The 144,179-nt window shown below is 33.6% G+C and overlaps 1 protein-coding gene across 1 annotated transcript; it reads right to left on the bottom strand.

Annotated features, from left to right (window-relative positions):
• Nucleotides 1–134,198: 134,198 nt before the first annotated feature.
• Nucleotides 134,199–136,413, bottom strand: LOC149571188 (ribulose bisphosphate carboxylase small subunit, chloroplastic-like). Its single transcript, XM_089812761.1, has 3 exons — nucleotides 136,181–136,413; nucleotides 134,924–135,055; nucleotides 134,199–134,667 (listed from the first exon to the last, which is right to left on the bottom strand). The coding sequence occupies exons 1-3, from the start codon at nucleotides 136,358–136,360 to the stop codon at nucleotides 134,443–134,445; spliced, it is 537 nt and encodes a 178-aa protein (XP_089668887.1). The 5' UTR covers nucleotides 136,361–136,413; the 3' UTR covers nucleotides 134,199–134,442.
• Between the last annotated feature and the right edge of the window lie 7,766 nt (nucleotides 136,414–144,179).

Raw genomic sequence — 144,179 nt, 5'->3', positions numbered from 1 at the left:
CACATGTCCAGATCTAATGTCTAACCTATAGAATTCCTTAGTATACTCTTTCATAGTCATGTCTTTTTGTCTCAAATTTTTCATCTTTCTCAACAAGCTAACTTGGTAATCAATAGGAAGGAATTTGTTCTTTACCTTGTTCACCATCTTCACCCAAGTTTTGATCTTTTCCTTTCCTCTCCTTTGTCTATTAGTTTGCAAATGCTCCCATCATAGTGAAGCATGACCTTTCAACCTAGTAACTACAATCTTCACCTTCTTATTATTAGGAGTGTTTTCATACTTAAAGAACATCTCCATATCAGAGATCCAATCCAACACAACATCGATATCTAATTTTCCATCATAAGGAACAACTTCTACAGTAGGCTTTGAATGTTCCCTAGACAATATTCTTAGCAATATTTTCTCATCTTGATCTTCTTCTAGTTCCATATTAGCATTTGGTGCTATCGCTTCATCATCACTCACATCCACAAGATGTGCTCCTCTCCTTTGGGTTGTCTCTATAGCATCTAATCTAGTTGTAATTTGTCTCAATGCATCTAACATGATATTATCGACATTTCCTCTGCCATGAACCATCTTTACAAATTAGGTTCCTACAATTGTGTAACCCTCTACAAGTTGTAGGTCAAATACATAGATCTAAAACCCTACAACCAAATCCAAATTAGGGTTCTACATGAACCAAAGTCGTGGTACAAATTGACTCACACTTCAATAATCTTCTTGGACACTAAGGAACAACTACACTCTGATACCACCTGATGCAAGGAGGACAAGGGACACATAGGGCCAAAGACTCACCCAACAATCCAAACCAACATTGTAGGGTTAACACAATAGAAGAAAACACAAAAAGAGAACAACACCATGGAGAGAGAGGAAAAAACAACAAAACACTTTATTGATTCATAAAAATATCAACATACATGCCTAGCTATAAGGCCTTTTGGGTTATGGTCAAATATAAAATGTATTCAAGATTGAAGATCCAGCTTCAAATTCCAATCTTTCATGTTTTGCATTAAAATCCCAAAAACTTTCCTAAATCTAAGCCTAAACACTCTATCTATACTAGTCAAAATGGATTACAGATCATTCTAGAATATTACATAATAGGAAGGTTGATCCAACAATAGTCTGGACACATACCAAGAAAAGATTCTAACATAAATGTCATGGTTGAAAGAAATCCCACAAGTTAGCTCACACCAAAAATGCAAAAAACATGTCCAAAATGCTAACACTCAGCACAAAGAGGAAAATTTGGCACTTGAAGGGTCACTTGGCATACACTAGGTAACTCGGCACATGAAGAATAGCTCGACACATGAAGAATAGCTTAGCACACACTATGGAACTCGACACACACTATAGAGTGATATGGGATAACATGCTAACCTGAGTGTTAACATGACATGGGATAACCTCAACTGGGCTTAAACTACAAAATTACTAGCACTCGACAATTGCTACAACTTAACAATGACTAAAACTTAGAAACTACTAGTAGAATGAACACAAATGAGAAGGGTAACACATTGACCCGGGATGCTCCTACATTACCTTCCCATATGCAAATTCCATTTTGGTGGGACATTCATTGCCTTTGACATCATCCAAGTCATTTACTACCTTGCTCCAGTTGGCATATGTAATAGCCTTTGATTCTACTAAAAAATTGTTTAAGTCTATTTCAACTTTAAATGGTACATGAATTAAATCATTAAAGGGAATGTTACTTTCATCTTCCAAAATTGATGTTATTCTTGCTTGAGTTAACATTGAGTCAAAGGAATCTAACCACTCTTTCCAGTCCTTCAATTTTTTATTAGCATCCAAAATCGGTGGGAAACATTTCTCAATCCCTTCTGACAAGACCTTCATCTTATTTTTTATTATTTACAATTTTCCAGTAAAGAAGTCAATTAGTTCCTTCACCATTTCTAGGCTTTCTTTTACTATTATGATCTTGTTAGGAAAATCTAGTTTCTTTTCCATCAACATGATTAATCTTTCTAGAAATTAAATGTATGGCCCCCATTGATTGAAAATGGATGATAGCCATGTGAGTGCTTCATTGCAAACATGGTCTACACTCTATAAAGAAGTATAAAGGCTATGTTCCTATGGGAAATTTTCTTAAGAGTATCTACTCTATGGCCTATCATGCCTTTTAGGACATTAGTCATTACCTCATCACCTTGCTATGGAGATTGAGCATCAATGGTCATCCTTCTTGTTTCTACCTCCTCTTGTTTCAGCTTTGCAATCTGTGTAATATCATTGGGCCTCACTACCATGTGGTGCCACCTTGATTTATCTCATTTTTGTCATCTAGTCTTGGTCAGTAAGTGAATTCATGCCACTTGTCATCATTTTCCAACTCAACCACCTCGAAGTATATACCACATTAAACTCTCACTTGTTTCATGTATGGCATATGTCTTCTTTCCACAAACTTTCCATATAAGTCTTTTTTCTTTTAAGATTTAGCCCAAAATGGATTTGATTGTGGACAATTGTCATTATTTCATAGGCTTTATCTATTGTCCTTGAATATTTAGGCCTAAAATAGGATTAGGATCATTCTATCTTTGTTGATCAAATGGTGTGTAACATTGTAAAGGATATTAATGACATGGTAGATGTTATGTCAAGTATACCACATGTCCTTTTTCTAGGGAATAAGTTAATCCAAGTCAACTACTTTCCAAAATTGACCCAAAATTCATTTGGAGTTGGCAATCTTCTAATCTCTTAATGAGTTGATGGGAAGCCATGATTCATTCAAGGTTAAGTCATGGCTCTATAAAATCCTCATGCATAAACCATCACTTAAAACCCTCCAATGTTGAGTGGGACACGTGGTGCTATCACAGTCTATCTCAAAAAAAAAATCCACAAACTTGTGAGAGAGCACAAACCATAGATTTTTATTTCATCCTATTCCATTTTCCTCTCATTCATGGGCCCCTTTTGACAACTTGCAAACATGGACCAATAATCAATCAGATCCCACTACCAACATCCCTACTCAAAGGATGCCACATGTCTACATCTTATTGAATACCAAGCTTCCTATGTTATTTCAGTGGAACAACACAGGGTATAGATCTTCATATCAAAAGAGAATATCATCAATGGTTCAAAAGGATTATGTGATTGAACAAGGTCCATTGATTTAAGACTCTTGCTCAATCCCTTTCTTAAATAAAAAGAGTGAAAAATCTTCACTAGAGATGAAATACATGGCAAAATTCTAGGTTTTTGAGCCTCACAAAGACACTATTTTATGAGGAAATGTTGAAATGGTGATGCATGGAAGCATCTCGTGTGTTCTATTTGAGGAGTTTTAGAAATGGGATAGAACACAAGTCATTGGATCTTTTAGTTTTGAACATATAACAAGGCCTAGTGAAAATATTAAGACTTAGGAATGGGCAAAAAAATAATGATTAATTAAATACAATGAGATATAGGGTCAAAACTTGAAGTAATTAAACCTAACCAGTGAGACATAACTTAAAAAGGAAAGGGGACTCATGCAACTAGGTAAAAGGTAATGGAAAAAAGGAGAAGACCTAGGATAAATGTGATTAGGGTTTTTCCTAGGGTAAACTCTGCAATAGAAAACATAGTAACCCTAAGTGCACAATTTTAAAACTAGATTTTCACATTTGGTTCTTAGCATTTTTATCATGATGAAAATACAAGCCAAAAATGGCTCTATCTGGGGATGATGGATAACTTCTATCCATGCAAGAAATCAAAACTTTTGGGTTCAACATACTACATACATGACAAAAAAATCACAACATTCTCAAAGAGCAACACACAAACTAGGGGAAACAAAACACACACACATATAGATCCATAAAACCAAGGGGATATATCCCATAGGCATATATCTATATCTTGGGACAAAATTGGAGTGGGTTTGATTATCACATCCATAGGTGCATATGTACCCAAAAGGGGTTGGGATAGGAGTACCCTCTTCTATCTCTACTACTCCCTGATGGGAGAGGTTGAGCTCTACCTTTCATTATCATTGCCTCTAGGTATGAACTCCTTGGAATAGGGGTAAATGCATCAATATGACTCCTACTTATCATTCCAAATTCCCACCCTATAGGGCACCCTACCCTACCACACCCTACTTTTATAAGGGATAAGGGATAAGGGATATATATATATATATATATATATATATATATATATATATATATATATATATATATATATAGAGAGAGAGAGAGAGAGAGAGAGAGAGAGAGGAGAGGGGGGGAGGTGGGGGGAACACGTATATTCAAAGATTTATAAGATGTATAAATCTAGGTACTATTCATGGAAAGAAAAATACCTTCAACATAAGTATTTCTTCAATAATTGTCCATAAATTGGAAATTCAGATATCTCACCAGATAATGCCTTCAAAATATAAGATTCTTCAACCCATGTAGAATCAATAAAATATGGGCCAAACCAAATAGGATCAAACTTTCCATGCCTTTATCCTCAACTCTTGCATTCCACATTAGGATCAAATCTTCTCACTCAAATTTTCTTGCCAATGCCTTTCTGTCATATAAATACTTTGTCTACAACTACAATTTTACATTTCTAGTAGAGGCTTCTTTTCTTGTTTCAGGAAATCCTACCAATTCATCCATTCTCTCCTAAATGTCATCTATGATATCATCATCATACATCTAGATGTAATTTTATAGGCCTGTTAAATTGTTTTGAGACATTTTATCTTGGATTCCATATACTAGGTCAAAAGGTGAGACACCTATTGCTTTCTTGATTGTTACTCTGTCAACCTAGATTGCTAAATGCAACTTGGAATCCTATGCCTTCTTATTATCATCTAAAGTCCTCTAAATTAATTTCAAAAAACATTTATTTTTGTAATCAACTTGTCCATTTCCTTGTGGATGATAAGGGGATGATGTTGATCTTGTAATACATTATTTGTCACAAAACTTTATAAATTATTATGACCTAAAGCACGTGGCATTATTAGTCACAATTCTCTTAGGACACCCAAACTTGGTTATGATGTTATTTAATATAAAATTATTTACCACTTTTCTAGTAGAACTTCTAGCAGGAATAACCTCTACCCACTTTGTGAAGTAGTCTCCATCCATATCCATGAATAACTAGTACTAGGCTTGGTTAAAATTTCATCTATGAAATCCATTCCCCATTGTTCGGAAGGTTCTTGTACTTCCACTAATTTCAAAGGAATTTTCCTAGAGAATTTTATCTTTTTAGAAAATATCTAGCAAGAATCAAATTTTCTAACCAAAGTCTATGCATCTTTGAATAAACTTGGCCACCAAAAACTAGCTCTCATTACCTTGTGGGTAGTGGCCTTTGCCATGTAGTGGCCTCCACATAATCCTAAATCCATATTATTTAGTACCTTTTTCTAATTCATTATGATTAATGCATTTTGAAAATTACTCCTTCAAAATTCCTCCACCACAAACTTTCATTAACAATGACATATCTAATATGTAACTTAATGATTCTCCTTTCATTGCCTATCAAATGAGGTGGGGCTTCTATATGTTGTAAGTAATGTATCACATTTTTATACCAATCACACTGATCCACATCTAACTTGTGGTCTTTACATACAAGATTTATTTGATTTACATCCAGATTTGACTGAGCCATCAACTTTACTAACCCTTGGCCTCTTACCAATTTTGTGATTTTGATCTCAATGTTAAACTCTTGGATTCTATTTATCCATCTGCACCTTCTACCAGATACCTCTTGCTAAGAAAATATATCCTTAACTACTACACTAGGCACAAATACCATAACAACAACAACTAAATAAAATCTGAAAGCTTTGAAAACTTTGACAAGAGAATAATCTTAATTTTCCTTTATCTCATATTTTAGTTCAACAGGTTGGAGTGATTTGCTAAAAAACTCAATAGGTTGTTCATAACCTTCTTCATTCTTTTGAAGCAACACTGATGCTATGGTATGGAAAGAAGAAAAATAAAATACATGCATAGGCTTTGCATAATCTAGTGTCTTGAGGACTAGTGTATTTTTTATGGCATCTTTAATTTCTTGAAAAGCAATAGTAGGCTCACCTTCCCAACTAATTGTTTCTCCTTTCTTGAGAATCTTGGAAATGAGTCTACTAATCTCAAGAAAATTTGTTACAAATCTCCTCAAGAAATTAACTTGCCCAAAGAAGGACTAGATCCCCTTGACATTTTTGGTCTTAGGGACTTTGTTAATTGCCACCAATCTTTTAGTGTCAATCTTAACTCTATATTTGGACACTATATGACCCAACAACTTCCCTTTTGTCACTCCAAAAGTCCACTTTTTTGGGTTTAATGAAACCAAAACTCCAAGAGTTTTATAAAAATCTTTTCTAAATGTTTACAATGGTCCTCAACCTTCTTTGAGTATGTTGTCAGATCATCCTGATAAATTACCATAAACTTGTCAATATATTGCTTGAATGCAACATCCATGGCTCTCTAAAATGCTGCTCCTAAATTTATCAAGCCAAAAGGCATCCTAAAATATACATAGGTTCCTCATAGAGTTGTGAAAGTTGTCTTAAACTATTATTTCTCATCTACCAACACTTGGTTGTATCCTAAGAAACCATCCATCAGTAACATCAAATCTGAACTAGTGACTTGTTGTTATATAGCCTCCATGTTGGGTAATCCATAATTATCTTTCAAGGATGAAATATTTAGGTTCCTAAAGTCAACACACAACATAATATCACAATTATTCTTTTTGACTTGTACTAGGTTCGATACCCATGACAAATGTCTGATAGGTTTAATTATCCCCCCATCCCTAAGCTTCATAAGTTATTCCTATATTTTAGGGGATAATGTGGGATTGAAAGGTCTTTTCTTTTGCCTAAATGGATTAACATTTTTGTTAAGGGGGATTACATGCTGAAAAATATCCTCCCTATGAGCCTTGAGGTCATCATATGACCATGTAAAAACATGCCTAAATTTTCTTATTAAATCAATCAGTGACTTCCTAATTACAATGGACAAGGTCTTGCCAATATATGCCTTTTTGGGTGATTCAGTTGTTCCATGGTTTATTTCTTCAAAATCTTGGGGTTTCTTGTCCTTAACATCTAAGTGCACTTTTTCTTGACTATCAAAGACACTTTCAAGTACTACCAACCCTTTAGGTACCTTGTTTTTTTTTAGCTACAAAATTTCTCGGCTAAAAATGGTTTCCTTTTCATTTGTTGTTTTACCCAATGTACTGTGGTCCAATTCTTGGTCATTGTATTTATCTTTATTGAGGATAAAATTTAGAATGTCCTTATCATCCTCAAATTCTTACCAATTCTCTATATTATTAGGAATAGATGGTTTGTTTTGCATCTCAATCTTAGATACACTAGAAAATGATATATCATCATGTTTAATTGCCACATTAGCCAATAGATCAACCATCTTATTGTTGCTTCTATCCTTCTAAGATATACAAAAAGAATCAAATGCTTCAATTTAATCCCAAAAAACATTCCTATACTATTTTAGCCTCTTATTCTTGGATGCATATGTCTCCTTAAGCTGAGACACAAATGATTTTGAGTCACTAATAACATGTATTTTTTTGATATCATGATTTGCTCCTACTTTTAATACAAGAAAAATCATCTCATAATCTACAATGTTTTTGGTACAAGTGAGATTCAGGGTGAATGAATACCTAAATGTATTTATATTTGGAGATACAAAGACTACCCCAACCCCTGACCCATCTTTAGAATTATCCTCATCAAAGTACACAATCCACATATTTGTGGAATCTAGACATTTTGTTGCTTCTTGTGAAATCAGTGGGATTGACTTCTTTATTTCTTGAATGGTACCATTAATCTTAGTGTCAAATAATCATGTATCATCAATGTCAATATTATCTTCAAGCATGTGGGTAACTCTTGGTTCTCTATCAACCTTAATAGCTATGTCTCCTATGTGAAATGTAGCATAAGACAAATCACATTGTAGGCTACCTCCCATTGAAGCACTCCATTTTCTTGAGAGAAGTATTCCATACTATGGAGGAATATCAACTACTACGATAGTCATACTTAAGTCAACATCAGGCTATGTAGCTGATTTAAAAGGTAATGCATTGATTGTTCCTATGATAGGGACTTCTCTTTCATTTATAGCTCTACAACTACTCTATTTGTTATCTACTTTCAGACCAAGGGCTTCCTTAATTTTGAAAGGGGTGACAATATTTGATGATTTGGAGTCAATCATGCAATTTTTTAAAATTTTACAAGTTATGATCAAACTAAAAAAGAAAGGCTCAATGATTTCTATGTAGGCTGTAGATGAATTATCCAAATACATCTAGGGTATTTGAGACATGACTCCTTTACCTTCTTTCTCTTTCATCATAAGTGGTATTTGTTGCATTACTGATGGCTCTTGTTCAACTATATTACTACTCCCTATTCCACCTAACCAAGAGAGGGCTTTATTTTTATGTTCTTCTATCCTAAACATCTCAGATAAGGGGACTTTAATAGTGATTTGTGACAACATGGAAAACGCATAAACAAGATCATATGCAATAGGCTTAAAAGGATTACCTCTAATTGTTTGTAATTGAACAACAGGTTCTTCCACTTGTTTGGTGATATCAAGACCTGACTTCTTCTCTTGTACATTAACCTTGATTGTGTCTACACTTTGAAACTACACTTTCTTTTTTGGTTCCCACTTTTAATTCCTACTATCCCTAATCTTGACTGTTATTGACAATTCCTCTTTTGGAGGATCATTCATTTTATGGGCTATGTCCTTGATGGAAATACTAGAGGATTTTCCAACATTGTTATTCAAATTTTGTTCCTAAGATTGTAGGTACTATGGACTTGAACTATCATTTTAGTATTGACTCTATCAATTTCTTTATTTGAAGGTTTCCTCAAGTTCATATGCTCAACACTTGATATCATATTGCATTTCTTATCTTCATCTTGATCCTCACCATCTGAAAACACTTGTTGATGATGTAACTAATATACATTCTTTTCATTGTAAAAATCAATCTTAGAATCTTCCAACTCAGAATCTTCACCATTATCACATAGATTTATCATGTTGCATGCCACATATTCATGATTCTTTTCTCCCTCTCCTTATTCATTTTGTGCTTGTTGATTTGTAGAAAATAACTAGGCAACATCACAATAATTAGGAGAATGAGGGGATTTTCGTATAATGCACCAAGGCTTATCTTCCATCATATTTATAGAGCTCCTCAATAATGGATCTAGTGTACCTTTATCTTTTTTTCTTTGGGTAGGGTTTGGAATGAGCTTAACATCTTTCCATTGTGTGGTGTAGGCATAATTTTGCATCCTAGTCTACTTGTTGTAGTTATTGTTGAATTCAGACTTCTTGCCAGTATTTGATTTATTTGCATGATGTGTTGGTGGATTCATATTTTTTAGTAGACTCAAAACTTGATCCATTTGATCATCCTTAGGTTTCTTGGTTATGTCAGGCTTATCACTTTCTTTCCTATTACCTAATAGTTTGAACAACTTTGGATCATCTCTTCTCCCTAGCTTACAAGATGCTTTTATATTATTTTCAATGTTTAAAGCCATCTTGTAGGAATCCCTCAATGTTCTAGGATCCTTATCCCTTTGGGTGAAGGCCATCTTACTATCAAAAGCATTGAAATAAGTTGTAAGGAACACATCTTCACCTAACCTCATCACTTGAAAAACATTATACATCCCCTTCTAGAATCTCACATTGAAATAAAATGTTGATTCATTTGGGTTCTTCTTTATGTCTCTTGGTAAATATATTTCTCACTCAAAAAATACGTGATTTAGCCCAATGAAGTGTGTGGAAAATCAATTTCTCTAACAATTGAATAGGCCCTTGATATCTAGCCTTCCTCTACATTTAGAGGGGCAGATCCCTCATAAGATAAAATTTTGATTTTACAAAAAAGATGACTACAACTTAGAAAATAGAAAGGAAACTATTGATGACGAATGCACCACACAAATTCATTATTTCCATAAAATTGATGTAGACTACTAATGAAACCAAGTAAGAAGTATGCTTGACAGTTATCATCAACACAATTACTAATTTAATGATTCATGAATATTTACACCATACCATGAAAATATTCAAATTGATGAATAAACACTTCAACAATTTAGATTTAGTAGAAAAGAGAATGAAAAATGTACTTTCTTTTATTTCTTAGCACTAAGAACATAAGAAATGACTGATTACAAGAACAACAATTGTACACACTTTCCAAAAATTGTCTTGTTATCAATACATAAGTGTTCCCTATCTCCAAGTCCAAAATGTCCCCAATTGCAATGAGATTCAACAATTTATAGCCATTCTAGCTTAACTAACTTTTTGGGTTCATAATCACTCAAAAAGTCAAAGTTTGGAATTTGGAATGCATTTTCAAGCCAACTCCCATTCTAACTCATCCCAATTTTGACTTCTAAAGCTTAACCTTAGCCAAAAGAGAGCTAAGATCCTAACTTATGAGATAAAAGAAATGACATAAGCCATTTTTACAACAAGATAATTTGAAAACTGTGACCTTAGAGGAGAACAACATCATTGATCTTGTTGATGCAAATTTTTATCACTATATGCCTTTCTTTTGATAATCCTTTGAAAGTATTCTCAAAAGTAACCATTTTTTGAACTTCCCTTCATCTATACATAGAAAGAATAAGACTTTTGCATTGAGTGCAAATAATTTATTTCATAGGAAAACCTTTGTATCATCTCATTCCTTGATGTGACATATCTTCGAAATAATATTATAATAGGAGATAGTGCCTTGTCCAAAATTTATGTTTTGTGTTCATATTCCAACATTTTGTCAAGCAATTACCATGCTTATACTTTACCAACATTGCCTTGACTGGTGATTGTAACATGAATTTGGCTTCCTACCCAGATTCTCGCCCAGCTCCCTATGCCTGGCTTCATCTTTAGACTCAGCTTCTATACCTAGCTTCAGCTTGGGCCTAAGGCCTATTCTGTCTCCTGTATTTGGATTTGGCTTCTATCCAGCTTCTTGCCTGGTTCCCTACACCTGGCTTCAGCTTTGAACTTGGCTTCTGTGCCTAGCTTTGGCTTTGGGCCTGAGTCCTATTTTGTCTCTTGCATATGGATTTAGCTTTTTCGATTTCTCTTTTTGATGGTTGCTTTAGCTTCTTCTCCTATGTTTAGCTCTATGGAAATCGCTTTGGATTCTATTGATTGGACTAGGGTTTCTCTTGATCTTGGTGGGAATTCTTGTTCACCAGGTGTTGTGGGTGGTTCAGCCATCTCCTATGCTGATGCCGCTACATTTGAGGAAAGTATTAGTGGTCATACTATGTGGCTAGGGTTTCATGATACCATGCATTCAAGGTTTCATGACACTGTCAGTTGTGGTATGTAATCTGAAAAGGCTTCATTTAAATTCTTATGTAGTTGATGAGATTTCTATTAATATGGATGATCTCTTGGACTCTGTTGCTATCTTTCACTTTAAAGGTTTCTAGCCTTCTCTTTAAGATTTTCATGCATGGATTTCCCATTTTTGGGAGCCATTCATATAAAAGAGTGCCCAGATTTACCCTTTGGAAAAGTTTTTTTTTGTTGTGAAATTTGATACTACAAATGAAAGAAATGTCATTCTCAGCAATAATTTCTCTTGGGATGTGAAGTTCCCCTTAATGGAAAAAATTTGGCATAAGGATTTCAACCTGTTGATGGAAACTTTTAATAAGATCCCTCTATGGGTAAGGCTATTGAATCTTCCCCATCATCTTTGGGTGGAACCTTTACTAGAGGAGGTAGGGAATGTTCTTAGAAACTTTGTGAAATTTGATTAGCCTGGTTCTGGCATGTATCGAATGACATTTTCTCACATGCTAGTTGAGATTGACATTTCTAAAGGTCTCCTAGATATGATTTTGATGGATTCTCCTCTTGGTTCTTGGAATATTCTTCTAGACTATGAGGGTATCGCCTTCCACTATAGGAATTGCCACTTGACATGTCACCTGGCTACTAGGTGCTCTTCAAAAAAATCTAGACCAAAAATGTCCCCTTTTTGGTGGAAGGGGATCTTGAATGACCACTACACATATGAGAAGGCTATTGAGAATGTCTCTTCTCAGAATCTATCTGCTCCTGGCATCTTGAAGAAGGTTCTTCCATCAATCCCTTCTGTGGTGACTATAGGTCCATCTTCGGATTCTGTACCTATTCCTAATGTGGATTTTCCTATTGTTGTACTTGTTTCTGTGGTGGATTATGCTAATGTCTTTATTTTGTCCCCTCCTCTGGCTTCTTTAGTGGTCTTAGCAAGTCCGTCTCTGGATATCACTATCCCATTTCAAGCTTGGACTTTACTCCTATCTCTGTCAATCTGCCAACTCTTGACTACTTGTTGATGGATCATCTTTTGGCTCCTTCTGTTGTGGTTGTTGGTTTGTCTTCTAGTGTTTCCAAGGAAATTCCTCCTATGGTACCTTTATTGGGTGCCACTATTCCATCTCAAGTATTTTTTGTCACATCGTCTTCTATGACCTTTTTTTTGGCTTCCAAGGTTTTAGATTCTGGCTATGATGGTGCTAATTTTTGGTGGCAGAAGGTTGTTGGTTTGGTGGAGGATGGATGGACTAAAGTAAAAGGGAAAAAGGTAAAGTCATCCATTCCCTCTCTTGATATGGCACTAAGGTCTAACAAGAAGGGTTCAAAAGGGAAAGTCTGACTCTCCTAGCTTTTGACCAGTTGTCCTCTGGCTCTTTTGGCCTTTTGTTCTTGGTAGTGTGTTTCACTATGGGTTTTAGGAGCCCGATAAAAACCTATTTATGTGGCTATTGTTTTATTATTTTATGTGTTGCCACTTTGGTCACCTTTTTTTTGGTGACATGTTTCTCTGTTGTTGAATCATATAGGGTTTTAGGCACCTTTCAAAACCTACTTGTGTGGCTAATGAGTATTCTGTAATCTACCATGCCACTCTGGTCACTATGTTCTATTTGGTGACCCATTCTTCCTTTGGTCTGTAGTTTCATTTGGTTTGGGCTTCATTGAAAACTCTTGAACTATAAAGGGTTTCAAGGTCCCTTCAAATCCTATTTATCTTATCAAAAACATTGCCTTGACTGGTGACTTTATAGCTTGATTTGGTTGAATGATTGTCCTCATGTGCTGCCCATACTTGATGCCCATGATAACTAGAGGATTGATGAAAGAAAGTAATTAGTTGCCTATGAATGAACACACAATCAAATGTAATGCTCTATTGGAATCATCAACTTTGTGTATTCATCTAATCCTCACATATTGAGAAAGAAGTTTGCATGCCTCTTCATGAACATCAAAATTCCTTGGAATTGCTATCAAATTGTTCACATGCTTGGTCTAAGTTTTTTTGAAGCCATTGATCTATGAGGACAACATTTGATTAGATGGTTCACGTGCCTTTTCTTACACTTGTGGATGCATTGGGTTGAGAGTACTATGTCAAATAGTTACACACCATATCTACCAAACCACTTTGCATGCCTAACCTGTGGTTGCTGATTTCACATATGTAAAGATATGTCCAACTCTACTTGGGCATAATATCAAATATTTTGTGTACCTTTTGATGATTTCATTGTGATCCTTAGTGAGACTCATTTTTACATTTGTCATCTACTCTTGTTTGATAAATTCAATAAAATAGTTCACATGCCTTGTCTAATTTAAGCTTACTAAGTTATATTGTCCCTCCAATGAGGTATTATATCAAATAATTTATGTTCTTTGTCTATGCTTCCATGTTTTTCTCGTAAGCTACACCATTAATTTCATCCAAACACATTACTCCCTATGAATTCCACTATGATTCTTGTCAATGCTTGGACTTTAGATGGAAGTTTAGAGAATATTTTAAAGAAGCATCATGATGGCATTCTGTCAAGTAGATCATAGGAAACTTCTAGCTCATGATACTAGTATTGAAGAGTTTCTTTTTCCTTGCAAGATTCATTATGAAAAGGTTAGTAACTTCCCATAGGCCAATGGTTTAGATTTTCCCTTTGATGGGTAGTATACAAGCTAGGAGGTGGAGGTGAGCATGGGAAATCATGTGTGCACTCCACCATTAGTAATTGAGCATTGTTTGACTACAAACTGGCTGAAGTATTCTACACAAAATCATATATGATCTCCTTGATATCAAAGAATATATTGTGTCAAAAATTCACATGCCTTGTTCATAGAAAATCCACCACTTTTATTCCATGCTCCCATGAAATACCTCAGGTTGGAAGGAAAAAGTAGTCAGTTAAACAATTTGAACACTATCTATGCTCCCAATTTTTGCATATGTCCATTGTGCAATTTTATCAAACCTATCATAAATATTCTAAACACCATCTCAATAACCACATTTTCTACATGTCACACCACTACTACATTTTATGACATCTCATGAGAATTTTTCTTTGACCTGACTTGAAGTTGAAAGAGTGTTTGATTCAAGATGATAATCTATAACTATGAACACAACTTTCACATTTGGTATTTCAAGGGTAGTTATATAGAATTGAGGTTTAGATTTAAATTAGGGAAGAATTTTTTTCAAATGAAGTTCAGATTCCAAATCAAACCTCCTAATCTTAACCTTTGAAAATGTTTTAGTACATGGAGGGAGGTAGTATGGGTAGAGAGAAAAGTATGGGGATAGAGAAGATTTTTAGTATAGGTGGGAATTGACCTCTCTCTCTAGAATTAATTAAACTCTCCCACTAAAATATTTGGGTAACAGTTGGCTCTATCTAGGGACAAGGACTATGTAGGACACTGATGAACCCAAAGTTAAGAAAGAGAAGTGCTTTATCACAAGGTCTATAGAGTCACCCCAAAAAGGATATAATCACATGAAAAAGGACTAAGCATGCCAAAATTGGGAACACAAACTAGACAAAATGGAGGGAAAGGCACAAAAAAATCTCCTAACTAACACATGTACATGGTAGGAATCCCCTACCTCTAATAGCTCTAGCCCCAAATGATTCAAGAAAACCCATTGATTGGTTGGGAAAAGTATATGCCATGGTGACTTAATAGGCAAGAAGCCCCCATTACTCATGAACTCAAATGTAGGCCTTCTCCTTGGATTCCTAATTTTTGATTTCTAACATGCTCCATTGCTTTGGACAAGGGAATGTATCCAAATAACCATTTCTCATCAAAAATCTCTGACTTTGGATTCAATTCTCCATCATGATGCATGTCCTAAATGAATTCATTTTGAAAGAATTGTAGAAGTAAAATCTCAAGTTTCTGAATGCATCTTTGATCTTCTCCTCTACTTGGCAAGCCCTCTAGTTGAATTTCTAGTAACAGGTCATCCTAAAGTCCCTGAACTCATTTCCAACACTAGGAACCCTTTCTTTTCCATGAGCATGATTATGGTTGAATCTTCTATAAAATTATTCCAACCTAGATGCATATCTATGTCAGATTGAATCTTCCTATGATCCATTTCTTCTTCATCATCTTCCAAAAGACCATCTTGAATTTTTAGGCACTTTCGATTTACATCAATGCCATTGTCAAGATAGTTGGTCATAACTTCAAGTTCCCTTCCATAAATATCAAAATTCTCTATTTGAAGGGCTTTATGATGGCTAAGATTAGAATATGTCAAACCTTGTTGGATTTCCTTTACTTAATCTATGATGTGAAGCAACTTGTGGATTTATAGCCATTGAACCTTGTCTTTGAATACCAACTTGAGAATTATCAATAGAAATGCCTTCCTCTAAGAATAAAGTATTGAATTAAGCATTTTATTCATAGAGGAAATTACCATCCAAGAATTTTGAGTAAAAATTTGGAGTAAATGCATCATAAGAGTTTGCTTTATCAAATTCCTCCATGGGATCCCCTGCTAACTCATTACTTTCTTTATCATGGTTATTCTTCTCATATAAGTTCTTTGGCATAGGATTTCCTATTTGATGAGAAAGCTCAAAAAGAAGATTTATTTGACCTTAGAATGATCTATATGATTTTAATTTCACTTCCATTAAATTATAGGAACTTGTATTCATATCTATATAGATTTCATTTTCAATACATTTAGTGATATCTATGTCCTTTTGAATCATCGATTCTTTTTCAAGACATCTTTCATGAAATGTGAAAGTTGGCATGCGTGATAAATAATGAAGGCTAGATGATTCATCTTCTTCTCCTTGAAGCTAACTTTTAGCTTTTTCATCAATTGATCTTTTATTCACAAGTTTATCAATGTCATCAAATGTAAAGGTCTACATTTCCACAAAGAAAGTAGATATTTTTAAAGGTTCAATGTTTCCTTTATCTCCATAAATGGTAGTGGTTTTAGTTAGTGTCATAATATATAAAGTATTGATGTTTTCAATAGATTCATCACCTTGAATGCTCATGGAAGGATGAACAAGAAGATCTTCTCCATTTATAAATTCATCATCTAAAGCATTGAGGCACTGAGTAGGAATAAAAGTGGTATGAAATTCATTTTGATCCACATTTCCCTCATCTTCAATCATATGTTGTGTAGTTTCTTGAGATTTTTATATTTCTTTTTCATTCTCATTAGGATTGAGATGATTGACTACTTTCTACTAGGTTTGGAAACTTTCACAAAGATACCTTGATTCATTACTAGACCCTTCTTCTATAAACACCATCTCTCAACCATTTATTCGATTAGACATAGAATCCTTGTCTTCTTTCATGCATGAAGATTTAGATGAGTCCTTTCTAACATTTAGATTAGGATATTTTATGTTATCAAGAAAGTAATACTTTCATGGGTCTTCTTTCTCAAGTTCTTGTAGTGTTTGAAGTAAAGATGGATGCACTTTGTCAGGATCTAGGTGTGCATTACTATAGAAGCTTTTTAAAAACTCAACCTGATTGGGATCAATGGAAGTATGATTTTGATGAGAAACAGGTGCAAGTGTTGGGAAACTTTTTTGTCCACCATTATCCATACTTGATTCGCATGAATCAATTTTATGATCAAGGTCTTCCTTATAATAGCATGTGGAACTTCCTTCTAAAAATGATTTGGGCATGTAGGAGAAAAATTGATTATCTTTACCATCTTCTTTATATATCTTTTGCAAGGTTTAGAGAAAAGATGGATGGATCTTTTCTAGATCTAGTCTCTATCCACCATATAAACTCTTGAGGAAGCTACCTTGTTTAGGAGCAATGAAAATTTGATTTTGTTCAGAGATAGGTGGAAGAGAGACATTCTCATTATTCTTCATTTCTGATTTAGATAAAAGCAATTTTTCAAGAAGACCTTTATCTTTATATGTTGTACCTTTTTCAAATAAAGAATTATGATCATGAGAAATAAACCCATAGTCTTTTATGTCATCTCCTTCAATCTTTAGAAAAAATTGCAACAAGCATGGATGAACCATTGTAAGATCTAGCCTCCTCCTACCATAGAAATTCTTTAAGAATTCAACTTGTAGAGGCTCATCAAGAATCTATTTATTGGGATATGAAAATTATTCATCATCATTATCACTATCAATCTCACTTTCAACTTTCCCTTTGTACCAAATCATGTTTTGAATTCAAACCTCAAATAGGGTCACTAATATTCAATCTTCTAAATAGATTTGCCAACCTTCATTCTAGGGAATGTACCTTTTATCAACAATGTTACTAATTATTGTGTACTTAGTCTTGGATGTAACCAAGATTTTGCCTATTTCTTCTTGGAATAGAAACTATTCTTTCAACAACCACAATGTTTTGACCAATAGGAGCTCTTCAAAAGATTTCCTTGAATTCTTCTTCTTCTTCTAGAACTCAATTCACCTGACGGTATTGTTGAGAACTTTGTCTACACCTCTAGGATAGATTCTTCAAATCTAAAATAATATCTCCTTATGTGTCCTAGAAGCCAAGAATTGGTCATAGAACTAGAAACACATTCTCATGCGACAATACCATCTTTCTTCATTATAGGTGATTGATTAGTCTTTCTCATTCAATTCCCCAATAGATTCACCAAAAATCTTTTGGTAAACAGATTTGTCAATTAGAAAATACATGATTTGGCCCAATGAATTTTGTGGAAAATTAATTTCTCTAATAGTTGGATAGGCCCTTGATATCTGACCTTCCTCTATGTTTAGAGGGGCAACTCCCTCATAAGATAAAATTTTGATCTTAAAAAAAAGATGATTACAACTTAGAAAATAGAAAGGAAACTATTGATGATGAATGCACCACACAAATAATGTTTCCATAAAATTGATGTACACTACTAATGAAACCAAACAAGAACTACACTTGAGAGTTATCATCAACACAATGCTAATTCAATGATTCATGAATGTTTACACCATACCATGAAAATATTTAGACTAATGAATCAACACTTCAACAATTTAGATTCAATAGAAAAGAGAACGCAAAATGTACTTTCTTTTATTTCTTAGCACCAAGAACATAAGAAATGACTGATTAAAAGAACAAAAATTATACACACTTTCCAAAAATTGCCTTGTTATCAAAACATGAGTGTTCTCTATCTCCAAGTCCAAAAAGTCCCCTATTACAATGAGATTCAACAATTTATAGCCATTCTAGGTTAACTAACTTTTTGGGTTCGTAACCACTCAAAAAGTTAGAGTTTGGAATTTGGCATGCATTTGAAAACCAACTCCCATTCTAACTCATACCAATTTTGACTTCTAAAGCTTAACCTTAACCAAAAGAGACTAAGATCCTAACTTATCACATACAAGAAATGACATAAGCCATTTTTAAAACAAGATAATTTGAAAACTATGACCTTAAAGGAGAACAACATCATTGATTTTGTTGATGCTGATTTTGATCATTATATGCCTTTATTTTGATAATCCTTTGAAAGTCTTCTCAAAAGTAGCCATTGTTTGAACTTCTCTTCATCTCTACATAGAGAGAATGAGACTTTTTGTTGAGCACAAAGAATTGATTTCATAGGAAAACCTTTGTAATGTCTCATTCCTTGATGTGACATATCTTCAGACTAATCTTAAAACATGAGATGGTACCTTGTCCAAGCTTTATGTTTTTTATTCATATTCTAGAATTTTTTCAAGCAATTACCATGTTTATACTTTACCAAAATTTCCTTGACTAGTGACCTTATAGCTTAATTTGGCTAAATGATTGTCCTCATGTGCTCTCCATATTTGATGCCCATGATAAGTAGAGGATTGATGAAAGAAAGAAATTAGTTGCCTATGAATGAATACACAGTCAAATGAAACACTCTAATGGAATCATAAACTTTTTTCATTCATCAAATCTTCACATATTAAGAAATAAGTTTGTGTACCTCTTCATGAACATCAAAATTCCTTGGAATTGCTATCAAATTGTTCACATGCCTAGTCTAAGTTTTGTCAAAACTGTAGATCTATGGGAATGACCTTTGATTAGATGGTTCATGTGCCTTGCCTCACACTTGTGAATGAATTGGGTCAAGAGAATTATGTTAAATAGTTATAGGCCATGTCTACCAAAGCACTTCACATGCCTAGCCTACAGTTGCTAACTACACATATGTAAAGATATCTCTAACTCTACTTGGGAATAATATCAAATATTTTGTGTTCCTTTTGATGATTTCATTTTGATCCTTAGTGAGACTCATTTTTACATCTATTTCCTACTCTTGTTTGAAAAATTCAATAAAATAGTTCACATGCCTTGCCTGATTTATGCTGACTGAGTTATATTGTCCCTCCAATGAGGTATTATGTCATAAATCTTATGTTCTTTTTCTATGCTTTGATGTTTTGAATACATGCTCATAAGTTAGACTAGTCATTTCATCCAAAAACATTGCTCCCTACATATTCAACTACAATGCTTGTCAATGTTTGGACTTTATATGGAAGTTTAGACAATATTTTTAACAAACATGATGGTGACATTTTGTCAAGCAGATCATAGGAAACTTCTAGGTCATGGAACTAGCATTGAAGAGTCTCTTTTTCCTTGTGAGATTCATTGTGAAAAGGTTAGCAACTTCCCATAGGCTAGTGGTTTATATTTTCCCTTTGATGGGTAGTATGCAAGCTAGGAGGTGGAGGTGAGCATGGGAAATCATGTGTGCACTTTGCCATTAGTAATTGAGTATTATTTGACTACAAACTAGCTGGAGTATTCTCTACAAAATCATATATGATTCTCCTTGATATCAGAGAACACATTGTGTCAAAAATTCACATGCCTTGTTCATGGAACATCCACCACTTTTATTCCATGCTCTCATCAAATACCTTAGGTTGGAAGGAAAAAGCAGTCAATCAAACAATTTGAACACTGTCTATGCTCTTGATTTTTGCATATATCCATTGTGTAATTTTATCAAACATGTCATAAACATTCTAAACACCATCTCAACAAGCACATTTTCTACATGTCACACCACTACTACATTTTACAACATCTCATGAGAAGTTTTCATTAACTTGACTTGAAGCAGAAAGAGTGTTTGATTCAAGATGACAATCTTTGATTATGAACACAACTTTCACATTTGGTATTTCAACGGTAGTTATACAGAATTGAGGTTTAGATTTAAATTAGGGAAGAAAATTTTTTAAGTGAAGTTCAAATTCCAACTCAAACGTCCTAACCTTAACCTTTGAAAAGGTTTTAGTACATAGAGGGAGGTAATACATAGAGAGAGAGAGAGAGAGAGAGTATTTCTAGTAGGTAGAGAGAAGTCCAAATCAAAACTTCTTTCTAGAAGCTTTAGTATGTGGAGGAAGCTAACATGGGCAGATAGAGGATTTTTAGTATAGGTGTTAATTAACCTCTTTCTCTCTCTCTAAAATTAATTTAACTAACTCTCCCACTAAAATATTCAGATAACAATGTTATTAAACTCATTCAACATAAAATTTGCATTGGTGTTGTCACCATACTATTCCTTGAAAATATTTTCCAAATCATTCTATGAGCCAATACTGTCATCAAATAGTCTTCTAAACTAGTCCCTAAAATCTTCAATGAGAGAATGAACAAATACTTCATCACTACATGCTCATGCTCTACTTCATATTCATTTATCATATCAATGAATTTTCTAAGATGTTCTTCACTAGTCACAACATCGGTTCCTAGAAACTTAATGACTTTGTCTCTTAAATCATTTGAAATGGGATGAGTAAAGCCATGAATGCCTAAAAAGGACATTTGCTTATATTTATCCATGTAGATAGGCCTTCTCTAAAAATCTATAGTATTATAAGTGTTTGGCCCTTCTCCTTGAGTTTGTAAAGGGATTTGGACTTGTTGGGTAGTAGGTATTTGGCCAATTACTGTAGAAGAAGGAGCACGTGCTAACTGAGATAAATTTGGACTAGTTACTATTGGTCCATAAATTGTGACATAGACCATGGCTTGTGAAGGTTGGTTTTGCTAGGATTCTAGGGTAGAAGTGGATTTGATAAAGTGTATCTTTCTTCTTTTTTTGTGGCCTGAGCCTCATTTTCAACCTTTTCAAGCTCTTTGGCTAGATCTTGTTTTCCTTTCTTGTCTTTCTCTAAATCTAAATCAAGTTTAGACATGGTAGGCTTGTTAGAAAGAACTTGGGGCTCATTAATCTAAATTCCTACTACCTTTTTCTTTCCTTTCTCAAGATTCTTTATAGTCAAGTCTATGATATTTGCCTCAATAGGCTTGTAGGGTTGGATTTGGGAAATGATAGGTCCTTCCTTCTCTTTTAGAAGGTGCTCTTGATCTTGAATTTTGGACCTCAACTCTTCTACATCCCCAAAAACATATGAATGTAGTTTAAAATATTTTCCTTTAACTTTCTATTTTTCTCCTTTAGAGCATCCATCCTTCTATTTAAGGCTTCCCTTTCTATAAAGACATTCATGGTAATAGCTTATTTTTCTTTCTCCAAAAGAATGCATTTTCCATGCTCTTCTGCAACCTTTCTTATAAATGTTTTAATCTTTGATAATAGTTCATTAGGATTTGTAGAATTAGTCTTCAAATCTACAAGGTCATCTATGTCTATTATATTTCTCTCAATATGTGGAACTCGTTAAGGATTTGGTCTACTAGATTGAATACTTCTAGGTTTGAGATGTTGATGTATTTCTCCTAAACCACCTAGTTTGAAAATAACATCTCCCATAGATAATGCCACTTTGTCTTGGTAAAGGTTATCTTCATGAAAAGGTATAGTGAAAAGATTACCCAGATGCCTTGTATTCTTAGATTCAAAAATATGGGATAAAACTTCCTTCTCAACTATGGGCTAGTATTGTAGACTATCTTTGGGCTTCCATGCATGACCAGACTCCTCTTTCTTCTTATGCCAAATTTTATTACCAGCCTTTGGTAATTCTATATGCAAAGGTATTTCTGGACTTTCACTTACATATGCTCTCGTGTTTTTCTTTCATCAACCATTTCTCACTTATAATATTAGCAGTAGTTACCAAAACCTTGAGTAAGTCACCACCCACTAGGGGAATATAACTTTTCTATGGCCAAAGGACAAGAAAATTCATGTGAAAATACTTCTAAAAATATATCTAACACAAAGGCTTGACCTAGAAAGATTTTTATATCATGTGCTTTGGGAAATGCAAACTCTATTTGGTAACAAGGCACTATATAAGCACATCACATGTCACACCACTCCTGTGATATTGGGATTTTTGTAAATTCTCAATGTTTTTCACTCAAAAGGATCCAATACCAAACACATGCACAAAAACCAAAGGACATATGAGTACAAATATATGGCTTACAATAAGAGATTCCAACACTTTAGATATGATTTTCTTTTATAGGCTCCACAATAGAGTCACCATTTTGTTGGCATTTTAAAATTAAAAGCCCCAAAAAAATACAAGGATGAGAAATGAAAGTAAAAACCTAGGGGATATCTATTTCCCATACTGAACAAGAATTCACTCAGTTTTGGACCAACTTCAACAAAGCATAGAGGGCTTTCTACACTTTAGGCTTTGTAGGGCCAAGGTGGGTGCACCTTAAGGATTACTTTCTTATTCATTGATATTTCCTTCTACATATTTTATCCCTTATAGAGGAAAATAGTCAAAAATATTCTTGAAATTATAATCAGCTCCTTGGCCTACAACATCAAACTATAGATTCAAAGAAAGCTATTACAACAAGGGAATGACCATTAAGATAGTTCTTTATTACAAAAATAGACAATTGATTTTGATTTAAATGTTTATTTTGCAACCAAATGACTATATCAATTTGCATCATAATTTATGATTACTACTTTATCCATTGCTATACAGAGTCAAACCAGTAAATATTGACCTATTTAATTGACTTGCAATTAAATTTGTCAACTGCTAACACCAAATTCTACTCTTATGATATCCTTCCCATATACCTAGAAAACCTATAAATTCATAGAAGTATTTATTTAATTACTTGAATTAAAAGAAACAATAAATTGAAGTACAACCTATCCTAGATATATTAAATTGAAATAACTTTTCTCATTCAATCTCAAAATAACAAGCACATGAAAATAGAGATAGAATTTAGAGATCTAGGTATGAACTTCCTCTTTGTTTTAATTTTCCTTGAAAATAATACATTATTGATGTAAGACTCATAATATAACTCAAAATAAGAAAAAAAAATTGTCATTCACTATTCATTATATTCTTAGAGTGCAAAATTGAAACAAACATACAATTGACAAAGAAACTAGACTTGATTGCAATAGCATAAATACTAAACAATTATATAGAACTTGGACCTCTACTCCACATCTTGCACAATCATTTTATAAACAAGGATTACAACAAGCTTTAGATGGGAGGACACATGTCAAAATCTAATTCAAAAACAAAAACAAATATATTTTTATATTCTCACTTTACAAAGCATTCTCTGTATTTAGACAAAATTAAGAAAGCAGTTCTAAAATTGGCAGGTGGTAATTTCTTTAGGTGTCTTCATCATGAAACTTTTTGTACTCTAACTACCTATCATTGTCATTTCCCTCTATTCTCTTTTGTCCTTTCTACCATATCATTGTAGCTCTAAACTACTTCTTCTTGGTAGAGCCTTGATCTCTCCAACTACTTCCCATATGCAAATTTCCTTTTTGGTGGGCCATTTAGTGCCTTTGACTTCATCTAAGTCATTTAATACCTTGCTCCACCTGGCATGTATAATAATCTTTGATTCTGTTGCAAATCTATTTAAGTCTATTTCAACTTTAAACAATAAATTAATTAAATCATTGAAGGGAATGTTACTTTCATTTCCCAAATTTATGTTATTCCTATTTGAGTTAACATTGAATCAAAGGAATCTGACCACTCTTCCCAGTCCTTCAATTTTTTTGTCAATATCCAAAATTGGTGGGACACATGGCTCAATCCCTCGTAAAAAGACCTCATCTTATTTTGTATTATTTACAATTTTTGACTAAGTAAGCCAATTAGTTCCTTCACCATTTCTATGCCTTCTTTTACTGTTATGATCCTCTCAGGCAAATTTGGTTTCTTTGCCATCAACATTACTAATCTTTCTAGAAATTGAATGTATGGCCCCCATTGATTGCAAACATTAGTGCTTCATTTCAAACATGCTCTCCACTTTGTAAAGATGTATAAAGGCTATGTACCTATTGGGAAATTTTCTTTAGAGTATCTACTCTATGGCCTATCATGCCTTTCAAGATATTAGTCCTTACTTCACCACCTTGTTTTGAAGATTGAGCATCAATGCTCGTCCTTCTTTGCTCTAAATCCTCTTGTTCAACACTATAGTCTATGTAATCTCATAGGACTCTACTGCCATGTGGCACCATCTTGCTTTATCTCATTTCTAACATCTAGTGTTAGTGAGTAAGCAACTTCATGCCACCTATTATCAGTTTCCAAATCAGCCACCTCAAAGTACATACTACATTTCAACCTATCATTTGGTTCATGTATGGCACATGTGTTGACATATTAGTCAAGTTTGTTACTAGTGACAACACTTATTTAGTTTTTGTATGGCTACCGATCTCATTGAAGAGTCTACAATGTTTGCCATGCAATTCAGTAGTCACCAAGCTCTACAATTTTTACCTAGTCATCTAGACTAATTTTAGTAGCCACAAAGAATTACAGTGGTTACCAAGGGAATTTAGTTAGTTTGAAGTGCAACAGTTTAAACTAGGTAGAATCAGGCCATATGAAGTCTAGCAGTTCAACCTGAGCACTCCAATGGTTACTGAGCTTTGCAGTTTCTACTAAGCTAGCAGTTGATGTGATGCAAAGCTAGTGTTAATTGAGCCATATGTGAAGATAGTGTTTACCAAGTGAATTCATGGTAAACTAGTGATTCAGTTTATGTCAGGTTACATAGTATCTACCGAATCACTAGTGCAGACCAAGTTTGAGACTACTTTGAGGTGATTAGTATGGACTGAGCTTTTAATTCTACCAAATGCATGAAGATGTTGAGTAATGATAGTGGATGTCATGTATTAGAACTTCAAAAATTCAGTCTTCAGAACTCGAGTGTCTTCATATGGCTGACTTTGTAATATTGGTGTTAACTTGTATATTGGCTTACTTTGTAATTTTGTAAATTGGATTGGTATATATCTAATGTGTTGTATCATATCTAAGGAGTAGTGTGTGAATATGTAATTCATGAACATAAGTGTAAGAATGTGAATTAGATCAAGCAACAAATGAAGTATATATTAAAGACCATATTAGAAAAGGAGTAGCAGAGACATATCCATCACAAAAGGTGATCAGCACTTTAGGGAATCTCTATTAGTAATTAAGTTGTAAGTCAAATATCTATTGTTTCATTCTAACAAGTTAATCTATCTAAATCCTTTCACAAGGTAGACTTAAAAATCTTTCTTAAATCTCTTAACAGAGTGCATATTTTATTGTGTGCTTGTAGATCCTTCAACAAGGTGGACCTAGTAGTCCTAATTGCTCCTAATAGGGTAGATCATTAGAAGTGATCAATGTAAGCCTTAATAGGCCAACTTTATGTTGTTGTATTGAAGTTTTGTGGGTATCATTGCCACCCCAATTTTACTTTCTATTTGGAAGATTTTTGGGTCACCAAGTTATTGTGTTCAAGTGTTATGAATATTTTATGTTTTTAGTTTCTCATGCATGCAATTAGTTCAATAAATGATAATTGGTATATTGCTATAAAGTGTTGAATTTGATAAAGTTTTAGAGGTTACTGATTCACCCCTCCCCTCTTAGTAACCTAGCATAGTCTTGAATATTCCCAACAATTGGTACCAGAGATTTTTGGTTCTTAAGAGAAAGTTTAACATCTTGAGCAAAGATCAAGAATATGGAGATAATCAAACTTGATAGGGAAATTGACAATGACAAGTTGGATCTAGAAATGGTCATTGCACAACTCAAGAAAGTTAAGGAGTAACTTTCCCAATCCCTAAAAAGAAGGAAGGAACTTGCAAATCAAATGAATGATCATTAGTACATTGAAGAAAGAATTGAAGAATTTTTCCCTTCAAGTAGTTTAGATGAAGCAAATGATGCAATCAAAGAACTCCTAGAGAAGAATGGTTCCCTGCAAGAAGAAGTAAGAAAGCTCTAAAGAGATCAAGAAACTCAATTAGTGAGGCTATGTGAAATACTAGAATAGAGGAACAAGATAAAAGAAGAAATGGATGGAAGAAACAATGAAATCTAGAACTAATCCCTTCAGCATGCAGATCTTATGGATCAAATCTCCAATGCAAATGGGAAATCATGAGCCAAAGATAGATCAATGAAAGATTAAGAAAATTTCTAAATTTGGAAAGACAAATCAATGAAAGAATAAGAAATGAGCTGAGATCTGAAAAGAAAATCGGTGAAAGATTGAAAAATGACCTAAACATTGAAAAGAAAAGCATTGAAAGAATGATGAAATCCCAAGCAGACATGCATCAATTAAATCAATTGAATGAGAAAAATCTCTATAGACAAAAGTGTAAAGCAAGAATTGGATACAAAGAAGAAGGTAAATCCTCCGAACAAGATGCTCAAAGGAATCAAAGACCTACTTGCAATCATTGTGGTAAGATAGGTCATACATCAAACAAATGTTGGAGTAATGGTAAAGCAAAATTTAATGGAAAATGCTACAATTGCAATTAGCATGGTCACAGGGCTAATGAATGCAAAGAGAAACCAAAATTTGAAGGCAAGTGTCACAAATGCAAGAAACAAGGTCACAAGGCATTAGATTGTAGAACTAAGTCATTCAATCCAATAGAGAAAATTGTGAAAGTAATTTTTAGTTGGGACTACAACACTTGGTGTAGATGTCATTACTGTGGAGAATATGGACAAATTGGCATGAATTGTGTTTAACATCACACAAGAAAGAGAGATACCACCACAAGATGTTTCACTTGTACCAAACTTGGTCATCTAGCCAAGAATTGCATGAATACAGGTAGAGTTGAAGATAAAAAGAAAGAAAAATCAAATAATATTTGAAAGAGGATGAGGCAGCAATAGATTCCTAAATCTACCAAGGATGCTAGTTCAAGTAATGATGGCCATGTCACTCAAGAAGTGGGTGACTCCACCATTTTCAACTAGGTTTCCAAAGGAGAACTAGAATTGTGCTAACAAGATCACGTTCAAATAATTTCAATTGAAAAAGTGACAAAGATCCAAATCAGTATTCAAGATACAAAAGGATCACTGAGAAAGATTAATATCAATTATCACCAAGTTACCTTCTCTATTGATTAAGGCCGGGTCATAGACTCTACCGAGCAAGGTCGGGAGTAACAAGACACACATGGTTACTGAGTCAAAAAATCTTCACTGAGTAATCAATTGAATAGTGGATGATAGCCTATCAAGCATAATGTCAAGCATGATGTCAACCCAGCTACCTTTGTATCAAGCATTAATGGTGAAGTTTTTACAAAAAGAATGAAATTGAACTCATTTTTTATCATGAAATCTAAGTACTATTACGAAGAAAGAAAATTCCAGTGTGATTAGGTGACTTCAAGTGAATTTGCAGCAAGGTTTTCAAGGTTTTGATAATTTACCGAGTAATCATGGCATCAAGAAATAGTAGTAGCAAAGTGAAGAAAGGGTTTGAGATGTTGGATTCAAGTGGAAAGTGCTAGACTGCAAACTTGTGCCCATGATCACAGAAACCCTCGACCCAAGCAGAGCTCAATCACAAATCCCACCTAAGGTACACCTTATTAATGATATTCAAATTAATTTCAAGTGTTCTATTTAGGAAATTGAAACCCTAGAAATGGATGATTCCCTAGGAGAGTTGTGTGTTAATGGAGTTCTAAAACCCAAACATAAACATTTGGAAGAAAAAGGTTTGACCCACATTCCTTGCATGCCCTGAGGTTTTCAAATCAAATGGATCAAATACATTCTAAGCCAGGTGCATAATGGTTAGATATGGCTTGAGCAACCAATTGTAATCACCAAGAAAATGATTCATTGCATCACCAGCCTTCCCATGCTCACTAAAGCCAAAACAACCAAAACCCTAGGTTAGGCTGAGCTAGAAAAGAAATCCCTAGCTGATTGGGATGGTAGAGGCATGAAAATCAGCATTGTGACTGATGCAAAACTAAAATTTGGGATACATGTGATAGCTCACAAGATATATAGTTCAAGCTACCTTGATAGTGTATCATGTGAAGCTATGGACTTAGCCTACTAAGTTGTGAAGAAAAAATTGTCTTATGACTTAGCAGACCTATTGTTGAAGCAATTCAACAAAAACATGGAAAGTATTTGGAGTTCAAAGAACAACCCCTACAAATTTGGCTCTCCATTGATTTTTTTGTTCTTCTATATTCAAAAGTTCTTCCCTTCCAAAGGCATGATAGTATGGAGGAAAGATGTGCCTATATTGTACCAGATAAATGAATACATTGCAGAAATGGGAGAGAATTTTGTTAGCATTATGGACAAATATTTTGAATTTTTCAAGGAGAAAATGAATAATAGATTTAGAATACCTAAGAAGCTAGTAGAAAATTAGAAAGATGATATATGTTTCATGGTAGACTGTGATAGAGTCTACATTCAGGCAGTAAAATCCAAAATTGTATGGGTAAAACCTCTTCCCTATGAGGTAAACATTGATGAGGCAAATGAAATTATTGAAACCCTAATTAATGAACCTATTGATTCAAAAGCACCACACTTTGGAACATATGATGAATTCAAGGCAAGGATAGAGCTAGAGATAAAGCTCCCACAAGCAATTAACAAAGGTAAGAGGAGGATAGAAAAACTAAAATCAAGCACACCTCTAATGTTAACTGAGGGAAAAGGAGAAGATATAGATGAAGAGGTAGAGAATGAGTCTGAAAAGGAAGAGGAACTCTTGAAGAAGAAAGGCAAGGTGATCATCATCAAGCCACCAAAGCCATCCACTACGATTTTCATAAGGAGGTCTAGGAAGAAAGGCAATGATATTGTCTTTAGCAAACCTCCTCCCACCTTCTAGGAAAAAATAAAACATTGGAAGAAGGTGTAGGTATAACCAACTTCAAATCCTTGAAGTATGAAACTAGGTTAGAGGCAAAGAAGAAATAGGTTGAAGAACTGGTGTTAACCAAAATGGGAAAATGGAAGTATTCACCAGACCAAATAACCTCTCAAATCTCTAATGAATTATTAGAGAAACTAAAACCAAGATGGGACTTTGCAATGCGAAAATCAAAACATATTTATGCACAAACCCTGAGGCAGTTGCTACCTAGCATGACAGATGCTAAGGTAAAAGAGTCCTTGAAGAAAAATGAAGACAAGATGACTCTTAGATTTAATACTTGTTTAATTTTGATCAAGGATATAGAGAATGTGGTTAAGAATTCCATAAGCATGTGGAAGAATGTTTATCATTTGCATAAACAAAGTGACTTTCCAGTAGATGTTAAGGATGGTAATGATGACAGTGATGATGATGGAGAAGAAACTTATACTGAACCCACACATTTTGACAATGAGGAAGTTGAAGATGATAAAGAGGAAGAAGCTATTGAGGAAGACAAAGAAGATGATGAGAAGACTAACCCTATGAAGATAGAAGTTGTAGTCATTTCCTCACTTCCTCCCTCTCCAAGCAAACTAGTTGCTATATCAAGCTTGAAGATAGCTTCAATAATTTTGATTGTGACAACCATAGATACTTCAAATTTCCAATCACTCTTCACCCCCACATAGCTTAGCATATCATTGATAGAAGTGACTACCACTTCATCTATCAAGTTGTATCCTCAATCTTCTTCATCTCCCAAGTTATAGTCATCAGCAATGGATATAGTGGCTTCTACAATTTTGAGCTCTTCAGTAGTATGTACTTTAGTTTTGAATACTACAATTTTGTCTACTTCAATAATGGATACTTCAGTTATGACTTCATCAATTTTTGATTCACCAAGTATTCCTATTAGTATTCCATTAGTAAGTACTATATCAATTTCAGCTCAAGTCCTAGTATATCTACAATTGTTTCCATCCTAGATACAAAGGCATTAAGTACAAGAATAGTTGAACCTAAGGCTCAACTGAGTACAAGATTTTTGAGTAGAGGAAATGAGATAGAAGATGATATAGACCAATATGAGAAAATATAAATTCCCAAATGGGACTTTGATAAGCTCACTGCGGATCAAATGCATATAGCTAGTGAATTCCTCTAAAAGAAGGCAAAGCAGAAGAAATTTAGAGAAGAAAGAGATAGAGAATATAAAATTATAGATGATGCTAAGAACATTTTGTCTGAGGCAATAGGTATTGAGATAGATTCTTCTCAACCTATTTTATTGTAGTTAGGTGAGGTAGTCCAAAAGTTTAATGAGGACTCTAGTGGTCAATATAAGTTAATTGAGAAAGAAGAAAAGAAATTTGATAATAAAGTGCTTGAGCACATTGCTCAACAAATTTTCATTCAATAAGTTGAGCTTTCCTCAATTTTGACCAATCTTGAATCCTTTTGCACCAATAGGACATCACTTTTCATGAAGTTGCATGATGTTACCAAGTTCACAAAGGAGATAAAGAGAAAATTGGCAAAGATTGATGAGGTTTTGAAAGTCAGTGCACAACAATTACAACTTGACTCTAGTTCAAGCTCTACACATCATATGAAGATCAAATTTCTGTCAGACATGCAAATAGAGTTATTGAGAGTAGAAGCCAGTATTCTATCTACATTGATAGATATTTAGAATATGATCCTTCCTATTATGGATAAAATGTAGAAACACATTGTTTACTCAAAAACCTTGATCCATGAAAATAACTTCTCTATTGTAGATCACATGATAGACCTCTCTGTAGAAGTGCAAATTTCTCTCCATACATGCAAGATTTTGCAAGAGAATTGGGATAAAACTCTAGCACTCATTCTTAAGGTACACTCTAAGTTTCTATCTCATTTTGGTGTCTCCATGTAAATAAGTTTTGAATAAATCTTTGGCATTATTGTCAAAAAGGGGAAGAGACTATGTATATTGTGTGGGGGAGAATCATGCAAAAAGAGAGAAAATGTATGTAGTAGAGAAGAATTTTGTAGATATGTTGTATAGTATATTATATATACTTACAAAGACAAATTTTGAAAAATCTCAAAATAATGTACCCTTCTAAGCTAGTATCACATTGTGATGTATATAAGTTTTGGCTAATAAGTGTTTCTGTCACTAATGCCAAAGATGGAGATTGTTGACATATCAATCAAGTTTGTTATTAGTGACAACACTTATTTAGATTTTCTATGGCTACCGAGCTCATTGAATAGTCTATAGTTTTTTTCATATAATTCAATAGTCATCAAGCTCTACAGTTGCTACCAAGTCATCTAGACTAATTTTAGTGGCTATCAAGCATTCTAGTGGTTCCCAAGGGAATTCAGTTAGTGTGAAGTGCAATAGTTCAAACTGAGTAGAATCAAGCAGTGTGAAGTCTATCATTTCAACCTGAGCACTCCAGTGGTTACCAAGATTTGCAATTTCTACTGAGCTAACAGTTCATGTGATGCAAAGCTAGTGTTAACTGAGCCATATGCAAAGATAGTATTTACCAAGTAAAGTCATGGTAAACTAGTGATTCAATTTATTTCATGTTACATAGATCTACCGAGTCATCCGTGTAGACCAAGTTCAAGAATACTTTGAGGTGATTAGTATGGACCAAGCTTGTACTTCTATCGAATGCATGAAGATGTCGAGTAATAATAGTGGACATCATGTATCAGAACTTCACCAAGTCAGTCTTCAAAACTTGAGTGTCTTCATATGGGCCGACTTTGTAATATTGGTGTTAACTTGTATTTTGGTTGACTTTGTAATTTTGTAAATTAGATTGGTATATATGTAATGTGTTGTATCATATCCAAGGAGTAGTGTGTAAATATGTAATTCATGAACATAAGTGTAAGAATGTGAATGAGATCAAGCAACAGATGAAGTATATATTGAAGGCCATAGCATAAATGAAGTAGCTAAGACATATCCATCACAAAAGGTGATCAGTACTTTAGGAAATATCTATTAGCAATTTAGTTGTAAGTCAGAGATCTACTATTTCATTCTAACAGGTGAATTAGTCTAAATCCTTTCACAAGGTAGACTTAACAGTCTTTCTTAAATCTCTTAACAAAGTGCATATTTTATTGTGTGTTTGTAAATCCTTCAACAAGGTGGACCTAGCAATCCTAATTACTCCTAATAGGGTAGATCATCCCCACCTCAGTTTTACTTTCTATTTGGAACATTCCTAGGTCACCAAATTATTGTGTTCAAGTGTTATGAATGTTTTATTTTTTCAATTTCTCATACATGCAATTAGATCAATAAATGATAATTGGTATATTCCTATAAAGTGATAAATTTGATAAAGTTTTAGAGGTTACTGATTCACTCCTCTCCTCTCAATAACCTAGCACAGTCTTGAATATTTCCAACAAAATGTCTTCTTTCTCAAAATTGTCCACGTAAGTTTTTATCCTTTTTAATATTTGACCTAAAATGGATTTGATTGTAGATAGGGGTTATTATTTTAGATAGTTTCTCTAAAAATTGTTGTCCTTGAACATTTAGGCTTGAAATAGGATTAGGGTCATTCAATATTTGTTGATCAAATAGTTTGCAAAATTGTAGAGAATGTTGATACCATGATAGATGTTACATCAAGTATACCACATGTCCTCTTTCTAGAGAATATGTGAATACAACTCAACTGCTTGCTGAAATCAACTTGAAATTCATTTGGAATTTTTGATATTCTAATCTCCTGATGAGTTGATGGGAAACCATGATTTTTTTAAGGTCAAATCATGGATTTAGAAAATGCTCATGCATAAACCATCACTTAAAACCCTCCAATGTTGAGTAAGACACATGGCACCATTGTGATCTACCTCAAAACAAAAACCAAAAGACTTGCGAGAGAGTGTGAACCATAGATTTCTCTTACACAATATTTCATTTTCCTCTCATTCATGGACCCCTTCTGACACCTTGTAAACATGGACCAATCATTAGTGAGGTCCCACTTCCAACATCCCTACTCAAAGGATGCTATGTGTCTACATCTTGTCGAATCTCAAGCTTCCTATGTTATTTAAGAGAAATAACATGGGCCATAGATATTCATATCAAAAGAGAGTATCATCAATGGTTCAAAATGATTATGTGATTGAATGAGGTCTATTGATTTAAAACTCATGCTCAATCCCATTCTTAATAATAAAAAATATTGAAAAGTCTTTGCTAGAGATGAAATACGTGGCACAATTCTAGGTTTTGGATCCTTATAAAGACATTGACATATAAAGAAACACCAGAATGGTGATGCATGGCAGCATTTCCTGTATTCACTATGAGGAGTTGTTAGAAATGAGATACACTATGATTCATTGAATCTTTTACTCTTGAACATATGATAGGGCCCAATGAAAATATTAAGACTTAGGAATGAGTAAGAAAAAAATGATTAATTAAATACAAGGAGATACAGGGTCAAAACTTGAAGTGATTAAACCTAACCAGATGGGTGTAACTTAAAAAGGAAAAGGGAATCACATAGCTAGGTAAAAGGTAACGACAAAAAAGAGAAGACCTAAGGTAAAATGTGATTAGAGTTTTTTCTAGGGAAAATTTTGCAACATAAAATATGGAAACCCTAAGTGCACAATTTGAAAATAGGATTTTTACATTTGGTTCTTAGCATTTTTATCATGGTGAAAATACAAGCCAACATGCTATAATTTTGAGGTCCATAGATGAGACATTCTTTATGAAAAAAAGAGAAATTTCTATAATAAAAAGAAAATTAATAAATTACAAAGAGATAAATCCTTATAAAAGGAGATCAAAACCCTAACAAGTAACTAACCTAGGTTGCAAGATGATAATTAATAAAAAAATTATTATTATATGTCCAAAGTTTAGCTTAAGTGAACTAGAGATAATAAGTGACTTAATAATTAAATCAATATGATTTAATTAATAAGAAAATTCTTTATTACTCTAGCACCCCCCTTAAGATAAACTTAGGGAGTAGCTAAAAACCTAGAAATTATTTCTAAGGGTAAATTTGGGTCCTGACAACAAAGCTTGATGAGGTATCCAAGCACAATCAAATCTCTATAAAGAGGAGAAAAAGAGAAAACCATATGGGAAAAACCCTACTCCAAAAAGAGATAGAAATAAAATGTTCTAGAAGATAGGAACAAAAGGATGATCATGAAGAACACATCTAAAGCATGAAACTGTAAATACTGCCAAACTATTGATCTGAAGAACCTCCACTATATAGAATATGACTAGGTAGAGAAGACTAAGTCTAAAGAGCCGATCAATTGAAGATGAAAGGTATCTTAATGGCCTCCAAAATTAGGAATGAAAGAATTTCTATATGGTAAATGATTTATCTCACCAAAATGCATAGGTATTCAACCACTACAATCGCCTAGTACATAGGATCAAATACTAAAAACATAGCTCACTCCATCAAACCAAGACAGAAATAGAACCAACATAACCCCCTTTAATTCTAAGATGTATGAAATGAATATTGAAACTGAATGCAATATCTCCTACAAAAAGAAGAACCAGGAACATCAATAGTGTGAAATAAGTACAAACACCTATAATGACATGTGTCATCGACACATCATGAGGCTAATGTTGTGGAAGGAACACTTACTTGACAAAGGAAGATGGAAAATATGGCCAAAATGAAACCCTACAAGGAACTTTATAATGTAGTGTTAGTACAATAAAATACAAAGATGTCCAAGATCCTAAAACACAATAGAGTGACACTTTATTTCTATGCATTTGCAAAAATACTATAAAAGGATGTCAACAAAGATCAAAAGAGGCATAAGGATGATACAAGAGATAGTACAACCCATGGAAAATCATCTAAAGAAAAAAAATTGATCTCTAGACCTAAAATAAGCAAGATATCCACCAAAATGCAAAACAGAAAAAAATCGAATGGGATGTGCCTAGAGCAGAATCTAGAAAAAAGAATGTCTTCAGATATGTCTCCCAGAATGAAAAATAGAACCTCTAAATTTAAATGCATAAACCAGTAACCAAAAAAAATTAAAATTCCAAATAAACTACACAATCATAATGGGCTCAGAACCAACTTTTTGAAGATATCTCATTTGTGAAAAATAGAGTTTGGATGAGTAAGTTACAACAAAAAACCACATGTAGATCAAAACATACTGGGAAGGGCCAAAAATAATAATTAATTTACTGCCTTAGGATCCCTACCAAAATGCATTGAAGAATGCACCCACAAGTGCAAAACATCTTAAGTTGTGTACAAAATACTTGATTTGCATGCCAAAATACTGATTTGCATGCCAAAAAATCTCAGTTTTTGAGCGAAAAATCTTGTTTTGCATGTAGAAAAATCTTGATTATCAAACCAAAAAATCTCAATTTGCATGCCAAAAATTCTTGATTCTTGAATTGAAAATTCTTGATTTGTGCACCAAAAAAATCTTTATTTTCAAGCCAAAAAATCTTAATTTTTGAGCCAAAAAATCTTGTTTTTTGTACAAAAAATATCGATTTGCATACCAAAAAATTTGGATTTGGGTGTCAAAAATCAAAAAATCACTGCCTCAAGAAATGTGCTCAATCTAGAAGTAATATTATTTTGCCTTAGATTCCAACTATGTCCAAGTTTGATAAATTTTATATGAAAATAAGGGTTTTTGGGTGCTCGAAGCTCAACAATGATGTCTATTTGGGCTCAAAGCACACCAAAAATTAGTGACCCCCAAATTTAATACAAAAATCATGTGAAAGCCATAGATTTGAAAACTAATTCCAAATCTCTAAAGAATAGAACATGGCTTGAAGATCTGGAGCTCTGATACCATGTTAAAGTTGATGAAAGATCAACCCCGTAGCTCTCAAGAATCACCTGCATGTTAACACCTATCACAAAAAGATAGTAGTGAAAGCTATGGACGTAGGAATTCCTAGATCCATAGATGAGACATTCTTGATGGGAAAAAAGAGAAATTTCTATAAATAAAAGTAAATTAATAAATTACAAAGAGATCAATCCTTATAAAAGAAGATCAAAACCCTAATAAGTAACTAACCTAGGTTGCATGATAATAATTAATAAAAAATCAATTATTATATGCCCAAAGTTTAGCTTAAGCAAACTAGAGATAATAAGTGACTTAATAATTAAATCAATATGATTTAATTAATAAGAAAATACTTTATTACTCTAACACAACACTCAACAAGTTATGCTTTAACCCATCAACAAAATAAACATCATTAGTATTAGTCTTTCCATCAAGAGTAATAGATCTTATTCCTGTGATATGACAAGTTGCATTGTTACCAACTCTAACAATTCCTCCATCATAATTTCTAAACTTAAAAAATTTAATCATATTTCTAATCATATGTGTTGTAATCTGATTGAAACAGATCATTGTATGAAAGATATTGTTGCTACAGAATGTCTTCAATCATTATTTTGTCACTGATGTCAAAACTGCTATTTGCTAGAATGGCAATTTCTTATAAGATCCAAGCACTATCACTTAGTTGATTGATGAGGAATCAATAAGATGTAACAAAAGCACCTAAGGGAAAGGTTGAGTTATGGTTATGAGTGCGAAGATCAAGTGCAGAGTGAATATCAAGTGCTAAGTGAAGATCAAGTGCTGAGTGAAGATCAAGTGCCGAGTGAAGATCAAGTGCCTAGTAAAGGTCAAGTGTCAAGTGAAGATCAAGTGCTGAGTTGTGTTCATGTGCCGAGCATCAGAAAGTCAAAAGTGTCAAGTTGCCGCATTATTTTGAAAAGTCAAAGATTCAACAGATCTGAGCTGACATGGTTGTTATCTAGAATTTTTTGAACTAGATATAAGATAAGAATGATGAGCTAGTGGCACAGAAGACTATGTAAAATGTTTTTGGTGAGTACAACTAGATTCTACACGAAGTTTCTAGATAAAAACAAGATATGGGACAGATACATTGTATCTTACCTAATCTATTGAAACCCTAAAGTTGGAGAGGGAGAATCGAGCAGGAAACGTATTCCAAATTTCTATTTAAGGAGTTATAAGGTCATGAAGTAAAGGAGTTGGTCATGTATGAAAGCATGAAGTGCTGAAGAAGGTGATAAGGAGGAAGAGAGAATAGAAACTCTATTTTGATAGATGACCACAGAGATGATTGCATTGGTATGATGAGAAAGAAGACTCAAGGAGACAAAGCTTGAGATGAAGACAAGTTGTCAGAGCCGCAGTGATTGAAGCCAAGCAAAGGATTGAATTTAAGTGTGATCTAAAATCTGCAAGATATGTTGTGAGTTGTATCAGATCAAAAACCCTTATTGTTACTCTCTAGCAATTATAATAGTTATTATAAAACCTATGGACTTAGGTTGGTTTAATAGCCATGTTGTAAATCCTTTAACAGGGTGACACTCCAAGTGAATGTTCCAAAGTCCTTTGACCAGGCCCACTCCTAATAGTATGGTGAAATCCTCTAACAAGGTCACATTTAATAGTGTTTTGTAAGCCTTTAATTGGGTAGGCCTTTAATAGGGCATCACTTCATAAGAGTGAGAATTGAGTAGTATGTTACTGGTGGTTTTTCCCAAATTGGGTTTCCATCTAAATCACTGTGTCATGTGTTGATCTTGCATGTTTTATTCCTGCATGTTGATTTTTTGTAACTTGCTATGATGGCTATTTTAAGCTCGGATGGATGAATAATTTAATGGGCTCACTATAATTAGTGAAAAGTATTATTAGTTCATTTAGACCTTGGATAAATGATTCACCCCCCCTCTCAGTTATACTAAAACATTTCCAACAATTGGTATCAGAGCCTTGTTGCTGATTTAGTTTAGAGGAACTAGAAGTAGGAAAGATCAAAATGCCTAAGAGAGAAGTTCCCAAGCTCAACAAAGACAACTTTGTTGCATGGAAAAGTTCGATGAAGCTACATCTTGGATCCATAGGAGAGTATGCCCAAAATTCAATTGTTACTGAACATGTTGATCCAACTAGTACTCTTACTATAGAAGATTTGAAAAACAAACAAGAACACAATCAGACAATGCTAGAAATTGCTTATGCACTCAACTATGCTGAATTTGATGATATCAAAGGATGTAACACTACATTCAAGATATGGAAAGCCTTGTCAAACATTTATGGAGGAGATCAAAATGTCCAAAGAGCAAAAAGAGAAAGCCTTAGAGGAAAGTTTGATGACATGAAAATGGAGGAAAGTGAGAATGCTGCTCAATATGCCTCTAGAATAAAGGAAGTGGTAAGTGCAATAAGATGTTTGAATTGTCAATTAGATGATGATACTATTAATAGTAAGTTCTTGAGAACCTTGCTCCCTATCTATGCTATTAGAGTATCAGCTATACAAGAGCTAAGATGTGTACTAGGAAACAATCTAGGTTTTGAAGGTATAGTGGGTAGACTGACTGCATTTGAGTTATCTAACTTTCACAACTATAGACTTGAGAATGTTGAATTTACTTTCAAGGCCAAGCTATCACTAAAAGATACTAAACAGGTGAAATCAAAGAAGGGAAGAAAGATGAAGTTTGTATCTAGTGATAGTAGCATTGATGAGGAAGATGTGGAACAATTGGAAGCATTACTAGCTAGAAGATTTCACAGAGGCAAAGGAAAATTCAAGGGTAAGCTGCCTATCATTTGTTTCAATTGCAATGAAGTAGGACATATTGCTCTAAGGTGTACATAGAAAAAGGATTACAAGGAAGGCAAAAAGTACAAAAATAGAAGAGAAGATGATAAGAGAGATTACAAAGACAAATGCAAGAAGTGTTATATCGCTGAAGAGGATTCAAATGATAATGATGATGAAGTTGTTTATGTGGCCATGAAGGACTAGTCTAATGAAGAAGAGCCTACAGCACTGGTAACATGTATGAACAAGAATGATAGATGGATCATAGATAGTGGGTGATCACATCACATGATAGGAGACAAAAGTAAGTTTTTTGACTTTACTCAGTATGATGGAAATAGTGTTAGATTTGGAAATGATGCTCCATGTCAAATCAAAGGAAAAGGCTCCATTAAGCTTACAGAGAAAATTTCATGTGATAATGCATACTATGTCGAAGGACTAAACTACAATTTGTTGAGTGTCTCATAGTTAAGCAATGTAGGGTGCAAAGTAGAATTTGGAAACAAAACTGCAAAAATCTATGATACTGATGGTAAATTGATAGGAAAAGGAGATCAAACAAGAAGTAATCTATTTTTATCTTGATATGGAAAATGCTTCTTTTTTTGTTGCAAAATTTGATGATGTGTGGTTATGGCATAGAAGGCTATGTCATGTCAACTTTGATAATTTGGTCAATATTAGTAAAATGAAGAAAGTCAAAGTTTTACCTAAACTGAAGAAGCTTGACAACATCATGTGCAAACAATGTCAGCTAGGAAAGATGACTAAGTCAAATTTCAAGAGTAAAAACTATAGTTAGTCCATACTGATTTATGTGGTCCAATAGAAGTACAAAGCTACAAAGGAGATAAATATATAATGTTGTTTGTTGATGACTATTGTAGGATGATGACTATTCTAGGATGATGTCTATTATGTTCTTAAAGAAAAAATATGATGCTTTTCAAATATTTAAGTGGTATGTGGCTAGAGTTGAAAAGGAAATAGGAAAGAGTTTGAAATTTCTGAGATTAGACAGAGGTGGAGAATTCACATCAAATGAATTTGAGACATTTTGCAATGACAAAGGAATCAAGAGACAAACATCAGCTCCTAGAACTCCCACATAGAATGGAATTACTGAGAGAAGAAATAGATCTATGATTGACTATGCCAGAACATTGATGATGGAAAAGACTGTTGCTCTAAAATATTGGAGAGAAGCTGTAAGTGTGGCTGTTCATACACTGAACTGAGTACAAGTCAAGAAAGGTACAAATGCAACACCCTTTGAACTATGGTATGATCACTCATCTAATGTAAAGCATTTCAAAGTATTTGGTTGCAAATGCTTTATCCTTAAAGATACTAGAAATGGAAAATTTGATGCAAAAAGTGATGAAGGCATATTCCTTGGTTACTCCACTAGAAGTAAAGAATATAAGTGTTTAAATACTAACACTGACAAAATTGTGGAAAGCATAAATGTAAACTTTGATGAGCATATAGAAGTTTGAGTTGAAGAACCAAAGAGAATGGATGAATATAGAACATTTGTGTATTCTTATGAAGAAATTCCTATTGATGAGGATACTATCAATCATATCAGGATTCAACAGCAAGTTTTAGTTTCAGCCAAGTCGCAACCAGTGAATGTCGAGCTGCATTTAGAAGCCGAGTTATAGAATGAAGAAAATGCACATTTTGACTCTAAAGTCAGTACACATGAATGAGATGTAGAACTATCTGGCAACAAAATGCATAGTGACCCTGAATCTAAAAGATCAAACATGGAAACAAGGATAGAACCAAGATTATCCAAATATGTGAAGAGACATCACCCTGCTGAATAGATAATTAGTGACAAAGATGCAAGACCAATGACAAGGAATAGACTAAGACATGAATCATGTCTGTTAAGAAAATTTGAACCTAATACAGTGTATGATGCATTGCAAGATGGTGACTGGTATAAAGCTATGGAAGAAGAGATTGATCAAATAAAGAAGAACAAAACCTAGAGTTTGGTTCCCAGACTAGCTGACAAGAATGTGATTGGCACCAAGTGGGTATTCAGAAACAAGCTAGATGAGAATGGTAAGACTACTAGAAACAAAGCTAGACTAGTATGTAAGGGTTCTGCTCAAGAAGAAGGATTAGACTATGGGGAAACATTTTCCCCTATTGCTAGAATGGAAGGAGTAAGAACTTTACTTGCATATGCTGCATATAAAGGTTTTAAAGTCTATCAGATGGATGTAAAGTCTACTTTTCTAAATGGTATATTCAAAGAGGAAGTCTATATTGAACAACCAGAGGGATTTTTTGATGAGAACAATAGGGATATGGTTTGTAAACTACATAAAGCACTCTATGGTTTGAAACAAGCACCTAGAGCATGGTATGAGAGACTTCAAAAATATCTTGTCAATATAGGATTTGAGAAAATAGTTGACAACAATAATCTATATATCAAGGAAGAGAAAGGTAAAGATGTTTTGATATCTAAGATCTTTGTTGATGATATAATATTTGGAGGAAAAGATGCTCTATGCAAAGATTTTGCTGATTAGATGAAACATGAATTTGAGATGTCAATGTTTGGAGAGATCAATTTTTTTCTTGGATTGCAAGTACATCAATTTAAAAATGGTATATTTGTAACCCAATCAAAATATATCAAGGAAATACTCAAAACATTTGGTTTAGATGAATCAAAATCAGTAAGTACACCAATGGCAATAGGACATAAGTTATCTAAGAATGATGATTCAACTGAAGTAAATTAGAAAATGTACAGATCCATGATTGGAAAACTACAATATGTTGTACATAGTAGACCAGATATTGCTTTATCTGTTGGAATAGTGGCAAGATTTTACGCAAACCCAAGAGAAAATCATCTTATGGTTGTCAAGAGAATAATGAGGTATCTAAAAGGTACAGAAGATTTTGGTTTGTACTACAAGAGGACTGAAAATTTTGATTTAAAGGCCTACACTAATGCAAATTGGGGAGGTAACATAGATGAAAAAAAAAGCACCAGTGGAGGATCACTTTTCTTAGGAAAAAGATTAGTCACTTGGACTAGTAAAAAGAAAAGTTGTACATCACAGTCCACAATAGAAGTTGAGTATGTTGTTGCTGCTATAAATTGTACAAATATTGTGTGGATCAAGCATCTATTGAAAGGAATGAAGGAAGAAATAACTAAACCTATGATACTTTATTGTGATAACACAATTTCTATCAACATATCAAAGAACCCTATGATGCATGCCAAAACAAAGCATATTGCAATCAAGTATCACTATGTAAGAGAATTGGTGGAAGACAAGCAAGTGAAGATGGAATATATCAATACAAAAGAACAAACTATTGACATCTTCACAAAACCATTACCTAAAGATGCCTTTGAATATCTTAGAGGTAAGTTAGGGGTGATACCCCTAACCAAGGTTGCTTAAGTAATAGCAAGACTGCCCTGCATCAAATAAGTTGATTGATTAGATGATATAAGTTGATGCAGAGGGTACTTACTTTAGGTTTAGCCTAAAGTAATCAAAGTACTGACATTACAAACAAGTCACAAGCAAGGTTGCAGAGGGAGATATTGGAAGTTCTTGTAAATGCTACAGTTGCATGATAAGATGCTAAAATAATGTGTCTTTGGCATTGTTGTCAAAGAGGGAGAAATAGAAAAAACTGATCAAAGCAAAGAAAGAGGGAGAAAATAGCTACAATTGGTCAAATTTGAAACTAATCAGATCTCAAAAGGAATAACTCAAGAGACTCAATAAAAAGACAGATCAGAAGGAATAAGATTAGAGGGAAATACACAAGTCAACAAGTTTTCTTTTTGGCATTTGGCTTACTATTTTAGCCTAGTTAAAATTTTGTTAACTTGGTTGATCAGTCAATTTTGGCTTGGTTGATCAGTTTGGTTTACCATCAATGCCAAAGAGGGAGATTTTTGTAATCTGATTGAAATAGATCATTGTATAAAAGATATTGTTGCTACAGAATGTGTTCAATCATTATTTTGTCACTGATGTCAAACCTGCTATTTGCTAGAATGGCAATTGCTTATAAGATCCAAGCACTATCACTTAGTTGATTGATGAGGAATCAATAAGATGTAAAAAAAAGCACCTAAGGGAAAGGTTGAGTTATGGTTTTGGAATGAAGTGCGAAGATCAAGTGCAGAGTGAATATCAAGTGCAGAGTGAAGATCAAGTGCTGAGTGAAGATTAAGTGCCAAGTGAAGATCAAGTGCCTAGTAAAGGTCAAGTGCCGAGTGAAGATCAAGTGCCGAGTTTTGTTCATGTGTCAAGCATCAAAAAGTCAAAAGTGCCGAGCTGCTGCATTATTTTGAAAAGTTGAAGATTCTCCAGATCTGAGGCGACATGGTTGTTATCTAGAATTTTTTGAACCAGATAGAAGATAAGAATGATGAGCTAGTGGCACATAATACTATGTAAAACATTTTTGGAAAATACAACTAGATTCTAGATGAAGTTTGTAGATAAAAACAAGATATGGGATAGATACATTGTATCCTACCTAATCTATTGAAACCCTAAAGTTGGAGAGGGAGAATCGAGCTAGAAAAGTATTCCAGATTTCTATTTAAGGAGTCATAAGGTCACAAAGCAAAAGAGTTGGTCAAGTATGAAAGCATGAAGTGCTGAAGAAGGTACTAAGGAGGAAGAGAGAATAGAAACTCTGTTTTGATAGATGACCACAGAGATGATTGCATTAGTATGATGAGCAAGAAGACTCAAGGAGACAAAGATTGAGAGGAAGACAAGCTATCAGAGCTGCAGTGATTGAAGCCAAGAAAAGGATTGAACTGAAGTGTGATTTGAAATCTGCAAGATATGTTGTGAGTTGTATCAGATCAAAAGCCCTTATTGTTACTCTCTAGCAATTGTAACAGTTAGTATAAAACCTATGGACTTAGGTTGGTTTAATAGTCATGTTGTAAATCCTTTAACAAGGTGCATTCCAAGTGAATGTCCCAAAGTCCTTTGACTAGGCCCATTCCTAATAGTATGGTGAAATCCTCTAACAAGGTCACATTTAATACTATGTTGTAAGAATTTAACTAGGTAGGCCTTTAATAGGGCATCACTTCAGAAGAGTGAGAATTGAGTAGCATGTTGCTGGTGGTTTTTCCCAAATTGGGTTTCCACATAAATCACTTTGTCATGTGTTGATCTTGCATGTTTTATTCTTTCATGTTGATTTGTTGTAACTTGCTAAGATGGCTATTTTAAGCTTGGATGGATGAATAATTTAATGGGCTCACTATAATTAGTGAAAAAGTATTATTAGGGCATTTAGACCTTGGATAACTAATTCACCCCCCCTCTCTGCCTCTGAGTTATTCTAAAACATTTCCAACAATATTATGTGAATATCTATTATCTATAATCCAATCAATTTAATTTTAAACTTGTGAAACTAGGGATTTTTCTTCTCTAATTTATTTTTAGGATTTTTTTCTTTTATATCCACAAATCCTAATTCATCATCACTTCCACTTTGAACTCTTTCCTCAAACTAATAATCTTCATTTGCATACAAACAATCTCTAGGTCTTCTAGGTTTGAAATTATTCCTATTCATTTTCTCTCTTTTAGGGCACTTAGAAGCATAATGACCAAACTCATTGTGAGTCTGACATTTAAAAATTCTCCTACCATCTAGTTCTCTTCTTATGAGTAGAGAAATTCCTTCTTCAATTCTTCTATCCTCCTTAGATCTGGATCTACTATTGCTAGCATAGTCTTAATCAGTGCTTGCACTTCTTGATAAAGAAGGATGAACACATAATGCACTAAAGGTTGTTTCTACTATGGATAATTTTCTAGAGTATTTCAAGCTCACTTATGTTTCTTCCAATATTCTAAGTAAAGTCTCTCTGGTAAACTTCTTAGTGCAAGGTATCACTTTATCAATCATCTATGCTATCTATTTGAATGGTGGTTTCAATGTCTTCAAGATCTTCCATGTAATCTCATCTTCATCATTAGATCCTTCACAAGACTTAATTCCTACAACAATCTTAGATATTCTACCAAAATAGCTTCTCACATATTCATCTTTCATCATTTTAGCATCTTGAAAAAAATGTATCTGATTATGTAGTCTAACTCTTTTAGCATGCTTATCACCTTCAAAACTAGATTCTAAGGCTATCCAAATTTCATGAGATGTCTCTAAAGATTTTAGTTGGTTGTATTTATTCTCAAGAAGAACTGACAATAATGCTTCTCTAGAAAGCATATTACACATAAATAGATTTCTTTCAACATTACTATATTCCTCAAGTTTTTTTTCCTCCACAATTTTATTTTCATTCTTTGTCATCAACCAATATCATGGATTCATACATAGAAAATGAGTCTTCATATTTTCATTCTAGCTATCATAGTTAACTCCATCAAATTTAGGACTTTCTTTTCTAAACTGACCCACCATTGAACTTCCAAAGATATTAATCTTTTTCGTTAAGGAACTAATGCTCAAATACCAATTGTTAGAAAGTGAAGTACACTAAGATAACTAAGATGAGGGGGTTGAATTAGTTATCCGAGTATTAAAACCTTTGTCAACCTTATTAATCCTTAAACATGTGAAAAATATAATCAACAACCATAAAAAGATACTCAAACACAATAACACTAGATATGTTAACTAGGGAAATCCTTGATTAAAGGGAAAACCCTAATGGAGATGGTACCAACAAAATGATGTACTAAAATAAATGTTCCTTGTTAGAGGATGCACTTTGTTAGGAGCCAATGAAATACATTCAGTACATATTAGTCCTTGTTAGGAGACTTTGAATCTTTTTTATGAGATTCCAACCCTATTAGGAGTTGTGCCAACCCCATTAGGAGTTATGGAAGGCAAATGGTCTCACTATCCAAAAAGCTTCAGGGACAAGACCACTAAACTCACTACCTAACTAATATCTATATTATTCCCTATAGAATAAAAGAAATGTATATCTCCTTCTCTATCCTCTAACTAGACCAAACCTCTTTTGATCTTGATATGAGGTCACCAACTTTGCATCCAATAATCCCTTGGATCATGTACTTTGCATTTACTAAATACTTCATATATCACACTTGAATACTTTTTCCACATATATCACCATAAGAAAAATAACCTTCCTTTATAGCATATCTTCAAAATAATTTCTTGAGTTAGCCTTGAGGCTTTCCCAATTAATTATAATATTACCCCTTTAAGATAAATAATTATTTTATAATTACACGACACTGTTGGATCACAGTCTTTACAATTTCTCCTATGTGCAACCTTAGACCTTATGCACTTGTTGACATCATCATCAGGATTTCTACTATCACTATCTAACTTCATATATCAAGCTCTATCTCTATTAGAAGATACAATCCAAACATTAGAATCTACTTTTTAGATAATCTCTTTGTATACCATTCTCCATAAATTAGGCATATCTTTTGCATGTCTTTAACTCTCTATTTGCACACTTATCTACATTATCAAGATATAGTGTAGAGCGCATCATTAATTGCACTTGACTTGATCATCAATACATGGTCTAGATGACCTCATTCTCTATATGTTACTTTTCTAGTCTTGACAAAAATAATTCTATGTTGACATCAATGACAAACAAAATCATGGATGCAATATGTCAATCATGCTAACAATTTCTTAAGTGTTCTAGTAATGCTTAGGATTCTCCCCCAAAGGAATACCATCAGCATTCATGTTAACAACTACTATATGATGTGTTATAGGTATCTTAGAAGAAGAAACAAATGTTATAATCACTAAAAAATACCTATAGTCATCAAGTTACATCCATTAAGGAGATTAGGATAGTAAAATAAAGAACAAGAGACAAGTTGGTTTGTAATATTACTATCTTTGACATAATTTTATTAGGTGATTCTTTTCCTAAGCTTGAGACTACATTTAATGCTATTACACCTAGAAGGACGTGCACAAATAAAAACCAAGAAAGTTTCCTTCAAAATGGATGGATAAGTATGATAAGGAGATGATGAAAATAGAAAAGGAATATAAAAATATAGAAAGGTTGGGGGTGCTAATGCCAAGAAGAGTATCTAGAGGTATTGTTGGTAAGTACAAAGGAAAATATCTTCTTAAGTTTTTTTTATGCAATAAGATATGATATTTTTCTTCTAAATTTCAAGAGAGAGCTTATAGTTTTAAGAGAAAACCTACTATTACAAGAAGATGATATTTTCCTATTGATGATAATGGTGATGGAATCTGTTATAGTTAATAAGGATAATGATGGGTTCATTTTTTTATAAAAGAAGAGGATACTAAAATTTCAAATAATATACATTAGAGCACATTCAATGCTATCAAAGAAAAAGAGGAGACTAAGCTTGATGATCATATGCCTACTATTACTAGTGATGGTGTTGTTGAGGAGAAATCCCTAGTTTCTCAACTTGTCAAGAAAGATGATTGGGTGATAGACAATAGTTGATCTCATCATATCACTAGTGATAAGAGTAGATTTTTGACACTTGAGAGGTATGGTGATGATATGGTAAAATGGGGAGATAATAGTAGTGGTATAATCTAAGGTAGATGCTTTATTTCTTTGAATGGAAAGAATAATGTTGATGAAGTATTACATGTTGAAAGTTTGAAACATAATCTTGTAAGTTTTGGGTGGTTGATAGAAAAATAATATGACTTACATTTCAAGAATGACACATGCAAGATCATGAACAAATTTCGGATAGAGATAATTGTTGGAAATATTCTAGACTATGCTAAGTTACTAAGAGGGGAGGGGTGAATCAGTAACTTTTAAAACTTCTACAATTTCAACTCTTAATCCAACAATTCAATTAGCATTTTATATTTCTCATATAATTTGATCTAATTGCATGCATAAGAAACTGAAAAAAATGAAAACATTCATAACACTGTGACACAAAGATTTGGTGACCCAAAAACCTTCAAAATAGAAAGTAAAACTAGGATGGGGATGATACCCACAAGCTTTAGTACTGTAGTATAAAGTTGGCCTATTAAGGATTACATTGATCATTTCTGATGATCTACCCTGTTAGGAGCAATAAGGACTGATAGGTCCACCTTTTGAAAGTATTTACAAACATACAATGAAGTATGCATTCAGTAAAGAAATTTTAAAAAGACTATTACATCTACCTTGTTAAAGGATTTGACTGATCCACCTATTAGGATGAAGTAGTAGCTGATCTCTAATCTACAACTTGGTTTGCTAAATGAGATTCCTTTATATACTAATCACTTTGTTGTGATAGATATCTCTTTGGTTCTCCTTATACTAATATAGCCTTTGTAATTTTCTTCTTTATGCTCTTCTCTGATTATATTCGATTACATTGCATTCACATTAATACTATCCACACATTTTGATATGATACAATACATTACATATATACCAATCCAATTATACAAATTACAATGTTGGCCACAAATCAAGTTTACACAAATATTACAAAGTTGGTCCAAATGAAGATACTCAAGTTATGAAGACTAACTTAGTGAGGTTTTGATACTCAACATCCACTATCAATGCTTAACATTGTCATGCACTTGGTAGAAATAGAAGCTCGATCCATACTAATCACTTTCAAATGGTCTTGAACTTGCTCTAAATTGGTGACTTGATAGATATTGTGAAACTTTTCATATAAACTAAATCACTTGTTTACTACTAGATAGCTTGGTAAACACTATCATGTTGAGCTCGATATAAACTGAGTCACTTGGTTAACATTGAGTAGCTTGGTTAACACTAGACTCACATTACATAAATTATGAACTAGGTGAACATTGCACAGATCAGTTTGCACTAGTAAACTTAGTATACACTGAGATGCATGGTTTAGACTGTTGATCTTCACTGTAATTGCAACTACTCGATAAGCACTAGTATTTTTCCAAGGGACTTGGTAGCAACTGTAGAACTCGGAAACAACTGAAATGCTTGGAAAACACTATTAACTATACAATAAGCTTAGTAGCCATTTACAATCTAAATAAGTGTGTGTCACTATTAACAAACTTGACTGATATGTCAACAACTCCACCTTTTGCATTAGTGACAAAAACACTTATCATCCAAAACTAAGCTCAAAAATTTTCCTGCATTCCTTTTATCCATCACCATGTGATACTAGCTCAATAGAGTATACCACTTTTTGAGATTTTTCAAAATTGATTTTGTAAGATATATATATCTATACATAGTAAGGTTCTTTCATATAGTATACTATACATCTTCTTGCTATATACAACATAGCATTCTCCCCCATTGATTTTACAAATTATTGCATTTTCTCCATCATAACTTATATCTTTCTTCTTATTCACATTATGTACTCCCTATACATATATCTTTCTCCCCCTTTTTGACATTAATGCCAAAGACTTATTCTATTTATTTACATGTTAATTCCAAAATAAGATAAGAATTTTGAACATACCTTGAATATGATTTCCAAAGTGTTATCCCAATTGTCTTGAAGGACCTTACACGTGTGAAGTGCAATTTGGATTTCTACTAACAACTCTATCATATGTTCTACAATGGAGAAGTTATTGTCATGGATGAGAGTTTTAGAATGTACAATATGTCTTTTTAGTTCATCCATGTTGGGAAGAATCATGTTCTATATATCTACCAATGTAGATCTGATCCTTGCTTCTTCTCTAAGAAATTTTGCTTTCATATCTGTTAAAAATCTTATTTTCTTGAAATGTTAAGAGCTTAAACTAGGTTCAAGTTGTAGTTGTTGAGCACTAGCCTTAAGATCTTCATCTATTTTGGACAATTTTCCTTTATTTCCTTCATAAACTTAGAAACATTACATAGCTTACCAAAAAGTGATGATACATTTGTATAAGATGCTTCCAAAGAACCCAACATTATAGAAAGTTCTACTTGATAAATATCTATTTGTTGAGCAATGTGCTCTAACACTTTATTATCAAACTTCTTTTCTTCCTTCTGCACTAGCTTATCCTATCCATCTATATTTCATTAAACCTTTGAACTACCTTTGCTAGCTGAAACAAAATTGGTTGAGAAGAATCAACCTCAATGCCTATGGCCTTTGCCAAAATGTTCTTTGTATCCTCAATAATTTTAAATTCCTTATCCCTTTCCTCTCTTAATCTTTTTTTTTTGGCCTTCTTCTAGAGGAGTTCACCAAATGAATTCATTTGGTTTGGAGTGATCTTGGAAATGTCTCAATTAGGGATTACATTTTCTAAAAAAATTGTACTCGGTTGAGCCTTGGTTTCAACTATCCTTCCACTTATTTCTTGTGTGCCTAGAATAGAAATAATTGTAGACACACTAAGAATGGATGTAAAAACTAATAGTGCACTTATTGAAGGAATATTAACCAAAATAACTAAAGAGTCCAAAATTGATGTGTTGAAGGCTAAAGTAGCCAATTTGGTAGAAGAGGGAAGAGTCTATAGCTCAGTAGATGAAGTGGAGGTCACTTTAGTTAATGATGTGCTAAGATGAGTAGGAGCAAGGAGTGATTAGATGTCTTTCTTCACACTAAAAGTCACAATCAAACTTGTTGGGGCTATCTCTACACTTGATGTTGTCACTAGTTTCCTTGGAGAGTGAAGAAGTGAGGCAATGACTATTGTAGCTATCTTAACTGTATTGGTTTCCTCATTATCTTGCTTTTCTTCCTTGATAGCCTCTTTCCTTTGTTCCTCTTCATCATCGATGTTGTCAAAATGAGTTGCTTCTTCAACATTTTCCTCTTCATTTTTTTCTTTATCCTCTTCATCATCATCATCCTTTACATCAACTAGAAAATCACTTGGTTTATGTAAATGATAGATGTGTTCTTCCAAGTGTTTGTTGCATTCCTTACAACATGTTCAATATCTTTCATCAAAATTAGACAATTGTTGAATTTTAGAGTCAATTTTTCTTCATTTTTCTTCAATGGCTCTTTAACCTCTGCATTTGATATGCTTGGTATAAGCTACCTCAAGGTTTTCCCATAGATGTCTTTGAAAGTTTGTATGGAAAATTCCCATCTTGGCTTGATTTTCTCCAACAAATCATTAGGAATCTAAGAAGTAAGCCAATCTAGTGAGTATTTCCATTTACCCATTTTGTCCATCACTAGGTCTTCTATCTACTTCTGCTCTTCAACTGTCTTGATTTCATACTTTAATGATTTAAAGTTTTCCTTTTTTTTTAGAACAGTGACAATGCCACTTGATATATATATATATATATATATATATATATATATATATATATATATATATATATATATATATATATATATATAATTTAATAATCTTTATATTTTTTTCTGATTCTAAGATACGAAGCTCTTAGAGAAAATAATCAAGAAGAAAAACTTCATTCATTACCCCATCAAGAAGAAGGAAAAAGAAAGGAGAGAGGAAATAGGCCTAGTTATAATATTCTAGGATTGGGACTTCCAAATGACAATGTATATCAGAAGAAGTAGAGAAGAAGGAGCATGTACCAAGAATATACATATTTACAAAGATTTACAGTATGAGTAGGATATACAATTAAAAAGGTATAATCTATATGAAGTGTCACCACAATTGAGTCAAAGATAACTACAAAGCTTAGCTAAAGCAACAAAACCCACTACTAATTGGAAGCTAATGCAAATCCATGAAGAAACCTACACACAAAAAATGGAAAACACAAAGCCAACGAACACCAACCAAGTGAAATTACTCCTCCATATCCCCTACCATAGGGACAAAGTTGCCAAGTTTAAGAGTAATATTGGGGGTGGCAGCCTTAGGAATGATCATAGGAGGAGAAGATGGAGTAGATCCTTGAAATGAATCATGTTTTAGTAGATCTAATAAAGAAAAGACAATCTAATGCACATTATTGACATAATTCTTTGGCAAACCCCCACTAAATTGCTGCAATGTATTTTTCACCGGATGAAAGGATTGCCTTTAAAGAGATTTTTTAATACTTTCATAAACCATGTAAACACTATGCAAGGGAAACACCACTCCAAAGACCATATCTCTAACAAGCTTTAGAAAGCTTATTCTCATACAAATAAACCAATCTAATAAATCTAGTAGCTATCAGCTCCACATGAAATGGGCATTGCAATAAATCCACAACATTGGACAAGAAAACTAATAGGATGTGAGAAGGATAAATTAAAATCTTACCAGTAGGAAAAAAAATCTCATGCCCAGTGATCCTCTTAATTCCTCTACAAATGTGAGGATGGTCATAGAAGAATAGAATTGATAACATGTCATCCTTAATCTAGCCAAGAAATGGTTGTTCCCCACCTTCTGGTTCCAAAAACATTCTATAATTCCTAAGATAATATTCCATATGGAGAGAAGAATAGGTTGAGTAGGTATCCACTAGATAGATGAGTCCAACTAGTGAGCTTTGTCAACTTGACATAATGGATCACAATGAAACTAGCATTAATAGCCAAAAATGACCACCCAAAAGACGAAAAGATGAAGAGGATTACAAAAATTACCACAATGATAAGTGGTTTAAGGAAAATGCAAAACCCAAATTGACCACCCAAAACACCACAAGAAAATGAAGAACCAACTCACTAAAAAACTCACACTCAAAAACCATAATGACAAAATATATACAATCAAATTCAATAAAATTCTACATAGGTCATGCAAGTGGAAGATATTGTAATAAACCTAGACACATAAGATGCAGGATAGTTCCGATGAATAAGATACTAATCACTAGTGCAATAAAAGATAGAACTATTAATCGCACAACTCAATTAGCTGGAAGCAACACCAATTATGAAATAAAATATGATAAAGTACAGATACCAAATTTAAATAAAAAGGAGAATCATATACAAATAAATGATAATGGTTCCATAGGGGAGTATGACTAAAGCTAACCCAAATCATGATCAAAGACATCACCTAGTCCACCTCACAAAGAGAAGGTGCAAACGATAAATCCAAATAAAGAAATTAAGAGCACAAACCCCTAAATGAGTCAAATAAATTTTCCCCACTTGATTTTAGTTACTAAACCAATTCTAGGATGATCATATCAAATATGAGCAAGGTCAGCCCAAACTAGAACTAGCCATAGATTACTCAGCAAGTAAATGCTTTTCAAAAATTAGCACTTGGCATCCATATGAACTCGGCCTCCAAAGGAAGCACATGGAAGCAACTCTAAACTCAACATCTAAAGGAATCACTCAACAAAAACTCCAAACTTAGCATCCAAAGAATTCAATCGATAACTAAGGGAACTCGGCAACCAAAGGAATCGCTTGGCACCCAAAGGGTCACTTAGCAACCAAAGAAGTTTGGCAACCAAAGGAATCACTTGGCAGTAACTCTAAACTCGGAATCCAAAGAATTCACTTGACAACCAAAGGAGCTCGACAACCAAAGAAGCTAAGCAACCAAAGGAATTGGTTGGCACCCAAAGGATCACTTGACAAATAAAGACTCAGCATCAACTTATGAACTTGGCAGCAACTTACAAAATGAACAAAAGTGGAGGATTACAAGGGAACCCAAGATGCTACACACCTTTTGTGCTAGATGCCAATTACTAGCCTAATGCTAACATGGTTAATACCAATGAATTATATGCACACACAACTTGAAAAAAGAGTTATATCTACATAAGAAAACATAGCTAGTGATATTAACCATCCAAGCACCAAACTAATAATTCCCATCAACAAGGAGATATTTAAGATTCACTTTGAATGATGGAAGCAATATATGGAAACCTATCTATCAAATAGTTAGAGGAACAAGAGTCCAAGATTATACCATCATAGCCAATATTTTCTAACATATCAGCCAAAACATTACCTTCCCTAAAGACATGAGAAACCAAAAATTTATCAAGAGCATCAATGAGATACCAAATACACTAGAAAGTACAGTCCAAAGACTAGCTATTGATTTTCCTTTGGAAACATGCATTAATAACTATAGAAGAGTGACCTTCTATATGTAAATAAGAAAAATCAATATTTTTAGCCAAAATCAATCCCTCCATAAGAACTATATATTCTATCATATTATTGGTGCCTGCTGAAATTAGTTTTACATAAAAAGCTAGCAGCACACCAAACTAATTATACAAAGAAACCCTGATCCCTGATTTACCAAGGTTCCCTCTAGAAGCCCCATCAAAATTAAGCTTGAAAAATAGAGGATTAGGAGGCTTCCAATGAATAAAATTTCTACAAATTGGTATATACCTAATCCAAGGGAAAATAGGAGAAGAAGGCAAAGAAATTAGCTTCCATTTATGAAGGATAAAACTATCCCAGGAGGAGAAAGTACCATTACACTTCAAATGGTTGTTAACAAAGTTATTGACTAATTCAAAGATAAGCCACTCTATTATAACAATCATATTTCTCACATCAAATATCTCTTTATGAAAAATTCTCTTGTTTCAATCCCACCAAATGGACTAGATGACAGATGAAGGGACAATAAACCATAGACATGCAAAAATAGAATTGGAAAATAGAATCAGACAAGATTGGAACAAGTCCCATAGAGACTTAGGAAAAGGGAGAAAAAGAGGAAATTTGGCCAAAATAGAATACCAACATTGCATAGAGAAATGATAGTGCACAAAAAGGTGGTCAGTTGTCTCATACTGAAGATCACACAATACATGCTTGAAAGAATCTAAAATATGCAATCTACTAAACCTATCACTAGTCAAAACTCTACCCTGAATAGCCAACCAAGAAAAAACTCCTACTTTTTGCAAAATACTCTTATCCCAACACAACTTGAAGGCCCTCTTTGAATCATGTTGTTCTAATAAGCCCAAAAGAGTCTCATAACCTAATTTGACTGAATATAGCCTAGTCATCTCAGAACACCACACTAGCTTATCACAACCTCTAGACAAGAAAACCACTTTGCTAGCTAGGATGGCATCAAAACTCCTAGCCACATAGTCCACTAGAAAAATGCCCCAACTCCTACATGAAGCTTCCATAACCTCTTGCAACAAGGAATTATGACTCAATAGAGGACTACCATTCCAAGAATCTTTCCAAAATGAAACATGAAAACTAGAATGAACCTACCAAGACAAGAACTTAGTGACAACTTAGATGACATCATGAAATTCTAGGTATGCGACCCTACAGGAGGATTAGAAATAGTGAAGATTCTATGAGGGCAATTAGAATCAAGATATTTGGCTTGCATGATTTGACACCATAAAGATTGATGTTTTAAATACATGTTCCATACAAGTTTCCCTCCAAAAGCTTGGTTCCTTAGAGATATATAGATAGAGACATCTTTTTTAAAGAAATTAGAGGTATTTTCTAGCATTATTCATATTAAAAGACCACAAAAAGTTGTGAATGATTTTTTCCATCAGAGCAATAATAGAGGATGGAGCATGAAGATTTGAAAGATAATAATTAGGAATGGAAAGAAGAACTATTTTGATTAATAAAATTCTCCCAGAGAGAGAAAGCCATGAAGCCTTCCAAGCTAAAATCCTACCCTTCAAGCAATTGATGACATTATCCCAAAACAAAGGTTTCACTGAACCCAAAAAGAATGGAATCCCCAAATAAAGAGAAGGTAGCTCATCCACTCAGAAAGCAAGAATGTTAATTATCCTGAGCTTAACTAACTTGGGAGTAAAAAGAAGGAAGTATTTGGATTTGTTAAAGTTAATGACATGACCAAACCCATTAGTATAGATGTTTAAAATATTCTTGATACACTTGGCTTCCCTAATCGAAGATTTACCAAAAAGAAGTGTATCATCCACAAAGAAGTTGTGAGTGATAGAGATGTCAAAATTTGGAATGTGAATGCCTTGCCAATTAGCTAAGGCCTTCTAACAAACAATATATCTACTCAATGTTTCAACCATAATAATAAATAAAAATGGGGAGAGTGAATCACCTTGGCAAACCACTTGGGTAGCTTGAAAATAGGATGAAGGCACACCATGAATTATAATTGCAAATGAAGCCCCTATGAAACGTTTTTTAATCCACTTACACCAAGGTTTTTAAAATCCAAATTTAGCTAAAATAGCCTAAAGAAATTCCCAATCCACTTTATCATAGGCTTTCATCATGTCTAACTTTGCAACAAATGTGAGTGTTTGATAAGGTTCAATGGTATGGTGAACTTCCAATGTAACCAAAGCCCCATCCAATGTATCCCTACCTAGGACAAAACCTCCTTTCTGAGGAGAGACTAACCTAGGGATTAAGGGTTTTAGCCTAAGATAAATAGCCTTAGTAATAATCTTATTTATTGAGTTGCAAAGAGAAATAGGTCTAAAATCTACAAATGTTGCAGGAGATTTTACTTGAGGAATTAAGATGATATTCATTTTATTGAGACTTTTTAGAATGTACACTTTCTTTCGAGATTCTTCTAGTACCAAAAGAAGATCAAAACTAATCACATCCTAGCATTTTTGGTAAAATAGAATGGAAAATCCATTGAGACTAGGCACTTTATCTAGAGCCATAGAGAAAAAAACCACACGTACCTCTTCAAAAGTGAAAGGTTTCATAAGGAACTCATTATTTGAATTAGAAATGAGAGAAGGAATGGACTGCAATAACAAGCTCCTATCATCCTTGTTTTCTCTCGGACACTTATTTGGAGCAAGTAAATTTTTGTAGAAGCTAACCCCCTCATTACAAATATCTTGCTAAGAGACCAACTTGGCCCCCAATGAGGTGCTGCTAATAGACAAAATAGATGAGGAAGCCTTCTTGATCTTAGCTGAGGCATGAAGTAACTTCATATTCTTGTCACCCTCTATTAGCCATAATTCCCTGGACTTCTATCTCCAATAAATTTCCTCCCTAGCACACAAACTTTCCCAATAACCTTGAAGAGATCTTTGTTTAAATGATAGATCTACATCAATCCCAAACTTCATAATATGATTATCAATACTTTTGAGATCACTCTCAACCCTGGACTTTTCATGGAACACATTCTTGAAGACCTCTTTATTCCAAACATAAATTTTTGAGTACACAAAATATAACTTATTTGCAAATTGAAACATTTTGTTTCCTTTGCAAAATGGAGCACTAACCCACTATTGCATAAGCAACTATAAGAAATGAGGATGATTAAACCACATACTTTCTAATAGCTCCTTTTTCCATTGATGATAAAAATAATAATTTTGTGGTGAAAATATTTAAATTATTTGATAGGGTTATGTTTATATTGTTCCCATTCATGGTTTAACCCTAGCAAATTTGCATGGTCTCCATTATTTTTGATCCCTAACCCTAGGCCATATAAGTGAGTGGATTTTTTTTTTTTAAACCACATTGTCTTCTCTGATGTTACAATGGATGGTTAGCAGAATATCATAAACAAGGGTTGTAGCCTTTCCTAATATCGCAATTGTTATCGTGTCGTATTATCGTAGAGAAAACTTTGAGTCTCCTTAATCATATGATATCCTTGGTGTCATATGAATGTATAAAATTTTGAGTAACTTGCATTATTGTCTTCTCCTATGTTATGATGAAAGGTTTAACATGGTATCAGGAGTAGTTAAAGGGGCATCTATGATCTTGCGACAAGGTGTTCATCATGAGATCGTAAAAGAAATATGAAGGTGTTGCGATAACATGATACAGTGTTATCGTAGGATCACAAAGATATTAAAGGCAAATCACAAGATGAGTTGTTAGACAAGTGAGTGTTTCCTAATTGGATAGAGCAAGTGTATGAGTGCCAGGTGTGTTTGATGTCATAATTAGTGGGAATAGAAAAGGTTTAAGTTGGGAAACAAATTATGGTCTCCAATCTTACGATGAATCCTTCATCGTGAGATCTTAGGGTTATGAAGGAGGCTTTATGATGTCATGACTAGGGCTTGATCATAGAATCACACAAGAAAATTAATAAGCCACCAAAGACATGATATGGAGGTTTCAAGTTTGGCATAGCGTCATAAAGGAAAACAAGATCATTGGTGATTTTACTAAAAGGTGAGCATAGTCATGGTCATATGATCCTAGGTTAGGAAAAAGTGACCTATGATGCAATGAAGCCACTTGTCATGTGATCAAAGAAATGTGATTTTAAGGTTAAGATGTTATGATTTAATGGTTTTTGTGAGGTCAGGGAAGTCAAAAATTATTGAGGAGATGCTACAATAGGAGGATGTGCTTGCTATGTTGTCATATGGTCAGGGATCTCAAATGGAGGGCCTACAATGTCATGATATTGTCGTGTGATCAGGAGAGATCAAAAGTGATGCTCTGGTGCTATGAAAAACCCATTGTCATATGATTGTAAATCAAAATCTAGGGGTGTGTGATGCTACAATGACATCGTATTGTTGGGAGGCTCAGATCCAAGGTGTAAGATGCTATGAACTTGGTGGGCAATCATGAGATCGCAAGGTGAGTTTCAAGGGCCTGCAATGTTATGAAAATTAACTTTGTCATGATATCAGTTCATGGAAAATGGATGTCTTTGATGATATAGGAGTAAGAAAATACATGGTGGATGTGGGGCCTAACCAATGGAGGATCGACACTTGGCAAGAAATGTGGAAGGAAGAATTGGAAATATTAAATATTTTCAATGCTCAAAGTTTCAAATGGTTTAAAAGATTTAAATGATTTAATGGTTTGATATAGTTTTACTATATAATCATTCAAATTTTTATCTTATCTCTATTCATGGTCTAGGAGTTGTAAATTTCAAATTGGTCACAGGGGAACAAATTTTGTCAAAAGTATGTAGTGTAATATACTGTTAGAATCAACAAGGAATGAACTATCCATTTTTGCAGTCAGATCTTGTGTAGTTATTTGCTAGAAGTAGCTATAGGTGAATTTGTGATTTTGGGGGTTTCTCATTGAAAAGTGCAAAATTATGTTTTCAGATGAAATTAAGATCATATATGGCTATTTTTTCATTAGATTTGTTTTCATCAGCAAATTAAAGGATGGCAGATATTGCTCCCAATGAACAGTTGGAAGAAGCTAAAATAGATGATGATGAAGTGTAGCAAGATGAAGTATAGATTGTTGATATGATAGCACCAGATCAAAAAGAGAATGAAGATAAAGGTCAGCAATCAATTTTAGTTATAGGCTTAGAGGCCCAGGATGTGGACATGATAGAGGAACAAACAAAATTGAAAGTAGTTTTTTCAGTCTAGGGTGAAAATAGTGAAAATCCTCGGGTAGAAATTAATTTTCAAGTGCTACAACAAGATTCATCATTGGCCACTATAGTAACTGCATATGTCAAAGATTTAGAATAGCAATGGTTAACCAAAGAACCAATAGCTTGTGAAGATGTAACAAAAATGGGACCTACCAAGAGAATTACTTGATGTATTAACTTTCTCATACACAAAGTTTTTGTCCTTTGTGACTGTTAGCAAAATGTAGATATCTTTTGTAAAAGGACACCTGTCAATTCTCTATGCCTGAAGCTTGTTGCATCTCACACTTCATAAGTGAGATTCCAAGGCTAGAGAACGGATCTGATTTCTAATGTAATTTTAGTTTTACACTATGTTTTGGTCCAGTTATGATAGCAAACTTCATGATGTATCTTCTTTGTAAATTTCTCTGAGAATACATTGATATCATATGATCTTTGTGTCTTTTTAGAGTCATTTTGAGTTTTACTACAATTGTATATAATTTTAAAGGAAAATTAATACAAAATTGTGCTATCCCCATATCTGTTCTTATTAAATTTTGTCTCTTTTGTTATTACTTGGTTATTTTGATATTGTGTGAGTAAAGCTTGTTCAATTGAATGCAATTCACTTAGGTTGTACGTCAATTCATTATTTCTATTAATTCAACGAATTAAGTAAAGTATTTAGTGAATTTGATGGGATTGCTATGGTAATAGAAAGGATGTCTATAAGAATGAATTCCAGTAAGAATTGTTGATAATATTTGTTGTAATGTAACAAATCATATCTATAAATTGTAGTAGACTCTGAATCCTAATAGAATAGGCACTAATCAAATTAATTCAGTTTGCAGATAGGTAGATCATGAACAAGCATCAATTCTAAAATCAAAATCAACTTTATTTTACTATTTTGAAGAATTTTGAAGGTGATTGGCACCTGTTTGCATGGAATATTTTAGCCTTAGTTGCTATTGTTGGAAATACTTGCAAATCTAAGAAGAATTGTGACCAAATCTTCTTATAAGGGATGTATATCATATAAAATGTCAAGGAATGGATAAACTTTGTATGTGTCTGAAGATAGAAGATGAAAATCAGAATGAAACTAATAAAATTCTCATACAACAACATTCAGTATGAATCATCCCCTAGGTATACCCACCTTGGTTTTGTAGAGCCTAAAGAGTAGAAAACCATTCTTGGTTTTGTTGAAGTTGGGTCCAAGTGGTTTGCACATGTAACTATTAATAGGAAATGGCTAATCCTTAGGTTATGTGAGTGCATTATCACTTTGGTATTGTGTATTTTGTTGTTCAATAGTTTTAAACACCAACAAAATGATGTCTCCATTGGGGAGATAAGATGGCAATACATTTTGTCAAAAGGAAAGGAATCTCTGGTGTTAGTTGAATATCTCAATCCTATTTTTAGTATGGTTTTTCCCATCCGAGTCAACCAACAAAATGGCAACTCTGCTGGGGAGTTGTCCAACACATGTGTGAGAAGTACTATAGTTTCTTTGGTCTTGTTGTGTACGTGTTTGCTAGATATTTTAGTATTGTTCATGGTTATAGTGGACATTTTTTAGTGACAAACCTTGAGAATTTAAAAAAATGAAAAGAAAACCAAATTCCACAGATGTGCATTGACATACATAGCCCTTCCAAGTGTCTTATTTGTTAAACCAGAGTTGCAATCTCATGAATTTAGTGATTGGTCCATCTGTGTGTTAGATATTTCCATATTATCTTGTTTATTTTCCTTGAAGTTAGGAGCAATTTTAATGGTTGTATTTTCCATAGAATAGGGTGGTGACTCAGTCAAAGTTTTGAAGCTAGTGTGTATTTGATAAATAGTAAACATGGCTGACAAGAGAAAAAACACCAGGGCTTACACAAGAGCCAATCCTGATGTACCAATGTCTACTGACTTACCTCAAGGTGGTAGGAAGAACCTGAATAAGAAAAAGGTAGACCCAAATCTCACTTGGAAGCCAAGAGGTAGTGTATTAATTAATTCCCAATACCAACCAATGGTAAGGAGAGAGTCTTCTTCACTTAGCTCTGAATCAGAAACAACAAGACTCTTAGGAGGAATATTTAGTACCCCATTACTAGATGAAAGAACATATCAAGACAAGGATATGTCACCAGTAGAGAATGCATCTCCTTGACCAAATCTAATAACTGAGATGAATCATAGGCTAGGACTGAGAAGTTCATTTGGAGATCCTTTTAATCCCAAAGCAGTCCCATACATTGAACCTAATCTTATAGACCTAGATGATCCTATTGATTCAAAAGCCACTTTTGCAAATCCTAAAGAAGTACAATCAGAGATAGGAGTTTTGAAGAAATGGGTTGCTAAGGAAGAGGCCAAACATGCTCGTCTAGAGAAGCAAAGAGAGCAAGCCACCCTAGAGGCCCTTGTTGAAAGAGATAATTTCTTAGAAGGATGGCTACCTTAAAAGGAAAAAACAAGAAGTTAGAAGAAAGAACTTTAGTCCTTTATACTGATGTCTTTGGAGATGTAGATAGCTTCAGAGCCAAGGTTCAAGAGCAAGAAAGACTCCTAAGTCAAAAACATGAACCTATCATTTCCCAAGTTCAACCCTACAAGCCTATCCAAAGTAATCAGATAGAACCTATTGTGAAGTAGATAGATAAAGGAAAAGGAAAATCCATATGAATCTAAATAAATGAAACTCAAGCTCTACCAAGAAAATGCATAAAACATCCCATTTCAAAATTAGATCTAGATCTGGAGAAGGCTAGAAAAGAGAAGGAAGATCTTGCAAAAGAACTTGAGAAGGTTGAGAATGAATCTCAAGTTGCATAAAATAGGAGAAAAATCTAGTTCATAAAATCTATTTTGCATTAGCTTCATGGCCAAATTTTTCTACCCTAGCTTCAACTCTTGTACCAGCTTGTGGACTAGTAACTTCAGTTCAGGGAATATCTCAATCTGCCCCTACTTCATCATCCACCATTAGTACTCAAGCCCCCTTTGTCCAACCTCAGCAATCTCAAAGTGTTGTTCTAAACCAAGCTAATGTAGCAAGCACCTCAAATTTTGCTAATTTTCAAAAGAAACCCATCTACATGGAAAAATACAAACAAATGTCATTTGTGGGTATCCTTAGTGCTCCCCATCCTATATATTTTGATTTAAGGGATAAAGTGGTCAAGTTCTCTGGAAATAATGTTGTTACTAGTGAAGAGCACTTAAAATTTTTCATAGATATGCTAAATGACTATGAAGTTGAACATGGCGATGTGGTGATGAAGCTATTTGCTCATTTACTGACTAAGGATGCAAGGGATTGGTTCAGAAGGTTACCTAATGATAGCATTAGTTCATGGAGTGATTTGGAGAAGTTGTTCAAAAAAAAGTATGGAGATAATACTAATGTTGAGTTCATGTTAAATTAATTCAATAACATCAAGAATAACCCTAATGAATCTACATTTGATTTCAATGTGAGATTCCAAAAAGATATGTACAAATTGTTCCAAGTTATAAGGTTGAATGAGGACATTTGTCTTACAACCAATTTTAATGCTTTTGATAGCAAGATGGCCTACTAGTTGAGGGATAAAGATCCTAAAACTTTGAGGGATTCTTATAAGATTGTAGTGAATATTGAAAATAATAGGAAAGCATATGGAAAACTAGGTAGGAGAGCTTATCCAAAGTTATTCAATCCAAAGAATAACAACAAAAGGGAGGTTGATAAAACCCCTATAGGAAATAAACCTAAAGAACCTACAATAGGTTAGGTGTTGGACTTGTTAAAAAAGATGAGCCCAACCACTTTCAATACACATAAGCCAAGTGTTGGTGAGAAGGCCCCTATGAACAATAAAAATTTGAATAGACAACTCAAAATGTAGAACTACCGTTATACCACCCAATGGAAGGATGGAAAGCCAATTCCTAACCAGACACAAAATGTAAAAGATAAGGGTACACTAGATCATCTACAAAGAAGTTTAATTAATATGAATGATAATGTGCCATGGTGTATCATTTGTCAATCACCTCACTCTTCAAAGTATTGTACAATTACTCAGTCATTTGTTTCAGATCATAGTGCACAAAATGAGGAGGAGGAAGAAGAAAAAAGCCATGATGATGTAAGTTGTAATATGGTGAGCATGTGCAATGATTGTGTGGATTCTAATTTGGAAGAAATAGAAAGTGATCTTGAGAATAAGAAAATTGATTATCAGTTACATCATCAACAAGTGTTCTTAGACAATGAAGGATATGATGAAGATCATATATATGTTACATCTTCTAAAGTTGACCATGTAAACTTGAGAATGCCTTCTAAAGAGGAGATCGATAGGATCACTATAGAAATAATCTCCCAAGTATATAACAATTACAATTTGAGAAGAAAAATAGTGAATAATGTTGTTGGGAAGCCTTTAGGTATATTCATTAAGGATATTGCACACAAGATGAAGAATGAAAATAAGGAGGCTAATGTAGAGACAGTTAAAGTTAAAGATATCAAAACCAAGAGGTGGGAAACTAAGAAGAAAGTTCAATTTCGAACAAGTGAGACAGCAAAAGCAATTGTACAAGAAAAGGGATCAAGATTTGATATTGTCAAGCAAATAATAGTTCTTGCTACTCAAAAGGTTCCTACTCTAGGTATGATTGTGAAACCCACTATATTTGATCCCATTGACATGATATCCATGTTGTCACAAATTATTGTTAAAGTACCTTTATCTAAACTATTTAGAATTGAAGAGCATAAGAGCAAAGTCTTTTGAGGAATAGGAAGTAATAACAACAATGTAGAGCAAAATGTCATTCATCAAACTCCATTGGTAGTGGAAGATAATGGTATTATGTCTCAAATTCCTAAAATTTTCTTGGATGATTCATCAGTAGCATATATAGAAGACATTGACCTATTCTTTCTCAACTTGATTATAAAAGGAAAAACCCTAAAAAACTGTATGATAAATTCATGAGCTTCTAACACCATCATGCCTTTCAAAGTAATGGAAGCCCTACGGTTGAAAGTAGATACTAAGCAAGGTAGATGTAGAGGTATGGATGCTAGAGAAGTCCCAGTTATAGGTACTATTAATGCTCTACCATTTAAGCTAGTTGTATATCCTAAAGTAGAGTTGACCATGTCAATCCTTGTAGTTGATATTCCTCCATATTATGGAATGTTTCTCTCTAGAAAATGGAGTGTTTCTATGGGAGGTAGCCTACAATGTGACCTAACCTATGTAAATTTTCACATAGGAGATAAGATTGTTAAATTAGATAGAGAACCAAGGGTTGGTCATATTTTGGGGGGAAGAAATTGACAAAGATGCTACTTTTTTTTTAGACATGGGTTTGAATGCATTCAGAGTTGAGTTAATTATCCAAGAAGTTGAGAAGTTTCTTGTTGTGATTGAATATGAAGTTGAGTGTTGTATGGATTCACCAATCTTATGGACCATGTTTTTTGATGGGGCCAGCTGTAAAGAAGGTGCATGGGTAGGGTTAGTTTTTGTTTCTCCTAAGAAGAACACTTTTACATACTCCTTCACCCTAAATTTTTCATGCACTAACAATATAGCTAAATATGAAGCCCTGCTATTAGGATTGAAAGTTTCTACCCACCATGGAATAAAAAGACTGTAGGCTATAGGTGATTCAAAATTGGTTATTTCACAAATAAGGGAAACATATGCTTTTAAGAATAAAAGGTTGAAATAGTATAGAAATGTTGTTTGGGATCAAATCAAATTTTTTGATGCATTTGATATATCATGGAGAGATAGGAGTCAAAATAAGATGGCTGACTTATTAGGAAATGTAGCAATTAAACCACAAGAGGTATCATTTGCAGGAATTTCATAGATTGAAGTCCAGAATAGACCCTCAATACCTGATAATATTGAACATTGGCAAGTATTTGAAGATGACAAAGACATTGTGAATTTCTTGTTAAATGGAGATAGATACCATGGTCAAGAGTTAGACTATAGTGATTTGGTTGAAACCATAGATGGGAAGGAAACAATCTTTGGTCAAGAGGTCATACAATTAAAAACTAATAAAGTACCCAAAGGTTTGTTTGTTTTGGAGAACATATTTCATAACCAAGATAAGGTAAGGCTTGGAGCTAAAGATTGTAAACCTCAAGAGCTAGAAGAGATCAATATAGGTACTAATGAGGCCCCTAAGAAAGTTTATATTGGTCAAAATTTGTCAGAAAAAATTAGAAAGCCTTTGATTGGCTACTAAGAAAATATAGACATATTTTTGCATGGTCGTATGATGACCTAAAGGCCTATAGAGAAGATCTTTTTCAACATGTCATACCATTGAAGGAGAATGTAAAACCTTTTAGGCAGAAACAAAGACCAGTCAATCCCACTCTAGCCCCTAAAATGCAAGAGGATTTAATGAAGTTAAGGGATGGAGGGATAATTAAACCTATTAGACATTCCACTTGGGTCTCAAATATAGTACCTATTAGGAAAAATAATGGAGATATTAGACTATGTGTAGATTTAAAAAATCTAAACATCGCTTCCTTAAAAGATAATTATGGGTTTCCACATATGGAAGTAATGTTGCAATAAGTAATTGGGTTTGAGCTTATGTCCATGATGGATGGGTTCTCAGGGTATAACCAAGTCCTGGTGAAAGAAGAAGAGTAGTTTAAGACAACATTTACAACTCCCTAGGGAACTTATAGATATGTGAGAATGCCTTTTGGATTGATTAATTCTAGCGCCACTTTTCAAAGAGCCATGGATGTAGTTTTCCATAAGTACATCAATAAGTTTATGGTTGTATACCAAGATGGCCTCACAACTTATTCCAAAAAGGTTGAAGACCACTATAAGCATTTGGAGAATATTTTTATTAAAGCATTGGAATATGGAGTGTCATTAAATCCTAAGAAATGTACATTTGGGGTAACTGAAGGCAAATTATTGGGACATATAGTATCAAAGGATGGAGTAAAGATAGATCCCAAAAGAGTGGTAGCTATTGATAAGGTTATTAGGCCTAAGCATGTGAAGGGAATACAATCATTCTTTGGGCAAGTTAACTTTCTAAGGAGATTTGTTACTAACTTTGCTGAGATTAGCAAACCTATTTCAAAAATGCTTAAGAAAGGAGCTACTATTAACTGGGATGGTGAACCATCACAGGCATTTCAAGACATTAAAACTACCATAAAGAATGTTCTAGTCCTTAGGACTCTAGATTACACAAAACCAATGCACATATTCTCTTCTGCATCTTTTCATACTGTAGCTGCAGTCTTGTTGTAGAAGAATGAGGAAGGCTGTGAACAACCAATTAAATTCTTCAGTAAGTCATTACAGCCTGCTAAACTAAAATATGAGATAAATGAGAAACAAGCATATGCTTTGGTAAAAGTTGTTAAGGATTTTAGATTTTATTTGGTAGGTGCCATTGTCATTGCATTTGTACCAAGTGCTACTATGAAGGATTTTTTTCCCAACAAGAAGAATCAAGTAGAAGATGCAGGTGGATTAACAGGATCCAAGAATTTTACATTGAAATGCAGATAAAAAAATTGGTAAGAGGTCAAGGACTAGCTAAAATTATGGCTCAATCTAATTTGGATGCTAATCAGATAAATATGGTAGTAGATGAACTCATATCTGATTTATGTGACATGGATCAGTGTAAGTGGTATACTAATGTTATCCATTATCTGCAACACATGGAAGCTCCTTCCCATTTGACTAAAAATGAGAAGAAGAGTATTAAGTTACAATCCATTAGGTACATAATTGTTAGGAATAATTTATGGTGGAGAAATTTTGAAGGAGTGCTACTGAAATGTGTTGATCAAGAAAAGGCAAGAGAAGTCTTGAATGAAATGCATGCTAGAGTTTGCGGAGGACATTATATGGCCAAGACCATTGCACACAAGGCAATGAGAGTTGGATTCTGGTGGCCATTCCTTTTTAGGGATGCTCATATTATGGTTATGAAATTTGATGCCTATCAAAGGTTTGCTAGAAAATGAAATTCTCAAGTAATACTACATTAAAGCCAGTTAAGGTCCAAGCACCATTTCAGCAATGGGGTATGGATTTCATAGGTGAGATCTCTCCTAAATCTAACACTGGCTATTCCTAGATTTTAGTTGCTACCACTTATTTCACAAAGTGGGTGGAGGTAGTCCCTATAAGAAATGCAACTAGTAAAGTTGTCAACAATTTCTTGCTAAATAACATTATTGCAAGATTTGGTTGTTCTTAGAGAATTATAATAGATAATGCAATGTGTTTTAGGTCTGAGCAATTCATCAAATTTTGTGACAAATATGGAATTACAAGATCAAAATCCTCTCCCTATCATCCACAAGGAAATGGACAAGCTGAATCCACAAATAAAAGCTTGTTAAAAGTCATTAAGAGGACCTTGGATGATAAAAAGAAGGCATGGGATTCCAAGTTGTAGCTAGCAATTTGGGATGACAGGGTGATTATGGAGAAAGCCATTAGTATAGCCCCATTTCATATGGTATATGGAATTCAGGCAAGGATTTCTCAAAATAATCTAATGAGCTTGTATAACTACACTCAAATGTGTGATGAGGATATCATTGATGATATACAAGAAAGATTAGATGAGTTAGTTAGATTGACTGAGACTAGGAAAGAAGCATCAATTAGGAATCAAAAGTTACAACTATAGGTCAAAACACTTTATGATAAAAGGATAGTGAGCAAGAAATTTGAAGATGGAGATTTAGTCCTTATGTGGAATGCTAGGATTGAGGATAAAGGAAAACATGGTAAGTTTGATCCCATATGGTTAGGCCCCTATCTGATTGAAAATATGTGGGGAGAAGATTCTTATATTCTCAAGGATTTGTTATTCTTGAATTGCCAGTTCATGGACAGTTCTTGAAGAGGTATTTTTCCTAAAAAATACTTGTTTCTTCCATGAACAATAGTCTAGGGTTTTTCCAAACATTTGTAAATTTTTTGGTCTTTGTGCAGTTTTTTGTACATAGTATTTTCCCTGTTGTTTTCGCTCTCTCAGTTTTTTCAATTTCTAAGGTTTGTGGTTTGATCCAACCAAAAATTCTAGATCCTTGTATGGATACAAGTTATCCATCATCCCTAGATAGAGCCACTGATAGCTCCTTTTTCCACTGATGATAAAAATTTAAATGTGTTAGACCACCTCGTGTGGATGCCTAATACCTGCCATCGGGGCCAAGGGGGCCAAATTTTTGCTCTTGGGCTTAGTATGGAACTAGCTTGGATTAACTTATTATTATTCAAATTTCTTTGAAGTTTATATATATTTATATGCATGTACTAATGCTTATTTTGTGGTTGCAGGGTTCATAAGCCTAATGAAGAAGTATAGTCATTGCGCATTGTTAATTTTAGGATCTAACCAAAGTTATGTATGATGTGTCATCATCGTGTCTACTTCGTGCCTTCATCTATTTGCATCGTGTTTGCTTTGTGTTTTCGTTCATTAATTTGTATACTTTATAAAAAAATTAGGACTTTTGTATGCAAATATGTTTGTATCTATGAAGGAGTTGTGTATGAATAATTTTTCTTGAGGACAAGCAAATTCGAGAGGGGAGGACTATGATGTCCCCATTTTGGCAAGTAATTTAAATAATAATAATAGATACTTTATATAATGTAATATTAATAAATAATATTAAAATAATAATATTATGCTATAAGTAATATTATAATAATTATATTATGTATGTCATATTATAATAGTAATACGAATGAAATAATAAATAATGATAAAGATATGTTTAATATAGCAATCCTATATTAGTAAAGTATTATAATATAATATAATATATATAGTTACTGAAATAATATATATGATATACTTATTAATATAACTATATTAATTAATCAAAAAATTATTAATATAAATATATAATTAATATAATATAACTATATTATTATTGATATAATGAAAGGACATGACTCTTATAATAAAATTATATATATATATTGAATCAACTATGGAGAAGAATCATCAGATAGGAAGATTATCAAGTTGTATGGATGTAAATGGGAAAATATATAAATGTCCCAAAAAGGGGACATTACACCAGGATTGAGGATAAAGGAAAACATGGTAAGTTTGATCCCATATGTTTAGGCCCCTATCTAATTGAAAATATGTGGGGAGAAGATTCTTATATTCTCAAGGATTTGTTAGGCAACATTCTTGAACTGCCAGTTCATGGACAGTTCTTGAAGAGGTATTTCTCCTAAAAAATACTTGTTTCTTCCATGAACAGTAGTTTAGGGTTTTCTGTACATTTGTAAATTCTTTGGTCTTTGTGTAGTTTTCTATACATAGTCTTTTCCCTGTTGTTGTTGCTCTCTCAGTTTTTTCAATTTCTAAGGTTTGTGGTTTGATCCAACTAGAAATTCTAGATCCTTGTATGGATACAAGTTATCCATCATCCCCAGACAGAGCCATTGATAGCTCCTTTTTCAACTGATGATAAAATTTTAAATTTTTTGGTGAAAATATTTAAAATATTTGATAGGGTTATGTTTATATTATTCCTAGTCACAGTTTAACCCTAGAAAATTTGCATGGTCTCCATTATTTTTTATCCCCAACTCTAGGCCATATAAGTGAGTGGATTTTTATTTTTTTAAGCACATTGTCTTCTCTGATGTTATGATGGAGGGTTAGCAAAATATCGTAAACAAGGGTTGTAGCCTTTCCCGATATCACAATTGTTGTTGTGTTGTGTTATCATAGATAAAATTTTGAGTTTCCCCAATCATATGATATCCTTGGTGTCATATAATCGTATAATGTTTTGAGTGACTTGCATTATTATCTTCTCTGATGTTACGATGAATGGTTTAATGTGGTATCAGGAGCAATTAAAGGGGCATCTACAATCTTGAAACAAGGTGTTCATCATGGGATCATAAAATAAATATGAATGTGTTGCAATGACACGATACTATGTTATCACAGGAACATGAAGATATTAAAGGTGAATAGTGAGATGAGTTGTTAGACAAGCGAATGCTTCTTGATTGGATAGAGCAAGTGTACGAGTGCTAGGTGTGTTTGATGTTAGAATTAGTGGGAATAGAAAAGGTTTAAGTTAGGTAGAAAATTATGGTCTCTGATCTTACAATGAATCCTTCATCGTGAGATCTTAGGGTTATGGATGAGGCTCTCTGATGTCATGACTAGGGCTTGATTGTAGAATAACACAAGAAAATTAATAAGCCATCAATGACATGATATGGAGGTTTCAAGTCTGGCATAGCATCATAAAGAAAAATGTGATCATTGGCAATGTTACGAAAAGGTGAGCCTAGCTACGATCGTATGATTGTAGGTTAGGAAAAAGTGACCCATGATGCTACGAAGCTACTTGTTGTGTGATTGGAGAAAGGTGATTTTAAGGCTAAGATGTTATGATTTAATGGCTATCATGAGGTCAGGAAAGTCATAAATTATTGAGGAGATACTATGACAGGAGTATGTGCTTGTTATGTTGTCATATGGTTGGCAATCTCAAATGGAGGGGCTACGATGCCATGATATTGTCGTGTGATCAGGAGAGATCAAAAGTGATGCTTCAATGCTTTGACAAACCCATTGTCAAGTGATCATAAAGAAAAATTTGGGGGTGTGCGATGTTGCAATGACATTGTATTTTCAAGAGGCTCAGATCCAAGGGGTAAGATACTACGTATTTGGTGGGCAATCGTGAGATCACAAGGTGAGTTTCAAGGGCCTGTGATGTTACAAAAATTAACTTTGTCATGATATTGGTGCATGGAAAATGGATGTCGTCAATGCTATGGGAGTAAGAAAATGCATGGTGGATGTTGGGCTCGACCAATGGAGGATCAACACTTGGCAAGAAATGTGGAATGAAGAATTGGAAATATAAAAATAATCAAAATTCAAATAATATCAATGCTCTGAGTTTCAAATGGTTTAAAATATTTAAATGATTTAATGGTTTTATTCAGTTTTACTATATAATCGTTGAAATTTTTATTTTAGCTCTGTTCATGGTCTGGGAGCTGAAAATTTCAAATTGGTCGTAGGGGAACAAATTTTGTCAAAAATATGCAATGTAATATACTATTGGAATCAGAAAAGAATGAACTATCCATTTTTGCAGTCAGATCTTATGCAAGTATTTGTTGGAAGCAGCTATAGGAAAAATTGTGATTTTGGGGGCTTCTTAGTGAAAAGTGTAGAATTATGTTTTCAGATGAAATTAAGATCATATATGGCTAGTTTTTCATCAGATTTATTTTCATCAGCAAATCAAAGGATGGAAAATATTGCTCCCAATGAACAGTTGGAAGAAGCTGAAACAGATGATGATGAGGTGCAGGAAGATGAAGTATAGATTATTGATATGACAACACTAGATCAAAAAGAGGATGAAGATAAAGGTCAGCAATCAATTTTAGTTACAGGCTCAAAGGCTTAGGATGTGGACATGATAGAGGAACAAACAAAATTGAAATTAGTTTTGTCAATCTAGGGTGAAAATAGTGAAAATCCTCATGTAGAAATTGATTTGCAAGTGCTACAACAAGATTCATCATTGGCCACTATAGTAGCCACATATGTTGAAGATTCAAAATAGCAGTGGTTAACCAAAGAACCAACAACTTGTGAAGATGTAATAGAAATGGGACCTACCAAGAGAATCGCTTGATGTATTAACTTTCTTTTACACAAAGTTTTTGTCCTTTGTGACTATTAGCAAAATGTAGATATCTTTTGTAAAAGGACACCTATTAGTTCTCTACGCCTGAAACTTGTTGCATCTTTTACTTTATATTTGAGATTCTAAGGCTAGAGAAAGGGTCCAATTTTCAATGCAATTTTAGTTTTACACTAAGTATGTTTCACTCCAATTATGATAGCAAACTTCATGATGTATCTTCTATATAAAATTCTCTAAGAATACATTGATATCATATGATCTTTGTGTTTTTCTAGAGTCATTCTAAGTTTTACTACAATTGTATACAATTTTTAAGGAAAATTAATACAAAATTGAGTTGTCCCCATATCTATTCTTATTGAATTTTGTCTCCTTTTTTATTACCTAGTTATTCTGATATTGTGTGAGTAAAGCTTGTCCAATTGAATGCAATTCACTTAGGTTGTATATCAATTCATTATTGCTATTAATTTAATGAATTAAGTAAAGGCTTTAGTGAATTTGATGGGATTGCTCTGGTAATAGCAAGGATATCTATAAGAATGAATTCCAGTAAGAATTGCTAATAAGATTTGTTGTAATGCAACAAATCATATCTATAAATTGCAGTAGACCCTGAATCCTAATGGAATAGGCACTAATCAAATTTATTCAGTCTACAGATAGGCAGATCATGAACAAGCATCAAGTCTAAAATAAAAATCAACTTTATTTTACTATTTTGAAGAATTTTAAAGGTGGCCAGCACTTGTTTGCATGGAATATTTTAGCCTTAGTTAGCCACTATTGCTGGAAATACTTGCAAATCTGAGAAGAATTGTGACCAAATCTACTTATAAGGGATGTATATCATATAAAATGTCAAGGAATGGATAAACTTTGAATGTCTCTAAAGATAGAAGATGAGAATCAAAATGAAACTAATAAAATTCTCATACAATGACATTCAGTATGAATCATCCCCTAGGTATGCCCACCTTGGTTCTGTAGAGCCAAAGAGTAGAAAACCATCCTTGGTTTTGTTGAAGTTGGTCCAAGTGGTTTGCACATGTAATTTTTAATAGGAAATGGCTAATTCTTAGGTTATGTGAGTGCATTATCACTTTGGTATTAAGCATTTTGTTGTTTAGTAGTTTTAAACACCAACACTTTCAAACTTAAAGGTAGACCTAGCTTTAGGAAGATCTAGCTTACTAATATCCAAAGAAATGGGAAAATGATTAGATTTAGAGGATGACACCATCTAAGGTAAGAATGAAAAATTAATTAACTTCATATCCAAAGATATTAGGAATCTATTCAATTTGGATGAAATGGGGTCCATAGATCTACGATTAAACCAAGTAAAATCACCATTCATGAAAGACACATCAGTTAAAGCATCATTCTGAATAAATAAATTAAACTCCTCTATAATTCTTGGGTTAGTAACATTTCCCCCAATTTTGTCATTGGGTGAGGAAATGGCATAAAAATCACCCCCAATAACAATATGGAGATCCTCTAATTTACTAATCTAATTAGTAATAGTATCCCACAATAAAGATTTATCCTAGGCTAAAGAAGGCCCATAGACATTGAAAACATAAAATTGAAACTCTAACCAATTAACTTTGATAAGTTTCCAATTAGGTTGTGACATTAGAGACACCCCTAAGACTTGTTTATTCTTCCACAACAAAATGAGACCACTAGAAGCACCAGAGGAAGGAACACATGTATACTCCCAAGAAGACCAACTATTCACAAATTTATCAAAAGACTCCTAAGATATTTTAGCCTCTTGAAGAATAACTAAGTCTACCTAAGAAGGTAGAATAAACTTCCTATATCTACTACTTTTGTCTAAAGAATTCAAGCTCCTAACATTCCAAGATAAGATCCACATATTACCATAGGAGATTGTGACACACTTGAAGTTTGAATAATAGGTGAGAAAGAATCCAAAAGGGTTGACTGAATGCCAACCTCAATTTCCTCTTTAACTTTACAAGTAAGAGGTTTATGTCCCCTCTTCTTTGGGGTCTTAATAGCTACACTAGAGCTAACAAAACACTAGATGACTCTGTCTGAGAGATGGAAAGTTCTTGGGATAAATTAACCCCATCAATGGTAGATGGATCCTTATGCTTAGGGGACTAAAACCCAAACATCCCTATCCTTAGACACAACTGAAATGATGATACTACTAGATTGCAAGAAGCTCTCATGACCATCTTTTAGAGGACATGAGACCTTCTTTTAGAGGACTAGAAGAAGATGAAATAGGGATGAATAGTTGACTACAGAACAACAAATTTTGAATGATACTCAACTCATCTATCAGGGGAATAGTCAAACTAGACCCCAAACTACTCAGACAAACTAGGGATAAATAAGAAGCAACAAAGAGAAGTGGATTTCTAAAAGACAAACTAGAATCACCAAATAGAGAGAAGGAAAAAAAAGAAATACCTAACACACCCAAAAAAAGACATTGAAAAAAAACCAAAGAAAAAGGAGGGAGAAGGGAAATAACCTAAACAAAAGACATCTCAAAGACTTGTGATGGAAAAGAATCCCAACAAAGAAAATGACACTCAGTAGCTAGTTGTACTAAAGAAATTGACATCAAATTAACCCCAAGGGATGACACCTCCATCTTAGCCTCAAATTTACCTCCATCAGCAAAAATATGATGCCCCAAAAATATGAATCCACTTGACACTCATCAAATAAACAAAACAATAGATTTGAGCTAAAGCATTGACAAATCTCATGAGAAACTGGAAGATAGTATTTGCATTGATGCATAAAATGACCCAAAGAATTAGCATACTTGGCAAAAACCACTGGTTGCACATACTAAATTTGTTGCATCCAAACCTCAAATTTTGAACAAATAGAAAATTCTACTAGGGTTTTTATGCCCTTTTGCATAAGTATACACACCTGAACAACCATAAGAGGATGCATAAATGGTATTAAATCATGCCTGACAAAGATGCCCAAATTATTAGAAAAAAATCTCAATCATATCAAGGTCCTTGTATTCTAGAAGGAGATTTGGGAATGCCACCCATTGAGGAAAAAAAAGTGGTAGATCCCTAGAGGAATAAAAAATGGGGCATCCAACCCATAGTAGTAATGTCAATAACATTACAAAACCAACCCTTAAACTTATGCACTATAGATTTTTTCTCTTTAGTCTAAAAAACTACTACAAAAGAAAGAGAATCTGTATTTAACAAAAAAAATTCTCATAACCCCACCCAATACCAGCTAGTCCAAGAAAGAAGGGAGTCAAAATCCATCGCAGAATGGAGTGTACCAATAAGAGCTATAGAATGCAAACCATGCACCTTATCACTAATCAAGTCAAATGGAATAGAAACCCTAGGCTCAAATGGCTGACAAGATGAACTACTTAGAACCGGATCACACCTAGCTTGTTCTAGGGTAGAGGGAAAAAGATGGGTAGGACCCTTGTGAACTAGCTTTGGAGTGAAGAGAGCTCTAAAAGAATGAGAAGGAACCTTCTAGACAAGATTTTTATTTGGAGAGGACACAAACTATGGAATAGAGAAACCTAAAAATGTCAAAGAAGGTGATGTTGGTTGAGAATCCTTATAAATATCAAATGGTGGTTGTTAAATAAACATCTTCTTATGATAGGGTTTTCCAATGGGCAGCTGACGTTGCTTACCCTATGGCTAAGGAAGAGGACCAAGGGGTTTCCCAAAAAAACCAGTAGAAGATGGGCGAGGTCCCAAAATACCTTTGAAGATAGAAGCCTTAAGTGGAAAAATCCTAGCCTACAAAGAATAATTCTGCCAAACTTGTGACCCAATAGATTGACTCGGCTTCACACTATCTCTCCAAACCCCTTGACATAGAACCTATTGAGGAAGATGACTAGAAGACCTTGAAAATGCCACATCCTCTTTGCTCATTAGGAAACAACAAAGAATATCATAGTCCTTGGAGACCTCCACATGTGATCCATGCCCTTGCTTAACTGGATGACCAACCAAAAAGCACTGAGGATCCACTCCACCATGATAGGTAGTACCAACACAAGCCTCCAACTCATCAACACAAATTGTCATCACAAAGTCCATGATTTAAAGTGTGTTATTATAGCTCCTACTTCTAGATCTTTCAATATATCTTGGAATGTGGGTGAAGGTTTTCTAAATATAATGTCTCGTCCTTCCTTGTCAAATTTCTTCCTGGAGGATCTTCTTGTAAATACTGTAGTGGATGGCTTTAGTGGCTTAGTGATGATCACCTTGCCCTTCTTCCTTAATGGTTCTTCTTCCTCATATTCTTCATCCTCTATTTCCTCATCTTAACCTTTTCCCTTAGTCAACAAAAGGGTAGAACTTGTTTTAGTTTTGCAATTCTTTTCTTTCCCTTGTTAAACACCTGAGGCAGCTTTATTCCAAGTTCAATCCTAGCTTTTGCTTCATCATATGTGTTAAAATATGTAGCCTTAGGATCAACTAGCTCAAATGACAAGTGCTTCAATGATATCTTTGGTTTCATCAATGTTAACCTCATATCCAAGAGGTTTTACCCATGCAATTCTAGGCTTAACTTCTTGGATGTATACTTTGTCACAATCCACCATGAAATATACATCATCCTTATAATCTTCAAAAAGTTTCTTGGGGATTCGGTATCTATTGTTCATTTTCTCCTTAAATGCATCAAAATAATTGTCCATAATATTATTATAATTTTCACCCATCTCAGCAATATACTCATTAATCTAATATGGCACAGGCACATCTTTTCTCTAGACAAAAGTACCTTTCGAAGGGAAGAATTTTTGAACATAAAACAATAGACAAGTTAATAGGGAGTCAAACATGGGTTATTCTTTGATGTCCTTATGCTTTCCATATTCTTGTTGAACTATTTCAACATAAACTTAGCAAGGTTGAAGAATAAATTGTTCTTTACTACCTTGTAGGCCAAGTCCACAGCTTCACATGACACACTGTTCAACTTGCTAGAGTTGTATATCTTGTGTACAATGGTGTAGATACCAAATTTCAACTTTGTGTCTGAGACACTACTAATCTTCATTCCTCTATCATCCCATTCTAATAGGGTTTTCTTTTTGAGTTCAACTTAACCTAGGGTTTTTGTCATTTTTGCTTTAGCTAACATTGGGAGGCCAGTGATTCGATGAATCATCTTCTTTATGATCAACATTGGTTGCTCCAACCACAACTATCCATTATGCACTTGACTAAGGATAAAATTAATCCATCTTACCTATAATTCATGGGGCATGTGAGGGATGTGAGTTAACCCTTTAGTTTCTAGGTGTTGGTGCTTGGGTTTGAAAACTCCATTCACACATAGCTTATCTAGGGCATCATCCATTTCCAAAGTGCCAATCTCCTGAATAGCATATTTAAAATAAGTACAATTATCATTGATTAAAAATACCTTTTGGGGGGAATTTGAGACTGCACTCCACTTAGATCTAGGGTTTTTGCAATTACAGGGGTGAGCTTGAAGTCTGGTACCTTCCATTCCACTCCATGAACCAACATGTCAGATCCTCACTTTGCCTTGCTAATATTGGATGTCATCTTCACTAAGTAGGGTTTGAGAGAATTCAAAATATTTCACTGATAACTCACTCAAATTTCTTGGATGCTATGAAGATCACACTTCATAATAGCTCTCAAAATTTCACGATAAGAATGTCTTCGATTCCATGTCTTTTATCAAAATTTTGCCATAAATGCTCAATACAAAAGGTAGATTGATTGACAACATGTTGACAGACTATCATCCACTTCTTTGCATTAAATACTTCGTAAAGTCTTCATGACTTGGTAACCATATGCATATTTATTACTCTCGACCTCACTCGGTAAATTTTGTGACTCAACCTCACTCGGTAGAGAAGGTAACTTGGTAGACACTTGTACTCGGTGATCCCTTTGTATCCTGAATATAGATTTAGATCATTTTGTTCTTTCAATCTGGAACTATTTTGAATGTTTTCTTTGGTAGTCTAGTTCTAGTTCTTTCTTTGAGAACTTAAGTAGAAATGGTAGAGTCACCCAATTCTCGAGTGACTTGTTCATCATCACTTGGACTTGTGTTCTTAGTAGACTTTGGAACCCATTGTCGTTTCATCTATTTCCAAATGTTATCAGCTTTTTCCTTCTTCTCATCTTCAATTCTACTAGTATTCATGTAGTTCTTGGCGAGATGACCAAGTTCTGTACAAATGAAACATTTTTTAGTAGTATCTCTTTTCCTAAAATGATGCTTTACACAATTCATTCCAATGTGTCCAAATTCTCCACAATAATTACAACTACACCAGATGTTGTAATCCCAACTAAATATTGCTTTCGCAATTTATTCTCCTAGATTCAATATCTTGGTTTTTCATTCTGATGACTTGTGTCCATGTCTCTTACATTTGTGACACTTGCCTTCAAATCTTGGTTTCTCTTTGCATTAATTAGCCTTATGACCATGCTGATTGGAATTGTAGCACTTTCCATTGAGTTTTTATTTTCCATTGCTCCAACATTTGTTTGATGTATGACCTATCTTACCATAGTAATTGCAAGTGGGTATTTGATTCTTTTGAGCCCCTTACTTGGATGGTTCTCCTTCTTTTTTATATCCAATTCCTACTTTTCCTTTTTGTCTATAGAGATTTTTCTCTTTCAATTGATTCATGTCTACTTGGGATTTCATAATTCTTTCATTGATTTGCCTCTTAGAGTTTAAATCATTTTGCAATCTTTCATTTTCAGATCTTAGGCTCATGATTTCTTCATTTGCATTAGAGAGCTGATCAATAAGGTTTGCATGCTAAAGGGGATTGGTGTTGGATTTCAAGCTCACCCCTATAATCACAAAAACCCTTGATCTAAGTGGAGCATAGTCACTTGGTAAAGAGATTTACAAAAGACTATTAGGTCTACCTTTTTAAAGGATTTGACTGATCTACCTATTAGGATGAAGTAGTAGCTAATATTTGATCTACAGCTTGGTTTTTTGAATGAGATTCCTTTATGTACTAATCACTTTGTAGTGATAGATATCTCTTTGGTGCTCCTTATCCTATTGTAGCCTTTGTAATTCACTTCTTTCTACTCTTCTCTAATTATATTTGATTGCATTGCATTCACATTCATACTATCTACACATTTTGGTATGATACAATACATTACATATATACCAATCCAATTATACAAATTACAAAGTCAACCACAATACGAGTTTACACAAATATTACAAAGTCAATCCAAATGAAGACACTTAGGTTTTGAAGACTAACTTGGTGAGGTTTTGATACTCAAAATCCATTGTCAATGCTCAATATCATCATGCACTTGGTAAACATAGAATCTTGGTCCATACTAATCACTTACAAGTAGTCTTGAACTCAGTCTACACTAGTGACTCGATAGATATTGTGAAACTCATCATATAAACTAAATCACTAAGATGCATAATTTACATTGTTGATCTTCACTATAACTACAACTACTCAGTAAGCACATATTATTATTTAGTGGCTCTATCCACCTTTGTAAAAAATAATAATTAAAAATCAGACTACATGCCCTAATGTTAAATCAAAATGAAGTTCAACATTAAAATGCTACCTATTGCCAAGGAGCTCATGGAGTTTGATAATGAGCTCCTCTTCATCAAAAAAAATGTTTTTGCATTTGATATGAGGGTGAATATAGTTCAACCAACATAATCCATACAATATAAAAATTTACACGATAAAAAAGATGATGCCTTGGGATAGAGATAACAACATGAGAAAATAAAAAAGATGACTTATTTCATTTAATACTAGTATAAGAAGTTACTTAGTTTCTCAAATAGATAGAATATGGTTATGACATAAAAGGTTATGTCATGTAAATTTTTATAATATTTTTTCTATAAGTTCTAAATGTCCCATTAGATATTTTCCTCGAGCAAAGAAGCTTGCTAGTACTATTTGTAAGGAATGCTGGTTAGGCAAGAAGGCTATAACTAATAATGGATTGATAGATATTGTTTATATTGATTTGTGTGGAATTTCTATTACAAAAATCTTGCAAGGTGATATACTTAATGTTTCTTATTGGTGATTACTCACAGATGATATGGATGACTTTCGTGAGAGAAAAATTCTAAAGCCTTTAATAAGTTTAATATTTTTGAGTATATGGTTGAGAATGAAAATTTATTGAATATAAAATTATTGAGTTAGATAGAGGAGAACTCACATTAGGTGATTTCAATATTTTCTATAAGATGCATGGAATAAGGAGAAATTTTTTTTCTTTGCGGACTCCAAAGAAAAATGGAATGGTAGAGAGGAAGAATAGATAAATTCTAGCCACTTCTAGGACTATGATTCTTTAAAGGAATAATCTACACATATTTTAGAGAGAAATAGTTAGTACCATTGTATATACTCTTAACTAAGTGCAAATTAAAGTATGAACAAGTAAAAGATATTATGAACTCTAGTGAGGAAAATGTATAAGTTTTTATGTACTTTAGAATCTTTGATAGTATATTCTACATCAAGAGAGATGCAAACATAGGGAATTCTAATGTAAGGAGTGATGAAGGTATATTTCTTGGCTACTCTACCAAAATCAAGGTGTGTAGGTGCTATAATTAAAGGTTAACAAAATTAGCAGAGAGTACTAATGTGAAGATACATGAAAGCCTTAAGAACCTATCCAAATATAGTGGATATGATTTTGATGATAAAGCCAGTAGTAGTAATAATAAAAGGGCTCAACTAGTTAAAATCAAAGCTCCTATAGTCATAGTGATTAACAATGATGAAGCATATACAAGTGAATAAGAAGAAGTGAAAAGGTCGGTATGTAAGATTGAATCACATTGTAGGTCATATTATTAGATATATGAACAAGAGAGTTCATATTAGGAAAATAATTGATCAAGATAAAATTTATTTAATATAAGATGGTGAACCAATTGATTATGATTGGACTAGAGATACTAAGGAACATATTATAGCTACAAATGACCATATGGGTAATCTCATAATTAAAGTAAATAAACATGAGGCATTTCTTGCAAATGAGAATGATAGTGTTAGATTTGTGAAGGTAGACAATTCTAACTCTAGTCAAGACAAGGATAAAACCAAATGATATATGCAAAAAAAAAAAGTTCAAAAAGAATAAAACTCTAAAATTTAGTGTAAGTACTTTTCTCATGGTAAGTTGGTCACAAGGCTTTGGAATTTAGAAAGAAACATCATTTTCCTAGCCATACTAGGTATAACTATATCTCTTGCATATACAATAGTATGAGAAAGAAGAAGAATATTGTGAAAATGGGAAAAAGGCATATGTCAAGGTACTATATAAAGGAATGAAGAATGAATACAAAACACTTGTATATACATCAAATGTGACTTATCTATACATCTTGAAGAAAGTGGATAAAAAAATCCAAAATTAAAAAGGGATATAGAAATATAAAAAATAAAAATATAAGACATAAATATAAGACCAATTAAAATATCAATAACAATAAGAATAATGATGGAAATGATCTCACTCTTAGAGAAAAGTCAAGCACAAGTTCCCTCCTAATCAAAACTAAGATGAAGAAGGATGCATTAATTTGGTGCACTTGATTAAGACATCATTCAAGCTAGATTGGTGTTTTGGAGGATACTAATCAAGGAGGGTAGTAATAATGGTGATATTTGGTTTAAGGTTAGGTAAAGAAGAGCATGATTGATGAGAGCTTATCAAAGGACTGGTGTACCATTTTCATTGATATCAAAGGGCCTAGAGAGAAGCATGTGAAAATTAAGTAATATGCTTGCACTTAAGAAATAACCTTAGAAAATGAGAAGAGTGTGCATTAAATGGGGAGTAAGGGATGAAGATAATATTATGTAATCACATTGGAAATAAGGGAATCTTATTCTAAGGGGGAGAAAATATAGAGTATAAATGAGGTAGTATATCAAAATTAGAGATACTCATAAAGATATCATGGATATTGCTAGTAGTATTGTTAGTTCTCAACCCTAGAGGAAGGATTCTTTTTTTTTTATTACATTAATTATATTTCTCATCACATGTTTATATAAATTCCAAAGAGGGATACTTTTGGAAATATTAGATGTGATGTCATTGATTTCAACATGTTTATCATGCAAGTTTTCTAGAGGAATAATATGTTAATATGAATGAAAAAGGAAGGTTAACAAGGAAGAGAAGTCTCATAATTCATGGGATATTGTATAATTTCTCTAAAAGGTTCATGTCAAGTTTCATGAGCTGACATGATAATTTGGATAAGTAATTAGATCACAAATGTTGACTAGCTACTTTACTATTTGTTAGTGTAATAAAGTTGAATAGATTGGATTAGTGCATGTATATTGGTTGATATATTTTTTCATGAAACTAATAATATTTTTAAGACATGGTGATGTTTCTTCCATTCAAATTTTTATTAATTATTATGAAGGCTCACAATATATTTACAAGTGTTACACAACAAGGTGACAATTTTCTTGGAGAAGAACATAAGATGTTTGAAAATTTGTAAGTGTAATGCCCTACCAAGGGATCCTAAAGAATTAACCTAAAGTTTTACTAAGTTTTCCAAACAATTTTTTTTTTTTAATCATGAAAGATATAACCATTCATATCAAACACATAGTAGCGGAAGTAATAACATACAATCAACTATAAGCATATATAACAAGTTACATTCCTTAAGGATCCCAAGATGTTGAGTCACATTTGATCTAATTAATACTAAGTCTAACCACTACCACATCCACATGAAAGAATAAATAGCAATTCCAATGTCCATATTATACATTTGTTTGAAATGCCTCTTGGCAATTAAATTCAAAACACTCAATCATCCACTGTACATGTCACATGGAATGAAAATCTTAAAAGAATATACGTTTGTGAAAATGAAGTACATCATCCTATTCTAATCCATGATGCAAGTGCAATAAAGTAAATGAAACCAAATTCCATAGATGATACATCATCATAGAAGATATAAACATCCATCGTAAAAGATAGCCATAAATCATAAACACTACACATAATTATCTAAATGCACAGTCCCTCCCAACCGTAAATAGCATCATTAGACCATCATGGGCCCTAGCAATCCCTCTGTGCGTAACATCCCAAGTCACCGAAGAGATCATCGGTATTATAGTAAATAGGGATGTCACTCCTAACATACTACAACATATGCATAAAGAGATCTAACATGCAAGAATAAAACATAAGATAAGTAAACAACATCATCTATCATAGGCTAATCATCAATAAAAAGGATACATGTCCATCACCATAATTCAAGAACAGAATGAAGATAGGTACCAACAAGAATGCATCATCCACGATGTCTCAGATGGATCTCAAATGGTAAGAGTAAAAAAGAACTACCACCCGTCCATGTGGAACCTAAATGGTCCACTCCCATCGCACTAAGGAGATAATCTCAAGTCCCAAACAAGTTATCAAATCACATAGCACAAATACTTTCTAAGTCTAGGAATCCTAAAAGTTTACTAACTCAAAAGTTCCAATCACAGATCAACATCTAATCCTAGAGGCACAACAATGACATGTAGGAAACTTACTATTTAAGTGGGAAAGTGTCATCGCATAGATCATGCTAGAGTTACCCTGGTAGTCTCTCAATAGACCTCAGCCCCCTAGTGATCCCTATGCAACCACTAGTATCCTCTCATACTAACGAGGCATACTACAAAATCCAAGGTCGCAACCAAGCATTCTCTTGACTCCCATCCTATTCTATACTAGCACTCGAGGCATGGGCGAGAACATACAATTATCTTATTAGGTTCATTTAATCCCCAGTTAGTGTAAATGTTTTCACTTATTAAATAACTTACAATGAGTTACCCTGGTAGCCACTTAGGGTGCCAGCCCCCATTGCAAGCCACTTCCTGATACTACAAGTACATAACCTACCCTAGGCTCATGGAATCATAAATCACAAAACCACCATAGTCCTATACAAGTGACTGAAAAAATACCAAAAGATAATCCACAATAAGAGCATCAAATCTCCATGAGCAACTAAAAAGCATCCATTGATAATCATGACCACAACAACTCTCTATTGGCAACTGAAGGTATCAATGATAATCACAATATCCATTGGATCTCAACAAGCAACCAAAAAGTATCTCAAAGTAATAATGATCAAAGACTACAAAATGGTCCAGTCAAAACATGTCACAACATGACATCATCAAGATCAAAACAAACACTTCAGCCCCATCAATGCAACTAGAAAGTAATCCAAGTATAACTGATCGATGACTCAAAAATGGTTATGTCAAGTATCTCAAATACATACACCTCAGCTTCAGACAAGAAGATTGGAAAGAAATAACAATCAGTAAATACAAACATCTCATAGAGCATACCATCACATTACCATGGTTGGGTTTTAAAAGATTGAGACCAAATGTAATGCCCTACCAAGGGATCCAAAGAATAAACCTAAAGTTTTTACTAAGTTCGGTAGCATTTTTTTTTTTTTTTAAACATGAAAGTAAATACCACTTATAGCTTATGGAAGCAATAGTAATGTCCATCTAAAAGTAAACATAACAGGTTACATTCTTTAAGGATCCCTTAATGTTGAATTACATCTAAAACAACTAACATTATTGAATCCATCTAATACAACAACCACATGATATAATAATGATAGGTCCAATGTTTATACATTACATTTCTAATTGCTCAATCATCCACTATACATGTCACAGGGTATGAAAAGCTTAAAAGAATATACATATGTGGAATAAGGTACATCATCCTATTCTAATCCATGATACATCAAAGTAAAGATAACCATATGATACACATGATACATCATCATAGAAGATATATACATCCATCATAAAGATCAAACATAATAAACTAAGTGCATGGTTCCTCCCAACTGTTAATAGCATCATTAGACCATCGTGGGTCCTAGCCATCCCTCCGTGCATGAAACTCCAAATTACCGAAGAGATCATCGATATTAACATAATAGGAATGTCACACCTATATATACTACATCATATGCAGAAAGTAATCTAACATTCAAATAAAAGCATAAGATAACATCATCTAACATATGCTAATCATCAGTGAAAGGATACATATCCACCATCAAGAAGGACGCATCAGCCACAATGTCTCAAACGGATCTCAAATGATAAGAGTGGAAAAACACTACCACTCGACCACGTGGAACCTAAGTGGTCCACTCCCACCATGCTGAGGAGATAATCTCAAGTCCCAAATAGGCTATCCACATCACATAGCATAAAAATACTCTCTAAGTCTCAGAATCCTAAAAGTATACTAACTCAAAGGTTCCAATCACAACTCAACATCTAATTCCCAGAGGCACACAAAGACATGTAGGAAACCTACTATGCAAGTGAGAAAGTGTCATCGCATATATCATGTAGAAGTTAACATGGTAGTTAGCTATACTCCACGGGTCCCTACTGATCCTCATGCGGCCACTAGTATCCTCTCATACTAAAAAGGCATACTATGGAATGCAAAGTTGCAACCATGCATTCTCTCTACTCCCATCCTAGTCTATACAAGCACTCGAGGCATGGGTGAGAAACAAACAATTATCTTTTTAGGTTCATTTAGTTAGTATTAGGTGTGAATATTTTCACTTATTAAACAACTTACAATGAGTTACCCTGATAGCCTCTTAGGGCCCCGGCCTCCATTGCAAGCCACTTCTCGACACTATAAGCAGATAACCTACCCTAAGCTCATGGAATCATAAATCACCCCAATCCTATACAAGTGACTGGAAAGAAAAATCAAAAGATAATCCAAAATAAAAACATCAAATATCCACAATAATAGCATCAAATCTCCATGAGCAACTGCAAGCATCCATAAAAAATCATGACCACAACAGCTCTCTATTGGCAACTGAAGTATCATTGATAATCAAAAGTATCCATTGGTTCTCAATAACCAAAATATATCTCAAATCATACTGATCGAAGACTCCAAAATTGTTGAGTCAAAACATGTCAAACCATGACATCATAAATCAACATTTCAATCCCATCATGGAGACTAGAAAATATCCCAAGGATAACTAATCGAGGACTCAAAAAATGGTTAAGTCAAGTGTCCCATACATAAGAATCTCAACTATAACAATCAGTAATTACAGACATTTCATAGAGCATTCCATCACATAACCATGGTTGGGTTTATAAAGATCAGAAATAAGACATCATCATGACATCACAATCATAACCCCCAAGCCTCTGGTAGACATTCTATAACTGGTCAACACTAGTCAACCCAAAACCCAAAATAAATAGCATAGAGAAAACACAATGCAAACACATGTTTTTGGTTTGCTAAAACCACATAGTTGAATTAAGTGTGGAGGTTTCAGTTTTTATTTGCAAGTATACTTCAAGTATATAAGATTTATCATTTGACCTACAAGTCAACCTGTTTTTTTCCTCGATGGCATTATCCTTCCATTATTTTAAAAAAAATTTCTAAAATAATCATAAGATAATTATATACTTGTATAAAACATTGCACTAGCACCCATTGACTTTTAGATAAAATCACTCACGCTATTCAAAACATTAGAATAATACTTATCAACTTTCAAATAACTAGTTTACAATTTCCTTTAAACATTCCAAGGACAATCATTTATTTAAAATGATCCTTACTGATTTTAAGTAAAATCAATCTCATTAATAATTCAATTATTTAATTCCACTAAACACTTATTAATATCTCTTTTCTTTTAATTCGCCCTCATTTAAAAATCCATTTACTTAAATTGACTAATAATTAATTACACTTCTTCTAATATTAACTAAAATTAATTAAATTTAATTTAATTAGATTAGTTAATAAATCATATAAAACTAATGCATAGTAATAAGATTCTATTCAAACCTGCTACAGTGGTTGAACAGAAAGCTTATGCGACAGGAAGTCTAGCGGCAACAGGAAGATAACATACATAATTATAAATCCAGCATTGCATCACGACAGGAAGTCTAGCAGTGACAGGAAAATAGCATACAGAATTGCATTGCGACAGAAAGTCTAGTGGCGACAGGAAAATAGCATATAGAATTATAAATCCAGAATTGCATTGCGACAGAAAGTCTAGCAGCGACAGGAAAATAGCAAACAGAATTATAAATCCAGAATTGCATTGTGACAAAAAGTCTAGTGGCGACAGGAAAATTGCATGTTAGATTGTGGTGACTGATCAGGAAAGTACTGTACATACTTCATAAATAGTGGGGTTTCGAAATTTTTTTTTTTGGGAAGTAGCCGACATATTATGGCCGACATATGGCTGACATGTTATAACCCTAAAGTGGTTTAATACTTGTATAAAAAGGGCTTAGGGTTGGGCATTTTTCATAATGTTGTGATACGAAATTGGTTCTTGCGGCGGTATTGAGCTGTAAGGGATTACGGATTGTAATCAGGTTATAATCACTAGATTGTAATAAGATTGGACTTGCTGTTTGGTGGACGTAGCCCAGGGATTGGGTGAACCACGTTAAATCTTGGTGCCTTGTGTTCATTTCTGTGTGTTCTATTATTTCCTGTTATTGGTTATATTTGCATGTAGTTTTTATTTCTGTCCGTGGTTTATCCTAACATAGCATACAGAATTATAAATCTAGAATTGCATTGCGACAGAAAGTCTAGTGGCGATAGAAAAATAGCATACAGAATTATAAATCCAGAATTGCATTGCGACAAAAAGTCTAGCGGTGACAATAAAATAGCATACAGAATTATAAATCTAGAATTGCATTGCAACAGAAAGTCTACCGGCGATAGGAAAATAGAGGGTGCAAATGAAATATGCGAAAATCATGAGTGCACCTAGATATTGATGCTAATTTGCTATGCCTCAAAAATTGCAAAGAAAGCTCCCTTCTCCAACGTTGTCGGGTCCTCGAAAGCTCCAAAAATGCTCTCCCTAAACCTCTAGGAGTGTTTGAATATGAAGGACTCTCAAGAAGCACCTAGAATGTCTCTAGAGACAACTAGAAGGTGTCACCAACTAAGCATGCATCTTTTCCAACCTTCTAGATGAGTCATAAGGTTGTAGACACCATGTGCTTAATTGGTGAACTAACCCCCATGTTGTTGACATATGAGACATAAAAAGGTGTGTGTACTCCTAGGCAAGCTTATAACTTTTATTTAAATTTCTTTTTATAACTTTTATTTTAATTTTTATAACTTTTATTATTATTATTTATTTATTACTTTATTATTATTTTATAATTATTATTAATTTTAATTTCTAATTTCTTTTATTTAATTCTCTTTCTCAATTAATTCTCATTTAATTAATTATAGTCAAAATATCAAAAATCATGATATTATATTAATTTTCTCCAAATAAAATTTATTAATTAAATCTATTTATTAAGACTTAATTAATAGAAAATTCACCATAGACCTCCAAGATAAAATATGAAAACCTATCATAGAACAATTCACACACAATCAGTCTAAAGGGTTAAAAATCATGAAATATGTCTTCCGACACATTCAGAAGGTAAAATATCCAGATACTTGTCCTACCTCACTAGGACAAATGGTTTAAGGGATTGGGATTTGGACTTGAGAATTTATCTCCCTTCTCTTATCATTGAGATAGTGTAATAGGGTACGCTCATCCTGGCAATTCAGGGAAGTCAATACCTGGTACCTGCAACCTGCATAAAAATCATGCATGTACATACAATATATATAATGCTAAGCTAAATAGGGAATGGCAGGAAGTGGTGCATCGTGTAGATCCCGACTAGCAGGTGACTATGACTCCCTTCCTTAACCATATCAGAAATGCCATAAAATATGAGCAAACACGCACACCATACACATGCAAGTATGGGGTAAGTATCCATAATAAAACACATAACATAATAAACCATCTAACTTATCGTCATCAATAACTAAAAGAAAATGTAATAATCATCATGCATACATAAAATATAAAGTCTAAATGATCTCATCATATATCAACTGAATCCATAACATAATATCTGATAGTCTCAAAACAATACCACTAATCCATCAACATTATGCTAGTCTAACATAGTCTGATAAAAATAGCAACAATGTGTCCAAAAAAATGTGAACGAGGGCAGGCACTACATCCACCCCCCCCTTGGAATAGGCTTACTCATGGAAGCCTACAAACAAGTAGGGATATAACTCCCATAATCTACCTGCATCCTCTCATGTAGCTGAAGAGTCATTAGTAGGATCCCATTGGACCCTTACCTGCTCGATAGTTCAACCCCTGAGGGTCAACCCTCGCTCCTCCAAAATATGAATTGGCTCCAAAGCTAGTTTCCCATCCTCTACTTGCAATGCATTCCAATCAAGAACATATACAACATCAAGAATATATTGCCTAAGTACTAAAACATGGAAAACATCATGAATGCGAGCTAGGTTGGGCGGTAGAGCAAGGCGGTAAACAACCGGGCCAATCCTCTCTAGAATCTCGAATGTTCCAACAAAGTGAAGTGCTAGCTTAAAACCCTTTCCATATTGGATCGAACTCTTTCACAGATGCACTCTCAAGAAAACCTTATCTCCCACAACAAACTGGTTATCTTTCATATGTGCATCAGCATACTTTTTCTACCTATCCTGTGTCATAATCAAGTACTCACAGATACACACTACCTATTGCTCCATATCACGAAGCATCTTAGGAACCAATAGGATGTGAATCCTCAAGACTGTCCCAACTCAATGGTGTATGACAAGGACATCCATATAATGCCTGAAATGGTGCCATGCCAATAGAACTATGATACCCATTGTTGTAAGCAAACTCTACTAGGTAGAGATAATCCTCCCAATGTGTCTGCCTATCCATCACATACATCCGTAACATATCTTCCAAAACTTGATTCACCCTCTCTATCTAACCATCTGTCTTTGGATGATATGCCAAACTAAAATTTAACTGTGCTCCAAGCTCATGCTGCAACGATGTCTAGAATGTAGATGTGAATATAGGATCCCTATCAGAAATGATCTTTCGGGGAATACCATGTAATCTCACAATGTCACGCATGAAGATATTAGCTATAGAAGCTACTATGTAGGAAGACCTGATTGGTGAAAAATGTGCCACCTTAGTCAACCGATCAACGGTGACCATGATAGCATCATGACAATGAATAGTCATAAGTAATCCTACTATGAAGTCCATGGAGATGATATCCCACTTCCATGAAGGAATGAGATTTGGCTGCAAAAGTCCAGCCGAGTACTGGTGTTCTGCCTTGACTCTCTGACACTCAAGACACCTAGCCACAAAATTAGTAATGTCTTGCTTCATCCGAGACCAAAAGAACAAATGTCTCAAATTAGCATGCATCTTCTTGACACCTGGATGTGCTGAGTAAGGTGTACGATGGGCTTCTGCTAGAATCAAGGTGCGAAGCTCATTGAGTAATGGCACGTAAATCCTCCCCAGATGTCTCAAAAGACCATCTAACTCTCGAACGTAGCCTGCAAACTTACCTTCCAAAGGTCTTCCTGAATCTAATTCCCTGCACACCTCCTAATACCAAGAATCTGTAGGAAGTATCTAAAGAATCTGACTTCTCAAATCAACACTAAGAGTCATAGATGATATCACATGTCTCCTATGACTCAAAGCATCTGCCACCACATTCTCCTTTCCCTGAATGTACTTTACCTCAAAATCATACTCGCATAGAAATTCCATCCATCGCCTCTGGCGAGCATTCAAATTAGACTGAGTGAGAATGTACTGAAGACTACGATGATCACTATGTAGCTCAAATCTGTGCCCCAACAAGAAGTGTCTACACCTTGTCAAAGCATGAACTACTACTGCTAACTCAAGGTCATGCGTAAGATAATTTAGTTCATGATCCTTGAGCTTGCATGACTCATACACAATCACCCGTCCATTCTGCATCAAAACTGCCCCAATCCCTTCAAGAGAAGCATATGTACCCACCATGAAATCACCTTCTGAATTAGGTACTGCTAAGATCGGTGCACTGGTCAAAAGCTCCTTGAGCTTCTAAAATGCTTCCTCGCAGTTCTTTGTCCAAATAAACTTCTTTCCTTTCCTCTGAAGAGAAGTGATAGGATGTGCTATCCTAGAGAAGTTTTGGACAAATCTGCGATAATAACTAGCTAGGCCCATGAAACTATGAATCTCTGACACATTAGTCGATGTAGGCCAATCTACTATCTCTTGAATCTTTGCAAGATCCACTAAAATACCATCACCTGAGATGACATGCCTTAGATACTGAATATCCGATTTGAATAATTCACACTTAGCTGCATTGGCATAAAGTTGATTGTCTCTTAAACACTGTAAAACTAATCACAACTGTTCCTCATGCTCCTTCTGAGACTTAGAATATATCAATATATCATCAAGAAACACAAATACAAACCTATCCAAATAAGATCAAAACACACCATTCATCAAACTCATGAAAATCAATGGAGCATTAGTCAACCCAAAAGGTACCACTGTGAACTCATAATGCCCATAGCAAGTTTGAAAAGTGGTCTTGTGAATATCAGCTTCCTTAATGTGAAGCTGGTGGTATCCTGACTTAAGGTCAATCTTGGAGAATATTGTAGCTCCCTTGATCTGATCAAATAAGTCATCAATCCTTGGTAGAGGATACCTGTTCTTAATAGTCACCTTATTCAACTGTCTATAATCAATAAAAAAGCACAAAGAACCATCTTTCTTCTTCACAAAGAGCACTGGAGCTCCCCATGGTGATACACTAGGTTGAATGCTCCCTTTAGCTAGAAGTTCCTCTAGCTGAAGATGTAACTCACCCAATTCCTGTGTAGTCATATGATAAGGAGCTTTAGAGATAGGCTCCACTCCAGGAATCAGATCAATGCTAAAATTGATGTCCCTCTTTGTAGGCATGCCTGAAATCTCACTTGGAAAAACATCTACGTACTCCTATAAAATTGGGTGATCTAAAGTCTTCCTCACATGATCTTCCTCATCAAGATCATTTACCATAACAGTAGATATCTGACACCCCTTATGAAAACTCTGCTTCAATTGCATCGTAGAAATCATCCACAGAGATATAAGCCTTGGTATTCCAACTATCTTCACATCATTCCCTTAGTCATCTTGGCACATAATAATCTTCTTCCTGCAATCTATACTAGCTCTATGAGATCCAAGCCAGTCCATGCCTAAAACCACATCGTAGGAACCAAGGGATATGACTCAAAGGTCAACTGTAGTATCAAATCCTCCTAAACTAAGCCCACACTTATGAACTATAGAATCTGTGGAGACCTTAACACCTAAGGCTAGTTCCACTTGCCAAACATAATACATGCTATTGCATAGCATAGAAGGCACATGTTTACAATAGACTAAGTCCAATCCTATGATTAGGTTTAAGTAAAATTTTAGTTTTGAAAACTAAGTGTTGAAGTATGAAAAATATACAAGTAGCAGTTCAAGTTTTGTTTCAGTTCACCTAGTTTCAAGTTTGAAAAGATACACTTAATAGTTCAAAGTTCTAGTTGTTCCAAAATATCCAGAGCTCCCAATGTAAAAACTCGAGCTCTAATACCAAATGTAATGCCCCGCAAAGGGATCCAAAGAATAAACCTAAATTTTTTACTAAGTTCAGTAGCATTTTTTTTTTTTTAGACATGAAAGTAAATACCACTTATAGCTTATGAAAGCAATAGTAATGTCCATCTAAAAGTAAACATAATAGGTTACATTCTTTAAGGATCCCTTAACATTGAATTTCATCTAAAACAACTAACATTATTGAATCCATCTAATACAACAACCACATGATATAATAATGATAAGTCCAATGTTTATACATTACAATTGTAATTGCTTAATCATCCACTGTACATGTCACAGGGTATGGAAAGCTTAAAAGAATATACATATGTGGAATAAGGTACATCATCCTATTCTAATCCATGATTCATCAAAGTAAAGATAACCATATGATACACATGATACATCATCATAGAAGATATATACATCCATCATAAAGATCAAACGTAATAAACTAAGTACATGGTTCCTCCCAACCATTAATAGCATCACTAGACCATCATGGGTAATAGCCATCCCTCCGTGCATGACACTCCAAATTATCGAATAGATCTCATCGATATTAACATAATAGGAATGTCACACCTATATATACTACATCATATGCAAAAAGTAATCTAACATTCAAATAAAAGCATAAGATAACATCATCTAACATATGCTAATCCTCAGTGAAAGGATACATATCCACCATCATGAAGGATGCATCAGCCACGATGTCTCAAACAGATCTCAAATGATAAGAGTGGAAAAACACTACCACCCGACTATGTGGAACCTAACTGGTCCACTCCCACCGTGCTGAGGAGATAATCTCAAGTCCCAAATAGGCTATCCAAATCACATAGCATAAAAATACTCTCTAAGTCTCAGAATCCTAAAAGTATACTAACTCAAAGGTTCCAATCACAACTCGACATCTAATTCCTAGAGGCGCATAAAGATATGTAGGAAACCTACTATGCAAGTGGGAAAGTGTCATCGCATATATCATGTAGAAGTTACCCTGGCAGTTAGCTATACTCTATGGGTCCCTACTAATCCTCATGCGGCCACTAGTATCCTCTCATACTAACAAGGCATACTATGGAATTCAAGGTCACAACCATGCGTTCTCTCTACTCCCATCCTAGTTTGTACGAGCGCTCGAGGCATGGGCGAGAACAAAACAATTATCTTTTTAGGTTCATTTAGTTAATATTAGGTGTGAATGTTTTCACTTATTAAACAACTTACAATGAGTTACCCTGGCAGCCTCTTAGGGCCCCGGCCCCCATTGCAAGCCACTTCCTAAAACTACAAGCAGATAACCTACCCTAAGCTCATGGAATCATAAATCACCCTAGTCCTATACAAGTGACTAGAAAGAAAAATCAAAAGATAATCCAAAATAAGAACATCAAATATCCACAATAATAGCATCAAATCTCCATGAGGAACTAAAAGCATCCATAGAAAATCATGACCACAACAGCTCTCTATTGGCAACTGAAGTATCACTAATAATCAAAAGTATCCATTGGTTCTCAATAACCAAAATATATCTCAAATCATACTGATCGAAGACTCAAAAATGGTTGAGTCAAAATATGTCACAACATGACATCATAAATCAACATTTCAGTCCCATCATGGCGACTAGAAAATATCCCAAGGATAACTAATCGAGGACTCAAAAAATGGTTAAGTCAAGTGTCCCATACATAAGAATCTCAACTATAACAACCAATAATTACAAACATTTTATAGAGCATTCCATCACATAACCATGGTTGGGTTTATAAAGATCAAAAATAAGACATCATCACGACATCACAATCATAACCCCCAAGCCTCTGGTAGACGTCCTATAACTGGTCAACACTAGTCAACCCAAAACCCAAAACAAATAGCATAGAGAAAACACAATGCAAATACATATTTTTGGTTTGCTAAAATCACATAGTTGAATTAAGTGTGGAGGTTTCAGTTTCTGTTTGCAAGTATACTTCAAGTATATAAGATTTATCATTTGACCTACAAGTCAACCTATTTGTTCCCTTGATAGCATTATCCTTCCATTATTTTAAAATAATTTTTTAAAATAATCATAATATAATTATATACTTGTATAAAACATTGCACTAGCACGCATTGACTTTTAGATAAAATCACTCACACTATTCCAAAAATTGGAATAATACTTATCAACTTTCAAATAATTAGATTACAATTTCCTTTAAACATTCCAAGGACAATCATTTATTTAAAATTATCCTTACTGATTTCAAGTAAAATCAATCTCATTAATAATTCAATTATTTAATTCCACTAGACACTTATTAATATCTCTTTTCTTTTAATTCGCCCTCATTGAAAAATCCATTTACTTAAATTGACTAATAATTAATTACACTTCTTCTAATATTAACTAATATTAATTAAATTAAATTAAATTAGATTAGTTAATAAATCATATAAAACTAATGCATAGTAATAAGATTCTATTCAAACCTGCTACAGTGGCTGAACATAAAGCTTATACGACAGGAAGTCTAGCGGTGATAGGAAGATAACATACATAATTATAAATTCAGAATTGCATCGCGATAGGAAGTCTAGTGACGATAGGAAAATAGCATACAAAATTATAAATCTAGAATTGCATTGCGACAGAAAGTCTAGCGGCAACAGGAAAATAGCATACAGAATTATAAATCCAGAATTGCATTGCGACAAAAAGTCTAGCGGCAATAGAAAAATAGCATACAGAATTATAAATCTAGAATTGCATTGTGACAGAAAGTCTAGCAGTGATAGGAAAATAGCATACAGAATTATAAATCTAGAATTGCGTTGCGATAGAAGGTCTAGCGGCGACAGAAAAATAGCATACAGAATTACAAATCTAGAATTGCATTGCAACAGAAAGTCTAGCGGCAGCAAGAAAATAGAGGGTGCAAATAAAATATGCGAAAATCATGAGTGCACCTAGATACTGATGCTAATTTGCTATGCCTCAAAAACTGCAAAGCAAGCTCTTTCCTTCTCCAATGTTGTCGAGTCCTCCAAAGCTCCAAAAATGCTCTCCCAAAATGCTCTCCCTAAACCTCTAGGAGTGCCTGAATATAAAGGACTCTCAAGAAGCACCTAGAATGTCTCTAAAGACAACTAGAAGGTGTCACCAACTAAGCATGCATCTTTTCCAACCTTTGAGATGAGTCATAAGGTTGTAGACACCATGTGCTTAATTGGTGCACTAACCCCCGTGTTGTTGACATATGAGAAATAAAAAGGTGTGTTTACTCCTAGGCAAGCTTATAACTTTTATTTAATTTTTTTTTATAACTTTCATTTTAATTTTAATAACTTTTATTATTATTATTTATTTATTACTTTATTATTATTTTATAATTATTATTAATTTTAATTTTTAATTTCTTTTATTTAATTCTTTTTCTCAACTAATTCTCATTTAATTAATTATAGTCAAAATATCAAAGATCATGATATTATATTAATTTTCTCCAAATAATTAATTTATTTATTAAATCTATTTATTAAGACTTAATTAATAGAAAATTCACCATAGACCTCCAAGATAAAATATGAAAACCCATCATAGAACAATTCACACACAATCAGTCTAAAGGGTTAAAAATAATGAAATATGTCATCTAACACATTCGGAAGGTAAAATATCTAGATACTTGTCCTACCTCACTAGGACAAATGGTTTAAGTGTTTGGGATTTGGACTTGAGAATTTATCTCCCTTCTCTTATCATTGAGATAGTGTAATAGGGTACGCTCATCCTGGCAATTCAGGGAAGTTGATACTCGGTACCTACAACCTACATAAAAACTATGCATGTACATACAATATATATAATGCTAAGCTAAACAGGCAATGGCAGGAAGTGGTGCATCGTGTAGATCCTGACTAGCAAGTGACTATGACTCCCTTCCTTAACCACATCAAAAATGCCATACAATATGAGCAAACACGCACACCATACACATGCAAGTATGGGGTAAGTATCCATAATAAAACACATGAGATAATAAAGCATCTAACTAATCATCATCAATAACTGAAAGCAATGTAATGACCATCATGCATACATGAAATGTAAAGTCTAAATGATCTCATCATATATCAACTGAATCCATAACATAATATCTGATAGTCTCAAAACAATACCACTAATCCATCAACATAAGGCTAGTCTAACATGGTCTGATAATAATAGCAACAATGTGTCCAAAAAAATGTGAACGAGGGCAAGCACTACACCAAATAATATCAACGTGCCATCACATTCGCATAACTCCAAAGCCTCTGGTAGACGTCCTAACTTGTCAATGCTCTAGGACCACCCAAACCCCAAACATGGATAGCATAAAGAACAAGATACAAACAAATATTTTAGTTTGCTTTTGCAATCACATGGTTAAGCCAAATATTAGGCTTCAATTTTCATTTTCAAGTACATTTCAAGTGTATAAGATTCTTCATTTAATCTACAACTCAACCAATTTATTTTTTGAATAAAACATAGAATTATCCTTCCATTATTTTAAAACAATTCTCTAAAATAATCATAAGATAATTATTTATTTATTAAAAATATTAAACTAACTCCCATTGACTTTTACATAAAATTATTCACATTATTTTAGTAAAATCCATGTTACTAATAATTCCAAGAAGCATCTCCCACTATTCAAATTATTAGAATAATACTTATCAACCTTCAAATAATTAGTTTACAATTTCCTTAAAACACTTCAAGAACAATCATTTATTTAAAATAATCTTCATTGATTTTGAGTAAAATCAATCTCATTAATAATTCAATTATTTAATTCTACTAAACACTCATTAATATCTCTTTTCTTTTAATTTTCCCTCATTTAAAAATCCATTTACTAAAATTGACTAATAATTAATTAGACTCCTACTATTAACTAATCTTAATTAAATTAAATTAAATTAGATTAGTTAATAAATCATATAAAACTAAATAAGATTCTATTTTAATTCGAACCCAAACCCAAATCAATTTCCAAATCTTGATTCTACTAAGGGAAGATTGCAATAATATTTTAATTCCCATAGCTAGATGAAACAATATGCATGCGCGAATTCCAAATTACAAAATTGAACATTCATTCATAGAGAATTATTCAAACATACATAACAGACATGATGAAGACAGGAAGAGAAAGAGCGTAATAGAATATGCGAAATAATCACAAGTGCCTACCTGGACACTGATGCTAATTTGCTACGCCTCAAAAGATTGTAGAGAAGCTCCTCCTTTCAGAACCTTCTTCTTTCTGAAAATTCCTTCCTTCTCCAACATTTGCAATTCCTCCAAGAACTGAAACCTCCAAATGACTAGAAGTGCTTGTAGAAGCATTTGAGGATGTCCATACACACTAGGAGAGCTTCTATATAAAGGCCTCTAAGATGCATCTAGAATGTGTCTAGAAAGAACTAAGAGATAAGCATGAGAACTAAGCACATAACTTCCACAATAAGAAGATAAACATGATGAGGTGTCTAGAATGTTGTAGACACCATGTGCTCAAATAATGTGCTAACTCCTAAGTGTAGACAACATGTGCATAATTAGAATGCAAACTCTTGTGTTGTCAACATGACAACTCCCAAGAGCTCACATACTCCTATGTGAATAAATATTAAAATAATGTACATTAATTTATTTAATTAAATTTATTTATTTTAATATTCATTTGACTCCTTTTTAAATTAATTTATTAATTTTAAATCTCATGCACTCGTCATGTGGTCATGAAATTTTAATAAATTAATTTCTTTTCCATTTATAAATTTATTTTTGAAACTTAATTGATAAAATATTTATTAACTTAAATAATAATATTATTTAGCATTTATTTAAAAATAAACTCTAAATATATTAGTATTAAATTAAATAAATATTATCATGTTCCAACTCTAAACTTATAACTTTTATCTTCAAATTTAATTCTTTTATTTAATTAATTTCTCAATTAATTAAATAAAATTAAATATTAAAATATTATAATAATTTTCCATTTAATTAAATCTTTTAATTAGACCTAATTAATAGAAAATACACCAAAGACTCATAAAATAAAATACGAAAAGCCATCATAGCAAAACACATACAAAATCAAATCAAAAGGGTTAATATCACGAATTACGTCATCTGACATATTTGAAGGGTACTCAACTCAGATACTTGTCCTAATTTTCAATTAGAACAAATGGCTTAAAGGGTTGGGATTTGGACTTGAGAATTTATCTCCCCTTTCTTACCATTGAGATAATGTGATAGGGTACACTCATCCTAGCAATTTAGAGAAGTTGATACCCGGTACCTGCAACCTACATAAAATCCATGCATGTACATACACAATATATACTAAGCTAAACAAGCAATGGCAGGAAGTGGTGTATCATGTAGATCCCAATTAGCAGGTGACTACGATTCCCTTCCTTAACCACATCAGAAATGCCATACAGAAAGAAAACAAACATGCACACCATACACATGCAAGTATGGGGTAAGTATCCATAAGAAAACACATATGATAATAAATCATCTTACTAATCATCATTAATAACTACAAACACTGCAATAATCATCATACATACATGAAATATAAAGTACCAAGTAATCTCATCATATATCAACTGAATCTGAAACAATATCCAATAATCTCAAAATAATCTCACTAATAATCATCAACATAAAACTATCCTAAAAGAGTTCGGCCACAATAGCAAAAAGGTGAACTAGAATGAATAATGTGTCTTACTCTTTTGTTTTCAATTGTTTACTTTTACACATTTTTCAATTAGAATGAATACTTTTTTTTTAAATATATGTTGATTCAACATCCACTCCCAACATCTAATGTTCAATAGACGTAGGGTCCATTACAAGCTAGGGTTGTCATTGAACCAAAATATCAACTTGTCAATACCCGATACAACCCCTAGAATTCTAAAACATACGAGGTGGTTAATCCATGTCAAGAATCCTAAAGGGGAAATTTGGTGATTAGTCCAATAATCCCTCCTCATAATTACCGAAGGAAACCCATGACCAAGCTCTAGTACCACTTGTTACAAGATAAGTTTGTTGTTGCACCAAAAGATCAATATAACCTCTAGACTTATAGAACACATGAGGCAATTAAGCCATGTCACAAACCCCGAAGGAGAATGTTGGAAATTATTCCATCAGGGATAACTACCTTTGATAAAAATATTAAGTACTCAATGCTTAATACTAAATGTATAAAGTATATATATTTTGATCTCTGTGACTTAAACAAATAATGAGGTAAAACACCAATATAATTTCTAGGAATTCCACCCAAGATATAATGATAACCAACATCATCCTGAGTAGACTTAAAATATAAACATGTTACTACTAATAAATAGATAGGAATAACCTCATTTATACTGACATTTATGTGCTCTAAAACTTTGGCTCTCTTTCTATCTTGCAGATTTGTAAACTCGGATTTGATTTTTTTTTCTAGTATTCTTGTTCTTGCTACTTTCTAAAGTTTTGAGTATAAGTATGATAGACTACTCATTGAAATTTAATTTGTGTTGATTTAACAAAATTCCCACTTATGAACCCCTTCATGTCACTTTAGTGTTATTCTAATTAATTGTAAATATGACATACAAACAATAGTTACAAATGGAGCTAACCACATTAACTTGGAGCTATGCATCAATGATTTCACAAATAGAAGACCTCATCCCCAACATAAACACTTATTTATAACACATCGATAAAGTTTGAACCTCAATTTTAGAACAAAAAGTAATGTATGTAAAGCATCACTATGCCAGGGCCAACACAAGAACTTGGATTGTGTTCTAAGCTACTATTTTGATCAATTTGATTCTTATCATTTATTGTAAATTGTAAATAAGGTCATCAATACCTGATATATATGTTGATTGATTGGTTTCATGAAGGTTATTTATATACTTCTTATAGTCTTTTAATTTATTTTTCTAAGCTTGTTGTTATTTCTCATAAAATGGTTGTATTAGTCAATTTCCAAAACATTTAATTTATAAATGACATTAGAAATGTAGTATAAATAAAGAATTAAAGAATTTTTTTATGTAATTTAATTTAAAATTTGGAATTGTATAATTGTAACATGTGGGGTTGAAACATATTTTAGAAATAAAAGTTTTTCTAATAAAACTTAGATCATCAATAATTTTAGAATGTTAATAATGTGTATCATATTTTATTTCCCTCATGATTCAATTACAATATCATAATTGCATATCCAATACAAATATAAAATATTTTAGATTATTTCAGTTGCATATAAATCGCAATAATCTTGTTTAAAATACTTACCACTAATAATTCTAAAAAAGTAATTCAATATATCACTTTAATATTTTGAAATTCATATATATATATATATATATATATATATATATATATATATATATATATATCACTTACATACTTGGACAATGTAGGATGACACATATTCAAACTAAAATCAATGCTTAGCTTTTAGATTAAGAAGGGAACACATGTATTTAATGTGTCGATCGTAAAATCATCACATTTTGTATATATTTTTATTTTAAAAATAAAAATAAAAATAAACATGCAATAAGAATCAAGTAACATAAATTATTAATTTAAATGAATCCTAACGAACCATGTAAAATTGAAGACTGCATAATATATGCACAATTTACATAAAAATAAGATTTTTTTAATAAAATTATAGTCTCCTCCTTCCCTCTCCCTCTAGTTCTAGCAACAAATATATCTCATCAAAATTATTCTAAAATAAAATAGTTATAGAGATCATTTTTAAAACTGAATAATCAATATCTCACATAACAAATTTTGAACTTCTCAAATATTAATAGAATACCTCCAATGACAAATAATATATATTATACAACAAAAATAAATATAATTTTATCATTAACCATTATCTTTATTATAATTTTTGGAATGCAAACTTGTATACCTATTCATATTTATAAATACAAGCATTTGGAGCTACATTTGATATTTAATTTTACTATTAACTTTACATTTTTGTTTGGAGCTACATTTGATATTTAATTTTACTATTAACTTTACATTTTTGTTTAGTCTAACTTTTCAAAAATAGAAGTTCAAATTATTCTCTTTTTCAAAAGAAAAATATAATTATAAACATAGACATTTTGTTATTTAACTAAAACAATTATAATTCTAGCAAGAAAATTCATGTGCATATATGATAAAAAAAAAATCATAATAATAGAAAGATACAATTTTTTTTAAGACACTAAACAATAAGAGAAATAACAAATATTTAATATCTTGCCTTTGAATATCCAAATACAATCTTAAAAAATTGCTAATGTGAGATCAAACTCATTAATTTTCTCTCTCAACTCATCCATGTGGAATCCACTATAGCAAATAAATAGATTCTACACAAACAAAATCACCAACACCAATAAATACATGGACAAGAAAGCCACGTGTTTTTCAAGATAATTAAAATGGCTTTTGCACAATGAATGAGACACATTAGACTTGATGAATGGAGTCAAATCCAATGACATGAATAAAGACTTTTTGGTATGCCTCTGCACACTCATTTATTTCTCCCATCACTTGTGTTGCATCATTACACCCAAACATGGGGAGCTTCCACATGACTAGTACCTTCCATCATAATATCTTGGGCTTGAGCTATAAAGCCTCTTGATTTCAGCATCCTATACAAACACCAAATTGCCATTGTCAACTACATATAAATGTATATCCATAATAAAAGGAATTGATAATTAACTACCCTACAATTTTTAGAAATTCTAAAAAGATAAAAATACTTGATTGAAATGTGAACTCATTAACATATTGTGTATTTTATATTCATATAGATTAGATTTTTGTTTAAGAAGTATAAAAGATAAATGCATGAAGAAATTTGTTTCACTCACCTTGTCAAACTTTGGTCTAGAGTTAAGGGTGGAAAGTATAACAATGTCTCCCATCTCTTGTTATTATATGGAGGCCACACGTATATGCACACACAAAATTTTCAATATATACATGTTAGATACCCACATCACTGAAACATTGCTCTTATTCAACAAAAAAAGAGAGCCCAAATTGTAATGGTTATATAAAAATCAAAATAATGAACAATATTACAAGCTTCTTCCTATTTCTAATTGAAAAATATCTCATATTTCCTTAAGACAATGCCATGCCTACCTTGATCTAGACTAAAGACCACCATTGTATTATAAATTAAAACTTTGATAACATTGTCTTATAAAGAACAACTTTGATTCCCATCCATGTCGAAGATTTCATTTAGAATGCACAAACATCTCTCATTCATGACCTTAGTCTAGAAGAAGACTATAATTTTATTTTAATCTACAATCATAATTACAACCCATATGGATGATTTCATTCACAATGCATGAACCCCTCTCTCTCTTTCTATATGGATTACTATCTTACAAAAATTTGAAGAGAAAACTTATACTCTTCTTCTCTTTCTCCTCTACACAATAATTGTCCCACTCCTATTTCATGAAAAAGATCCCACAAATTAGTAAAATTAGATATTAATGGTTTAATGAATGTCCACATTCTATGTTACACCAAATTTTGAAAAGGAAACTTGGATCCATTTACTCTTTCTCCTCTCTATATAGCAATTTTGCCATTTCTTTTTTGCAAAGAAGCTCCAAGAACTATTGAGAGAAAACACTAATGGTTTCACGAATACCCACATTCTATGTTACACACATTTAAAATAAAGTGTGAACACATATTTCTCCTCTACACAAACAATTGTCTCATTTATCTTCCATGAATCCAAACACTAACATTTTGATGGATACCCACTTCATGTTTTAATTAGGCACCCATAGAACTTTTGAAGAAATAAAAAGAAGAGGAAGAGGAAGGGGGAGGAGGAGGAGGATTGGAACTCACTTGCATGTAAATCCCTCTTCTCACTTGCAGATGTAGATGATTTCATTCTTAAAAACTAGGGTTTCAAACCTAAACAACTTCACATATTCACAACTTGGTTCAAACAACTTTGCAAACTTACACTTTTGGCCAATGAAATGCACTTGAATCTCTCTTAAACTTTGCATAAATCACCTTGTTTCTTCACTCTGCAAATTTTATAGCCTGGTAAGTTGAAATGAACCTTGAAATCAACTATATACCTTCAAATGGTTGAACTAATATTTTATTTAATGCTTCATACTTTCAGTACATGAACACAAAGTGCATGACATCTATCTCAGCTTACTCTATAAAACTGAGTACACACACCTTCAACTATGCTTGATCAGTATAATGACTTGGCTCATACCAACATACAAAAACTAACACTTGATCATTATCAAAATTTCAAGTGATACTTTAGTTCAAACATTAACATTTCTCCTTAGGTATCCCCACTTATGTTGATATGAACTTCAATACATCTTGTACTAGGAATTGTTATATGATTTAGCAACTCAAAACACAGTTCCATACATACTCTTTGTGCTTAGTTTCTGGTATTGTGATCACCTAATCAATTGTATTGGGTGACCTCAAGATCATTTGTTACATTGTTTCTTCCTTCTTCCTTCTTTATCTAGGTTTGATTCATCTAATTTTTCATTTATTCAACTCCAACCATTGTCTTTCCTATGTTTTTCTCAATATTGAACTCTAGTACTTGGTTCCTATAGTTTCTATCACAAATGACCAATCATATGATAGTAATAACACACTACACTACCATTCATCCAACTTTTAGATTTACCTCTAAAATGTGTTCTAATAAAAATAGTTGCAATATGTCCATACTCACCACATAGTTAACAACTATACCATGTATTGTAGTCCCAATTAATTGTATTACCTTTCTTAAGTGCTTTGCCTTGTCCTTAGGGTGTCTAGTTGTTCTTTTCCTTAGATATGCAATCTTGTGACTCATGAGCATACTTCTGACATGTGTAACAGTAACCTTAAAATCTAGAAGTGGTTGGTTCTCTATTGAAATTTGATCTACATTCATGTGCTTTATGACCTTGTCTTTTTCACTTAAAGCAATAAACATTAAATTTTGGTTTAGGATTCAAATTTAAAATCTTAATCTTGCATGTATTTGTTGTATGGCTTAGTTTTCCATAGTGATAGAATGTAAGCTTCTTGTTCTTTGGCTTTGTATTCACATTCCTTTGTTCTCCTTGCTTTGATGATTCTCCTTGCTTGGTACTTGATAGGAACTCAACATATCCTAGTACAGAGGTGTCATTAGGTCTCCTAGGTTCTTTCACTAGTTCATTTAGTAATTTCATAGCCTCCTCAGGTTTGTATATCCTTTCCATGAAATCCTTTTTATATTTTAGTTCATTTTGCAATCTTTCATTTTCAGAGTTTAGAATTACAATCTCAAGTTCCTTTCTAGCCAACTCATGGTTGACACTCAATAATTGATTCACCATGTCAAAATGATTTTGTGTTAGGGTTTGTACCTTAGTGATCTTTTTATCTAGTCTTGTAGTCAATTGTGTGTTTTTTTATTCTGCCAAAAATTTGTCATCCTTAGCCTTTCCCTTCTACTCCAAGGCTTCACACAACCTTACTGATATCAATTCATTTTTTCTCTTCAATTCTTTTACTTCTTCTTTCAGATTGTTGTTTCTATCCAATAAATCTACTATTTTTGCATCAATATCACTAGATCTACCTTCATTGCATATCTTCTCAATGATTTCTTCCTTGTATTGTGTGTCATTATTCTTGGGTGTCATCTCCTTCCTTTGATCTAGGAACTTCCTTAGTTCCTCTTTAGTGGCCTTGACCTATTCCAAGACAATATGTAAATCAATTTTTTTTTTCTCAATAGTCATTCCCATCTTATAGGCTTCCATCTCCAAGATCTTGTATCTCAAGTGGTTAAAATTATAATATGAGAACTATGCTCTAATACCAATTGCTAGAAATCTAATAGGGAAAGTGAGATACTGGTGGGGGGGGGCGGGGGGGGCTATGGTGGTGGTGAATTAGGATCTATAAAATTTTACCACTTCAAATATCAAATTTTATAGCTTCACCATAGACCTTTATATCAACAATATCATAAATTAAATGAATAATTATAGCAATCCATAATACAATCTAGTATCTAATAACATGAGTAACTCGAATCTCCAAGATCTTGTCTCTCAAGTGGTTAAACTTCTAACATGAGAACTATGCTCTAATACCAATTGCTGTAAATCTAATGGAGAAAGTGAGATACTGGGGGGGTTGAATTAGGATCTATAAAATTGTAGCACTTCAAATATTAAATTTGATAGCTTCACCATAGACCTTTATATCAACAATATCATAAATTAAATGAATATTTATAGCAATGCATAATACAATCTAGTATCTAATAACATGAGTAACTCGAATCTCTAAGATCTTGTCTCTCAAGTGGTTAAACTTCTAATATGAGAACTATTCTCTAATACCAATTGATGGAAATCTAACAGGGAAAGTGAGATACTGGGGGGGTTGAATTAGGATCTATAAAATTGTAGTACTTCAAATATCAAATTTGATAGCTTCACCATAGACCTTTATATCAACAATATCATAAATTAAATGAATATTTATAGCAATGCATAATCCAATCTAGTATCTAATAACATGATTAACTCAAAAACATGTAAAGTAACTCATAACACATGAACAAAAAGATTTGGTTATGCAAAAACCCTCCAAGGTGAAGGTAAAACTGCAATAGGGGTGACACCCAAAAATCTTCACTACTAAAGCAATAAAGTTTTCCTATTAGGGATACAAGTTTGATCACTTCTAATGATTTACCCTATGAGGGGTCTACATGTTAAGAGCTTATAAGACTTATATAGTCTACCATGATTAAAGGGTTTACCCTTACAACTAAGTAAGTACTTTGTTAAGAGATTTACAAATGTTTGTTAGGACCACAGTATTGAGAGATTTAAACCCTAAAATACCTGTTAAAATGTATTAGTATCTAATCCTTTAGTTTGTACTAACATGTAGATAAAAAATCTCCTCTTTACGTTAAATGATTACCTCTTTGATCTAATATGTCTCTATCTCTATAATTTATTGACCTTCTTGATCTCTACACACTATTTGATCCACCTTAAACCTTGCATGCATCCAATCCTTCACACTTCACACACATAGAAAAACCTTATGAATTAGGCCATAGACCCTCAAATAGATTATTGGATGAACCTTCTAAATCCAAATCAATGATCTAGTATTAGTCATTTTTTTGCTTAGACCTTCCAATTTTTTGATTGGTGGAATCCCTTGTCTAGGGATTAATGATCCTCAACAAAATGAGTAATCACCTCCTTGATTAAATCCTCAATCTCAAAAATATGCTTCCAGATCAAAAAAAATGGTTAACATAGAATTTAATGTCATTCCAAATAAAATGTAAAACTTTGTGACTCAACACTTGCAACATACTAGTGCTCGCCATAAACGAAATTTTCATCATGTCCCTCAACCTTCACTATGTTTGATATGTATTGAATAACTCAGTCTATATAACCCTCACCTTCCTCTAAAATCTGACTAATTCAACATCTATTGTGATCTTTTATTTTCTTGGAAAACATGTGAGTAATCAATGACCATTAACACCCTCGATAGTAACCAATGCTTGGCACTTGACTTAGAATATTTACAAGTCTTCATTCCTTCACTTGGGCTATATAGGATGACTTGGTCATAGTGATAACTAAATAATCCTACCTTTTAAATGACTAAATGTTTAACACTAACAATATTATCTTGTTGGTTAAGGTTCATTTTCATATCATAAGTATTTTTGAAGTTATTGTAGATTTTGGTGTATAATTATAGACTCTAGATGGGCTTCAAAATGAGGCCAAATGGAGTTTGTGCTAGTTAAACCTTGTAGATTAGAAGATGAGGATTCTAGAATGGGGTTATAATATCCAATCAGATCAACGGTCTACAAATTATGGTCTTTTGAAGTTGGGCCAACTAAAATCTTCAAAATAAATGTCATAATTGATTGAGCCCAATCTACATGTAATTTTAGGGTTTGTTAACATCAAGGGTTAGGGTTTGGTGTCTAGAAACTTCTTGGGAACTGTAAAATTACCTATATGAGGAAATCTCATAGAGGACAACTTTGGGTGATAGTTTGTAACTTTGACTTGCAAATTATTGTAAGGGAGGCACCCATGGGTTTGCATATTTTAGTTCAAAATCTAGGAATCTCACATTTGTAGTGATAATAAGAATCCAACATTTTGTTCTCAAAACCTTTGCATGTAGGGAAATTCCTTATTGTAACAAGTTGATGCCAAGGAAACCCAAACTAGCCTACTAAATCTAGTTGTTGTTTCAGGCTGGTGCATGTAGAGGTATATTATTGCCATTGGCCCCTACAATTCTATGGCAAGCAAGAGGCCTATTATCATAGGGGCCCGAGAAGATAAAGATGTGGTTAGGACCATGTTGAGCTTTTGCATTATCGTATGAGAAAGTGCAATTTTGTGTGAGGATACAAAACAAAAAGCCAAAAAACATAAAGATAAAAAGCTAGGAAATAAATTTTCTCCACACCAGGGAGTACTAGATCCACAATCAAGCAAAGACACTCAAATGAAATAACTAAAAGATAGAAACTACATCTAACCATATAACATAGCAGTGAAGGGAAATAACTAAAAGCAACATTGTAGTGTACAAAGGCAACATCACAATGTACTTAAATAAAAAACTAAATGTGTGGTTCCTCCCAACCATAATAGCATCATGATACCTCGAAGGCCCTAGCCATCCTCCATGCATAATATCCCAAGCTGCCAACTAGGTAGTCGGAGCTATCTTATAAGGACATCACTATTAAAGTGTAATAACAACATAAAAATAAGAAATCTAACATGCTAAACCAAAAGCAATAGATACTCCAACTAAGTAGATAACATCATCTATCATATGATGAACATCATAATAAGGGAATGTGTCAATAAAATAACATCATCTAAAATGATATACAAGCATTCCAACAAAAGCATAAATCATAAGAAAGCATACTCTAGAACCCAAAGTACCAAGTGAAAACATACAACAATGATTGCTTTAGGATAATATACTGTCTTTGTACACTAGTTCCTAGTAGTGGTATATGTAGCTATGCCTCCCAACCACATGAGACCTGCAGGTCCAGTTTGACTGTGATGATGGAGATAATGACCCAACCAAAAAAACATAAAAAGAAAATGTCCATGGCTAATACTCACGCCAGACAATATGATGACTGAAAGATCAGAGATAATGCATAAAGTACAAGTCTTGGTCAGACACTCAATGGGTTACTATGTAGGGGTTGACATCATGGAGAGTTGCTTGACATCCAAAACCCCAATCTCAAATCATGCAGTTCAACTCCTCAATGGAAGGCTCTCGTACACACATTTTATTATTTTAAGTTTTATTACCACCCAATGTTTTATTTAGTTATCACTTGATTAACAACTTCCTCTGCCAACCCTCTAGACACAATGATCACCAAGCTACTTAATAGAAGCCCCCTCCATATGCTACCCTACCCTACCCATACTCATCCAACTATGAGTGTGCATAGGCATGCATATTCCCAACCTAAACCCAGTGATCTTAACTCTCAAAAGTACCACAGAAGATCAGGCCTTGCAAGTCACTCAAAAAATGTACACGCACATAGTCGTGTGTGACACGACACCATTATGATGGTCATAACACAAGGACTAGATGAGAACACAAGCAAAGTATCACTCAACCAAAAATAAACTTGGGAGGATGGATTCTACATGAATCCCAAAGAATAATAAAGCCATACATCATGAACTCACTCAACCAGCCTGAATCTAAGAGTATGGATTCTACACAAATCCCAATGATGCAACAAGACCAAAACTCATGAACTCACTTAACTGACCTTAATCTAAGAGTATGGATTCTACACAAATCCTAGTGTCTATGAAATAAAGACAAGGATCCAAAAGAAACAATAGCACCGATCATAAAATTACTCAACCGAACACAATTTCAAAAGTACAAATGCAACATGCATCCCAATGAAAATATAAAAGTGAAATAGTTGCCTAATTGACATCCTATAGATAATCCAAGTCCACAACTGATAGCATGCCAAGAATATCCAAGAAAATTCAATGGCACACAAATTGAGGTAGAAACTACAAAAAATGGAAACTCTAAAATTAAAACCCATTTAGTCTTTGGGCATAAAAGTAATGGAAATCCAATAAAATATGGGTTTGGATTTTGTATGCAAAAATGACCAGCATAATGGTGCAAAACCCCAAACCCTCATCCCCAAAAAAAGGGAAATGCTCATACTCACCCAACTGAGTAGAGCTAGTATATAGAAACAGAGGGGAACACTAGTTCTCAACCTCCTAAAAAATAACTACCAAAAATAGAAGTAGATACTAAGCTGAAACAATAAAATGAGAGAGCCCTACACCAAAACCAAAAGGGAAAAATGTGAATCTGAACCATAAAATAAAAATCTTATAGAAGTAGCCAAAAATCACTGCAATCCAAAGTCGCCCTGAGCTGGACCCATCAAGACCAATCTCGCAATGATCCCACACTCGTAGCTACCACAATTAACAAAATAGTAATTCCTCATGAAGAGGATTTTGGGTTCTACTCTTAAAGTTTCTAATTCAAAAGTGAGAAGTGAGGAATTAAATTCCTTTTTGGATATTTATTCACTTTTCAAGTGAATAATAGATTAGGCAAATAATCAGGAGAACTAGTTAAATCTTGAATCAACCCAAATGAAAACAAGCTATTCCAAGAAATTGGAATTCATCCCTTGCAAAGCTACTAGAAATTAAAAATAAAATAAAATAAAGCATGAAAACCCCAAAATCATAGAATTTCCTTAACAACCTTTGCAACCATGTGAACCTCTAAATGGATAGGCACGCTCATAGGTCTAGTCACATAATGCAAATGAGTCTAGATTTATCAAATCACTAAAAGGTTTAATTTAAACATTTAAGTAAGATACGTTGACCATACATGGATGACATTGGTAAATATGAATAGCTAAATCACTAACTCCATGTGCCACTACTAGGGATATAAATCTTGCACACTAAAATATATGATCAAGTGCAATTTCATATAATAACTTAGCCAAAGAAATAAATGCATTAAATCACCTAATTTAACCATTTATTCAATTATACTGAAATAATCTATTTGCATCGCTCATGCTCACATATGGCATAATAAAACAAGAATGAAGTAAATAAACATAGCATTAACTTTATCACATAACATAATCAGAGATATTTCCAAATACTTGATAACCAGGTATCATCATAAAACATATTGTCATCTCAAAATGGAATCATCATGCAAATATGATCAACTAAACAACATAGTAATCAAACATCTATGATACTAAAATCAAAGTATATTATCTGAGCCTTAGGTCACCTCAAATGTAAAATATAACATGAGTAACAATTATCTCTCGGATCAAAATATGACAAGGTAAATATCTAAAACACATAACCAATGAATCCAATATGGACAATCCATTTCTAATTATTTAAGCATTTAATAACAATCATTTAAGCAACATTAAAAGGGTACTTCAAACACATAAGTGAACACATTCATAAACATGAATAACCACTACTACAAGCATAATCAAAGAAACTAAAACAATAACATAAATCTAATCACCTCAAGGGTGTAGACAACTCATGGTCCCAATCATGATCAATCACCAAGCAAGATCATCAAGGTTGAATCCATTAGGATGTCTTATAGAAATCAAATGGGAGAGACACTAAATCATCCCCCCAAAGACTAGGCTTACTCCTAGAAGCTCGCAATCCAAGAATAGAAACCAAATGCACCAAGTGTGAAATCAAAATCTAACAGAAGGAATTACTTTCCGACTTCTTTGCAAGTCCAATCAAATCACTCCAACATTCACAAACTATCGTGTCAACCCTTAGATAGGTAAAAAACAAGAGAATAGGTGCCACACTAACACAACGTTCTTAGAACATTGATCTGCACCTTTAGAAGTGTGAAAAAGTTGCTTGTTATTCCCTAGGAGAAATCTTGCATTAGCATAGTCTTGCACAAAGTTTCTCATCAAACCAAGTGAGAAAGAACATGACCACTTGTTTCTCGTGTGAAATTTCAAGTCAACACAAAATTTCCTTCACTCTGGAGGCCATAACTTTCATGTCTGGAATTTGATTGACTCCATTTGAAAAGTGTTGTAAAGATATTGACAAGGCATAAAATATTATGGAGCTTAGAGAGTCCTAAGACCTAAGAGTTTGAATCACCACTCAAGGTAAAACATCATAGGTAAACTCAAACTATCTCGGTTATCAAGGCAAGCAAAGGACAAACCATCCAAACCAACCAAAGAGAACACATGCCTAAAATGACATAAGACATGAAATGAATGATAATTCACACACTAAAACCATTATTACTTCTCTTTCAAAATTTCATCAATTAATCATAACACAATAATTAATGCAAAATGAAACTAAAAGGTTTTCAAGGCAAGGTTCAAGAGTCACTTACAATAAAACAAGTACATATGTTTTCAAATTTTTCTTTCAAGAATAAAATTACATTTAATCATCATTTAAACCATCCATTTACATTAACAACTTTACATCTATGACAACCACACTAGTATGTTCTCTATGATATTATCTCTTGTACGTACTACAAAAGGTTTGAGATGAATGTGATAGAGTCACAACACGCAACTGGGCAGTAGTTATAACATGTAGAATAGTCACCATGAAACATAATCAAAAGGACCAAATAGGGGAATCATCAGCTCCAACAATAAATATCAAAAGTACATATTTCAACAATAAGTCAACTGTGATAACTATCACAAAGAGAGTGATAGAGAAATTTTATGACTATTCTAAGAAGGGAAAAATACAAAAAACCAATGCTAGACCAACAACATGAGGAAAGTGCCTCTAGCCAATTAAAATGAGGTATCAATGAAATCATGTTATGTGTGATTACTAAGAACAATCATACAAGAGGGATAAATCACCACACAATACCAAGGAATACATCATCCTAGCAGTGTTAGAGAACACACTCTCATGCATCAATTAGTAAACCATCAATAACCTCTTGCATATGAAAACTACAATCATTTCCTTATTTACTTTCCATGCAATGTAACATTTAGATATCCATCAATTTAATACAATTTCCATAAGCTTAGGAAGCAATTAGATTGGGGACTCAAGCCATTAACCCAAAGGATATAATGCAAAACCTACTCCTTTGCAATGATTCCCAATAAACACTCATTTCTTTGTGAAAGAACCATTTCATTAGTATATTGACATAACACAGAATCACAAATAAGATTCATTTATTTACTTACAAATAGGAGAAAATAGCGATATAATGCACCTTACTCCAAGAGGAGAAACAAAAAGAGGCACTCAAAGCCAACACATGGACACCAATAAGTGGCTCCATCCAATAGGGTCACACACACAACCAACCAAACAAGGCATATCGATTTCATCCACAAAACCAGGAAGACTCGCTTCCTTCTCACACTACCCTAGTTGCATATACTGGATAAACAAGTCCACCACAAGTAGATACCAAAGAAACAAAACTCATGAGCTATCACCAAGACACTCACACTCACACAAATGCAACATCAACCATATGGGCAACATATACATAGAGATCCCAATGTTTGAACATGGGCTCTTATACCAAATGTAATGCCGCTCCTATAGATCCTTGGAATGAGGATTCAATACAAGCCAAGATTTTTTTTTTGACAAGTATGAATGCATAAGACAACATCATATAGGGATCACCAAGATTACAATAGAAGACTTCACGAACAATCTTGTCAACCAATGAATCTCCAAATGCCACTACCAACTGACACACTCAAACAAAGAAATGAAACCAAAGAAGATCACAAAATAAAGAGCCTTAGATCTTTCAAAGCATGGGAATTTAAGTAAACCCAAAGGGTACTCAAAACACCAAATTATGTTCCCTGAAAACTAGTGGAGATGCCCCTTATTTTTCCTACAAGGAAATACAACTGACAATTTTTCATGTGAGGATGTACTCCTTTACGCGAGGATGTATAGCAAGCCACACAAGGATCTTCTCAATCATGTGAGGACTTGCTTGTCCTTGTAGTCAAACACCCCAAATTGGTGTTGAGCTTCATGTGAGGATGCACTATAAATCATGTGAGGAAACCCAACACACCACACAAGCTTTTGCATTCTTACATGAGAAAGTGAAATTTTGCATGAGGATACAAAATAACAAGCTAGAAAAAATAAAGATAAAAACATAGGAAATAAATTTCATCCACACTGAGGAGTACCAAATCCACAATCAAGGTGAAGACACTTAAATTTAATAACTAAAAGATGGAAACTGCATCTAACCATCTAACATAGTACTGAAGGGAAATAATGAAAGCAACATTGCAATGTATAGAAGCAACATCACAATGTACTAAAATAACAAAGCGTGTGGTTCCTCTCAAACATAATAGCATCATGATACCTTGAAGGCCCTAGCCATCCCCCATCCATAACATCCCAAACTGCCAACTAGATTGTCAAAACTATCTTAAAAGGACGTCACTAATAAAGCATAATAACTTTTAGAATAATTGAGAGTGGGGGGGGGGGTGAATCACTTATTCAAGGTCCAAATGTCCCATTCAAACTTTTTCATCAAGTAAAGTATTCCCATCAAACTTATTAATCCAAGTTATAACTTTCCTAATTAGAAAGTTACTATAAATCAACATGCAAGCATAACACATGCAAAGATCAACGCATAACACAATGATTTACGTGGAAACCCAATTTGGGAAAAACCACTAGTAACATGCTACTCAATTTTCACTCTTTTGAAGTGATTCCCTATGAAAGGCTTGTCATGTTAAAGGCTACAACACACTATTAAATGTGACCTGGTTAAAGGATTTAACCACCCTATTAGAAGTGGGCCTAGTTAGAGGACTTTAGAACATTCACTTGGAATGCCACCCTATTAAAGGATTTACAAATGGCTATTAAAACAACCTAAGTCCATTGGATTTTCTTCTACCCTAACTGATAAAATTTCTAGAGAGTAACAATAAGAGGTTTTGACCTGATTATAAAATACAACTCAACTTGCAGATCTCAGATCACTTCTCAATTCATGACATTTCTTGGCTTTCAGTTTCTATAACTCTTGACAGCTTGCCCGCCTTTCAAGCTTAGTCTCCTTAAGTCTCCATGCTCAATATACAAGTACAATTATTTCTATCTAGCCACTTGTCAAAGTAGAGTCTTTGTGCTATGTTCTTCCTTTTCCTAGATGTCCTCTCCTTGACACCCTTCTAACCACTTCACAATTTGGCACTTCAGCAGCTCTTTCTTCTTGGTTTATGACTCCTTAAATAGAAGTCTTGGAGTTTCTTTTCCCACTCAATTCTTCCCTCCTTTAATTTCAATTTGTATGGATTCGGTAGGATTCATTGAATCTAACCCATATTTTTGTTCTTCTAGAAACATCATGAAGAATCCTTTTGAATTCGCTCAAAAATGATTTACATAGAATTCGGTGCCACCAACTTATCATCCTTATCCTCCAACTGGTTTACAAAATTCAAGGTAACAACTTTGTCAACTCAATTTGGTGAATCTTTGTCATTTCCAATAATGTAGTAGCTCGGCACTATTGAAATTCTGATGCTTGGCACACACTATGTTACTCGGCATCAACTATGTTTTATTGATGCTCAACACCTGAAGTTTACCTGGAACCAACTAATATTTTCTAATGCTTAACACCTGTTACTTTTCTCGGCACTTGAACTTCACTCAACACCTGAAGATCACTTAGCACGCTCTAGATTTTCTATTTGCTCAGCTCCAACTAAGAATTTGCTTGGCTTCAACTAGCTTGCTCGGCACCCACTGATGAACTTAGTTTAAGCTTTTTAGTCAACCTTATTACAACTTATTCCTCCAATGTTTCTAAGTGTGGCCAGCCTCTATATCTTTAAGTATGTTATCAATACAACATTTAACCATTGTCTTAACTGATCCTTGCACTTCATTACAATATCATAACTCAACCTTTCCCTTAGGTTCTCTTGTTACATCTTGTTGATTAATTCCTCTTCATCAATCAACTAAGTGATAGTACTTGGATCTTATAAGAAATTGTCATTCCTACAAATAGCAGTTTTGACATTGATGACAAAAAAATGATTGAAAAATTCTTTTAACAATAATCTCCCTCTTTGACTTTCAGCAATGATCTTTTCAATCATATTTCCAACAATCTCCCTCTTTGGTGTTGATGGAAAACCAAACTAATCAACCATTAGACTAAACTATTTAATGAAGTGCTAACTAGGTTAGAACAATAAGTCAAATGCCAAAAATTAATTGTGTTACCATCAGTTTTCACATCTCCCTATTTTGATCTACTATCCTGATTGCTTCATTTCTACTTCTCCCTCTTAGTTGTTGTATCCTTTTTCTTTCTTTTCTTCCTTCCTACATTTTCTCCCTCTATATACATTGCTCATCTTTTTCTATTCTCTATTTTGATCAGTTTCTTCATATTTTTCCTCAACTGTTGATCAAATGTTGTTGATCAATTTCTTGACATTTCTCTCTCTTTGACAACAATGCCAAAGATATATTGTCAACATCTTAACATGCAAGTATTTTTAGGTACAAATTCATTCAATTTCTCCCTCTATCACCTTGCTTGTGACTGATTTGAAACTTCATCACCTTAATTACTTTAGGGATGAATCCTAAAGTAAATGTCCTCTGCATCAATGTGTAATATCTCAACAATCAGCTCATTTGATGTAGGGCAGTCTTTGCTTATTTAAGTAGCCTTGGCTAGGGGTATCACTCCTAACTTACCTCTAAGATACTCAAAAGCATCTCTAGGTAGTGTTTTTGTGAAGATGTCAGCAATTTGTTCCTTTGAGCTAACATATTCCATCTTCACTTGTTCGTCTTCCACCAATTCTCTTACATAGTGATACTCAATTGCAATATGCTTGGTTTTAGCATGCATTATAGGGTTCTTTGATATGTTGATAGCACTTGTATTGTCACAATAAAGTATCATAGGCTCATTTACCTCTTCCTTCATACCTTGCAATAGATGTTTAATCCATACAATATTGGTGCAATTGATAGTAGCTGCAACATATTCAACTTTTGTAGTGGACTGTGAGGTACAACTTTGCTTTTTGCTAGTCCATGTAATCAATCTTTTTCCCAATAAAAGTGCTCCTCCGCTGGTGATTTTTTGGTCATCAATATTACCTCCCCAATTTGCATCAGTGTAGGCTCTTAGTTCAAACTTTTCACTCCTTTCATAGTACAAACCAAAGTCATCAATTCCTTTTAGGTACCTTAGTATTCTCTTTACTGCCATCAAATGATTTTCTCTTGGATTTGCAGAAAATCTTGCCCCTATTCCAATAGATAATGCAATGTTTGGTCTACTATGTACAACATAATGCAACTTTTCAATCATTGACCTATACAATGTCTGATTCACCTCAACTGACTCATCATTCTTGGATAACTTATGTCCTATCACCATTGGTGTGCTAATTGGTTTTGAGTCTTCTAATACAAATGTCTTGAGTATCTCTTTGATGTATTTTGATTGGGTCAAAAATATGCCATGCTTCAATTGATGTATTTGTAATCCAACAAAGAACTTGATTTCTCCAAACATTGACGTTTCAAACTCATGCTTCATTTGATCAGAAAAATCTTTGCATAGAACATCTTTTCTTCCAAATATTATATCATCAACAAAGATTTCTGATATCAAAATGTCTTTACCTTTTTCTGCCTTGATGTACAAGTTATTGTTGTCATCTATTCTCTCAAATCCTATCTTCACAAGATATCTATGCAGTCTCTCATACCATATTCTAGGTGCTTGCTTCAAATCATAAAGTGCCTTATGCAGTTTGCAAACCATATCCTTGTTTTTTTCATCAACAAATCCCTCAGGTTATTCTATGTAGACTTCCTCTTCCAATATACCATTCAAAAATGTAGACTTCACATCGATTTGGTAGACTTTGAAACCTTTGTAAGTAGCATATGCAAGTAATGTTCTTACTCCTTCCATTCTTGCAATAGGAGAAAATATTTCCCCATAATCTAGTCCTTCTTCTTGTGAATAGCCTTTGCAAACTAATCTGGCTTTGTTTCTAGTTATCTCACCATTCTCATCAAGTTTTTTCCTAAACACCCATTTGGTACCAATTACATTCTTGTCAACTAGTCTAGGAACAAGGGTCTAGGTTTTGTTCCTCTCAATCTGCTTTATCTCTTCTTCCATAGCTTTATACCAGTCATCATCTTGTAGTGCATCTTTTACTATTTTGGGCTCAACCTTTCTCAACAAACATGATTCATTCCTTAGTCTATTCCTTGTCATTGGTCTTGCATCCTTGTCATGAATGATTTGATCTACAAAGTGATGTCTTCTCACATACTTGGCTAACCTTGGTTCTGTCCTTCTTTCCATGTTTAATCCTTCAGCTTCAGAATCATTTTGTTCTTCTTCACCTGGTACTTCATCATCTCTTTCATGTATACTATTTTCAAAGTCAAAATGTGCATTTTCTTTATTCTGTAACTCGGCTTCTAAATGCAGCTTGGCATTCACTAGCTATGACTTGGCAAATACTGAGATTTGTTGTTGATTTCCAACTTGATTGGTAGCATTGTCTTCAACAACCATTCCTTCATAGAAGTATACAAAGGATCTATAATCTTCTGATTGCTTGGACTCATCAACCTGAACTTTTCCATGCTCATCAAAATTTATATTTGCACTTTCCACAATTTTGCTAGTGTTAATGTTTAAACATTTATATGCTTTGTTTCTAGTGGAGTATCCAAGAAATATGCCTTCATCACTCTTTGCATCAAACTTTCCATTTCTAGTATCTTCAAGAATATAGCATTTACATCCAAAGACTTTGAAATGTTTTACATTAGGTGAGTGACCATACCACAATTCAAAAGGTGTTGCATTTGTACCTTTCTTGAATTGGACTCTATTCAGGGTGTAAACAACAGTACTTATAGTTATCTCCAGTACTTTAAAACATTTTTCTTCATCATCAAGGTCCTTGCATAGTCTATTACTGATCTATTTCTTCTTTCAATAATGCCATTCTGAGGTGAAGTTCTTGGTGCTGATGTTTTCCTTTTAATACCTTTGTCATTACAAAATATCTCAAATTCTTTTGATGTAAACTCTCCTCCTCTGTCTAATCTTAGGCATTTCAGACTCTTTCCTATTTCCTTTTCAACTTTGGCCAAATACCACTTAAACATTTGAAATGCATATAATTTTTTCTTTAAGAGCATAGCAGTCATCATCTTGGAATAGTCATTTACAAATAACAGTATGTATTTGTCTCTTAGGTAGCTATGCACTTCTATTGGACCACATAAGTCTGTATGGACTAGCTCTAGTACTTCTTTGGAAGTATATATTTTTCTTTTGAAACTAGTTTGAGTCATCTTCCCTAGTTGACATTATTTTCACATTGTGTTTTTAGGTTTCTTCATTTTGGGCAAACCTTTGACTTTCTTCTTTTTTCTAATGCTAATCAGATTGTCAAGGTTAACATGACACAATCTTTTATGCCACAACCACACATCATCAAGTCTAACAACATAACAAGTCAAATATCCCATCTCTAGGTAAAATAGATTACTTCTTGTTTGTTCACCTTTTCCTATTAGATTTCCATCAATGTCATAGATCTTGGTAGATTTGTTTCCAAATTCTACTTGGCAACCTACATTGCCTAACTGTGATACACTCAACAAATTATAGTTCAATCCTTCAACATAATATGCATTATCACATGAAATTTTTTCAGTAAGTTTAATTGAGCTTCTTTTTTTTATTTGGCATGGAGCATCATTACCAAATCTAACACTATTTCCATCATATTGAGTGAAGGTAATAAACTTACTTTTGTCTCTTGTCATGTGATGTGAGCATCCACTGTCTATGATCCACTTGTCATTCTTGTTCACACAAGTTACCAATGTTGTTTCTTCATCTTCATCTTTATCTAATTCATCCTTCATGGCCACATAGACTACTTCATCATTATTTTCATCAAAATCTTCTTCAATAGTTTAGCATCTTTTGCCTTTGTCCTTATAATCTCTACTATCATCTTCTCTCGTGTTCTTGTACTTGTTTCCTTCTTTGTAATTCTTCTTCTATGTACATCTTGCATAAATATGACCTACTTCATTGCAATTGAAACAAATGATAGGTAGCTTACTTTTGAGTTTACCTTTGCCTCTATGGAATCTTCTAGCTAGTAGTGCTTCCAACTCTTCCACATCTTCCTCATTTGTGCTACTGTCACTGGATGCATGTTTTCCTTTTCTTCTCTTCTTGTTTGATGTCACCTCCTTAGTATCTTTTAATGTTTACTTAGCCTTGAAAGTAGATTCAAGGTTCTCAGGCCTATAGTTGTCAAAGTTGGACAGTTCAAATGCAATAAGTCTTCCACTATTCCTTCAAAGGTTAGTGTGTTTCCTTGTACACACCTTAGCTCTTGGATGGCTAAAACTCTAATAGCATAGATGGGGAGCATGGTTCTCAAGTATTTTTTATTGATAATCTCTTCTTCCAATTGACCACTTAGACTTCTTATTACACTTACCACTTCTTTCATTCTAGAAGCATATTGAGCAACATTTTCACCTTCTTCCATTTTCATGTCATCAAACTTTCCTCTAAGGCTTTCTCTCTTTGCTCTTTGAACATTTTGATCTCCTCCATAGATATTTGTTAGGGCTTTCCACATTTTGAATGCAGTGTCACATCCTTTGATGTCATCAAATTCAGCATAGCTAAGTGCAGAGGCAATCTCCAGCATTGTCTGATTGTGCTCCTTCCTTTTGCTCAAATAATCTACAATAAGAGGTCCAGCTAGGTCTACATGTTCTATTCCAATTGATGTTTGTGCATAGTCACATATTGATCCAAGGTGTAATTTCATCAGACTCTGCCATGCAACAAAGTTGTCTTTATTGAGCTTGGGAACTTCTCTCTTGGACATCTTGATCTTCCTGCTTCTAGTACCTTGAAACTAAATTAGAAAATGGCTTTGATACCAATTGTTATAAATGTTTTAGAATAATTGGGGCGGGGGGCTGGGTGAATCAGTTATTCAAAGTCCAAATGTCCTATTCAAACTTTTTCATCAAGTAAAGTATGCCCATCAAACTTATTCATTCATCCAAGTTATAACTTTCCTAATCAAAAAGTTACTGTAAATCAACATGCAAGCATAACACATACAAAGATCAACACATAACATAGTGATTTATGTAGAAACCCAATTTGGGAAAAACCACCAGTACCATGTTACTCAATTCTCACTCTTTTGAAGTGATGCCCTATTAAAGGCTACAACACACTGTTAAATGTGACCTGGTTAAAGGATTTAACCACCCTATTAGAAGTGGGCCTGGTTAGAGGACTTTAAAACATTCACTTGGAATGCCACCCTGTTAAAGGATTTACAAATGGCTATTAAACCAACCTAAGTCCATAGGATTTTCTTCTACCCTAACCGATACAATTGCTAGAGAGTAACAATAAGGGGTTTTGACCTAATTACATAATACAACTCAACTTGTAGATCTCAAATCACTTCTCAGCTCATGACATTGCCTAGCTTTCAGTCTCTGCAACTCTTGATAGCTTGCCCTCCTTTCAAGCTTAGTCTCCTTGACTCTCTATGCTCAATGTACTGGTGAAATCATTTCTCTTTGACCACTTATCGAAGTAGAGTCTCTGTGCTCTATTCTTCCTTCTCCTAGATGTCCTCTCCTTAACACCCTTCTAACCACTTTGCAATTTGGCACTTTAGCAGCTCTTGCTTCTTGTTCTATGACTCCTTCAATAGAAGTCTTGGAGTTTCTTTTCCCACTTGATTCTTTCCTCCTTTAATTTCAATTCATATGGATTAGGTAGGATTCATTGAATCTAACCCCTCTTTGTTTCTTCTAGAAAAATTATGAAGAATCCTCTTGAATTCACTCAAAAATGATTTACATAGAATTATGTGCCACTGGTTCATCATCCTTATCCTCCAACTAGTTCACAAAATTCAAGGTAACAACTTTTTCAGCTCAAATTCGGTGAATATTTATCATTTTCAATAATGTAGCAGCTCGGCACTATTGAAATTCTAATGCTCGGAACACACTGTGTTGCTCAACATCAACTATGTTTTACTGATGCTCGGCACCTAAAGTTCACTCGGCACCAACTAAGATTTTCTAATGCTCGGCACTTGAACTTCACTTGGCACCTAAAGATCACTCAGAACACACTAGATTTTTTATTTTCTCAGCTCCAACTAGGAATTTAGTTGGCTTTAACTAGCTTGCTCGACATCCACTGGTGAACTTAGTTTAAGCTTTGCAGTCAAACTTATTCCTCCAATGTTTCTAAGTGTGGCCAGCCTCTATATCTTTAAGTATGTTATCAATACAACATTTAACCATTGTCTTAATTGATCCTTGCACTCCATTACAATATCATAACTCAACCTTTCCCTTAGGTGTTCTTGTTACATCTTGTTGATCAAATCCTCTTCATCAATCAATTAAGTGATAGTACTTGGATCTTATAAGAAATTGTCATTCCTACAAATAGTAAGTTTGATATCAATGAAAAAATAATGATTGAAAATATTCTTTTAACAAAAATCTCCCTCTTAGACTTTCAGCAATGATCTTTTCAATCAGATTTCCAATAATAGCATCATAAGAACAGGAAATCTAACATGCTAAACCAAAATCAATAGATACTTTAACTAAGCAGATAACACAATCTATCATATGCTAAACATTATAATAGGGGAATGTGTCAATAAACTAACATCATCTAACATGATATACAAGCATTCCAATGAAAGTATAAATCACAAGAAAGCATACTCTGGAACCCAAAGTACCAAGTGAAAACATCCAACAATGGTCACTCTAGGATAATAGACTGTCTCTATACACCAGTCCCTAGTAGTGGTATAGGTAGCTATACCTCCCAACCACATGAGACCCGTAGGTCCACTCCTACCATGCTGATGGAGATAATGACCCAAACACAAACACACAAAAAGTAGATGTCCAGGGCTAATACTCATGCTAGATAATATGATGAGTGAAACTAAGATCAGAGTCATTGCATAAACTATAGATCCTAGTCAAAAACTCAATGGGTTACTATGTAGGGGTTGACATCATGAAGAGTCGCTTGCAACAAAAAGGCCAAGCTAGAATTGTGTGGTTCAACTCCTCAATGGAAGGCTCTCGCACACACATTTTATTATCTTAATTTTTATTATCACCAAGTATTTTATCTAGTTATCACTTGATTAACAACTTCCTCTACCAACCCTCTAGGCACAATGATCACCAGGCTGTGAGATAGAGGCCCACTCCATATGCTATCCTACCCTACCAATGCTTATTCAATGATGAATGCTTGTAGGCATGCATATTCCTAACCCAACCCTAACGATCATAACTCCTGGAAGTACCATGGAAGTGATGTAGGAGCATCCTTGGTGTAAGGACAATCTTGTATCACCCAAAAATGTTTTATTTTTAGTATTTTCTATTTTTATAAGGACTAGTAGACAAGGTGGTTACTACTTATGGAAAATTTCTATTATTAATAAGTTTTTCATATGAGCTCAGAATATCCTCATTTTCTATAGGAAGGTTCATTTGAGAGATATAAGCCTACCATAAAAATCTCATTGCTCTAGCTTAAGTATTGAAGAAGTTATTGTGGGTTTTTGGTGGAAAAATTTGCTGAAAAAAATATTTAGGCTCACTATTGAGGCCTTAGAGAGCCCAGATGAGGTCCAAAAACTCAACAAAAAGATGCTAGTGTGGCTTCGAGCCTGTAGATCAAGAGCTGGCATTTTCAAAAAGTGGTTATAATAGTGAATCATAGCAACGGTTCGTGAGTTACGACCTTTCGAAGTTGGGCTGCCCAAAATTTCTAAAATAATTGTCAAAGATGTATTTGACCGACTCTATATGTTTTGTTAGGGTTTTTCATCCCTATATATTAAGTTTGAGCATCTAGAACCTTCTCGGGTGACATAAAACTGCTTATTTAAGAAAGACCCAAACATTGTCTAGGACAACTTTGGGTGATAGTTCACAACTTGTCTTGCAAATTATTGTACTGAAGGTGCCCATGTGCATTAACATATTATACTTATGAATCCTATTACTTTACATTTTTGGTGCAAATAAGAAGTCCATATTTTGTTCTCACATTTGCTATTGTTTCTTTTTTCTATTATGAGTTTATGGTATTAAGGGGAGCTCCCTACATCAAGTGGTATCAAAGCATACATTCATCAGTGGTAGCAAAGCGTATCAACCCTGCATCAAATGGTATCAAAGCTAGAGTTCTTGAGTGTGTGTATAGATCATTGACTATGACGCAATTCACACTAGGACTGTGGTTTGGGTTGAGCATGTAGACAGATCACTAATTGTGAGGCAGTTTGCTCTAGGGTTTCAACGAAAGCGCAAAAAATGCCTCTACAAAGAGAGCATGGTGGAAGAGATGTAGGTGTTACACCTAAGGGTTTTAGAGCCCTCCAAAGATAGATGAAAGCATTGGAATAACAAATGCATTGAGGAATAAATCTTCCTATAAGAGATGAAAGCAAGGATGAGTACGAAGTAGAAGAAAATGTCAGAGCAAAGGCAATTCTAAACACAGAGGGAGAGAGGCTTTTTAAGGCCATCTTCAAGATTAGAAAAAGACCAAAGTTTGAAGTTCCCACATTTTTGGGAAATCTTAATCCAGAAGAGCTAATCAATTGGATCAATGAATTGGAGGGGTACTTTGAATATGAAGATATTGAATATCCTAATAGGGTCAAGTTTGTGAAGGTAAAATTGAAGGGACATGCAAAGATATGGTGGTAGGAGGTTCAATTGGAGTGAAATAGAAAGGGAAAGGGAAAAATCACCAGATGGGAATGGATGGTAACTAAATTGAAGTGAGAACTCATTCATGTGGATTATGAGCTTGATCTGTTGAAAAAAATGCAAGGGTTGAAGTGAGCAGGAAAATCTATTCAAGAGTATACCAAAGAGTTCTACGGAGTTCTCATTAGAACCAGCCATGTAGAAGCTAATAAGGAGAAAGTCACCTATTATCTTAATGGGTTAAGAAAAGCATATAGGATGAACTAAGTTTGGTTTGAATGAGTGGTATTGAGGAGGCGTACTAGTTTGCCCTAAGAGTTGAGGAGAAACTATGCAAGAAGTTTGATAATAAGAACACTAGAAGAGGTTATAGTAGAAGATCTAGTGGATGATCTTATGGTGGTTGTAATGCTGATCAAAAGAACAAGGATGAGGCTGGAAGTAGCAATCAGAACTAGAGGGGAAACAATTCCAATCATTTCCATGATCAGAACAATAGAGATCAAAGAGGAAGAGGCAGAGGACAAGGATCTGGAAGAGGAGGCCAGAGTTGCATATGTTGATGAACATGTCAAATCTTCACATTCTAAAGATGCTAAAAGAGGAGAAGTCCTAGTTAACTGAAGAGTCCTATTGACTGGTGGGAATGAGCCTGAGCAAAGAAGGAGCTTTCTTTGCACAAGGTGTAGATGTGAAGATAAGTGTTGTGATGTGATCATTGATGGTGGAAGTACTGACAATTTGATGTCAAAATTGATGGTCACTAAGTTGAAGCTGAAGAGCTAGAAACACTTACATTCATACCATATCGCTTGGGTGCAAGATGACAACAAGATCATGATCAATGAGCAATGCTCAGTGAAGTTCAAGATTGGAAGCTACTAGGATGAGGTACTATGCAATATCATACCTATGGACATATGTCATATGTTGTTGGGTAGGTTGTGGTAGTTTGACAGGTATATTGTACATGATTGGCAAGCAAATACCTACACTCTAACTAAGGATGGAGTGAAACATGAGTTGAATATGTTGAAGGATAAAGAAGAAAAGGTATGTAGTGCTGCCAAAATATGTTTTATTGATGGAAAAGAATTTCTTAAAGGTATGAAGCATGAGCATATGTGTTTTGCTATAATTCCTAAAGATAATAAAGAATAATTAGAGGAGGTACCTACAGAAGTTGCAAATATGTTGGGAGATTTTTCTAATATTGTATTATATAATGTACCTAATGGATTGCACCCAATGAGGAAGATCATTCACCAAATGGATTTGGTTCTGGGAGCCTGTTTGCTAAACAAGGTAGTGCATGAAATCATACCAACAAAAAGTGAAGATTTAAACAGGCAATTTCATGCATTGTTGCAGAAGGGGTTAATTCAAGAGAGTTTGAGTCCATGTGTTGTACCAGCAATATTAGCACCAAAGAAGAATGGAGAATGGAGGATGTGCATAGATTCTCATGCTATCAACAAGATCACAATAAAGTATAGATTTTAATTTCCAAGGATGGATGATATTATGGACTGTTTGAGTGGAGTTGATTTTTTCACAAAGATAGATCTAAAGAGTGGGTGCCATTAGATTCATATCAAGGGAGGTGATGAGTGGAAGACTACTTTCAAGAAAAGGGAAGGACTCTATGAGTGGTTATTCATGCCTTTTGGGCTAACCAATGCACCGACCACTTTCATGAGGCTCATGAATGAGGTATTGAAGGACTTTCTAGGAAAGTTTGTCATTGTTTACCTAGATGATATATTTATCTTTAGTAAGACATTGGAGGAGCATTTGATTCTTATTCGTAAGGTGTTTGATAAATTGAGGAAAGAAAAGTTGTTGATAAATCTGAAGAAGTGCAATTTTGTAAAGAAGGAGTTAGTGTACCTATTATTTTTAGTCTTAGTAGAAGGTCTGAAAATGGACCTAGAGAAAGTGAAGGCTATCCTCGAATGACCTACTCCAAGGAGTGCACCAGAGGTAAGATATTTTCATGGATTGGCTATATTTTACACAAAGTTCATTAGAGGTTTTAGCAATATTTGTGGACCCTTGACTAAAACAATGAGAGGAGATAGGAAAGAGTTAAAGTGAACTATAGGAGCAGATAAGATTTTTAATCTATTGTAAATAGAAAGTTACTAAGTAGCCTATTTTAGCATTGCTTGATTTTAACAAGGTGTTTCAAGTAGACTGTGATGTTAGTGGTACTGCAATAGGAGTTGTTTTGAACCAAGAAGGTAGAATTGTTACTTATTTTAGTGAGAAGTTGAATGTTGTAAAAAGAAAATATTATGTTTATGATCATGAATTTTATTTTATAGTTCAAGCATTGAAGGAGTGGAAACACTATCTTCTTCCTAAGGAGTTTGTTTTGTATACTGATCATCAAGCTTTGCAATATTTGAATAGTCAAGGAAAATTGAATCAAAGGCATTTAAAGTGGGTTGAGTTTTTGCAGATTTATACATTTTTTTTGAAAAATAGGAGTGGAAAGTCTAACAAAGTTGCAAATGCTCTTAGTAGAAGACAAATTTTGCTAACAGAAATACAAATACAGGTGGTTAGGTTCAAGGAACTCAATACTTTGTATTCAAATGATCTTAATTTTGGTGAAGCATGGAAGGCTTGTAGAAAACTTGTTACACTTAATAGGACAAAGTGGTTGAATTTTATAATCCAAGATAGTATGTTGTTCAAAGGAAGTCATTTGTGCATTCCCAGAAGTTCAATGAGAGAGAATATCATCAAGGAGAAGCATAGCGGAGGATTGGTTGGACATTTTGGTAGAGATAAAACCATATCTTTGGTTGCTAAAAATTATTACTGGCCACAATTGATGCAAGATGTGATGAAGTTTGTACAATGTTGCATAGTATCTCCGATGGTGAAAGGAGTCAAGTAGAATACAAGGTTGTATCAACCATTATGTATACCAGAGAAGTCATGGGAGGATGTCAGCATGGATTTTGTTCTTGGATTATAGAGGACACAACATAGGCATGGTTCTATTTTTGTGGTGGTTGACAGGATTTCAAAGATGACACATATTATTCCTTGCAAAAAGACTAGTGATGTTGTTCATGTAGCTAAGTTGCTTTGTAGAAAAGTGGTGAGATTACATGGTCTACCAAAGAGTATAATTTTAGATAGAGATACCAAATTTGTTGGGTATTTCTAGCATACATTGTGGAAGAAGTTGAAGACATGTTTGAAGTTTAGTTTATCATATCATCCATAAACTAATGGATAGATAGAAGCTGTGAATCACATTTTGGAAACTTGATGAGATGCTTGGTTAGAGATAAACCAAAAGGATGGGATATGATTTTACCAGAGGCAAAATTTGCATATAATAATTCTATCAATAGGAGTACTACTAAATCACCATTCCAGATTGTATATAGGAGTAGTCCTAGAAATGCTTCTAAATTGAGGCAGTTGGATAAAGGAGAGATAAGTAGTGCTGAAGTAGAAGATTTTGTTGAACATTTGAAGAACATCCATGAGGAGATGAGGAAACACATCATAAATATGAATGCATAGTATAAGGCTAAGGCATATATGAAAAGGAGATATAAAGAATTTTAGATTAGAGATGAAGTTATGGTTCATTTGAGAAAGAAGCATTTTCTAGTGGATACATATAATAAGCTAAAGATGAAGAAGTTTGGATTGTGAAAAATAGTGAAAAGGCATGATTTTAGAAATGCGTATGAAGTAGAGTTGCCTGCTGAATTAAATATTTCACTAGTATTTAATATTTCAAATTTGACAGAGTATTATGAAGGAGGTGGTGGAGATGAAGTTGCAGAAGTGCAATGGAGCATTTTAGTAGCTAGTTCGGCTACAAAGGAGATTGAGGAGATACTGGACAGTCATGTTGGAAAAAGTACCAGAAATAGAACTTATGAGGAATATCTAATCAAATGGAAAGGGGGGCTAGTTGAGGATTCATCATGGCTAGCAAGGAAGGAGGTTAACCATCTTGGTTTTTCTCTAAACACCTAAGATGTGATGGGGTCACTTCTCAAATTACCCTGGGTGTCTAATGCAGGAGCATCCTGGGTGTAAGGGCAATCTTGCATCACCCAAAAATATTTTATTTTCAATATTTTCTATTTTAACAAGGACTAGTAGACAGAGTGGTTACTATTTATGGGAACTTGCTATTTTTAGTAAGTTTATCATATGAGCTCGAAATGTTCTCATTTTCTATAGGAAGGTTCATTTTAGAGATATAAGCCTACCATAAAAATCAGAAGTTATTGTGGGTTTTTTTTGGAAAAATTTGTAGAAAAATCTTCAAGCTCATCATTAGAGACCTTAGAGAGCCTGGATAAGGTCCAAAAATTGATGGAAGGGTGCTAGCGCAGTTCTAACCCTATAGATTAGGAGTTGGCATTTCTGAAAAGTGGTTATAATAGCCAATCAGAGCAATGGTTCATTAGTTATGGCCTTTCGAAGTTGGGCTGCCCCAAATTTCTAAAATAATTATCAAAGATGTATTTGGCCGACTCTATATGTTTTCTTAGGGTTTTTCGGCCCTAGGTATTAAGTTTGAGCATCTAGAACCTTCGAAGGCAGCATAAAACTACCTATTTAAGAAAGGTCTGAACATTGTCTACGATAGCTCTCGGTGATAGTTCACAGCTTGTCTTGCAAATTATTGTACTGAAGGCGCCCATGTGGGTTAGCATATTGTACTTATGAATCCTGTAATTCTCCATTTGTGGAAATAAGAAGTCCATTTTTTTTTCACATTTTCTATTATTTCTTTGTTTCTGTTATCAGTTTATGGTATTAAGGGGAGCTCCCTACATCAAGTGGTATCAGAGCATACCTTCGTCAGTGGTATCAGAGCGTACCTACCCTGCATCAAGAAGATCAGGCCTCACAAGTCACCTGACAAATGTATGTGCATGTATTTGTGTGTGGCGCAGCACCATCATGACAATCATAACACAAGGAACTGATTAGATCATAAGCAAAATATCATTTAACTGAAAACAAACTCGAGAGAATGTATTCTACATGAATCCTAAAGAACATTAAAACCATACATCATGAACTGACTCAACCAGTCCCAATCTGGGAGTATGCATTCTACAAAAATCCCAACAATGCAACAAGACCAAACATCATGAACTCACTCAACTAACCTTAATCCAGGAGTGTGGATTCTACATGAATCCTAGTGTCCACAAAATTTTAAAAAGGGTCCAAAAGAAACAATAGCACCAAGCATAAAATCACTCAATCGAACATAATTCAGGAGTATGGATGTGGCACACATCCCAATGAAAACATAAAAGTGAAACAGTTGCCTGACTAATATCTTGTGGATAATCCAAGTCTACGACTGACATTGTGCCAAGAAAAATCAAGAAAATTGGACTGCACACAAATTGAGGTAGAAGCACCCAAAACTGAAAAACTCTAAAATTAAAACCTTATTTGGTCATTGGGCATAAAAGGAACAAAAATCCAATAAAATATGGGTTTGGAGTCTGTATACAAAAACAACTAGCATAACATTGCAAAACTCCATAGCCTCATCCTAGAAAACAAGGAAATGCTCATACCTGCCCAACCGAGTAGAGCTAGCATACAAAAATAGAGGAGAAAACTAGTTCTCAGCCTCCTAACAAATGATTACCAAAAAAAAAGTAGATACATAGCTGAAACAATAAAACACGAGAGCCCTACCTCACTGCTAAAAGGGCAAAATGGGAATCTGAACCATAAAATAAAAATCTTGTAGAAGTAGCCAAAAATCATGGCAATCCAAGGTCTTCCCAAGATGGATCCATTGAGACCAATCTCACGACAATCCCACATGCATAGCTCCCACAACAAACAAAATAGTAATTCCTCATGAAGAGGATTTTGGGTTTTACTCTCAAACTTTCTAATTCAAAAGGGAGAAGTGAGGACTTAAATTCTTTTTTGGATACTTATTCACTTTTCAAGTAAATAATGAATTAGGGCAAATAACTAGGAGAGCTAGTTAAATCTCAAATCAACCCAAATGAAAATAGGCTATTCCAAACAATTGGAATTCATCTATGGAAAAGCTTCTAAAAATTAAAAATAAAATAAAATAAAGCCAAAAAACCCTAAAATCACAGAATTTCCTTAACAACAACCTTCATGACCATTTGAATCTCTAAATGGACAGACACGCTCATAGGTCTAGTCACATAATGCAAATGAGTTTAGATTTATTATATCACTAGAAGGTTTAATTTAAACATTTAACTAAGATATATTGACCATATAAGGACGACATTGGTAAATATGAATAACTAAATCACTAACTCGATGTGCCACTGCTAGGGATATAAATCTTGCACACTAAAATATATTATCAAGTGCAATTGCATATAATAACTTAGCCGAAGCAATAAATACATTAAATCGCCTAATTTAACCATTTATTCAATTATACTGAAATAATCTATTTGCATCATTCACGCTCACATATAACATAATGAAACAAGAATGAAGTAAATAACCATAGCATTACATCTATCACATAACATAATTAGAGATATGTCCAAATACCGGATAACCAGATATCATCATAAAACATATTGCCATCTCAAAATGGCATCATCATGCAAATATGATCAACTAAACATCATAGTAATCTAACATCTATGATACTAAAATCAAAGTATAACATCTGACCCTCGAGTCATCTCAAATGTAAAACATAACATGAATAACAAGTATCTCTTGGATCAAAATATAACAAGGTAAATATCTACAGCACATAACCAATGAATCCAACATGGACAATCCATTTCTAATTATTTAAGCATTTAATAACAATTGTTTAAGCAACATTAAAAGGTCACTTAAAACACACAAGTGAACACAGTCATAAACATGACTAACCATTGCTACAAGCATAATCAAAGAAACTAAAACAGTAACATAAATCTAATCACCTCAAGGGTACGACCACTCATGGTCCCAATCATGATCACTCACCAAGAAAGATCATCAAGGTTGCATCCATCAGGATGAATTATACAAATCAAATGGGAGAGGCACTACATAGTTGGCATTGATCCCAAGACTTCAATAGAGTTGGACATGTTTAGTTTTTCATATTTGTGACTTTAGGATCTTCATTTTACGTGGTTTAAACTTGGTTTATCATTCTTATTCTATAGGTTTGGAGGAAAAAATGACACTTCTCTTTATAGATTCAACACTAGAGGATGCATTTTATTTTACACACTCAACTATTTCTTCCTTGATCTAGGTTCTTCAAGTTTTTGATGAGACATATTTAAGGGAACTTGATTTGGATCCTCTTCTAGTTTTGGAAACTCTTGAACTATTCTTTATCTTCCTCTTTCATTAGAAGGGTTATCGTGTTGTATCTTTCTAAAGGACTTAGTTTTTATGGGGTATTGATGTTAAGACCTTCGTACATCACTTCTTCTAAACACTTGTAAATATTTTGTATCATATATTCTTTGGAGAAGATACTAAATTTTCTCCCTAAGTTACACTTAAGGGGTTGTTAGTGTGAATGATTTTATTTCATACCTAGTCATCAGCGGGAACCTATTTACATGTTAATTTAGGGCCATGTTAGTTATCCTTACATCCTAGGTGACATTGTAGAGATTAGTTATATTGGGGCAATGTCTTATTACTTACTTTAGTCACCTGGCTTATTTAAAAGTTTATTTAGGCATTTCTCATTGTACCCTAAGAATTCATTATTTGTTTCAAGGAAATATGTACAATATACCTCATCACACCTTGCTTATATATTCAATGTGTGTGTACATTGTAATATATCACATTAATATATTTTGATTATTTCATATTTAAGTAAGATTATGTTTCACAACTAGCTATTGTAGAAGGGGCTTTCTTGCTTGATCTTTTGAGATATGCATCTTCATTATGAGTTTATTAGCATCTCAACAACTACAATAATAAAATTACATAGAATACAGATAAACAAATAGCTAATATTAATTAAGATGCATTCCATACAATTTCTCACTAAGTGTGCTAAAGTACTTGTGATTAATAGTTCCAAAGGAATAGTCTACTAAATTACTTAAATCCTTGAAATTAATCAACACATATCAATTATATCTCTAGACCAAGAAAACATCATGGATATTTAAGACAAAATCAATGTTTATTTCTTATATTAAGAAAATATCAAATTCATTTAATGTGTTAGTTCTAATATCACATCGATGTCAAATTAAAACATTATATTTAGAATATATATTTCAATTTGTATAAATAATTTATGATCATAAAAATAAGAATAATATAAAGTTATTGTTCAAACTAATTTAAATGAACCCTTATAATACACCATGTAAAAGAGAAGAATGTATAATATGTACAACATAAATATAACCAAAAAAAATCACAAATTTTTTTTTTTGAGTTTCAAATAATAGGGAAAAATTTACTTTCAATACTAAACTAGAAAAGCCCTTCATATAAAAATTTTTGCACCACTTAGATAAGATCATATTAGAGACCACCTCCATTCACAAATAATACACATTATATTGAAAAAAATAAATTGTAGTTTAATGATTGGTTTCTATGTCTATTCAAGATTTTGGAGTGTAAATATGTATGCTTATTTTAAATTTTGCATTGTAATTTTGTATGTTTATTGGTTTATAAAATGAAATAATTTAGAGATGTATTTGATATATATAAAAAATAAAACTTTATATGTCTGTTTACCTAACTTTTTGAAAATGATATTTTTCCTAGATTCTCACTCTTTCTTAACTAAACATAATATAAAAACATAGGCATCGTGCTTATTTAATAAAGAAATTCTTATTTCTAATAAGAAAAATCATTCACATATTCATAATAATGACAAAAAATTTATTTTAAGAGATTAAATGATAAGGGAAATAACAAAGATTGGAGTTTTTGTCTTTGAGCCTCCAAACACAACCTAAGAAAAACAAATGACTAATGTAGGATCGAGCTCATTAACATTCGCTCTCAACTCATCCAAATGTGGTTCAATGTGTTAAATGAGGTAATCCCACAAAAGAAAAATTACTAACACCAATAGCTACATGAACAAGAAAGCCACATGCATTTCAAGCTAATTAGGATGGCTTATGCACGATGAATGAGATACATTGGACTTGACGAACAGAGTCAAATCCAATGACACGAATAAAGGCTTTTGGGTATGCCTTTGCACACTCATTTATTTCTCTCATCACTTGTGATGCATCATTGCACCCAAACATGGGCAACTTCCACATGATCCAGTACCTTCCATCATAATATCCCGGGGTTGTACCATATTTTCTCTTGATTTCAGCATCCTATACAAACACCAAGTTGTCATTTCCAACTATATATATATATATATATGGATATTCATAATAAAAGGAATTATTAATTAACTACCCTACAATTTTTACAAAGTAAAAAAAAAATACTTGATTGAACGTGAATTCATTGACATGCCTATATTTTTATATTAATGTAAACCAGATTTTTTTAACTAATTACACAATTCTATTTCTAGAAGTATAAACGTATTGAAAATAAACACATTTAGAAATTTGTTTTACTTACCTCATCAAATTCTATGCAAGGAACCCACTTGTTTTGCAATAGGTAGTCATTTTGCTTCAAAATTTGCTCTGAAGTTAGGGGTGGCAAGTATGACAATGTCTCCCATCTCTTGTTATTATATGGTGGCCACACCTATACCCACATACAAAATATTCAATGTATACATGTTAAATATCTGCATCATTAGAACATTGCCCTTATTCAACCTAAACAAAAAAAACCCAAATCATCAATGGTGGCTTAGAATCAAAGCAATGAACAATATTGCAAGCTTCTTCGTATTCCAAATTCAAAAAAACCCCCTCTTTCCCCAAATACCATATCATGTCAACCTTGATCCAAACAATAGTACCATTCTCTTATAAACTACAACAATTTTTCCCATCTATGTAGAGGATTTCATCTAGAGATCATGAACACTTCTCATTTATGACCTTATTCTAGAAGAAGACTACCATTTTCTTGTACTCTACAACCTTGATTCCAACCCATGTGGAAGATTTCATTAAAAATGCATGAATCCTCTCTCTCTCTCTCTGAAAAAATTGTACTCATCTTCTCTTTCTCTTCTACACAATAATTGTCCCATTGTTCTTCCATGGAAAACTCCCACAAATTAATTAAAGAAAATATTAAGAGTTTCATGAACACCCACATTCTATATAATACAAATTTGGAAAGAAAGCTTGGATCCATCTACTCTTTTTCCTCTAAATAGCAATTGTGTCATTCCTCTTTCATAAAGAAGCTCCACAAACTATTGAAAACAAACACTAATGGTTTCATGGATACCCACATTCTAGGTTACACAAATTTGGAAAGAAGGCTTAGATCCATCTTTCCCTTGTACAAAACAATTGCCCCATTTCTCTTCTATAAAGAAGCTTCCACAAACTGATAAACCAAATACTAACCATTTTTAGAATTGCACAAATTTAGAAAAGAAAACTTGTACCCAACCTACTCTTCCTACTCTACACAACTATTGTCCTATTTCTCTTCTATAAAGAAACTCTCACAAACTAGTGAAACTGAAAAACTAAACACTAATGATTTCATGAATACCCACATTCTATGTTACACATTCAAAAAGAAAGCTTGAACACATCTTTCTCCTCTACACAAACAATTGTCTCATTTCTCTTCCATAAAACCAAACACTAACTATTTCATGGATGCCCACTTCATGTGTGAATTGGGTATCCATAGAACTTTAAGAAGAGAAAGAGGAAGGAGGAGGAGAGGATTGGAACTCACTTGCATGCAATTGACTTTGAGACTGGCTGCCCTGCCCTTGTAGGCCTTGCCAGAGGAGCGGAAGGAGGCTCCAGAGAAAGGGGTGGCCAAGTTAAGGGCAGCAACGGTGGGTGAGGCAGTCTTTGATGAGGCTGCGGCTGCTGCCATACCGGCAGCGGATCCAACAAGCGCCAACGCCATTGTTGCTGTAGTAGTTGCAGAGGATCTCAGGAGAATGAAAATATGACTTGTGTACTCACTGGGCAATGGAAAGCATAGATAAAGGGGAAGATGATTTTTCTATGTGGTCGAGAGGAGAGATAAGCCTGAGGACATTTGGGCCGTTGGATCCAATCAATCATGGTCGTCAGGATCAGATTGGATTGCTCTCTCTAATTTTCAATATCACTGGAAAATTAACATCCAAATTTGGGGCCTACAAAATAGTCTTGTTTCACCAGCCGCGTCCCTAGATATTTGTGGGATATAAGATGAACCGATTACAGATTAATCAAACCACTTATCATAAGAAGTGCCCTTCAAGATCAATTCAACTCAATGCATTATCTTGGCTTCCTTGAAACTTTGTACGGTCCATCAACTAGTTCTATCGTGAACTAGTGGATTGGGTTGATATGTTTTTTTTTTTTTTTTTTAAGTCGACCATGATAAAGATGTGAAGTAGTTTGTCTTGAAAAATTTCACATTCATATAGCGATTCTCTACCTCATATTCTTTTATCAAATAGTGAGGTTGAGGTAATGGGTCCCTTTCCTCTATGAAAATGTTGGCATATATAACTCTTTTTTTAATGCATTACGGATTATCATATAAACATTCGTAGTAATGATCTAGTTAAATGTATGAGGTTTTTAATATATTACCAATCATGGATTTTTTTTTGATGGAGAAGATCGATGGGTGAAGAATGAGTATGAAATTTACATTCTAAATTCTATCAGATGTTCATAAATTCCTTTTATGTAACATACTCTATGCACCTCGTGTGTCCGATGTAGGAGTCACTTTGGGTCGTTGGCAATCTTGTATCACCCAAAAATATTTCCTTTCAATTTATCTGTTTATAGTCCATTTGGACATTTTCTTGTTGTTTTAGTTGGTGATTGATCTAGTTGGCTTGTTCTCTTATTCAATCCTCATGGTGTGGTTTAGGCATCGTAGAGATCCTATATATAGCTTTGCACCTTGTTATATTGTTCCTAGATGAAGTTATCTTATGATTGGTTTGGTCCTATAATAACTTTTTGGTTTTAATGGTTAGGGTGGCAAGTTGTGGCTTGCAATGAAGATTCATAATATGTGATGCAAATTGGCACATTGTTCCATGTGGTTACACGTTTGATCGACCCTCTTGTATATTCACATAAGGCAATGTATTTACTTGGGGTCATTCTTATGATTGGGGTCCTAGCCTATTGTTTGTAAGATGTTTCCTTTATCGTCAAAATCAACGATCAGATAAGAAGAATTGTGGTTGGTGATCTTGTAAATATGTTGGGTAGTAGTTCTTATTTAGGAAGTGTATTGTGTGGCAAGAATGGTAGTTGTTTAGAAGGTTAATAAAGATTCAGAGAAACAACTGAGATAACTAGTGTCTATTTGAGGTTTCATAATTTGAGGGATGACAAGTTGCAAACTTGTTAATGAGGAGATTGAATGCATATGATTTGTTAGCAGTTGACAATAGTTATGTAATATTTGCATTTTTAGGCCACGTTGATGATAATCTAAAAATATTCCTTCCAATTATGCTCAATTATTATTAGCTTATTTGGGCATTTACACTATTGCATATTTTTGCTACAAGATTATACATCTCCTTTGTGGATCCTCTATCCTTGACTGCACCAGACTATGTTATTTCTAGTTTGAATCTCAACTTCTCCAATCAGTAGTTTTAGTCTGCATGCCCATAATTGTTGATGTTGTTGTGGTATAGGTTCAATACCACATCCTATATTCTTTAGTGTATAATCTTCTTCACATGAACCTCCATTTAACTATTTTTGTCCTCTTTAGTCATTCTCACTATCTAGTTTATTGAACTATAGCAACTTACTAGAATTTTCCATTCAATTATCTCCCTTTCTCCTTAAATGAGCTCAAAATACACAATTCTTTCCACCACCACAATGCTATATATATTATACTATCATAGATAGCCTCCCTATGAAATTGCCAAGTTTTGTCCAACAATAGATGATATACAATTATTGGCATAACATCAAATAATAAATCATCTTTATATGAACTACTTTGAAGGTTGATTAAACATTTCCAATCATTACAAATTCATTTTTTTATATGCAGTTTAAAAACTTTATTAGGACTCAAATATTTTCTCTTTTCAAAATTTTTTGACCATTTCCAAAAAAACTAGCTTATTAGTACTAGCACCATTTGCAACTATTTTAAAACACTTACCTTGTGGTTTGCAACCTTAATTAAGTCCCTCTAGTTACAACAAGACATTTTCCATCCTCTAAGTGTTTTACATATTTTAGTGATGCCAAAACCTCTTTAACTTTTGAGATAGATGATTTCTAGTCATTCCACTATTACTAATTTATTTCTATAATTGTCTTAAGTCAAAGGCTTAACAATTACATCCCTACGCAATTTTATTTTTTTTAAATAATCCTCTGCTTGTTAATTCATTGCCACATCATCAAGTTTTCTCTTCTACTTGTTTCCTCACTTGATTATTTAGTACCTCTTAAATGACTAATTATTATTATTATTATTACTCATTTGACCTCTTCCTATCAACAATATTCCTCTACCTCTTGATCTAGTTTGTTTCTATCTAGATATATTTATGTAGTCTTTAGGACATACTTGTTGGCCTCTTAGATTGTAATATTATTGATGTATTTTTTAATAACACGCCAAAAAGAAAATTTTCTAAAAAAAATCTTATCTCTCTTGAAAGGCTTTAAATACTAATAGAATTTATTATCCCAAGTCTTCTACACAATTCCTTGACATACTCAAGTTACTTAGGATTCATTTTAGTATTATATCTCCACATCAAAACAAAATTCCAAAGAATCCTATACTAATGATACCTTACCACACCATTGAGTTTTCTCCTTTACTTCTTTCCTTTCTTTATTATTCAGTAATTCCTTATTCTTCAACAAATTTCTTTTCCCTTTTGTTATTCAAGACACTCTTCTTATTAACAATATTCCTCTACCTTTTAAACTAGTTCATTATTTTTTAGATACATCGCAGTCTTTAGCACATACTAGTAGGATTCTTAAATTGTAATATTGTTGATATAGTTTGTCATCACACATATAAAAAAAACAAAAAATATAGAATATTATAACTCTCAAAATACTTTAAGTTCTAATAGAATTTATTATCCAAAGTCTTCTACATATCACCTTAATAAATTAAGGTTGCTTAGGATTCATTGTAGTTACTATTTTATAGAGGGACTTATATAGGCAATCTTTATATATTGAAGCTTTAATTGACAAAATATATAAGAAGTTTAACTAGATTTAAAATATTTTCACTTTTATTTAATAAGATCAATAATTATTAAAGTATTTTTTCTAAATCAATTGATAACTTTGACTAATTCTTCTAAAACTATTTTCTCATCTTTTAGACTTCATAAATTTGCAAGATATATATATATATATATATATATATATATATATATATATATATATTGAAGTTGATATTTTGTTAGGAATAACAATGAACAATACACAACTGAGGGGAGGTTTGATTCAATTCTTTCATCCACTCGGCCTTTATAACAACTTATCAAGAACATAAATTTGCAGTTCACTATCCCAATAATAACCTACTTGCACAATATAAAACATTAAACAATAAAACATCCCAAACATCATTGACACAAGTATAACATCAAGATTTAATGTGGAAACCTAGTTTGAGAAAAACCATCAATAACATGCTAGGAAATTTTCACTCTTCTAAAGTGAGCTCTGTTAGCAGCCAACCCTATTAAAGATTATAATGTACACTATTAGGTGTGATCCTATTAGGAGTGACCTTGTTAGAGGACTTAAGAACATTCCCTTAAAATGTTGCCTTGATTAAAGGATTCACAAATGATTGTTAGGTCAACCTTGATTAAAGGATTTTAAATTATATAATGGTTAGAAAGTAACAAAAGGTTGATTTGATAAATACAACTTACTTTGCAAATACAGATCACAATGTAGCTCATCTACCAAATAATTGACTAAACTCCATTCATGTCTCCATCACTAGCTCTGATCTTCTTGGAAAATCCTTCAAGCAATCACTCTTCACCCCATCTCTTCTCCTTTTCATCCTCATGCTCAAGTTTTCCAATCAACAAAATTAGCAACTACTAAACACTTTAGGTTAATCCTTATGCCTCCTTAAATAGGTATTTTTGATCTTTTTCCTCTTAAACACCATCGTTAATTTTAGGGTTAGGTTAGATTCATCAAATCCTTCCATCATTTTGTTTCTTCCTTCTGCTTCTAAAAACTTCTCAAAAATTTATCTTTGAATCCATGTCTAGAAACACTCAAATATGGTTTCTCAGATATCAAATTCTCCATCTCATCAATACTTATCCTTTATGTGCTTTGACCAATCAAAAAATTCAACTATGTTGGCTATGAATCTCAATTCCTTGACAAATAATAAATGATGACACTTGGTCAATACTGTGTTCCTTGGCCTCAACCACCACTAAATAACTCGATCATCACTAATTGTTGAGCTCAACCTATATTGTCTTCACTCCATCTAATTTTTGTGATACTCGGTCTTTACTAGTGCTTACTTGATGTTGTATTTGTTCAGATTCTACTATTCACTTGGTCAACACTAGCACAACTCGACTTCAAGTATAATTTAATAATCTTCTTTTTTGTAGCTTGGTTAAAAGCCTATGTATTTGATCCTTAATTGATCATCTCTACTATGCTTCAACTCAACTAATTTCTCCACTTAGTGTTATGATTAAAAAACACATTATCTTATCAAAGTCCAACTTATCAACTACCCATTGTAGTTCCACATAACTCAACATTTCCACTAGTTCTTCTTTTTATCTTTTTTTCCCAAATCCTCTTCATTAATCATTTTGATATGGCACTCTACATAGGTAGAAACTATCTCACTAGTAAGGCTTGACATCAAGGACAACTTAAAAATTGTTCTAATTGCAGTTTCCAACAATCTCCCTCTTTGGCATTAATGGCAACACCTCTAGTTACCATACAGACCAAAAAAAATTGACTTGATTCAATCAACTCCCTTTATGTTTAGTGAAAGACCTTCATTAATATCCTTAGTTCCATTCTGATTCTCATCTTAGTGTCCAACAATCTCTCTGATCTCATCTTTCAGTTTCATTCTAATTCTCATATATGCAAGTCTGATAGGAAACACCTCTAGACATAAATAGAAACATCAAAATATGAACTCCCTCTTTCATGTATGACTTCTCTCATCTTTACTCATGCTTCCTATGGCTATTGTATAAGCTTTCCCTCTTTTGACTACTTGAATTCTCATCTCTGATGGTAACTACTAGAAAATATCTCCCTCTTTGACAACAATGCTAAAGACACTTCAACATCTTTAGTGAACTTTTTCCTATACATCTTCAAGATATATATATCTTTGCGTCATTTTTGTAAACTAGATTCTCCTTTTGTCATCTTTCTTATAATTGATTTAACATCTTGTGATTATCTCTTTACTGTAGACACCTAAATCCGATTACACCGCTTCGGTAATCTTATTTAGCTATCTTTAAAGGCATCATTAATTAAATTCCTATTTAATTAATCCTTTGCCATCCCCTAGCTGATTAATTTAATTAAGCATCTGTAGTCCTAATTAATAAATCAAATAACCTATTATTTATCAATTAATCCTATTCTTCTATCTAATTCCAAAATCCTCATTTATTAAATAAATCTATTTGATAAATAAAGCCCTCAAATCTAATAACCCCTGAACTATCCTAAACCTCCTTTTTAACCTAATCCACCCCATCCACCCATACTAACCAAGCTTAGCCACTAACTCACCCACCCTCATTAAATGTCATCCACTTGCATATCTCTAACAAGCTTAGTCTAATCCTAAATCACCTCTAATCTCCCCCCTAACCTTGTCACGTGCCCTAAGAAAGCTTAAGACTTTCCTATGCCAAGAAAAGTCAACAATCTCAACTCCCTCCAAAATATCCCAACCAATATGTCATGAATGCTCTTACAAAGGCCATAAAGACTCTTACAAGCCCATTCATTGCTCTTACAATCTATTTATGAAGGGTCTTTATGAAGATATTATCCCTTGAGCCTCCTTTGTTGACTCATCCATCCCCTTGCCTCCATCCACTCACCTTGTGACATGTGTCACTCCCTGGTTGGTGCTAAACAAGCACAATCCATGTGCTCCCCTTTGAGTGCATCCTAGCCCTCCTTAAGCTTTCATCTCTCCTTGCATCTTAACCCTTCATCCCTCAAGCCCTTAGCCTATAAATTGAATCCCCTCCCAAGTCATTTCATCACAACCTTTAAGCCAAAGTTATAATGCTAGTTTGAGAACCAAAAGCCATCAACCATACCCTTATAATGCCAAATTGAGAGCTCACAAAGCTACCAATTTGCCATTTACTCATCCCCACCATTGAATCATAGAGAAATTTTGAGCATACATATCTATCCTTTACTTAGACTCATCCCTAAATCAAGTGACCATCCTCATTAGGAGAGCCATTCTATGGCTCATATTCTCGTTTGAGGGTTTCACTTTGTCTCTCATATATGTTATGATTTTTATGCTAGTTAATGCTTTGTTCTCTTAATAGATTAGTATTTCTTGCTAACATATTTCTCATATACATTTTGGCACGATCGGTGGGACCCCACTATGGGTCATTTAATCATCTATTTCTATCTATATGTTATTTTTCTAATAATCTAATGTTTCTTGTTGTTTGAGTGAGTTGTAGGGTGTTTGACTTGTTTTTGCAAGTTGAAGGATGCACTTAGGAAGAAAACATACCCTCTAAAATTCAAAAATAACCAAAAATTTTGAAAAATTTGCGCATTTCAGTTCTGTTCGCACAGTGTTGTCTCTATAGATCAGCATCTCCGCAAATTGGCATCTGCACTTGGTGAATTGTCATCTGCACTTGGTGAACTATCGTCTCTGTAGATTGGCGTATGTGCCTGCAAATTGTCATCTCCGCCAGCTACTTTTTTGTCTCTGTCGCTACCTCTAGTCTTCTGTCATCTCCGTCGCCGCCAACCTAAACAGTTGTCTCCGCAACCTAAACTGTCGTCTCTGCCATTGCCAACCTAAACTGTCATCTCCGCAGATCAACGTCTCCGCCCAGTTTCCTATTTTCTGCATCGCCAAACTGAACTATTGTCTTTGCCTCTTTCTTTGTCATCTTCGCAGATCAGTGTCTCCGCAATTTGGCATTTGCGCCTGATGAACTGTCATCTCCACCTATCTTTGTTGCATTTCTATTTTAACATCTTTGTTTCTGCACTTTATAGTTTTTTCTTTTTTTTTTTTAAAGAGTATAAATCAAATTTTAACTTTTGGTGGTTCCATAGAGTAGAGGTTTTTTTAAGCATTTTTACGCCTAGAAAAAAGAACAAAAATTTTTTTAAAAAAATTTCTCATAGTTAAGCTTTCATTTTGGAAAATTTCGGGTGACTAATCAATTTTCTTTTTTGTCTCATTGCAGGTTGGAGCAACAAACTCAATCATGTTTTTTAGATTTTTCGTGGAATGAACTTGCATGTTTAAACATGTTTTTGCTTTGAATGTATGTTGCTCAAAACACAATCTTGAATGCCATGGATTAAAATCATTTTTTCTTGAATGCATGATTAAAACAACAGATCTAATCTTGAATGCAAAAGATCAACTAACCATTGCAATATCATCGCACTTCATCTTTTGGGACATAAAAAGAATCTACATTCTAGAAACTTCCTAAATTTTA

This window comes from Cupressus sempervirens, chromosome 2 (genome assembly GCF_028749045.1).
Source record: "Cupressus sempervirens isolate cs-2001-9-10 chromosome 2, ASM2874904v1, whole genome shotgun sequence".
NCBI lineage: Eukaryota > Viridiplantae > Streptophyta > Pinopsida > Cupressales > Cupressaceae > Cupressus > Cupressus sempervirens.
Note: the sequence above shows the minus strand (reverse complement) of the source record. Positions and strands in the feature narration are given on the sequence as shown.

Bases quoted from the DNA above. Each gene is read 5' to 3' on its own strand.
- LOC149571188 (XM_089812761.1), bottom strand. From the start codon at position 136,360: ATGGCGTTGGCGCTTGTTGGATCCGCTGCCGGTATGGCAGCAGCCGCA. The intron at 135,056-136,180 runs GTGAGTTCCAAT...ATGTGGGTATAG, and splicing joins TCAAAGTCAATTGCATGCAA to GTGTGGCCACCATATAATAA. The intron at 134,668-134,923 runs GTAAGTAAAACA...GTGTTTGTATAG, and splicing joins CTTGCATAGAATTTGATGAG to GATGCTGAAATCAAGAGAAA.